General features: G+C 30.8%; 10 protein-coding genes and 1 long non-coding RNA gene across 14 annotated transcripts; 5 read left to right on the forward strand and 6 right to left on the reverse strand.

Moving 5' to 3' along the window:
- Window positions 1–9,410: 9,410 nt before the first annotated feature.
- On the reverse strand, window positions 9,411–16,080 carry LOC109807675 (protein unc-13 homolog). Its single transcript, XM_020370252.3, has 5 exons — window positions 15,324–16,080; window positions 11,967–12,851; window positions 11,417–11,875; window positions 11,089–11,275; window positions 9,411–10,824 (listed from the first exon to the last, which is right to left on the reverse strand). Exons 1-5 carry the CDS (start codon window positions 15,912–15,914, stop codon window positions 9,881–9,883), a joined length of 3,066 nt encoding a protein of 1,021 aa, XP_020225841.2. The 5' UTR covers window positions 15,915–16,080; the 3' UTR covers window positions 9,411–9,880.
- Window positions 16,081–21,365: 5,285 nt separating this feature from the next.
- Window positions 21,366–26,142, reverse strand: LOC109808052 (uncharacterized). Of its 2 annotated transcripts, none has more exons than XM_020370867.3 (2): window positions 25,463–26,142; window positions 21,366–21,951 (listed from the first exon to the last, which is right to left on the reverse strand). In XM_020370867.3, the coding sequence occupies exons 1-2, from the start codon at window positions 25,696–25,698 to the stop codon at window positions 21,888–21,890; spliced, it is 300 nt and encodes a 99-aa protein (XP_020226456.1). In that variant the 5' UTR covers window positions 25,699–26,142; the 3' UTR covers window positions 21,366–21,887. The 2 variants fall into 2 exon arrangements, with proteins under 2 accessions (XP_020226456.1, XP_020226457.1); XM_020370868.3 differs by having other exon boundaries at window positions 21,366–22,048; window positions 25,463–26,110.
- Window positions 26,143–34,101: 7,959 nt separating this feature from the next.
- On the forward strand, window positions 34,102–35,226 carry LOC145949493 (uncharacterized). Its single transcript, XM_083059451.1, has 2 exons — window positions 34,102–34,707; window positions 34,817–35,226. The coding sequence occupies exons 1-2, from the start codon at window positions 34,281–34,283 to the stop codon at window positions 34,843–34,845; spliced, it is 456 nt and encodes a 151-aa protein (XP_082915577.1). The 5' UTR covers window positions 34,102–34,280; the 3' UTR covers window positions 34,846–35,226.
- A 20,064-nt stretch (window positions 35,227–55,290) lies between these two features.
- ARPC2B (actin-related protein C2B) lies at window positions 55,291–61,253 on the forward strand. The gene is made up of 10 exons (XM_020370415.3): window positions 55,291–55,436; window positions 57,084–57,150; window positions 57,653–57,857; window positions 58,440–58,606; window positions 59,382–59,459; window positions 59,542–59,674; window positions 60,038–60,129; window positions 60,214–60,270; window positions 60,507–60,558; window positions 60,817–61,253. The coding sequence occupies exons 1-10, from the start codon at window positions 55,372–55,374 to the stop codon at window positions 60,999–61,001; spliced, it is 1,101 nt and encodes a 366-aa protein (XP_020226004.1). The 5' UTR covers window positions 55,291–55,371; the 3' UTR covers window positions 61,002–61,253.
- LOC109807785 (uncharacterized) lies at window positions 57,307–63,045 on the reverse strand. 3 transcript variants are annotated; one of them, XM_083059559.1, is made up of 3 exons: window positions 61,948–63,045; window positions 58,410–58,635; window positions 57,307–57,832 (listed from the first exon to the last, which is right to left on the reverse strand). In XM_083059559.1, exon 1 carries the CDS (start codon window positions 62,887–62,889, stop codon window positions 62,020–62,022), a length of 870 nt encoding a protein of 289 aa, XP_082915685.1. In that variant the 5' UTR covers window positions 62,890–63,045; the 3' UTR covers window positions 57,307–57,832; window positions 58,410–58,635; window positions 61,948–62,019. The 3 variants fall into 3 exon arrangements, with proteins under 3 accessions (XP_082915685.1, XP_082915684.1, XP_020226005.1); XM_083059558.1 differs by having other exon boundaries at window positions 58,387–58,635; XM_020370416.3 differs by lacking the exon at window positions 57,307–57,832 and having other exon boundaries at window positions 58,256–58,635.
- An 11,523-nt stretch (window positions 63,046–74,568) lies between these two features.
- Window positions 74,569–76,108, forward strand: PGR5 (proton gradient regulation 5). Its single transcript, XM_020371585.3, has 2 exons — window positions 74,569–74,989; window positions 75,752–76,108. Exons 1-2 carry the CDS (start codon window positions 74,714–74,716, stop codon window positions 75,854–75,856), a joined length of 381 nt encoding a protein of 126 aa, XP_020227174.1. The 5' UTR covers window positions 74,569–74,713; the 3' UTR covers window positions 75,857–76,108.
- A 4,689-nt stretch (window positions 76,109–80,797) lies between these two features.
- Window positions 80,798–84,912, reverse strand: LSP1 (Eukaryotic initiation factor 4E protein). The gene is made up of 5 exons (XM_020372896.3): window positions 84,660–84,912; window positions 84,177–84,351; window positions 83,958–84,083; window positions 81,186–81,251; window positions 80,798–81,106 (listed from the first exon to the last, which is right to left on the reverse strand). Exons 1-5 carry the CDS (start codon window positions 84,836–84,838, stop codon window positions 81,059–81,061), a joined length of 594 nt encoding a protein of 197 aa, XP_020228485.1. The 5' UTR covers window positions 84,839–84,912; the 3' UTR covers window positions 80,798–81,058.
- A 13,017-nt stretch (window positions 84,913–97,929) lies between these two features.
- LOC109809381 (8-hydroxygeraniol oxidoreductase) lies at window positions 97,930–101,450 on the forward strand. The gene is made up of 7 exons (XM_020372675.3): window positions 97,930–98,034; window positions 98,332–98,474; window positions 98,589–98,626; window positions 99,252–99,642; window positions 100,202–100,438; window positions 100,815–100,973; window positions 101,096–101,450. Exons 1-7 carry the CDS (start codon window positions 98,001–98,003, stop codon window positions 101,210–101,212), a joined length of 1,119 nt encoding a protein of 372 aa, XP_020228264.2. The 5' UTR covers window positions 97,930–98,000; the 3' UTR covers window positions 101,213–101,450.
- Window positions 101,451–108,673: 7,223 nt separating this feature from the next.
- LOC109808847 (acid phosphatase 1) lies at window positions 108,674–110,649 on the reverse strand. The gene is made up of 3 exons (XM_020372005.3): window positions 110,207–110,649; window positions 109,317–109,526; window positions 108,674–108,931 (listed from the first exon to the last, which is right to left on the reverse strand). The coding sequence occupies exons 1-3, from the start codon at window positions 110,629–110,631 to the stop codon at window positions 108,754–108,756; spliced, it is 813 nt and encodes a 270-aa protein (XP_020227594.1). The 5' UTR covers window positions 110,632–110,649; the 3' UTR covers window positions 108,674–108,753.
- An 11,710-nt stretch (window positions 110,650–122,359) lies between these two features.
- LOC109807571 (acid phosphatase 1) lies at window positions 122,360–123,986 on the reverse strand. Its single transcript, XM_020370115.3, has 3 exons — window positions 123,544–123,986; window positions 122,887–123,096; window positions 122,360–122,658 (listed from the first exon to the last, which is right to left on the reverse strand). Exons 1-3 carry the CDS (start codon window positions 123,969–123,971, stop codon window positions 122,481–122,483), a joined length of 816 nt encoding a protein of 271 aa, XP_020225704.2. The 5' UTR covers window positions 123,972–123,986; the 3' UTR covers window positions 122,360–122,480.
- A 12,193-nt stretch (window positions 123,987–136,179) lies between these two features.
- Window positions 136,180–136,939, forward strand: LOC109809949 (uncharacterized). Its single transcript, XR_002240707.3, has 2 exons — window positions 136,180–136,407; window positions 136,573–136,939. It is a non-coding gene; the product is annotated as an uncharacterized LOC109809949 (long non-coding RNA).
- Window positions 136,940–144,179: the final 7,240 nt, after the last annotated feature.

The following is a 144,179-nucleotide window of genomic DNA, read 5'->3' on the forward strand; positions in this document are numbered from 1 at the left end:
AACCCTACACCTTAATGTGGTTCTTGCGTTTAGTGTGATATGTGAGAAAGAGGTTATTCAACTCATAGGTTCCTTTAAAGAAATTATTTTTGAAAATTTATGCCATGAAATCCCAACAAATCCATCCTACACATCCATATAAGAGAAACAAAGGAGAGGGTCTCTTAAGGTTTTGTGTCATCTCACAAAATCTAATCTGATCTATCTTGTGGCTAGCATTGGAATCCCCGTTCCATCATTTTTCATGTTGACTATGTAAAGGTACCATGCTTTTGGTGCTTAGTGATCAAGAATTATTGGTCCTTTATGCAAAAAGGGTTATTTAATGCATATTCTTCAAGCATACTCTATAGGTAAAATTCCTATACCCTTAGTGTGGTTCTTATAATGTGCGATCTATGAGAAAAGTGTTGTTCCTCTCATGGGATTCTCTTAAATTGTTTTTGAAAATTTTCTAACCTGTGAAACCTCAACAATATGACACCCTTCTACTCCCAAAACATTTTAATAAAATATACAAATGAAATAACACATGTTATAAATAAAAATTCACATCCAAAATTAAAAGGATCACATTGTATGTCATTGTTAAGTCTCAATTTTACCTCTTTTTGGATGAGACTTATTGAACGAATTCCACTCATCCTTTGAACCATTGCAATATAATTGTTCTCTTTTTGGTTCATTTTGTGTGCAGATATAACTAACCCAAATTTAGCTAACAATACCTTAATACACCTCATTTTTGTGCAGGTATTGAGCTAGAGAAGTGAGGATTGAAGATTCTTAGGATTGGGAATCCAAGAGGCTAAGGAGCAGAGAAGAAATTGCGCTGGGCGCAATTTGACTCGCGCCGGGCTTGAGAAGAACAGAGTCTGGAAGCCATGGCGCCGGGCGAGAGAATACACGCGCCGGGCGTGGTCGAGACAGAGAGTGCTTGAAACTCTCTGGAAGACATCGCGCCGGACGTAAAAGGAAATTGCGCCGGGCTTACACTGAGGCAGAAAGTGCACAAAAGAGTCCGTGCCGGGCGCGAAGACTTACACGCCGGGCGCGAAACCCTAATCTGATCTCCCTAGCTCGTATTTGAAGCCATTTTCGGGGGAGAAACCCCCATTCACACATTGGACGAGTTTTAGGAGCTGTGGAAGGGATTCCCGGAGCCTGGAGCTGTTCGTGTGTGGGTCTTTCCTTCGGTTTCTTCATTTCCCCTTCATCTCTATTTTGTTTTGCCCTCACTTTTGAGTGGTTCTACCCATTTTATGTGGGGTTAGATGTAACCAACATACTCTATTGTAATCCTTACGTTTTTAATGATATATATACATGTTGTTTTATTCTTTGTTGTGTTTGTTTCTATTCTTAATGCTTGCTTTGAATTGATCACCCTTTGCATGATTTAAGGTTCCATGGGTATTGGAAAATAACCTTTGAAACTAGTTCTGAAACATATGCCTAGTGGTGATTGTATCTAGGGATAGAGCTTGACCCATTAGTAGTCTTAAACCCTAGCCCGTAATGCGGGTGTAGATATTGGGTACTCAAGGGATTGATATTCAATATCCGCACCTAGGCTCTTTCTCTAAGGGATTAGGTTTGAGTAAACTCTTGGGTTGACTAAGCAATGAATTCAACAAGAGATTAAGGATACATTAGTGTTACGTTTGGTGAAATCTGACCCCCACAACCTCACAATACCACAATACCATTCCTTACCTTTTCCACTCACAAAACAATATTTATTTACAGCTTTCATTCCAATAGTCACAACTTTGAATTCACTGCACAAACTATGAAATTGGAATTATTCTTTAGTCACGAATAGTCAATAAATGCTTATATTACCTTCTAATCCCTGTGGATACGATATTTTTACTACTTGAACGGCCGGTATACTTGCCGTGTTTGAGACCGTTGATAGAATTAAACGAATTTACAAATATTAACAAAAGTGTTTCAACAGAAATCTCAACAGTCATACTAGATAAAACTTTAGTGTTTAATAGTAAAATAAGCTGTGGAAAAAAGAAATATAATAAATAGGCATAAATCGCCTTTACAAGTCCTTAAAAGAAGTCAATTAGCAAAGTATGATAAAAGAAACTTCAAATATAAAATGACATTCACATAAAACAAATATATATAAGCATAAGAAAACATGAACTAGTCATCTAAACCCTAATCACACACTAATTAAAGCAATCCCATCAAAGTAAATTTGAAGCCTAATATCTTAGTCTATCGTAGTCTCAAATTTGTCAAGTCAATCTTCACCTGAAATTGGCATTTAACCCAAAACATAACACAAAGAAGTGAGAATAAATCTCACACATGAAAGAGGCACATATGAAGATAATAGGTAGTAACTAAACATAAATAACAACAACTCAAACACGTAAACAATCACATCACAAGACACTAAAATTATGATGACTCATGCTCTTAATCTCTATAGCATGTGGTACCAATCAAACTTCACACAACCACATAGACTCACATCCACCTCCAAACAAACTATGCATGAATGCATGGACTCCAAATATATTAGACAACCACAAAAAATGCATAACATGCACACTAATCACACTTTATCGTGTGACTAGGCTAAACCTAGACTTTCACCTAGCTAGACCACTGTGTCTAGACTTAAAAAATGACCAAGATAACTTGGATTTCACACTACTAAGTCACCAATTACACTTACTCACATCACACATGTAACTTATAGGCACAAATAACTTATCATACCACATTTGAAACACATAGTTGTAACCCTTAACACCTCTCATATACGCATCATAATTACTCTTTAAACTCTCACATAACAAACCACAACATTAAGTTTATCTCAGTTTACTCTTGGTTCTTAATACTATTATTACTCACAAATGTGTTTTTTTCCTATCGTAAGCTTCTATGACCTAATGCCTAAAGTCATACCTATGAACCTATGATATCAAGTTGATCTTAACTTCACTAGAAAGTTAAGACAACTGTCTACAACTTTTATGTTAACCTCAAGTGTTTATTTTATCATCTACTATACTTAAAAATTACAAAATCATAACATTTAAGCCTAAATATGATAGCTTGACCTTTACTCTTTAGTTTAATCATATCTTCAATTATAGACCGTCTTTTTGGGTGATTCTAACACTATTAGAAAGCTAATATCCAATGATAAAAATCTTATGAAGACCTCAAAACTAATTCAAATTTTAAAAGGGTGCATGATAGTACATAAAGTTAATATAGGTGTGTTTCATTAAAAATCATGCATGCACGAACGTACTTCCTTATGCACGGTGGTGGTGCCTTTAACACGGGCAACATAAGCATGCTCATGAACAAGCATATTTGTGCAATCAATACATTGTCGTGAAATCACATCCCACTCAATTGGTAAGCACAAAATTTCCATCTATTCTCTTTGTTTTCACACAACAAACAACTAATCTCATATAAGCCACTTCCACAACTTATAACACAAGAAAAAATCACTCTAATTTCCACAACATTCATCAATTATAGCAAAACTCCCAAATCATGCATGAACCCTAATCCCCAAAGAGTCAAACATATTGCAACAAAAAATTCAACACCATTATTCATTGATTAATAGCATCACATAATTATCTTATTAATGATCAATTCATAATAACTATAATTTTATCGAACACAATTCATGAAGAACCTAAAGAGGGTTAGGGATTGCCTCACTACCCCTAATCTTCATTGGCACCCACATGTGATATAATCTCACTCCCCGTCTCACCTTGAACAATGATATCCGATGCATATGGTGTGATCTCACACCTCCAAATGTTGTTACTCAAGGTTCTCCACTATAAGTTATTTTTTAGAGTCAGAATCCAAAAGATGTGATTTTATCCCTTTTCTAGTTAACTCTTCAAGCCTACACTTGGGTCAGGCTTTCACAACCAACTGCACTAACCCAACATATTTATTTTATTTTATAAATAACCTTTATTTATTTTCAAATCCCAATTAATCAAATTAACTATGCAAATAAAATAAATTATATATTAAACAATTAATTTATTTTATTTATAAAAAATAGGATATTACAAACATTATATTATGTCCCTATCTAGATAGTTTTTTGTGATGGTTTTTTTATTAATGATGATATCTTAGTGTACCAAAAGTCTAGGGAGGAACATGTTGAGCATTTAAAGGTTGTGTTACAGACCCTTAAGGATAAATAATTCTATGCTAAATTTTCTATGTTTGAATTTTGGTTAGAGGAAGTTGGTTTTTAAGGACATGCAATATCTAAAGGTGATATAACATAGATCCATCCAAAATATAAGTTATTCAAGTGGGAAACCCCTAAGTCAACTTTTAAGATTAGGATTTTTTTGGGTTTAGCTAGTTACAATTAGAGATAAATAAAAAGGTTTGTTAAATTAAAAATCTTGTGTTAAGACAAAAGACGATCCCTTAAATTTTAATGATGATAAACAATTTTTTTTAAACAAAGTCAGCATTCTTCAAATATATATCATATCAAACGAAATGTGAAAAATATATATCATCTATAAGATGAAGGGAATCGGACAAAGTATACAGTTTGTCTCAAGACATTAAATTGTATACTTCCAAATGACACTAACATCAAATTTTATTTAATGTGTTACCTTATCAAATCGAACAAAAAAGAAGTTTCAAAACTCTCAAGGTTTATTAAAGAAGAAAAAGACAAAATATTCATAAGAAGCAAAAAGCAAAATCTCAGATATCATGGAAAAGGTTCTGCAAAAGACTGCTCTATTCTGACATCAACTGCTCTACGTTGACATTACTTCTGTCATGCTCAATTTAGCAGGAAATGATGATAAGTAGTATGCAAGATCAGATAAAAGATACACACCTTATTGAAAGGCATTTAATGCTTGCATTAAATGCACCAACGATAATCTCTAGGATCAATAAAGAAGATAGACGAAGCAACTCATGAAGAAAATTGAAAAATTCAACTCAAAGTTGCTATAACGATCATCTTCTTTGAAGCTACTATAAAAGGGTCAAGCCTTCAAATAACGAAGAGAGAGTGAAGCACTGTAAATAAAAAGATCAACACTTACTAAGAAGTTCACATTGAGAAATATATTGAGACATACAAAGTTGAAGTACTAAAAAGAAGCTTTTCATTGTAAATCTTGTACACAGTTCTTTATAGACTATTTGTGCTTAAGTTTCATAGCATCATGTCTAGAAGAGGTAGAGCTATCTTTGTAAATCTTTTCAAATTTTTATTTGTAAGGGTTGAACCTAGAGAGACTTGTTGAAAGAATACTTAGTATTTGAGCTTAGAGATCCTCGTTGAAAAAGATATTTGGTGTTAAGCCTGAAGAGGCTTGTTCAAAAAAATACTTGGTGCTGAGTCTAGAGAGACTTGTTGAAAGAATACTTGGATAGTTGCTTGAAGAGGCAAGTCAAAAATTACTTAGGCTTGAGCCAAAAGTGACTTGTTGAAAGAATACTTGTATCTTGAAAAAAATAGTGGAACTCAATCTAGTTGAATTGAGAAATGGGCATAGTCTCTAGGTTTGAGACGAACCAATTTAAATGATTTGTGCTCCTTTTTCTGTTGCATTCTAGCGCTTCGTCTATCAAAGCTTTTACTACTTCATTACATTTCAAAAAGTGCGAGTTTTTGATATACACTATTCAACCCCCTTCTAGTGTGTATCTTTTCTCCAATAAGGTTTATCTAAGATAACCTTACCATTGACTAAGTTGAATGGGAAGAGTCAAGCCTTTTTGTGGGATACTAAGTGTGAGAGTAATTTTAAATAACTTAAAAGAAGGTTGACTAGCATAATTGTTTTAGTTTTCCCTAATTATAGTGAACCTTTTGTAGTATTTTATGATGCCTCTAAGATGAGATTAAGAGGAGTTCTTATGTAGAAGGGTAAAGTAGTAGTCTATGTATCTAGACAACTTAAGGACTACGATTGAAACTACCTTACCTATGATCTAAAGTTGACTAAAGTAGTGTTTGCTCTAAAGTTGTGGAGACATTAATTGTATGATTCAAGGTCAAAGGCTTTAGTGATCATAAAAGCTTTAGGTACCTTTTTGGCCAAAAGAATTAAATATGAGACACAAGAGATGGTTAGAGTTTCTTAAGGATTTATGAGCTAAGTTGCCACCCAGGTAAAGCTGATTTAGGATTGTTCCTTAAGTAGAAAATCTTTACATGTATTCCTTAATGATTAAGGAGTTGGATATTTTAGAGCAATTTAGAAACCTTGATTTATTTTGTTAGTTAACTCCTAAAAGTATTAAGTTGGCATGTTGAAGGTAAATAGTGGTTTAATAAATGAGATTAGAAAAGGCCAAAATTTAGACCCTTTTTTGTTAGCTTAGGTAGAAAGTTTGAACCAAGGTAAGGAAAGTAGTTGAAGGTGGGTGTAGATGGAGTTTTAAGATTTCAATATAGATTGTGTGTGCCTAGAGTCGCTAAACATAAAAAGATGGTCTTAAAATAAAGACATAGAAGTAAGATGAGTAATCACCCATGAGTCACTAAAATGTAACAAGACCTTAAGAAGATATTTTGATGACCTAGGATGAAAAAGGATATAAATGGATTTGTATATGCTTACTTAGTATGTCGGATGTTTAAGGTAGACCATAAAAATCCTTTAGGAAAATTGCAACCTTTAGATTTACTTGAGTGTAAATGAGATAGTATATCATGGACTTTGTAGTTAGGTTACTTAGAACTACAAAGTGCTTAGATGGTATTTGGGTAATAGTGGACAAGTTGACTAAATTTGCTCACTTTATTTCGATTAACATTAAGTACTTAGAGAGGTTGACAAACTTTTATGTTAGTGAGATAGACTACATGATGTACCTTATAGCATAGTTTCTAATAGAGAACCTAGATTTATCTCTAGATTTTGGGAGAATTTACATATAAAGTCACGAGAGCTAAGCTTGGGTTGGGATAGTTGTGCAAGAGGGACTGCAAGATTTTGTTTCTTTTTAAATTTCTTTAGTTTGTCCCGGGGTAGGGAAGGGGGAGGGGGAACTCTACTTTTTTAGTACTAATGCAAACTCATTCGAATATTATTTGGATTATTTAATCCTATTTTCCTTTGCTAACAATGTTCTTTAAATAAACCATTGTATAAAGAACATTATACTTTGTTTAGGTTGCACAAATATTTATAATTAGTAGGCAATTGATTAGAATTTACAACTAGTCTTGGCACTTTTTCCTCAAATTCAGATTTTAAATTCACGTCCTTATCTCTATTAACTATTCTTTTTTCTTTTACCCATTGGATGTATATGTTTTGATTTCCTTTAAAATTATTGGATCTTATATTGTTTTTTTGACATTGAAACTCTCTTGCATTGGAAAAGCCAAAGTATGTACACAATTCTTCTCTAACCCATGTAGTATACCCAGTTCATCACAGGCTTTGTCTCAATTCTTGGTTAATTGTGTGTGATATGCTCTCTGCCAGTTTTTTTTTTTTTTTTTTTTTTATTTTTATTTTTTTTTTTTTTTAAATCATCATTTACTATTTGCATTATGTTTTATTTATCAGGATCAACCAGTCAACCTTTATTTGTGTTCTTATTCAAATTCATGTTTTTCCCCGTTTTCTTTTCTGTTTTACTTTTGTAAATGATCATTTGATCATGTCATAATTTGATCCTATTTTCCTCAGCTAATAATGTTATCTATAAAAAGAAGCGTTGATTTATTACTGATTTATGAAGCAGTATATATACAAACATTGCTGCTACTATTTACAGGGAATGAAATTCATAGCATTTCCTTACAGGGGTGATGTTATTTCCGACTCTTGTCACAATTCAAAAGAATTTGTTACAATCATAATATCCTCTTAATTATTATTTGTAGCATTTTTTTTAATCAGTATTAGAGCACTGTCCAAAAGATTTTTATTTTGTTACTCAAAATCAACCTCAATCAAGGATTTGAATGTGGTTTCTTATCATTCTAAACCATGCACTGCCACTCGTTCAGCATCACCCAAAAATGTATTTTTTTTATATATATATAAATACCAGATTTTTGAGATTAGAATTGTTATTGGGTTGATTTGGGTTGAATTCGACTAAACTCATTCCAACTGGATAAAAGGTTGGGGTAGTTTAGAATTGTGTAAAGATATTATAAAAAAAGATGATGCACAAGATTTTGTGTGAAGGTATGACTCGAGATATTATACTCACTTGGTGATGTAAAAAGATGATGCACAATTACTTGATAACAACAGACTTTGTTATGTATGATTCAGATGGTATCATGTCATGACATTTTTTTTTTGTCATGTATGTAGATGCATTTATATGTAGTCCATCTCATGTATAGTAATATTAAATTCCAAAGTAACTGAATGTAAATATGATGCATCATGTATGAAGTGTTGCACGAGAATCTTTAGTGAAAATTAAGTGTGATTTGTTGTTTGGTTATAACATTAGAGTTAGATCCTTACGTGTGGGTGAATATGACATTGCTTAAGCTGTTAATAGATGGCATGTCACTATAGAATATTACTATATTAAAACTTATATTTAGAAGAAGAAAAAAAAACTTAATAAACACTAAAACTTACGTCAAAAGATATAAAATCTTTACAAAGAAATATAATGTATGAAAGGGATTAAATGTTAAATTATTATTATTGGTGTTCAACTTTGTTGGGTTCAATTTTATTAGGATGGAAACAAAGTCTCACATCATTCAAATAAGATGATGAATATAAATTTATATACATACGATTGTTTCATTAGTAGAGAAGTCTTTTAAATGGTATAAAAATCTTGAGAGTTGGGCCCAAATCGTGTGTGATAACTTCCCATGCACAACAAATTTAAATATCATTAAAAATTTATCATAATAATTTCTTTTATACATAAAATGATAGATAAAGGATGACACTCTCAAAACTCTTAAACAAGAACTACTACTATATTAAGAATCTTCACATCATGTACTACTATCAACTTAATAATTAATCAAAATTTAATATTGTATAATTTAAACCATAACTTTACTTTTGGAACCAATGGTAAGTAGAAGTCCACTAGAATAATTTCACATCTTGCACCAAAGGATTTCATCTAAAACTAAAATATTAAGTGATAAAATAATGTTTTAAAATACATTTTCATCAAACAAAATTTAAATATTTCACTTGTTTACCTAACACGTACCCATATTTAGTTATTTGCAATGCAACTTATTGTGGTAACTTCTTTTTGGTAAAAGCTTTTCGTATGATGTTTGAAAAACATTGTTACAGTAATTTTGTTATGTTGGTTATTAACTTCTAGAACCCCATTTTGATTAGTGCCCTAATTGCAAGAAGTCCTTTTAGTTGACACTAAAATTAGAAACGAAAATACATTTTCCTTCCAACTAATTGATTAATTACAAACTGAAATTCTCAGCATTGTGTGTAGGCCTACTAGTTCGTTTTGTAGTGTAGACTAATTGTAGCATAACTGCTGGTAGCATATCCCTGCTACAAGCTACTCTTAGACTATATATATGCAACATAAACAAACTAAGCTAAGAAACTTCCATTTTTTCCCTTCTCTCTTTTATCTCCCAAAAAAAAACAATTAAAGAATATCTTAGGGAACTTATAATACAAATCAGCACATATTCTGCATTAGTCTTGTATGTATGTTTCAATGCCTAAGCATATTTTCTCCATTTGGCAACCACTTTGTGTGCTTTCAAATATACAACCTGCTCCCTCCTTCTCACTAGGCAAGAATTGTAGAGCAACAATTTACATCATTGCCAAGGGATCTCTGTGCTAAAACTTCAGCAAGAGATACAATTTTTTTGGCTTCACCTTCTCTTTGCTAATTGGAATGTCCTCTTCAAGAAATGATTTGCAGCTCTGTCATTTCTATGGCACAGAATCCTCAATATTGTGTTAGGATCTGACCTGTTCCACCTTCCTGTGGTAGGTGGCACAGGCAACTTGTTCCCATTTCCCATGACTCCAATTCCACTCGTTTCACATGTGGCAGTGCTGAAATCGTCCATCAACTGTTCGGTGTATTGCCCCATCAAGGCAATGATACCTTCCACCACTGCAGCCTCTCTTTGCACCAAGTCTTCTGCTATTAGTCCCTCCCCACAAGTGCAGAAAACCCGGTTCAAGCTCTCAAAATCCTCTTGGATCATCGCATGTTCAGACCTGTTGAACACCCTTGAGTTTCCCCCTGCAAGCAAAACCATGAGGAATGCATCAAAGGAGGCCTTCATCACTTCTTTCATTGCAAGTGCTTGTGCTCTATCTGCCACAAGTGTAGTCATCAGTGTGATGTTTTGCTTGAGGATCCTCAGTGCCGGTCTAATGCGCGCGTTGGCTACATCGCCAAAGTAGAGGCTGCCATAGAAGACTGAATTGGAGTCAAGGAATATGAGGCGGTATGCTGCTACTTCTGAGACATGTTGACATGCTGCTGGGATGGAGGAATTAAGTGTTTCAAAGTAGGGACCAGTGAGTTTGCGGTTTGAAGAAGCCATTACACCAGGGGTATGAGAGAGTGTTTTCTCAATGGTGTTGATGTGAGTGAGGAGGTGGTGTAAGGTGTTGAGACGGATGTAGAGGCGCTGCGTGCCACGGCTGGTTGATGGCTTTGGATGATGACCTTCATGTATGTGATCTAGCTCTGAGAGATTAGAGCCACAAGGGCTAGCTTTCTTCCACAGCTTGATCAATTTTGAGTCACGGTTGCATCTTGTCAAAGGGGGAAGTGAGGGCATATAGCTCTGCTTTGTACCTGAAACAGAATGGAGTTGTAACCTTTTGTATAGGTAAATTGCAATTCATGCATCGATGAAGTAATCAAATGCTAAAGATGCATCAAGTTTATTACAAAGTTCCTGCTGAAGTGTGTGCTCAAGTTCTGTTAGCGTTATCTTAAAACTTTTGATTGGTTGTACCTAACTGCCTATATGTAGTAAGTACTCTAGTCATGCAGAATTTCTCAATTCCATGTGCAAACACATGATCAAGTTGCACAAAGTAATATCAAAATGCTTACCACATGCTGCAACAAATATCACGTAGTCCTGGAAGAGACTTTCCAATGCATCAGCAAGTTCTTGAACTGTATCTTCAGTTATTCCTATTGGAATTTGAAAGAATTGCTCTACAGTTGTCCTGGCAAATTTCACCAGCTCTGCGGCTGATTGTGCATATGGCTCTGATTTGGACTTTGGATTCCATGTCTGCAGTGAAAGACAGAGGAAATTAGAAATTCATACTCAGTTTTATCGAAAACAACAAATCTGATCTAAACAAATGGTCTTAATTGTGCCCTTCATTTCAATCTATTTTGATGGAAAGAGGACCATTGAGCCAAAACTTACTTCAGTTTCTTTTGCTCTTTGCAAAAACTCTTTTCCATTGGACAGTGATTCATTTATCCATTTTCTCAGGAAGTTCAATATGATTGAATCAACTTCATAGGGAACCATCTCTCTCATAACTGATTGGCCAATATTCTCACCATCACCATCACAGTCCTCAACCACCATTTGGAGCAAAACCTTTTCCACCTTTTCAGCCCTTTGCAACACCTCAACTGTCTCACGACTGAGTGAGGTCACATCACCTAAATATTGCCTCAGTACATGCCCATAGCAGCTGTGCAACATCATTGCTGCAATTGCACCTGCTGCTGGGTGCCATTTCTTTAGCGTTGGAGTAAAATTCTCCCTTTCCTTCATTGCCAAATCTTCTGTCTCCTGAGCTAAATGAAGCAGAAATTCACTGAATTCACCCTTTATTTCCAATTCACCAGCCTTGGCATTCAGTGCCTCAATTACCTGCATTCATGAAAAAGATGAACACATAATGATTATATATACACTAGTTTAAAATACTAAGGAGTAAGGAGAAGATAAGTTTAGAACAAACCTTGTCAAATGCATTTTTTATGGTAGATCTAATATAATAGTCGACCCTATCCCCAGATGAGTCCACTATGGTTATATCTCCTTTCTCTCCCCCTTCCCCATCATCAGATATTACGAGATCTTCACCTAAAATCTGTGAGACTGACAACACCACAGGAAGAACACTTTCAATTTGGCCAATGTTCCCTCTCTGGAAATGCTCATGATAATCAACAAGTCTCCTCTCAGCCCAACCCTGCATTGAACTCAGCACTGATGTCAACAGTTTCACATAGAATGAATCCCTTTCTCTCCTAGCATCATTGGCCACCTCAGTCAACATGACATGTGAGGCACACAGAAGGTCAGGTTCTATCTGCCCAGTTGCCACATACTGTTGAAACAACACCCAAGTGAAGCACAAATTGTGAATAGCCCTAGTGATCCCCAATATGGACCATGTCTTCTTTATCAGCTCAAGCAGCTCATCAACTTCATCAAGAACTAATGTGTCATCCCTATTGTCAAAAATGGCTTGAAGGAGAGAAGTATAGAGGTGAATGTTCAAAGGGAATCCATCAGCCCAGTGGCAAACATCAGTGGGGGTACCATTGGAACTTCTCCATGCCAAGGAAACCACCGAGTTGGAAAGGGTTCTCAAAGTGTCAGAGTTTTTGCCAGTGTCTATAGCTCTTGACTCACTAACACGTATGATGTCCCTAAGGCGCATGGCAAAGGTGCTGGTCTTTTCCAAAGGGATTGAAGGGTGTGTGAGGAGCCCTGCTTCAAGGACTCTGAGCTGCCTCTTTTGCCACATGTGGTACTCATTGGAATCACTGAATTCTTGGGGTTTTAGGTGCCTCAGAAGTTCTAAAGGTAGAATGATAGTTTCTGCTCTTCTTCCTGCCTGCAATGTTGAAATCATTTTGAAATATTTAGTTAGATCAACAGTAAGTGCTTTACATGTTTATAGACACAGCATAATCTATCCTACAAAAAGTTCAAATGTCAGCAGTTCCATTGTTTGTATATTCTATTAATTGCTGTTTGCTATATCTCCGATTTGTTCCTTGAAGATCAAGTAAATAATATAGTATAATGCTTTGCTGCAAAATAAGGTTTTGAATGAATATTTTCAAGCAGATCAACATGAGAGCAAGTTTCAAACTAGTAAATAATTTTTTAATTATCTGTCAGGTTTCAAAGTAAATTGATATTTTCATATTATTTTCAATATATTTAAAAAGGGTATTTAGTTTCACAAATCTAGTTAATTATTTGATTTGACTGTGTCATCCTGATTAATAATATGTTTAATAGTGACACACAGCACAGAGAATCAGATATATAGATATAACCATAGTTTTTAAAACTGGACCGGTCATCGAACCGGTTAAGGTACTGGGTCAGTGAGTCAAAGGTTGAACCGGTGGGTCACTAGTTGAACCGCATGACTCGATTTTTATTAAAAAAATATTTATATTAAATATATTTTATACTTATAAATTTTAATAAATTCATATCTTATTTTAAATTTCAATTTTTCTATCTTATTTAAAAATTTTTATTTTTATTTTATAAAAAAATACATAAAAAATTACATGTTAAACGATATATTAATACAAATTAAAAATATAAATAATATGTACATATATAATATGCTTGCAATTAATATTACAAAATAATATATGTAATATTTACATAGATATTACATTATTAAATATATAATTTAAAATTAATAATATACTATAAAAGTTATTTAAGTTGTATATATTGCAAACAAATATATTAGAATAAGTAGTCATTATTATATTTAATACGACTCCTTGCTTTTTCATTAAGAGATTCAATTTTCATTATTATTTTTGTGATTTATGGTCCCTTAAAAAATTTAAAAAAAAGTAAGAAAAAAAGTGGTTGAACCGGTTTGACCCATCGGTTCACCGGTTGAACCGGAAGATTGACCGGTTCAATCCGGTTTGAAACGAGTCGACTGCATAACCGATCTAACTTCAGATTCGAACCGGCTGGACCACCGGTTCCCGGTCCAACCGGTCCGACCGGCCGGGTCGGTCCGGGTTTTAAAACACTGGATATAACCTTTTTCCCTCATCTAAATAAAATTACATCTGTGATTAAATATACATGAAATGGAAAATTGCCCTTCGAGATGTTGTAAAGCTTGAATGATATATATTACTATCTTTGTTTCTTTATAATAGTCATTTAATGTTATTTTATATAAATCAAAAAATATAATAAATTTTTCTATTTTTCATAAAATGATTTTAATATTTTTTTATTATACTTTCTTTTATTTTTACTTCAAATAAATATATATTAGTTGTCATGTATAAATTAATCAAAAATTAAATAAGATATAAAGATATAATTGATAATATAACTATTAATGTTGTCTTGAAATTTAAAAATGACATACCAGTAAAAATAAAATTTTAGTAAAAATTTGACGGATAAAAAAACACAAAGAGTAATATTAATGATGAACTAACAAATACATTAAAAAAAATATGATAATATAACAAAAACAAATCACCGAAATCATAATGATAAGTTTACTTTAGGAAAAATAAAGAAATAGGGATGTGGCAATGGTACGATAGAAATGAAAAAGAAAAACATTAAAAAAGAGTGTAACGTGAGTACTAGAACTGGAGTGTAAAAATTCAGGATTGCAAACAGATCAAACCATATAATTAACGGTGGTGAAACTGAATTTAATAAAGATTTTTTTATATAAAAAAAAAAAAAAACAACAGATGTATTCTTTTACGAACATCTTAAAATAAGTGAATGTCCATGTAATCCATTCCTATGAAAAAACCTAATCCAAGAATGTTAGATCCTAATTAATTGATATAACTCACCTTCAATCATGCTGAGTGCTTAACTTCCAAAGTCATCACATAATTTTAACAGAAAATAGAAAACCATAACCAAAACAATTTCAGAAATAATAACTACTAAATTACCAGCATATTACAACATGTAGAAACTATTAAGTTCGAACTAATGACAAAAACACAAAATTTTATGTTTGAATTTTATTATTATTTTTGTAATTTTTTAATAATAAAAATATAAGATTATATATGTTTTTAATCTTTAAATTTTTTGTCAATTTTTGTTTTTAGTGAACGATTGTTTTATTATTTTTAATTTCTAAATTTTTGTCGATTTTCATTTTTTAGTGTTTGAATTTTTTCTCTTGTTAACATCTTGGTCCTTGATGTCAATTTTTTATATTAGTGAAGAAAATTTTAAGGACTAAAATCAAATAAAACTTATTTAAAAACTAAAAATAAAAGTTAATAAAATAAAAATATATTGTGCATGGAGCATGCATGTGTTCACATACTTGGCCAACGAGGGTCCTTATGATGGTTTTCCTCAGGCGATTATCGTTGTGCTCAGGGACTCTCATTTGCTGTCTCATGATCTCCGCAGAAGTCATCGGCCGCCGCGGCCTCAACGGTGGCGCGGTGTTATGGAAAGGGCTGCTTCCGTTCACCGGCGGCGACGACGGGCTGCCACCAGACACCATTCTCCTCGACGGTGACCTCTTCAACATCTTCAACCCTAGAGCCCGCTTCACCTTACTTATTGGCGACATCACCACCTGGCTCGGCTTCGACTCGTTCTCCTGACTATTCCAGGAGAACGAGTGTGCCAGTCGTCCTCCAAATCCAGGGGACGACCGGCACGCCACAAAAAATATTTCATAGGCACATTCCCTAATGTCATCCTCACTTAGCTTCTTGAGTTTCTCGAAGGGCGAGACCAGGTCATTAGTCTCGTCCTTGCCGACAAACTCAAAGAAGCGCTGTGGTTCAGAATGACGATGGTGACAACGATGATGATGACAATAATTCGGGTTGTAATCTTTACGGTTTTGCGCCGTGGAAGGTAAGGGGCCGGAATAGCACTCCCGGCGGGTTTGCTGACCCATAAGGTGGAGAAGATGGAAGGTGGGTCAGAAACCAACGGTGAATGGTGCCGGGGACCACAAAATGGCAATATATTTTTTTAACAAATGGGTGGGGAGAAAGAAAGTGGTGTTTTTGTCTTTAAAAAAGGGGATAAGAGAGAGAGTGCATGAATATTAAGGGTATGGTGTTGGTTTACGTTAAGTTAATGACAGCACTTTTGTGCATGGATGGTTCGTGGGGGAGAGAGAAAGAGATGAGTGATTGTGGGTTTGCCCACGTTGGCATCAGCGAAGAATACGAGAAACAAACAAAAGTTGGTCTACAATCCAAAATAGAAGACTCGTGCATTTGAATGCGATTTTTTAGGAAGCATTTTTCTTTTGTTGTGATAAAGCAAGCATACATAAATTAATTAGCATAACTAAATTGCACGATGGTTTTTACACCTTAATTTTTTCTATTGTGTTTATTTGTATGTGTTGTCAACTTGTCATCATCTTCTGTGTTAGTTTAGAGAGAGGTAGTTAGTTTGAGAAAATAGATGGCATTGTCAATTTGACTCATGATATCACGTTGGCATTGGTGGATGTACAATGGATATGTATTGTTCTTTTTTCCCTTTTTTTTTAGAAAACAACAACGGATAAGGTTAATCATGCTTGAATTGAAAATATCATTCGTAATGGGTTCTTTACGATTGAGTTCTTTTTCCCTTGAAGAGAAGATGATACTTTGATCCATGTCATGGGCTACAGAGAACTTAATTTTGTTTTATCGGTCTTAAAGAGATGTAATATAGAAACTTAATTTATATATATCTTGTTTCATTTGACAAACCCCATGGGTTTACCAGTGTTTTCTTTTGAAACGACACTAAATTGTTTAATATTTAGATGCCCCTTTACATTTTTACCAAAACAAATAAATATGACATTTCATTAAACTCCCATTAACAAATTAATGGCCGATGGAAATAAATTTAATTAGTCTAAAGTTATAAAGAAAAAAAAAATTAGAGAAAATAATATTAGTTGTATGGAATATCCTAAACTAATACCTGTCTTCAAGTTCGTAAGCATTTAATTAGTGTTCAACACTAATTTAAGGTGAAGAATTAAAAACATTTGATGATCTTCTGGAAGTTAAACACTAATATGGTACTTACAAAAATTTCAATGTTTAAGTCGGTGTTTGCAAAAAATAAAGGATGTAGAGTTAGAGTGTGTACTTTGGTTTGTTGTATTATATATAACACTTCTTTTGAATCCATAAGGATATAGTAGTGAGAGTTAAGATAATATCCGCAAAGTTTTAGATTTAACTTTTTTTTATAATTATTATTATAATTGTAATTTCTATTAATAAAAAAATCTTAAATTTTAAACCCTTAAGCTCTACTAATAAAAAAAATGTCTCTTATATGGGATGTGTCACTAAAACAAATATCTTGATTTGCAAAATCTATTATTAAGTTTGTATTCATGTCCAATAATGCTTCGCACTTGTAGGAACTTTATTTATCACACTCACACAGAAATTATTAGACTGAACAAAACAAATTCCAATTTAATTCAGACACCAAGTGTAGAAGCTAATGACAAAACAATCCGATTTAATTCATACATGAGATTTATAAACAAATCCTATTTGTTACTCTAAAAGCAACTCTATCAATTTGATTGGCGTAGATCAATTGTGAACAAGGGGAAGGAGGGTAGGGGAAGAGAATGAAAGAGATGAGATATTTTGTGTTTGGTGTAGGTTATTAGAAGAGAAGAGAGAGTATGAAATTAGTGAGTCTCAACTTTTTAATATATGCTAAAATGAGTGGACTAAAAGGAAAATGTGAATTTTTTTTTTTGTATCTTTATAGACACAACTATCAATGATCTATATCATGATGTGACTATTAACAATCATAATTAATTATGAAATTTAAATTTTAAATTATATTGACTTTCTAGATTCATATAATTGATTATGTATCGAGTATTATGTGAATTCTCAAATATATTTTAATATTTTTGGTAATCCATATAATCAAATATGATCACTATTTAATCGATTATATGAATTTATTTAATTAAAAATTACTAAAATAATAAATATAATTATAAGGATATATATATATATGTAAATTAATTTATAACATTTTTTAATTTTTTTTAATTCAATTAAATATAATCTAATAATAAAAATTAACCTTCCTTTCAATTTCTCTTTTATCTACTTGTTCCTACAATAAATAAGTAATCGTCATTAGGGTCACCGCATTCGAGGTATTGTCTACTTTGGCACTCGTTGGGTCGTCACGATTTTGTCCTTTAAAAAGCGCCTCGGTGGGTTAAGGAGGAAAGGTGTTTATAAACTACCTTTAACCTCGACTCCTAAGCGATGTGGAACTTTTTTAGGCATACCAGAACACTACTCTTTCTAGTTATTCCCACATCCATCCTTATTACCAAAGAAAGCACTGTTGGGATAAAAATTTCTTAAGCCAAATAGAAATTTTCCATTAATCAAAAATTAAGAACCGTTGTCTCAGATTACAGAGTTAATGTTAATAACACGTACCTGTATCCATTGACGTTGATCAAAAGGTTACAGCGGAATAGTCTTTTGGTACAATGATCTTCCTTAGTCAAATCACTGAATTCCTTGATGGGACTTGATGTTACTCTCCTAATGGGGAGACAGAGAAACGTGTGTTTCTGATTTGGCATATCGGGGACCATGACCATCTTTACGATTTTAAACCTATTAAGGTTCCCATTAATCCCTAACAGGCCAAATCTAATTTTCACTTATTTGAACCCATATCATTTTTTTCTTGTTGACAGTCTAAAGGCTCACTAAAATTAGATCACTTTTATTAAACTCAATTAAATATAAATAACTAATATAAATACTACAAATGATATATATAGCTCACAATCATTATTAGAAATAAGCACATGTGCTTGTCCCAACTATTACAAGATTAAGATACTCAATGCGCCCTTCTTGTCTCTCATTCATCATTGCGTGCCTAACGTGATCATTTTCGAAACTCAATAGTGCCAAACGGCTTTTAAATTTGTCACAAGCCATATATATCACACTGTTATTGTCACTGCATGGCAATGCTAATAATTGAGGTTTCTTCCTTATGTGTCAATTGTCATCATATATAATTGTTTCCATTATCAGTGTCTTTCCGATACTGATTAAGGAATTAATGAATAAAAAATACTTAAAATTACTAGGCCATTGTATTAGAAATTATGGCATGTTAATAATATATTCTTTTATTCAGACTCAGTTTAATTTTCATTAACTGTCGGTATAATTTAATGTAATTAACCGATCAGAAATTATGATTGATTCAACTTTTAAATTGATTATTATAAAAATAATAAAATTACTATACATAACAATTTGTGATTAGATAATAGTATATAAGTGTTCACACTAATGATGTATAGAATATTTTCTCAAAATCTTCTCATTTTAATTCTTTAATCAATATCTAAAGCATTGGTTAATGTTCTTCTATATAATCTAGTCTACATTCCCTAGCTTCCTTCTCTTTCATTAGGATGCTCTAGAATGGGATGCTTTCAGGCTTGTTTTGATTTATCCAATAAAAGAAAGCGCCCAAAAGAGACTCTACAAAGTTATAGCTGCTGACCGAGTAAACCCCACACCAAATCTTCAAGTTTATCATTGTATCATTGGTTTTCCGTGCTTTTGTTCTTATTTTTGTACCATTCTAGAACAATGCTGTTCACATTCCAGTTAGTTTATCAGTTTATACAACTGTGGTTCTTTCATCTTGCTGAAACAAGGAAACTGTGATGCTCTACACTCCGCTCCCATTGTAAATCATGCCATCACAGACAACCTCATTTCCCATTTTCTGAGTTCAGGTAGTTAGCACTTATCTTACTCTCTTTCTCTTAGAGTTTCTTTTGATAAACTTTTCCGGAAACACTTCTAAGAGAACAAAATAAGAAAGAGAAATGAAATATGTTTCATCATATACTAAAATTATTTCATGCATAAGATAATTTGTAGAAGTTCTCTTATAAAGTTTTTCCATAAAAAATTACAAATAAACTTATACATAAATTAATTTTAATTTATAGAAAAATTTATTTTAATTTTCTTCATAATTTTTGTCTCCCAGTAGTGTTTATAGAGAAGTTTATTCAAACATACCCTTAATATTTCATGTGTATATGGAAGTACCCTTAATTGATGTAGAGATAAACATAAGGAGCAGGCTATTGGCAAATACAGCAAGAAAGTAAGGTTTAATTTGAATGTAGAGATATATGAGTCAAACCTCACTGCTTATCAGATTTTGGATAATAATGAGAAAGAAGAAAGTGACAACCGCAATTGAAAAACAGAAGGGTCTGCAGCTTTGACAATGACATATCCTAATTACAGATACTACACAACTAGAGAAAAGGCTGTGATGAGGAGCATGAAATAACATGCGAGGAATCTGATATTGATGTATATGGTGACAATGATGAATTTGATGATAGTGATAGTGATGGCAGTGAAGACAATAAAGAGTTTGAAGCATGCAATCAAAGTATATATTCCTTAGTGGCAGAAAAAGGAAAAAAGAATCAATTGCCACTTGCTTCCAAAGATGCTGAGCTGAAATCAAATTTAAGTGGAAAAAACAGAGGCATGTTTATGCATTCTGTAATGAGATCGTAGAGAACCTCACTCGGTGGAAAGCAATCAAAGCGAAAGTTACATCAAGTAATAAGCAGAGCAGGAAGAAGAATGTTCCACCAGGGCAAGGGAAAAGCAAGCCCTTGGTCTCAGAAACAAGCTTCAATTTCTCACCTTTCAGGTCAAAATCAATAATACATCATTCCAAGTCTCTATTGCCGGAAATTGCAGTTGATGCTAGTCTTTCCAACTGGCTTGTTTCTCCAAATCCTAATGCTCTATGACTACAGTTCACTTGGGCATGACAGAGAATAAAAATGTTAAAAATATTAATTCCATTGACTTGATAGTTTAATTTTTACTTGGTGAGGAATCACATCATGAGGTGAATTATAATAATAACACTATCTGAGGATACCAATTTTAGAAGAGGATGCATCAAACTTGATTCTTCTGTCATTTATTCCTTTAGCAAAAGTTGGTATGAGCTATTTAGGATGACTGAATAATAATTGTTTGTAATACTTATCCTGTATTTTGCTGTCAATGGTTATGTTGTAATGAAATGGAGTGAGGTTCTGTCTATTTGTATCTATTTGTATCTATGTATTTTAGATGCACCTTACATAACCAACGTAAGTATCTACTCTAAAAATTGACATTTACATACATTCTGAAAGCATACAATAAAAAAAATAAAAGAAAGTAATCTAATATAATATCAATTGATTTTTCAGTTTTACTAAAATTTTAAGACTTGATGTACCTCGTGATAGCTTCTGATCTAGTAGTTGGACTGATAAAAATAAAAAATCTCTATAAAAAGTTGTGGTCAAGTGAAACATAGTAGGATATAAGACTTTTGTCTAGAGAGTCTGTACAACATAATATGAAGAGTAGATTCACATAAAAAGTAGAACTGAATATAAACGCTTATTCTGCAGCAAAGATACCAGCAGTACAAAAGGACTATGTTTCAGCATAATTACTTGAATTTGTTCCATATATTGAGGAACTAGAAAACAAAAGGAAATATTTAATAGAGGGGTCTCCACTTTAATTAGAAAGATGATGATTAAAGCAATTGAGTGCACAGCTTTTACAGTATCAGTAGATGTGGCTAAGCATGAATGCTATCATCACTGCCCAAATCATATTGCTATCATGTGTATTTTGTTCTACGTCCGAGAACTCACCCCAAAGTCCATCTATGAAATCATCTCAAAACCCAGTAAGCTAAACTGGATCCATTGCTTGGTAGACATGAGAAGTTGCTTGTCTTGGCGCGTTGGAATGTTGATCCCACCTCAAAACAAAGATCAAACCTGCTGAGTTGTCATGTTTTGGTCAATATCAGGGTTGGCAAGCCACAATAATGCCTCCCTGATCCAGCAGAGTTTGAGACAATTATCAAGATGGTTTCTACATTATTGTACAGATGCAAGAATCTGAATCCTCATCTTCTGAGTCACTAACATCACTGCAGACACAATAGGAGACCAAATGGGAAATAATTTTTGTATAATCTCAATAATTAACACGCATAGGACTGATTCTCATACATAATTACATTTTGGGTTTAAATAAGTTTTTACTCCCTTAACTTCTTAAGAATCTGATTTTTAGTCCCTCTTAGATTTTTTGCCAACTTTTAGTCCTTCATTAGTTTTTTATCCCATAAATTAGTCCTTAGAATTAAGTTTCATCTGTTAAGTGATGATGTATGCTAATAAATCATAATTGACTCGATTATTGATATTCATGTAACTATTTAGTAGATATCAAATCATATGATGTGTAATTTTTCTATTTGCTCATGATCAAACATTCTTTTTTGGAAATAAAAGATGTTATTTAAACAACTTTTCACCCCTGTGACCATAAATGAATAGTAAACTTACAAGTCTCATAATTTGACATTTATTAAGCAATCATATGAGTATCAAAAGTCAAGTTAGTCATGATTTATTAATATACATTATCACTTAACAAATAACACTTAATCTCAATAACCAATTTATGTGACAGAAAACTAATAGAGGACTAAAAGTTGGCAAAAAATTTAAAATGGACTAAAAATCAAATTCTTAAAAAATTGAGGGACTAAAAACTTATTTATCCCTACATTTTGTTACAATGTAGTTGTATTGCAAAATGCATTACAGATACAAGAGAAACCTTACGCATGTGGTGATTTCAGTAGCACCCCTTTTCCCTAAACTGATTAAATTGATTCATAGTACTTATCTAAAAAAGAAAACGCGTTTCATGTTTTTCAATATGTGCTATTAATGCAAATGCTTTATGTTCAAGAGTCATTAAACATAATAAGTAAATTTTAGGTAGTTAAAACTCTTTTGCTAAAGAAATTGTGATGCATAGGTGGGAAGTTGGTAAAGAATCAGATTATTCTAAATTTCTAATATATTGTCCCATTGCCCCTGGAAAAACTTTAATCGATCCATACTTGTTGTCTATCACACAATTTCCAATATTTTAAAGAGACAATTCGATAGCGAGAACATTCGGGATTGAGCATTGGCATTCCAGCAATATTTCTCAAATTAACCTAATCGCTGCCAGCAACTTACATTGACATTTTCCATATTAAAAGAATTACAAATCATCATAAATTAAAAATTTAGCAAACTGGAGTTTTGGTCCTTGAAAGGTTGGGTGCACATTTATTTATCCCTCCAAAGATCATCTACATCAGTCAACAACAATGTTTTTGCAAGTGTTAATGCTCGGGTGATAAAAGGATTAAAAGGCCTCCACATGCTTTTTGGGTATGATCAAACACATGGAGAGATCAGGAATACGATTGAGAAAGATGGGCTATGGCATATCAAATTCCATGCAAATCCTAAAAGCTGCGGGTTTAAAATTCAAAAATCACTTAGCTAGTTTGCTACCCAATCTAGGACCAACTCGGCCAAGCCGACTTAAGGTCTAGCTGCTGATCAAGTAGCACACGCACTCAGTGGCTAAGCTAACCATCACCCTTTCAAAGGCAGTTACAAGACTGCAAGGCACGAAGATAGAATAGTGAGAATCACGCCACTCTCCCCTACTATAACAGATCAACATGATAATAAGCGCAGGATCTACTTGGTAACCCCATGTAACAACTGTATCCCATCTTATCATATTATCTATCCATTACAGCTTGTTTAAATTAAAGAAATTCCTGCTTGTGGATAATTTCATCAATATAAAGGATACACGTATCACTTTTAAGTTTTAACCCAATTTCATTCATATTCTACTTGTGAGATCACTTTCCACTTGAGCACCAAAATCCTTTTCACAGATGCCCCCACCGATGTCAAGGAGTGAAGATCAACACCCAGTCCAGTGGAGCACTTGCAGATTTCGATAAAAATAGCTAGTATTTTGCAAGTCTAAAAAAATAACTTTTTTCTAATTTAAACTTCAATTGAATAACTTAATGTTATTCAATCTTTTTCGCTTTGCATAAATGGCAAGAAAAACAATGAGTTTTCAATTTTTTTTAATACTGTCATAAGTCAAAAACATAAGAAGCTCGTAAGTTACTAGGAGAGTGTTACCCCTAATGGAGGGCAAAATATACTGCGGTATAATGAAGAATAGTTAGTAAAAGAGTGTGACACAATGAAATACCTGAAGTGCTCTCCAAATTCCAATCCTATTGGGTATCTATCAAATAAGACACCATCCAAAAGAACCATTTACAGATTAACACAAAGATACCTAACAAATAAACTACTCTACAGTAAGGCCTAAGTAAATTGAGCAGTAGAAAGTAGGAGAATTTAAAATTTATTATATGGTCAGATCAAACTAAGATTTGATATAAAATCTAAGCCATGACATGGTACACAGGCCAACCTGTAAGAGTAACCAATAGTTCTAAAGATCCAAACACACGGTACACCCATGAATTAAGTTGAATAATTTTTTTGTTTAAAATAAACAGTAAATATCAAGTTAAAACTAGAAATTTTTATTTTTGGGATTGACCAAGTTATAAGAAGTTAAAGCCATTAATTAATTTAGTTCAAATTGACTTGTTCTTTTCCTTTTGAGGATAGAGAAGAGAATAAAAAAAAATAACAAGTTCCAATTTCATATCTTGGAAATTTTCAGCACTGAAAGAAGGTCCAAAAGTCAAACAACAAAACAGTGAAATGAGAAGGAAAAAAGGGACCCAAATGTCTAAATTAAGAGGAATGTACTGGTTCAAAGAACCTCTAAAGAAACAACAAAACAAAGCAGCCACTAATCACCACCACACACAAGTTCCGTGAATATTATAAACATAATCAGTTTCTCATTTCTACTCCAACTTCACCTTCTGACACAGACTTCGAAACCTGATTACCTTATGTTGATCCAAATACTCCTCTAAAATAAAATACAGGTAATTTCAAACAAAACATTGTCACCATAAACACATCCCAATGATCAAACCATGGCCATGGCTAATGAAAATGAAGATGATGGACAGACCCCAATGTTTCCACTTTCCACGGACTTCATCAACTCATTCCAGAAGACTAGCTTATTTTGTGCAAAAGATATCACCTCACCATCACAAACCACTACATAGATTTACATCACTACCCTACTCAACATAATTTTAGCAAAAACTCACCACATGCTACAAATTAGGAAAAACAAAAACATTTTGACTCTTTCCTCATCTTATAGCAACATATAACTGAGCTAGTCAACTAGACTAGCATAACAGATGTTCCAGATATAACAAAGCGAACATTCAAAATTCCAAATCAAAATTTTGGAAACAAGTTACCATAAAATGAAATCAAATCAAGACAAAACAGAACAACTCAAATAGCCAACCTAAATTCACCCAGATTTGCCAAATTGAAATAATAAAAAAGGGTACCTTGGCTCATATTCCAACACCTCAGCAAGCTTGTTCCCGTTCCTATCATTCCACTGCACTTTCCGGCGAGTCTTGTCACAGTTTCTGGACATGCCACCTCTCCGAGGAGGCAACAAAGCATTGGAATCACTATCATCTTCACCGTTGACGTGATCTTCAACCTTCTCACCACCTAAAGAGGCCACAACAGGTTTGTGTTTATCCTTGATGTTACCATTAACATCCTTGGAATCCATTCCCACCAACAACCACACACACGAACAAACAAACACACACAAAAAGCAAAATTTCAACCCAGAAAGGATTTAGAACAATTTGAAGATTTGGAAGAAACCCATTTGACCCAGTTGACCAAAAATCATGTTCCAATTTCAAAATCTAGAAAAAGATCAAAACTTCGGATTGGAGAAACAAGTCTAAGAATGGGGTCAGCGAGTTCTCCACGACGGGGCTATCGAGAGATCAGTGGAACTGGAAACAAACAATGAGAAGGGAAAAATTAAAGTGAGAAGGAATTGTAAGAATAGAATCTCAGTGTCAGACATGGAAATTTTATTTCTCGAGAAAAATGAGGGAAAATTTTTCTCGTAACCAAGTGACAACCCATCATCGGATTTTGTTTATGCATTTATTTATTTATAAAATAAGAAGAAAAATCAGAACACGTAAAGAGCTTTAGAAAATAAACAAATTGCAAAATAATAACAACTTTGTACTTTCTCTTTACTGCGTTTGCATAATATTTATGTAACGTAACGTTCTCCATCCACAAACCAAAGCTGAAACGTTTAATGGTTAAAAAAAAATAGACTTGCAATGAAAGTTCTAGAGTAAGTACTTTATACCTTCATCAAATTATAAATTTGATAATTTAGTTTAATAATTGTCTTAAAATCACTCGAATATTAATTTTTAATTAATTGATAATACAATTTTTTATTGGTAATATATAACATTAATTTAAATAATATAAATGTATTTTTTTAAAATTTAATTCTCTCTACTAGCTAATTGATTTTTTATATCAGTATTTATATTTTTTTTTCAATTTAAAACAAATATATATATTATTTAAAAACAATTTTGTGCAGAACAATTTTTGAATATATAAATATTGTTTAATTTTATATATAAATATTAGCAATTAATTATAATTTTATTTTATTTTATTTACATAGATGGATATAATAATTCAATTAATTCTCGTTAATTCATTTTGTTATTCACCCACAAAGTGTGATACATGTAACTAATAATTTGGACTCTTTAAACATATGATAAGAATTCAACTTTATCTTTGTGAATATAGAACACCACCTATGGACCTATGGAGGAGGAGAATAGTACCTTAACTTCGAATAATTAATCTTATGGCTTAGTTATTATTAACCAGATAAATGAGATTCCTATCAAATAGTGGGGATTTAGAAAAATACCTAAATCATGATATATATTTAGAATATATTCCAATTAAGTTGTTTAAAAAAATCATTTATAGAAGATTAAAAATCATTAAGTGTTAGGTTTGTGTGTTCATTAGGAGATAAACAAACGTAGTTATTCGCCACTTTGCAAGGACTGTTGCATCAAAATCATTAAGTCCATATCTTTATTGGTATGCTCTAAATTGTATTGTTGGATAGAAATATGAAACTCTGATGCTAAAAAAAATATAAAGAGATCGTGTGCGCATTTGCTTTAGAGTTATCTAAATTTGATTTTTTTTATATATGAAATTAATCTTTAATTATAAATGTTAGATGGAATGCATGTCAAAGTAAAAAAGAATTAATTCTGATACCGAACCTTTTTTTTTCTACAATTTTTTATACTGAACATAACAAGCAATGCCTTTGATAATTTTATTTTATTTATTAAACAATTAAATTAATTAAGTAAAAATATTGAATAAATATGAAAATTTAAAGAAACTTGTACGTTATTTATTATATAAAAAATAGTATTAGACAATACAAATGTAATTATTTTTATGGTTGATTTAAGATCATTAAACAGCACAAATCAAGAAAAAATAGTCATCATAGAAACTCAACTTTGTTACAATAGATCATTTTGTATAGCCACATAATTTTTATTATCAAATGCAAAATATTTAAAATATAAAAAAAATTTATACTTATATTTTATCTAGTAGCTATATTTTTATTTTCATCTCTTTTTCAACATTATTGTCATTTTACTATTGTTAATACTACAATATCATCTAAGAATTATGGTGGTCATCGTTATTATTATTATTAGCGTTAACTATTGGTCAAAGTCTTGTAAAGTGTAAGGCCAATTAGGTATGAGCCTTAGGTCCCAAAAGTTTTTAATTCTTATTATACAATTTATGGCTTGTGATTATTTATTTTAAATGGTTGTTAATTATTAATTTATTTTTAATAATAATCTTAGTGTTGCACATAAGAATGGTAATAGGAGGGGATAAGTACGGGTTTCTCTATACTCGTTCTCGTTCTCGTTCTCACATCTTAAACCCATCCTCATTCGCATATATAATGAATATGAAATTTGTGTCTCCATCCTTGTATCTATCGGGTATCAAGTATACTTTTATCAGTCTCATACTCATCTAAAAATTAATTATATATATTATTTTTTGCAAAAAAATATAACAAATAAGAATTTTAATATAAAATAATAATTACAAAATTAAATTTTATTTGACATAAATTAAAAATAGAATAAGAAATTACAAAAATTTTAAGTAAATTTTTTTAAAAATAAATTAAATATTTATAAATTTTAAGTAGATATGAGATAAGTACGTATATACTCATTCTCGTCCCTATACCCGATTTATTGGATCAGGTATTAATTATCTAAACGTACCCGTGTCCGATCAAATTGAGTATTTTTTTGTCAAAATCGAAACATGTTCAGACATTACCCATGGATATGCGTATAGTTGTTATTCCTAGTTGCACTTTTATATAATTGAACAAAATACTAATAAATATTATACATTAATTTTAGATAATATTGTAACTATTGTTTCAATCTCAACGGATAAGATAAAATAATTATTAAGATAATGAAGAGCTAAAATTATGCTATTAATTTTAATATAATGTTGTACACAATTATAATAGGTAAAATTAATTGTAATTGCAATATCAAACTATTTTTATTTTTTTAATTTAAAATTTTAAAATTTTATGTTAAGATGAATTTCAAAATATTTTGTTAACAAAATATTGTCTTAATTTTAAAAAGTTTTTAAATTTTAATGAACAATTTGATATTAATGATCTTGATTTATTTTTGAAATTAAAAGTATCGAGAGAATTATTTTTTATCTGTATCAAAAGAATTATTAAGAAAAAAACATTGATACTTCAATATAAATATTATATTATGAGAAAAGTTTTTTTTTTTAATGTATGTATGTTATATTACTTAAATTTGATCTCTTGTCAACAATATTATAATATATATTAAATGAATTATTTTTTCTATCTACTTAAAAATAAAATATTAAATATAAAAGTTGATATATGACTTCACAACTCAAAAATCTCAAAGATTAATTTGAAAATTGATATTTATATAATTTAGTTATATAGGCTTAGATGTGTTTGTGGTTTCTTAAGTATAGTAGTTGTAAGATTTTGGTCTCTCAAATTTTAACTGAGGAGTTTTAACCCTTCAAGTATTGAAGTTAAGCAATTTTGGTCTTTTAATTTTTAATTGAACAATTTTAGTCCTTAAATATTATAATTGTGTGATTTTACTTTCTCAAGTATAAAAATTATACAAATTTGTACCTATTTAAGTTACTTATATTAGTAATTTTAATGATAATAAATATATATAATTCAATATATGAATAAAAATTATAATATGTAACTTAAATAGGTCAAAATTTATATAATTGTAATATTTAAAGGATAAAAATTGTACAATTATGATATTTTAGTCATTAAAATTACTTAGTTAAAATTTAAAAATGACAATCACATAATTATAATATTTGAGAGGCTAAAATTACTCAATTAAAATATTAAAGATTAAAATTGCATTATTGTAATACTAAAAAGATAAAAATCCACTTAAGTCTTTATATTATATTAATTCTATGTAAAATTTTTGCTTAAAAGCTCAAAACTTATAGACACAATCCTATCATTGGTGCACTACACCAACACTATATCTAGTAAACTACTTTTTATATTTATATCTTTTAGGTGTAGCCTAAATCAAGCAGATATCCCAAGAACTGGGAGAGGAATACAACAAGTTTTGAAGGAAAAGAAGGAAGGGGAAGCAAATAGTTGAAAAATCATTGGGCAAAGGAATTCTCTCCCAGTGAAATTGGCTACAAAGATATATGTTTTAGCTCGTACATGAAATGGTTGGGTGAAGCTTTTCTGGCAAGGCAAATTTGTTATCTCAAGATGGAGAAACTTCAAATTAGCCTTGTGAATTTCTTTAGGCAAACAATTTTGGATGAAAAGAACAGGGCATTTTACCCCTATTATAAAAGAATAGAAATTCATTTTTACAAACACTCTCTCTTTAGGCTCAAACTCTCTCTCTTGTTTTGGAACCAAACCTTGGTGTGTTAGGAAGGAACTCACACCCATTGTTCTTGATTTTAAAGAGAAAAAGGTAAATCAAATGATGTAATCATTTTATAATTTTGAGTTGGGACTCCTTAGTATGAGTAGTAAACTTTGTTATTTGTAGGGATCAAAAGTGTAATCAATCAACTTTATGTATTTCTTTTGATCTACATATGTGCAGTTAATTTCTATTTACTTTCATTAATGATTCTTTTCTACATTTAATGTTTATCTCATCCTGAATGTTTGTGACATGACTTGTGATCTTGGATTGACTAGAAAATGGTTGTTGAATCAAGAATTGATTTGAATCACCTAATGAATTGGATTGCTAAGAATGGAGTTTAATTCATTAGCCATGTAAATTGTTGAATTTAATTAATGCAAGTTTTCTTCATTAATCATACAAGGTATTGATGATCTATGAAGATGCTTAGAACTAAACATTGAGGAATCGATGTTTGGAAATCTAAATCAATTGCGTTGATGGAATAAATATGAGTGAAACATGTATGTTAGATTAAAGAGTACATTGAATCTTGATTGGTGAAGTTTGGTCTCATCAATCTAGATAATTGAATATTAAGTTTGATTTTAATACTTTTTTGCTTCTTATCTTTAGTTTGAATTCCAAATTACCTCACAAAATTTGGGTATGTTAATAAATTGTGGTATCAATTCTTTACTTAGTTAGCTTAAGTATGAAATCTAGTTGATTAACGTTTGTCAAGTTCTTGTAAAGTCAAGTTGTATTCGCTACTAATTACAAGTTGATATTGATATACTTGTCAAAGGATTAACATTATGTTGATGTTAATACTACCGCCACATTCTCCATAACCACCTTAGTTATCATTACTATATATTGTTGTTATTACAACTATTATTATTATATTAAAATAATTAATATGAATTATATTAAAATAATTAATATTAATTAAAAAGGTTAATACAATAGAATTTATATTATTTTGCATGTGTCTATTCTCCATCAAATAATACATATAATTAAAATTATTCAGTAAATTAAGTATTTGTTTTGACGTGTTATTCTAGTAGCTATGTGTCTACCAACTCATATTTAATCGATTATGTACGTGTATCTAAAACAAATTGATATAAAAAGCAGAATTCTTTTAGATAGGTTCCAAAACTTCTTTAAAAAATTACGTTCAACATTGATGGGTCATATGCTCATAAAAATAAAATCTTAAAAAAGGATTTTTTAATATCAATTATTGTAACACTGCGTGTTTTATGTTTTTATTATATAATAATCTATAGAGTTTTTGTGTTATTATTTGAGTTTTAAGAGTTAAAGAATTGTTCAAAGTTAAAGTTAATTTAATCGAGGTCAAAGTTGACCAAGAAATAGGAGAAATATATAAGGTTTTAAGAGAATATGAACTTCATAAGTTTATTTTTCTGAATTCTAGAGAAAAGTTTTAGAGAGATTGAACCATGTGATATCATAGAAGATTAAGTTATGAAAATGTAATATGTGAGTGTGCTATTGATATTGCTATTTGATTCATGCTATTCTATTTCCTTTGTAATTTGTTATTTTTGCTAGGTTTAGTTTATGTTAAAATATAATTTTTTCTACCTATATGGATTTTGAGTCTATTATTATTTTTATATTGAGGTATACCAGTTTATAATATAACATGTTGTTTATGTATAAGAGGTAGAAGGTGTCACATCTCCTCTAAATTTTTAAGTTAAAACAAAATGGTTAACAATCCAAGTCATACTTGTCATAAGTGATCATTGAGTAATGCATGAAGTTGGAGAGCCAAAATCTCTAACTGAATGCTAGAATGGTGTGCAGTATTTAGAGGGTAGACATCTTCCTAGTGTAAGAAACGAAATCTAAGAAACCAAATTAAGTTGTTAAACAGGTCATTATGCTTGAAGTTGATTTATACATAACCTAGAGATATGACAGGCCAGATGTTGTGGTTAAATAAGATCAAACTGTTATATTTATTTATATAATTATTCTCTATTTTTCTTATTTTTATTATGGATTAACATTAATTAATAAATTATATTGCATACTATTGTCAATTTATGGATAATGCTTATTGGGCTTTTGATAAATAGTTTGTGATGGGTTGGACTATTAAGTAGCCCGTTGAGAGGTCCCTGGTCTCTACTGGTAAGGATAAAGAACTGATATCCCATTAGTCAGTTCATAAGAAGAAATACATTTTGTCTTCTATTTTTCTACCTCCTATCAGGAAGAGAGCAGTCTTCTCTCACGTTGTTCAAGATCGATAAGAATGGATCCCTCGTTGATTCTGGGTACGCAATTCGTTCTAAATTCTACTCGTACATACTATAATATTGTATCTTACGTTATTCATTGTCTGATGATCACTATAATGTATAACAATTGGTATCAGAGCATGTAAGATACAGATTATGGTTGTTTTTGGTTATAAAATTTGTATCCAATGAATCCTATAATTATATTGATAAAATTATTTATTATTGTGCATAAAATTAAAAAAAAAAATTAGGGATTTTCATTGTAGAATATTCGTCATTTTCCATAGCAGATTTTTATTCAATGTCTTTGTCATGATATTATGCGACAAGTTTATTAGGTATATCTTATTGATAATTGGAGTGTGCTTCTGTTCTCGTTTTTCTCTTTGCCCTTTCAACTCCTAATCGAGTTTTATTTTATTTTATTTTATTTTATTTTGAACTATTGTATCGGTAATTTGATTAATATTAAATACACAATAAATTTTTATAAATGTATTGTTTATGACTCGGTCGTTTGCGCATCATAACAATTGAATTAATTTTTCCATGATGAGCGTTTTCATTGCAGCCGTGTTAGTTACCATTTTTTATTGCCTTTATGTTATATTTATTTATTTATTGTAATTGTAATTATTTTGAGAAAAATGATTGTGGATTATGAGGCATTGTGAGTGGGCCTACGCGGTTTGCTGGGCTCAGGGGCCATGGCTGCATCTCTGCAAAAGATGACATCTCTGCTGGTGAACGAAAGTATGACATCTTTTTCAGTTCACTACAAAAGATTCAGGAGCCTAATACAATTATAAAAATCAAATTCAAAGTTTGGGACTTTTAGTTAATGCTTTTGTCAAATAAATTAAAAAAAAAAAAAAAAAGTCAAAGTAAAGAGCTAATTAATAATCACGTACATTTCATCGGTCACGAGTATTTACGAGCTGGTACTTGTTTATATAAATTAATATTATACTTTCAGAATTTGGGTATGAAATTTTAAATAACATGCTAGTATATTGTACTATCTTTGACAGCATGTTTATACTCTAATTAATTTTTTTTAACCCTTAATTGTATCAATAATTATTTATTTTGTACTTATTTCATATGTTGTTCATGCATAATATAATTTTATTATATTTTTAAGCATGAGTAATATAATTTTATATGATTGTGAGCTCACCTATCGTGGGTATAGTTATATAAAATTTGGGTGAATGAAATAATTTAATTATTTCTCTAATTAATTTTATATTACATTAATGATAATTATGCCCCATCGGTATTTTGTTGTTAATGTATTTTGGTATTATGATACAATGCATTTTTTAATTTTTTTTATTATGTGAATTATTTGTCAAATACCCTATCGGTATTAGATTTTTTTTTATTTATGCGTTGTATTTTGTATTTCTTATTTGTTATGGTTCGGGACGCTTAGGCGGGATCATAATGAATGAGAAATTTTATATTATAGGTAGGTTTGGTTGTGTATTCAGAAACATTTAATTTTTTTTTATTGCATAATGATTGTGCATATTAAATGTTTCTTTGTTGTTTTGATACTAGCTTCTTTGCCTATGCAATTGACTTCGGTCAAAACTTTGAATGGGACAAATTTTGAGGACTGAAAAGAATCTCTGGATTTATATTTGGCAATTACTAATATGGACTTTTCTTTGAGAGAGGAAGAGCCTCCAGCTCTTACTCCTGAGTCCACTATTGCCGAGAAGGCTTCTCGTGAGAAATGGGAACACTCAAATAGAGTGTGTCTGATGGTGATGAAATACACTATGGAGAAGTCTATTCGACAAAGCATTCCAGAAAATGATACGGCTAAGGATTTTCTAAGGTCAGTTGGAGAGAAATTTAAGACTTTTGACAAAGCTCAAAAGGGTTAGTATCTGTCTCTTCTTGAGAAGAGCAAATATGATGGTGTCAGTGGTGTTCGTGAGCATATGATGAAGCTTGTACACTACTATAACAAGCTCAGGTCTCTAAAGGTGGAGCTTGGTGAGAGTTATTTGATTTGGCAGGTTTTAGAATTTCTTCCTTCTCAGTTTGATGTGTTAAAAACTTCTTACAACACTCAAAAAGAGGAGTGGACAATTGATGAGATGATTGCCATTGTTTCCCAAGAGGAAGCATCAATTAAAAAGACCAAGTCTCATAGTGTGCAATTTATCGCTTCTACTTCTGGCACTAAACATATGAAGAAGGGTTTCAAAGGAAAGTCTCATTTTGAAAAGGCGAACACAGGGAAAGCACCAATGCATTTGGAGCCTAAGAAGAAGCGTTTCAAGGGGAATTGTGCCTATTGCAGGAAATTTGGGCACAAGATAGATGACTGTTATCTTCTTAAGAAGAAGAATACTAATAAGGAAGGTATACTCCTATTTGCTCTAGCTTGTTTTGAATCTAATGTGGTTAATGTTCTCCAAATTCTTGGTGGTTAGACTCGGGTGCCACTATTCATGTTGTGAATTCTTTACAGGGGTTCACAAGTCTGAGAAAACCAAGTGATGTTGAGTCCAAAGTTATCATGGGAGATGGAGCTAGAGCATCTGTTGAAGATATAGGAGTAGTGTCTTTATGTTTACCTTCTGGACATGTTTTGTTATTAAAAGATGTTGTTTATGTACCTTCCATGAGAAGGAATTTGATTTCAATTTCAGCTTTAGACAAATGTGGCTACACTTTTGAATTTGGTAATGGTAAACTTGCTGTTTGTTTCAATTCCATTACTGTTGGTTCAGGAGTTTTATGTGATGGGCTTTACATGTTGAATCTGAATGACATGTCTGTTAATTCTGTTGTTGGGCATAAGCGTAGTAGAGTTGATGAAAATTCCTCTATGTTGTGGCATAGACGTTTGGGGCATATTTCTAGACCTCGGATTGAGAGGTTGATTAAAGAGGGTATTCTTCATAATCTAGATTTTTCTAATTTTGGCACTTGTGTTGACTGCATTAAGGGCAAGCTTACTGCAAAAGTCAGAAATAAAGGTGCAAATAGGTGTGATGATGTGTTGCAGCTTATCCATACTGATATGTGTGGACCTATTACACCCATTGCCATGGGTGGATATAGGTATTTTATCACTTTCATAGATGATTATTCTAGATTTGGATGGATAGATCTTCTTCAGGAAAAGTCAAGTTCTTTGGATGCCTTTAAGTCTTTCAAAGTTGCTATCGAGTTGAAAACAGGAAAGAAGATCAAGTGTGTGAGGTCTGACAGAGGTGGAGAGTACTATGGCAGGTATGATGAGACTGGTAGAAATCCTGGACCTTTTGCTAGATTTCTTGATGAATGTGGGATTGAAGCTCAGTATACTATGCCCGGTACTCCACAACAGAATGGAGTTGCAGAAAGAAGGAATCGCACGCTTTTAGAAATGGTGAGATGTATGTTGAGTCATTCCTCTTTACCAGATTTCCTTTGGGGAGATGCCTTAAGGACTGCTGTGTACATTCTTAATCAAGTACCTAGTAAATCTGTTCCAAAGACTCCCTATGAGCTTATATCTGGGAAGAAGCCAAGTTTGAGACATTTTCATCTGTGGGGTTGTAAGGCAGAAGTGAGACCTTATAATCCTCAACTTAAAAAGCTGGATCCTAAAACTATCAGCGGTTTTTTTATTGGTTATTGTGTGGGTTCTCGTGGTAGTAGATTTTATTGTCCTTCTCACTCTATGCGAGTTATTGAATCTGATCGTGCGATATTCTTTGAGGATGATTTGGACAATGGAAGCATTACACCACGACCGGTCACTCTCAGAGAAGATCGCGTTTTGGTTCCTATACCTCCTATTTCATTTCCTATAGATAATGTGATTCCTGTTGTTCATGATGGCAATGAAGTTGTTCCAAATAATTTTGATGTCACAATACCTGTAGTAGATGAACAAGTACATGATGATGTTGTTGAAGAGATCCCTTTGAGCAGATCTCAAAGAGTACGTAGGTCTTCTATACCTGATGATTATTTAGTTTATCTTCAAGAGCATGAATTTGATCTTAGTAATGTTGATGATCCTACCACTTTTAGAGAGGCTATCTCTAGTTCTTTTGCTTCTGATTGGTTAAATGCTATGCATGATGAGTTAGCTTCTATGGCCCATAATGATGTTTGGGATCTTGTGGATTTACTAGTTGGTTGTAAACTAGTTGGGTGCAAATGGGTCTTCAAAACTAAGCGTAGTCCAGATGGTAAAGTTGAGAGGTATAAAGCCAGACTTGTAGCAAAAGGCTATAGTCAGAGAGAAGGTATTGATTATAAGGAGACTTTCTCACCGGTCTCTACTAAAGATGCTTTTCGTGTTGTTATGGCTTTAGTAGCTCATTTTGATTTGGAGCTTCACCAGATGGATGTCAAAACGGCTTTTCTGAATGGAGATTTATTTGAGGAAGTTTATATGATTCAACCTGATGGCTTTGTTGAAAAAGGTAAGGAGCATTTGGTTTGTAGGTTGAAGAAGTCTATTTATGGACTGAGACAAGCTTCTAGACAATGGTATTTGAAATTTGATCAGGTGGTCACTTCTTTTGGCTTCAAGGAAAATGCCGCAGATCAGTGCATTTACTTGAAGACTAGTGGGAGCCATTTCATCATTCTTGTCTTATATGTTGATGATATTCTTCTTGCTAGTAGTAGTGTTGAACTTTTGACTGAGATAAAATTTATGTTAAATAGCCACTTTGATATGAAGGCCCTTGGTGATGCTTCTGTTGTTATAGGCATTCAAATTTTCCGTGATAGGTCACGTGGCATGCTTGGATTGTCTCAAAGAGGGTATATTGATAAAATCCTCAAACGGTTCAACATGCATTCTTGCTCTCCATGTGTTGCACCTGTTCAAAAAGGTGACAAACTCTCTAAATCTCAATGTCCTCAAAATGATAATGATAGAGTTGAAATGGAAAAGGTTCCATATGCTTCCGCTGTTGGCAGTTTGATGTATGCTCAAGTTTTTACTCGTCCCGATATTACTTTTGTTGTTAATGCTTTAAGGAGATACTTGAGTGACCCCGGTTTGGGTCATTGGAAAGCCGTTAAAAAGGTCTTTCGATATTTGCAGGGAACTAAGGATCATATGTTGACCTATAAGAAGTCTGATCAACTTCAGGTCATTGGTTATTCTGATTCTGATTTTGCTGGTTGCCCTGACGATCGAAAATCTACTTCCGGCTTTGTTTTTATGATGGCAGGAGGAGCTATTTCTTGGAAGAGTGTTAAACAGACTCTTACAGCTACTTCTACCATGGAAGTAGAGTATGTCGCTTGTTATGAGGCTACTTGTCAAGCTGTGTGGCTTAAAAATTTGATTTCTGGCTTTCATGTTGTTGAAAGTATTTCTAGGCCACTTGTGATATATTGCGACAATACTGCTGCTGTGCATTTCTCTCAAAACAATAGAAGTTCTACTCGCTCAAAGCATTTTGATATAAAATTTCTATTTGTTAGAGAGAAAGTTTTGGATTCTCAGACTCGAATTGAGTATATTGCTACAGAAAATATGTTAGCAGATCCAATGACTAAAGGCTTAGCTATTGGAATTTTTCAAAATCATGTAACTCATATGGGTGTGGTTAAGTTTTTTGATGTATTGGATTAGTGGGAGTCTGAAATTTACATTTTATTATTATGGTTTTCATGAGATGTAAATTTATCAATGACGTCGTTTTCATTACATCTCTTTTAGCATATAAAATTGCTTGGACCATTTTTGGGATCACATATTTTATTATGTTTCTCATTATCCATTATTTATGAAATATAAGCACGGAAACTATCTTTGTGATTCATGTTTATATTTCTTATATTGTTAATTGATATATGTGCTTGTGTAGTAATTGGTATATTTAATTTATTGATTAATGTTATCCAAGTGGGAGAATGTTATATTTATTTATATAATTATTCTCTATTTTTATTATTATTATTATGGATTAACATTAATTAATAAATTATATTTATATATTAATATCAATTATATTGCATACTATTGTCAATTTATGGATAATGCTTATTGGGCTTTTGATAAATAGTTTGTGATGGGTTGGACTATTAAGTAGCCCGTTGAGAGGTCCCTGGTCTCTACTGGTAAGGATAAAGAATGATATCCCATTAGTCAGTTCATAAGAAGAAATACATTTTGTCTTCTATTTTTCTACCTCCTATCAGGAAGAGAGCAGTCTTCTTTCACGTTATTCAAGATCGATAAGAATGGATCCCTCGTTGATTCCGGGTACGCAATTCGTTCTAAATTCTACTCGTACATACTATAATATTGTATCTTACGTTATTCATTGTCTGATGATCACTATAATGTATAACACAAACCACCTAGACTACTCATTAAGTTGTAGGAGATTTTCAAAGTTGAAAATGTGTGATGATGTTTTAGTTGAAGAATGTTATATAAGTTGATATAGTTATTAAGTTGTTTTATGTTGTGAAAGATGATTTATAGTTGAGTTGTTTATGTTGATTAAGATGAGTTAAGTTGTGAAGAATATTGTGACATGTCGAGATGTTTCTAAGATTCTTGTTATTCAAGTTATTGAAGTAGCTACTTGTTTTACGATATGTTGTTTTCTTTTATAGGTTTACCCTTACTTTTCCATGTGTTGGATTATGATGGTCATATTTGATATAAAAGCATGTTAGGTTTAGGTGGGAAGGCATGCACAATGGGATGGTCATGCTAGAGATGACTTTTTGTGGTATTGTTCTAATACAACTTTGTATAGAGTTGTTTGATCGACATTCGACGCTTAATATTTATGTTTTCAATACTAATATTTTTAGTTGTATAGATATATGTACAAGGATTATTGTAGTCCCATGAAGAATGTTTATGTTTTTAGTTGAAATTGGCAGGAATTAATTATATATTTTTTTCATCTTATACATATATTTGTTATATAAATTCTAGGTATTGCTTGTATTTTAATTTTAGATTAGACGATATTTATATTTTTTACTATGTTATTATAGCGGAATTGTATCAATTATAGTAATTTATCAAGTTGTTATAATTACAACAGAATCCATTTAGAGATTGTGAAATATAATTTCTTTATTAAGTTCGTTTAAAGTAAATCAGTATGAAATTTTAATATAAAAGGCTTATTTTATACTCTACATGAGAATCTCATAAACAAATAGTGGTGTACATAAAATAAAATAAAATCAAATCAAATATATTATCAATTAAGGAAGATTGTATCTTATAAATTATTTAATTTTAAAATATTTGAATTTATAATGTAAAGATAAACTTTGGATTTTAATTTTGATATATTTTCTTGTTGTATATTTATATTTTATTTAATGATGAATTAATCTCTTATTTAATGAGCCTTTTGTCTAACATAGCAAATATTTAAGCTCATTAAATATATTAAATTACTCTATATAAATGAGAAAAAAATATTTGTCAAACTGTTTTTAAGAACTTTTAATTAACGAGAGTGTTACTATTTAATGATATTGTTTTTAAATATTTTTCTTAATTTTTTTTATCTATTTTAATTTGTAATTATCATATTTATTTTAATTTATTGTTTAATGTTTTTAAAATAAAATATCAATAATTAAAAATAATCTCATGTATAAATATAGATTACTTATTATAATTTTAAATTATAATTTATATGTTTAAGAGTATTTATTTATTTAAATTTTAAATATAATATAATTTTTTATTTAAATATAATATTATTTGTATATAATTATATATAATAAATATTAAGTATATAAATGTAATGTATATGCAAAATGTTAGTTATGACAAAATTATACCGTACAGAAATTAAAATTAAAAGAAAAGCTCAAGATCGATCCATCCTTTTCTAAACCACTGTATTTTATTCAAAGTAAATAAAATAAAATAAAATAAAAAATTAATGTACTTCGTAAGTCATGAGACTTTGATATTCTCCACTATTTTTTTATTGGCTCCAATAAATCTGCCGAATTTCATAATTCGATACGAATTAATTAAATTGGATTGTTTTTTTTTATTTTTTTTATCTAACTTAAACTAAATCAATTAAATCTAATGATGATTGGTTTGAGTATCAAATTTACACATTTAAAATCTAAACTAAACTAATTAATTTATATATTATTATTTTTATTTTTTATTTGATTAATAATTAATATATATATATATATATATATATCATTTTAATTATTTTGAAAACGTTTTTGTTACGATACATAAAAACTTAGGTACAATTCTCCTTAGTTGTAGTTCGTGTTATTCTCCAATTAAAGTTGTGTTGGACCCTTAATCCAACGTTGGTCTTATATGTGAATAATTATATATTAAAGCCACATAATGCTAAATTAAAGTGATCTAATGACGTATAAATTACTTTGGCAGTTATGCATTTGAAAGGTTGTTAGGTGTTTCTTCCTTAGTTGATGGCTAAGGGAACCCCTGAGAGTGGATAACAGAAAGGAGGGAGATATTTGATTTTAAGCCTACCTTTTCATTCATTCGAAAGGCCATATATAGCCATTGCAAAACATGCAAAACAAAATTGGTTACAATCAGAGGGTCCTCCTGATTTGTAGGCAAGGAATCTTACGAAACGAAAACAAGCAAACAAGGTGACTAAGCACTTCTAGAAACATCAAACGAAAATAACAGGCAAATATGGTGACTAGGCAATTCTAGAACATGCTGACATAGTGAGCTTTATGGGATGTAATCCTTCAAATGGGCTGGTGTTGTAGTAGTCCGTTTGGGCCTTGCATTGGCCAATTGGGCTGTGGTCTGATTGCTAACAATGTCCACCTCTAGAAAAATCACCTTGTCCTCAAGGTGATAATCGGATTTGAGCGGTTCCCATGCTTCCCAACTAGTATCCTCTGGTGATAGTCCGAACCATTGAACAAGGACCATTTTGGTTGGGGGATCTGTTGAATTGTCCAAGCGAGTAGCCAAAATTGCCAGGGGGCGAATTATTGGTTGGTGGTTGAAAGCCTCCAAAGGAATTGGATTGGTGTCCGGGGCAGGGCCATGATGACGTTTCAGCAATGAACAGTGGAAGACTGGGTGAATTTTGGACTCTGCTGGTAGATCCAATTGATAAGCAATCGTACCAATTCGGGCAAGGATTTTGTAGGGACCATAAAACCGCTTGGAAAGTTTGTGATAAGTGGAGTCGGAGAGGGACTGTTGCCGATATGGCCGGAGACGGACATAAACTAAATCACCCACATCATAAGACATATCACGACGTTTGGTATCGGCATAATGCTTCATAATGGCTTGAGCTTTAAGGAGTTTTCGCTGCAATTGTGCCAATAGTGATTGGCGTGATGCCAACAAGGTATCAACAGCTTCCACGGAGGATGAACCCAATAAGTAATGAGGGAGGGATGGAGCTGGCTTGCCGTAAATGATATGGAAGGGCGAGTATCCGGTGGAAGAATGAGTAGAAGTGTTATAAGACCATTCAGCCAAAGCCAAGTACTTGGACCACTGGGAGGGATTGGAATGGACGAAAGAACGGAGGTATTGCTCCAAAACTCGGTTAAAGACCTCTGTTTGTCCATCCGTTTCTGGGTGATATGATGTACTCATGCGAAGTTTAGTACCACACAAGCGAAACAATTCGCGCCAAAACTTACTAATGAAGATAGGGTCGCGGTCAGAGACGAGACTACGTGGTATGCCATGATATTTGCAGATAATATTAAGAAATAACTGAGCCACCTTAGAAACAGAGTAATGTGTTGGCAACGGTCCCAAATGAACTCCCTTTGAGAATCGGTCTACAACGACCAAAATAACTGTGAAGCCTTGAGAAGAAGGTAAACCAGTAATAAAATCAAGGGACAGATCTTCCCAGATAGTCGTAGGTACGGGCAAAGGTTGTAAAAGACCAGCTGGTTTGTGGGTATCAGACTTCACTTGTTGGCAGATAGAACATTGTTGGATGAAAAGTTTAACATCTTTACGGAGTCCATCCCAATAAAAATTTGCCAACAGTCGAGCAACAATTTTGGTTATGCCCATGTGGCCACCAATTGGAGTACTGTGGTATTCATCAATAAGCTTAAGGCGGAAGCTATTACTAGGATCCAGCCATAAACGATTTTTGAATAAAATCAAGCCATTATGCAACTTATAGTCAGGAGTAGCAGCAGGGTCAGTTTGAATACGCAAAAGTAATGTAGCGTAAGCAGAACTAGCGGCCACAGATTGTCTCAACTGATTCAGAAAATGAAATTAGGCATGGAAAGGGCATAACACATACCAGAGGAAACATCGGGGAGTCGAGAGAGGCCATCTGCAACAACATTGTGAGGACCCGGCTTGTAATGGACTGTGTACTCGTACCCCAGTAGCTTGGAGAGGTAATGTTGTTGTTCGGGAGTCTGGATAACCTGGGACAGAATCTCTTTGAGGCTCTTATGATCAGTATTGATAACAAATGGGTACCCCAAAAGGTATTGGCGCCATTTCTTGACGGCCGAAGTAATGACGTGTAGTTCCCGGACATAAGTCGATGAATGGAGAAGTTTGGGGCTGAATGGTTTACTGAAAAATGCCACTGGCTGATTGCGTTGCATTAGAACGGCACCCATAACTGTGCCAGATGCATCCGTGTCAACAGTGAAAGGGACAGAGAAATCTGGCAAGGCGAGTACTGGAGCCTGGGTCATAGCTTGCTTGAGAGCGTCAAATGCATGTTGAGCGTCTAAAGTCCAGGCAAATGCATCCTTGCGGAGTAGAGCCGTAAGAGGGGAGGCAATGGTGGCATACTGTTTGACGAATTTCCGGTAAAAACCCGTAAGGCCGAGGAAGCCACGAAGAGCCTTGACATTGGTAGGAGGAGGCCAGTCCAACACTGCTTGAATCTTGGAAGGGTCAGGTTGAACCCCAACAGCGAAAATGATATGGCCCAGATATTCCAGTTGTCTTTGTGCGAATAAGCATTTAGAAAGTTTGAGATAAAACTGACCTTCCAACAAACATTGAAATACCTGTTCCAAATGAGAAACATGTTGTGTAAGAGATGAACTATAAACAAGGATGTCATCAAAGAATACAACAACAAAACGACGGAGAAAAGTGCCGAGGAGGGAATTCATGGTAGCCTGGAATGTGGAGGGGGCATTACAGAGTCCAAACGGCATCACGCGGTACTCATAATGTCCCTGGTGGGGTACGAAAGGCAGTCTTAGCAATATCATCAGGGTGCATTAATATCTGGTGGAAGCCTTGTCGAAGATCGAGCTTGGAAAACCAGGTTGCACTACCAAGTTCGTCCAACAACTCATCAATGGTAGGCATTGGAAAGCGGTCACGGACAGTGACGGCATTAAGAGCCCTGTAATCAACACAACAACGCCAGGACCCATCTTTCTTGCGAACCAGCAATACCGGTGATGAAAACGGGCTCCGACTTGGTTGGATCATGGATTTGTCGAGCAATTCTTTGACTTGTCTTTCTAGTTCACATTTCTGGGAATGGGGGTAACGGTATGGCTTGACGTTGACCGGGGTGGAATTAGGGAGGAGGTAGATACGGTGGTCGGTTGGGCGAGAGGGGGGTAATGATGGTGGGGGTTGGAAGAGGGGGTCGAATCGAAGTAGAAGGGCAGTGATGTCAGGTGGTAGGGGTGTGGTGTTGGGAGGTATTTTGGTGGTGGTTGGATCGGGTAGGGGAAGGATTTGTATGGTGAAAAGTTCAGAAGCACCATTAGTTTGGATGCACCGCTTAAGTTATGGGCTGGACATTGGGTCGGGTCGGTTGTGGTGGATGCCTCGTAATAGGACCGGTTGGCCTTGGTGGGTAAATGAAATTGTGAGTTGGGTGTAGTCCATAAGGACAGGCCCAAGAGACTTGAGCCAGGGCGCGCCCAAGACAATGTCAGCACCTCGTAAGGGAAGGATGTAGAAATTAACATGGAGGGTGTGCTCTTGAATTTGAATTTTGACATCAGGACAGAGGCGATCACAATGCAAGAGGCTGCCGCTACCAACCATAACGGTCAGGGGGTTGTAAGGGATTGAAGGGAGATCTAAGAATTTGGCTACCCGGTCTTGAATGAAATTGTGGTCGCTGCCACCGTCGACGAGAATGGAAACGGGGTTGTTGTGGATTTAGCCTTTGAGGCGTATTGTGGAGGAACCAACACCGCCAGTGAAGGCATGGAGGCTGACCTGGGAAGGGGTGTCGTCGAAAACGGGCTCTGAAAGAGGTGGGTCCAGGACCAAGGTAGGGTCAGGTGTAAAATCGTCCGCGATGGGGTCGTCGGTAGTTAAGAGGAAAAATTTACCCTTGCAACGGTGGGATGGGGTGAAGAGTTCGTCACAGTTATAGTAAAGGCCCTTTTCACGACGGGCAGCCATATCATCTGGGCTAAGGCGGTGGAAGTTGACACGAGGTTGGGGTGCCGGTAGGAGGGGGGTGAGGTAGTGGTGGTTGGGGAGGCAGTGTGTGAACTAGGTGTTAGAGCTTGGGGTTTGGGGCGGAAGGCACGCCGACGTTCCTCGATTTTGTCTTCCTGCAGCTTGGCAAGTTGGGTCGCGTGATCTAGAGAGGCAGGGCGGAGAGCTTAAACCTCACGGCGGATTTCCGGTGTGAGGCCGGAAATGAAATAGTTCAGGGCAAATGGGGCTAGTAAGCCAACGATGCGATTGGCCAGGCGTTCAAACTCTGTAAGATATTGTTGGACTGACCCCTTTTGTGTGAGTTTGAATAGCGCACCAGAAGGTTCATCATAAAGTGACGGAGCGAAACGTGTTTCCAAGGCACGGAGGAAACCGAACCAAGTCTGAATCTGGCCATTCTGGTACATCCACTGGTACCAACTGAGAGCTGGTCCATCCATATAGAACGAGGCTACCTGAAGGCGTTCCGATTCTGGTGTATTGTGGTAATCGAAAAATTGGGAAATTTTGAAGATCCAACCAAGGGCGTCATTCCCATCAAACCGGGGAACTTCGAGTTTCATATGTGGACGACGAAAACTGTCGGTGGAGTTGGGGTTTGAAGGGGGAACATGTGGTGGTGGGGAAGGTGGCCGAACCATCAAAAGGGAGAGTTGTTCCAGGATAGAATCAACTTTGAGGGACAAATCATCCAAGCGTTCGGCGTTGGTAGGGCGGTTGGCCATGAATGAACGAGAGCACCAAATTGTTAGGTGTTTCTTCCTTAGTTGATGGCTAAGGGAACCCTTGAGAGTGGATAGCAGAAAGGAGGGAGATATTTGATTTTAAGCCTACCTTTTCATTCATTCGAAAGGCCATATATAGCCATTACAAAACATGCAAAACAAAATTGGTTACAATCAGAGGGTCCTCCTGATTTGTAGGCAAGGAATCTTACGAAACGAAAACAAGCAAACAAGGTGACTAAGCACTTCTAGAAACATCAAACGAAAATAACAGGAAAATATGGTGACTAGGCAATTCTAGAACATGCTGACATAGTGAGCTTTATGGGATGTAATCCTTCAAATGGGCTGGTGTGGTAGTAGTCCGTTTGGGCCTTGCATTGGCCAATTAGGCTGTGGTCTGATTGCTAACAAAGGTTATGAGACTTTTAATGTGTGGTAACTAAAGGGTAATTCTATTTTGTGATGGGTTAAAATAGAAATACCAAAAGACTTTGTGACTATCTATAAATAGGTTAGGTTCCCAAATCACACTACGTTCTTTTCTTTTCTGACATCCCATTATCAGAGAGAGACAGACAGATAATTAAAGGGTTCTCTCAAGAGAGTACGTGTTTATTTGGAAGTCCAAATCGCATAGCTCTCTTATCAATATGAATTCAGGTACGCTTCCGCTTGTTGTTTCTAATGATTAACATGACAGATATTATATTTTATATAGATGATAGTTTTCATCAAAAGCTTAAATTTGGTTTTTAACAATTGGTATTAGAGCCGTTTATCATGTTTGATCATTAGAAATATTTTGGACATGTTTCTTCATTATATTATTATATAAATTCACCATGCATTTACAGTTGAAAGAAAATCCAATATATGTATCTTCTGAATATTATAGTAAGGAGAAAAGGATTTTAATTGTTGGATGATTTATTTATTTATTTATTTTTGAAATTCCTTTATGTAATTTGGAAAATGGATTTTTATATGCACCGTAACATGGAATGCTGGTTGTTTATTTGATTTTAATGGAGTTTGCTTATAATAAAGTTTATTTCTACAATTTGTATTCATTACTATGGTTAAATGCAATTGATTGGATTGATTTCGAATTCAATTACAAATTTAATTCATTTTTAAATTGATATGTTATATATTGTAATTGATTTGATTTCAGTTACGAATTTAATTTATCTTTAAATTATGAATTCATTTGGTTTTAAACTGATACATTAATATATATTATGTCCAACGTTTAATATATTAATTGTTTTTAAATTGAGAATTCATTTGTTTTAATATGTTTACATTATTGCAATAATAATTTTTATAATTAGTTTAATTTTATATATACACATGATAATATTTTTATTATTATTAAAAAAAATGGAACCAACATATCATTACAATAATGGTTGATTTGTGTGTATATATAAATTAAAAATATTAATTAAATTCAAATACTAAAATAGTAAAAATAAAGGTTTATATATATATATATATATATATATATATATTTTAAGATTAATTAATTGAAACATGTCACCAAAGTGACCTCTCTTGTGAAAATTAATTTATTTTAAAATATAAAAGGTTGTGATCTTGTAAATTATGTGTGTATTAGTCGGCCCAAAGGAAGATTAATATTTTACATAATTACATGTGTACTTGTGGTGATAAATGCTTAATAATTCTTTGGTTTCTTTTTTACGTGTAAATATTAAATCAGCCCAAAGGAAGGTTTATTATTTGACATGTTATTATTATCAGCATTTTATTATCGCATCAAGGTATCATTGAATAGTTAAAATTTTATCCAAAGATAAAATATTAATGTATTACTGGTATCTTGAAATGGGATTTATTTGTATTTGAATTTAATTTTTATTTTTTGAGACTTATATGAGTGTATTTTGTTTGTTGTTCTCAATTCAGTTATGAATGATCCTGCCAATATTACTGCTAATGTCAACTATATTCCTGTATTAAACGACTCAAACTTCAAGTCTTGGAAAGATAATGTCTTAATAGTTCTTGGAGTAATGGATCTTGACCTTACATTAAGGATAGACTCACCTCCACCTCTTACGGATACAAGTACCTATGAAAATAAAAGGGAAATGGAAATGTGAGAGAAGTCAAATCGCATGAGTCTAATGATCATGAAGAAAGCCATTCTAGAAGCATTCTGACGCACAATATCTGAAAATATAAATACAGCTAAGGAGTTCCTTGTAGAAATTGAAAAGAGGTTTGTTAAGAATAAAAAGTCTGAGATAGGTACACTCTTGGAAAACCTAATTTCAAAGAAGTATATGGGTAAAGGCAACATTAGGGAGTACATCATGGAGATGTCTCATATTGCTTCAAAACTAAAAGCACTTAAGTTAGAACTCTCTAAGGACTTGTTATTGGTGCATTTAGTTCAGATTTCTCTTCGAACACAATTTGGTCAGTTTAAGGTGAGCTATAATTGTCAGAAAGAGACTTGGCCTCTAAATGAAATCATCTCACATTGTGTTCAGGAAGAAGAAAGATTGAAGCTAGATAAGACAGAAAGTGTTCATATTACCTCTACCTCAAAGTATAAGGGCAAGGGACTGAAACGGAAAAAGGATAAGGAAGTTGCAGTTACAGAAACTCAAAGGAAACAACAAAAGAAATCAAATGAATCTGAAGGCAATGGTTGTTTTTTTTGTGGAGCTGTAGGGCATGTGAAGAAGCATTGCACTAATTATCACGTATGGCATGCTAAGAAAGGTATGCTTCTCAACTTGGTTTGTTCTGAGGTTAATTTAACTTCTGTACCTAGACAGACATGGTGGATAGATTCTGGTGCAACAACTCACATCAGTGTGTCTATGCAGGGTTGCTTGAGTTGCCGAAAAACCAAATGATGGTGAAAGATACATCTATGCGGGTGATGGCAAGAAGGTTCAAGTTGAAGCAATTGGAAAATTTAGATTATTGTTAAAAGTTGGTTTTTATTTGGATCTTGATGAAACATTTATTGTACTGTCTTTTAGACGAAATTTAATTTCTATTTCTATTTTGGACAAATTTGGTTATTCTTGTTCATTTGGGAGTGGGAAATTTAGTTTGTTTCATGTTTCAAAATTGTTGTTCTGGTTTTTTTACAATTAAGTACTCGAGGCATAAAGAGAAAATTAACCAATGAGAATTCAACTGCGTTATGGCAAAGACGATTAGGTCACATCTCTAAACGGAGAATAGAAATACTTGTGTCAAACAAAATTCTAAACCCTTTAGATTTTACAGATTTTGATATTTGTATCAATTGTATAAAAGGGAAACAAATCAACAAAAGGAGATTTGAGGCCAATAGGACTTTGGATGTCTTAGAACTTATACATACAGATATTTGTGGACCATTTTCTACGGTAGCATGGAATGGTCAATAATATTTTATAACGTTCATAGACGATTTTTCAAGATATGGCTACATTTATCTCATTCATGAAAAGGCAAAGTCATTGGACGTGTTCAAAAATTATAAGGCTAAAGTTGAGAACCAACTGAACAAAAGAATTAAAAGCGTTAGATCTGACCATGGTGGTGAATACTATGGTAGATATGACGGTTCAGGTGAACAACGTCTAGGACCATTTGCTAAAATCCTAAAGGAATGTGGTATCGTCCCACAGTACATTATGCCGAGTTCGCCCACTATGAATGGTGTTGCTGAAAGACGAAATAGAACGCTTAAAGATATGGTAAGGAGTATGATTAGTCATTCTACTTTACCAAATTCACTCTGGGGAGAAGCCCTTAAAACTGCAGCATATATCCTTAATAGAGTTCCAACAAAAGCAACTGGAAAAACCCCTTTATGAACTTTGGACAGACAAAAAGCCTAGTTTAAAACACTTACATGTTTGGGGTTGTCCAGTTGAAGCAAGGCCTTATAGGCCAAATGGAAAGAAACTGGACTCAAGAACTATAAGTTTTTATTTTGTTGGATACTCTGAAAGATCCAGGGGGTATAAATTTTATGATCCCACAACTAAGTCGATTTTCAAATCAGGAAATACTCAGTTCTTTGAGGATGTCGATTTTGCAAGGGGAGATATAATTAAGGACTTTGTATTTGAAGAGGAATATGTTGATATTCCCATAGGTGTTATTGACATTGTTCAGGATCCTCTTCTTGACTTTGTTCAAGACACAACAAATCAAGACAATGTCAAATCTCCTATGCAAGAAGTTGTTCCAGAAGAACAAACTCTTCCTCCTCAAGAACCTATGCCATTAAGGAAATCCACTAGAGAAAGAAGAAGTGCAATACCAGATGACTATATTGTGTTTCTCCAAGAACATGAGGTTGGAATTGGATTGATGGAAGATGATCCAATTAACTTTCATCAAGCCATGGAAAGTTCTAATTCTCAAAAGTGGATTGATGCCATGAATGAAGAGATTAAGTCCATGAGGGACAATGACGTTTGGGATCTTGTTCCATTACCAGAAGGTGCGAAACCCATTGGTTGCAAATGGATATTTAAGACCAAGAGGGATTCGAAAGGTGATGTGGAGAGGTTCAAGGCTCGTTTTGTCGCAAAGGGATTTACTCAAAAAGAAGGTATTGAATATAAAGAAACCTTTTCTCCGGTTTCTTCTAAAGACTCTTTTAGGACTATAATGACATTAGTGGTGCATTTCGATCTTGAGTTACATCATATGGATGTAAAGACAGCGTTTCTTAATGGTAACATTGATGAGACAATTTATATGATGCAACCAGAAAACTTTATTTCAAAAGATTCAAAGAATTTGGTTTGCAAACTTAAGAAATCCATTTATGGGCTCAAGCAAGCATCTCGACAATGGTATTTCAAGTTTCATCATGTGATCACCTCGTGTGGTTTTGAAGTGAATTTAGTTGATGATTGTATATACCATAAGTTTTGTGGGAGCAAGTATATTTTTCTGGTTTTGTATGTTGATGATATTTTTCTTGCCAGCAATGATACAAATTTATTGCATGAAACCAATAGATTTCTATCTAAGAACATTGAGATGAAAGATCTTGGTAATGCATCTTTTGTATTGGGCATACAGATACACTGAGATCGTTCTCAAGGTACTCTTGGGTTGTCTCAAAAAGGTTATATCGAAAAGGTTCTCAAGAGATATGGCATGCAAGATTGCAAACCAAGTAATACCCCTGTGGCTAATGGAGACAAGTTTAGTCTCGCTCAGTGCCCTAAGAATGACTTTGAAGAAAAGGAGATGCAAAAAATTCCTTATGCATCAGTAGTAGGAAGTCTTATGTACACTCAAGTTTGTACGTGTGCAGATATTGCGTACGTTATAAGGATGTTAGGTAGATATTTTAGTAATCCTGGATTGGATCATTGGAAAGCAGTTAAGCAAGTCATGTGGTACTTAAAGAGAACAAAAGATTATATGCTCATATATCAGAGGTTGGATCAGCTTGAGATCATTGGGTATATTGACTCCGATTTCGCTAGATGCCAAGACAGTATGAAATCTACATCAGACTATATAACATGCTAGCTGGAGGTGCTATTTCATGGAAGAGTTCTAAACAATCTCTTATAGCCTCTTCTACTATGGAAGCTGAATTCATAGCGTGTTATGAGACATCTAATCATGGAATTTGGCTACGAAACTTTGTCACAGGCTTGCGTATAGTAGATGGTATAGAAAGACCACTTAAGTTATTTTGTGATAATAAATTAGCAGTTTTATTTTCCAACAACAACAAAAGCTCAACAAAGTCTAAACACATAGACATTGAGTTCCTAGTTGTTAAAGAAAGAGTTCAAAGTAAACAATTGTCTATAGAAAATATTGGCACAAACTCCATGGTTGCGGATCCGCTTACTAAAGGATTACCACCCAAAATGTTTCATGAGCACACTGCTCATATGGGTGTTATGTCTTAAAGTGATGTTCAGTTTTAGTGGGAGTTAGTAATTTTATGAATGCTTCTATGACATAGACATATTTTTCAATATATGTATGGTTCAAGTATATTTTCTGCAGAAATAAAGTTTTGATATATTGAAACTTTGATTTTGTCATGGTTTGATCTCACTAAGGTTTAAGGAGGACCTATTGGAATTAGGCATGTTAAGATCACATTACATGAAAATTTCATACTACACATCCATATCATGATTCATGTTATTCATTTGTATCGATATATGTGACCATTGATGGGTTTAGTTACGAAAAATTAAATGTAATAAAGACTACTTTGATCCTATGTTGGTATGATTGATGAACTGAATTGGTAAAAGATGCATTTTATAATTGTATAATTGTAAGGTTACACATATAGTCCAAGTGGGAGATTATTGGATCCTTAATCCAACGTTGGTCTTATATGTGAATAATTATATATTAAAGACACATAATGTTAAATTAAAGTGATCTAATGACATATAAATTATTTTGGTAGTTATGCATCTAAAAGGTTATGGGACCTTTAATGTGTGGTAACTAAAGGGTAATTTTATTTTGTGATAAGTTAAAATAGAAATACCAAAAGACCTTTGTGACTGTCTATAAATAGGTTAGGTCCCCAGATCACACTATGTTCTTTTCTTTTCTGACATCCCATTATCAGAGAGAGACAAAAAGATAATTAAAGAGTTCTCTCAAGAGAGTACGTGTTGATCTGGAAGGTCAAACCGCACAGCTCTCTTATCATTATGAATTCAGGTACGCTTCCGCTTGTTGTTTCTAGTGATTAACATGATAGATATTATATTTTATATAGATGATAGTTTTCATCAAAAGCTTAAATTCAGTTTTTAACAAGTTGGAGTTTTACCTCGATAATATACGTAAATGTATATTAATAAGACCTGCATTAAATGTATTTATATAATATTGAGGTAAAACTTCAACTTTGACCGGAGAAAACACTAGATATACCTAAGAAATTGTACTTAAGTTATGTCCTTTTTCATTCCCTTTTCAAATATTTAAAAAAACTAAGAATAACAATATTTTAATATATTGAGTGTCATTTTTACACACTATAGTGGATTTGAAATCCTTTAATAGATTAAGAAAAGAAATTGAGATGAACTATGTTATAAATTTATTAATTTAACTATTTTTTGACAATATATCAATTTAGTTGATGTTAAAAATTTTATTTACTTTAAAAAAAAAATTAATTTTTTTATAAAAAAAAAACTCATTGAATATCCGATAATCCAAATCAAACTAACATAATCAACATTGAATTGTTTCAATTTGAGTTAAGTAAAAAAAAATTAATAAAATATAAATCAATTCAAATTAATTAATTTAATTTTAAATTTTCACCCAAATCTAAATCAATTCCACTCGGAAACATCCTAACTATTTTGTACCAAAAACCTATACTCCATTTTTTCTTTAAATTGATCGTCCTCTTAAGTTTGAGCCATTACAATCATTTAAGTAAGACTTTATTTTATTTCGTATCAAATTTTGTCTTGCGGAAAAACTATATCAAGTGGGTTGATTAGTGCTTTCAAAAGTAATTTTTGGTTGTTGTAATCCTATAAATTTGTAGTTTAATTTAATTTTTCTAGTGTAAATAAATTATATATTATTATCTTATAATATATATTATAACATGGCTTGATAATTTTAATAACTCGTACTTTTAATTTTATTATATAATCTGATGTTATATTATAGGATAATATAATATTTATTTTCCAATAAGAAATAAATTAATAATTTTATTAACATTAGTCTTAAAGATTTATTCTAAAAGTGAAAATTAATTAATATTATATCTTAACAAACTTATCACCAATTAATTCATAAAGAAAATAGTTTTTTTTTTTTCATTTTAAGACTTAACATGAATCATCCGTTTTCAAAAAGCTCTAATATAAGCGTTATAGATAAACAAAATTAGGCTCGATTATATTTTATATAAGGAAAATGTTTAAAACAAAAAAAAGGGAGAAATACTTTATATAAATTTAGAATATGTAAACTAAAAAAACCAAAATTGGAAAGTGTTGAAAAATATAAAAATTAGAGGGAAAAATGACAAACCTACTAATAATCATTATTAATTTGAATATTTTGAACCCATTAAGACCAACCTACTAACAAGGAATTTGTGTAATTTACTCAAAATTCTATTTTGAAATTTACCGTAGTTAAAGAAAATCAACTAATTGTAATAAATTTGTTTGCTTTTGAAAAAAGAAAAACATATTAGTAAAATAGTATAATGTTGACAACAGGTTTAAATATAAAGTTATGTATATATTACTTCAATTTTTATTGTTAGATTGATTTTAATAATTTAAATGTATTTATTTTATTTTAATTAGTAGGAGAAAAAAGTATTTGGTATTTCTACAATTTCTTATGAGACTTTGAAAGAAAATGAATTTAACCAAAATAAAATTAATTAAAATTTGAAAGTAAGTATCTTTAAAAACTATAAAATGTTTAGTATGAATTTATGGGTAAAACTATCTTATTAAAAAGTAAAAAGTTAAAAAGTAATTACTAAAATGTATTCTTAGTAACATGTATACTCTAGTTTTATAACACACTATATGGTAATACGAAAATAAATAAATAAATAAATAAATATTTCATGTGCTTGAGCAACAAATGCATTGGAATGGCAATGGTGTGGTGTTGCTGTTACTCTCTCTCTCACATCACACCATTACCCCCAATAGTCTCTTTCAAGTACAAAAAGTGGGGTTCAATTTCAACCCTTCTAGATTCTTTTAGCACACCCACAAAACCAAATCCACTGAACATGGACACAAACAACCTTGTTGCATTAAAACAGAAATTTCTCAGCAATATTCATTTGCCAAGCATATTTTACTTTTCGGTCACGTTTTATGTAAAATTATTTCCATTAAAATAATCATATATTATTTTAAAAACGCTCTAGAAATTAGGAAGGAAAACTCTCTAAAATATTAGAAGTAGAAAATTTTCGATAAAAGGACACCCACATCAATGTCACAATATTATGTTGTTAGGTAAAACACTATTTGTATCTCATCATCTCCCTGATCATTTAGTATTTGAAAGTAAGAAAATTATAAATAAAAAAGTCCTTAAAAATTATAATTGTTTCAATTAAATTCATAAAAGTAATTATTTATTATATTTTAGTTTTGAAATATAAGTTAATATTATTATGGGTGAAATATGCTTATCATTAAAAAATATCTCAGGTGTAATCTAGTTGTTCTAATTTTTTTCATACTTTAAGTCTCTGATTTTAAAATACACTACTTTTGATCTTAAAATAATTTAAATAACGTTTTATAATTATTTCTAAGAACTATCTAAAATATTTTGGGATTAAAAGTGGTGCATTTTTCAATTAGAGGGATTAAAATAAGATAAAAAAAAAAGGTTAAATAAGGGGTTAAAACCAAATTTCAATAATTTTAGAAGACTAAAAACATATTCTATCCCATTATTATTTAAGTCACATGCATGTTTTTTTTTTTTAAATTTTGGATTAGAGTGAATAATGTTTTACACTTTGAAGGATGTTTTTAGAATTTTTATACTTTCGAGAACTAAAATACCGACAACATACAATTTCATGACTCTAATAGTATTTTACCCTTAATTAATTTCTTTATGAACATAAGAGATGAACATTTCATTTAAATGTATAGGAAGGAGTCAATCAGAAGGGAAAGTGACACAAAGAAAGGAACTAATGTTGAGTGGAAGAGAGTGGGTATGTGGATTTGCTTCAAAGCTTACCAAACATGATTACAACACTGAACTTACATTTTACTCAAAGCTCATACATCCAAAACCGGTTGAGGGTCTCAAATTGTATATGTCAGTTCACTTTAACACAACTAAAAATCAAAATCTCACAAGAGAGGTAGAGAGAGTTTTATGAGAATGGCATGCATAGAGAGAGCATCTCCAGCACTGAAGCAATTACTGCTCAAACTTTACTGGTAAGAAGAGCTTATATATGAAATTTGAGTAAGTTTAGGAAACACTGCTATGTTTGCTAGGCCTTATCTTTTACACATATTTTTAATTTTTTAGATTTAAGGATCATGCATTATCTTATATTGTCAATCAATCAAAATTCATTATTAATATGACTTTTTAAGTAACTATTGTAAAAATCAATAAATATTGTAATTGGATGATATTCTAGAACTATTTTACATTATTGGTGTATTTTCTATTTTTTTTTTTAAAAAATTCCTAGGATGCAGCACATGGTTGAGTTGGCACTTTTAAGGTAGCTATAGTAATAAAAATCAAAGAACATTATGATTGGATGATACTCTAAAACCATTTTATGTTATTGGTTGTGTTGTCTATTTTCTTTTAAAAAATTTCCTAGGATGCAGCATAAGGTTGTGTTGGCTGTATATTTGTATTTTTTGTTTTTTCTTTTCTTTGGTTTGTTTTTGTGTAAGGGAATGTGGCAAAAGATAAAGAATAATAGTTTTCGTAATGGAATTAATATATCATTATTTGTTTGTATTTGGAAATAAATGTTTTTAAATAAAAATTTGACCTGCATATGAGTATGACACGCGAGATTGATAAATAAGTTCAGCTGCAATAGTTTTTCATATTTGATTGATCAAAGGGGCAATTTATTAACACGATCCTAGTTCTTTTTATGCCTGATTAAATCTTACTTTAATATCTCTAGCTAATTAAGAAGTGTTGGATGATTCTCTACATCACATTTAGGAGCAAATCTTTTTCTTCTAAAAAGTGGTCCTCGCTTTATTTAATAATTGATTTAAACATACATATTCTTTTAAGTACATTGTGTAAAAGATACAATGTGTGTTAATTATTTTGAATGTGTCATATCCGATTTTTTAAACATAAGTAATTTCCTACAAACTTTATTTTATTATCTTTTTTTTTTTTTTGCTACAACAAAAGAAACAAAAATGATATTATGCTGGATCTGATAGCTCAGAATAATTAAGCTATTAGTATTGAAGTATCTGAAATGCAAATGAAAAACAAGTCTTATCATATTCTTCAAGGGAAAAAAAAAAGTTTAGTTGAAACATCACGTGTTACCAAAAACATGAAAGTTGCAGTATATCTCCCTTCTGACAGCACTAATGTTTGATGTGATTTTGGTAGACATAAGATGCATTTTCCAGGTAAGAAAATCATGGTTGTATCTGCTGAAAATCTCATTGATTGGAAGAAGTTGAAATATCATCACCAGATTTGATTTGTTGTTGCTTTTGAAGTTTTTATTTTATTTTTTATTTTTTTATAGATTTGGTTGGGATTACTTTCAGCGAAATAATTTTGTTAATTTCACAGAAACAGATAATTAACTTTTGAAAGTAAATGAGAAAAATACATTCCCAATTAATTACATAATCTAAGTATAATAACCCCTCTTCCTTTTTTTTCTTTTTTGGTGAATAATAACCCCTCTTCCTAAATCATTTGATGTTAGTATTTGAAGTTGACAAGGTAAATATTAAGTGGATCCCTTCGTTTAGTATTTGTGCTGTTACAACAGCAAACGCGTACAGATCATGATAAGAAAGTTTCTCATCATTATGAATATAGTACTATGTAAGTGCTTGTCTATGTCATGACAGTGCAGAGAAGCCCCTGGAGATTGATCATCACTTAAATGAATTTGGGTCAGTGGAGTACCATATTCAGGTAAAACTCCTAACTTTTTCAAATCTTGTCGAATGTTACCACCACCCCCTTTTTTTTTTTTTTTTTTTTTTTTACATATTACTGAAAAAAAAATTAAAATCTTCCTAGATAAAAAAGTAAGAGTAACAAATAATATATATAAAAGAAAAATAACTCTCATCTTAAAACTCAACTTTATAAGATTAAATTAAACTCGCAACTTAAATTTTAAAACATTATGTCGGTATCCATAACAGAATCGACATATAGTTATTTCCTCTATTTCAAACAATTTTTCTAGTGAACTGGTGATGGAGACAACTACCTCTTCTAGTCTAGACATAAAAATGCGAAAAATAACTTGGTACATGACAACAATTTGACATGAAATGAGAGAATGTCATTAGTCGAGGTGCTTCTCAATACATTAATTTGCGTAAATCTTTAGATTTGTTAAAGATTTCAGATTGAAGAATAAACAAAAACTCTCGGCAACATTTGATTATTTGTACTATGTTTACAGTCTCAAGCCTCCAATCCACAAGTAGCATACTTGTCAATATCAATGCCACCTCTTTGCCATGGAGTCCTACCAAATGAACTTTCTTCGTACACCATTCAAATGGTAAAGGGTCTTTGTCCTAACGTTGTGGAGATTGTAGAGCCAACCAGAGAAGGATATCAACTTACTCTGAAGCTTAACCTAAATCAGATTCCACGAAACAAAGGTTTGTTTCCCTTAACAACCAACTTGCAGCATGGTTGCCACCCTTCCATTCAACTCAATAGTAATATAATAATTGGTGGTTATGATTTACAAACATTTTATTAATACAATCAGTGCAAGATCAATGACAATAATGGTATTGCATAGTAGAAATGTTAATGCATTGATGTTTGACTATCTAGTTTTCCTTTAATTTAAGATTCAACTAGTGAATTGAAACTTAATGTTCGTCACAAAATTTTCATTATCGCTGCATAACTGTTGATATTCATACACACTACATCTGGGTTCAAGCAATCCCACTTAAGAGTTCAAATGAATTACCCTATTTTTACTTCATGTTTAACCTTAATTATGCTCACTCCTTCCATGTTACAGTAATTTACCAACACACACATATAAAGATGTTATCAATATTCAGATTGTCCAAAAAATCATATATAGTCTAGAAAGAAACTTCTTGGTGAGTTATCTGTATAAAAAGAAACACAAATAAACATTGTATGCAGCTCATCAGTAAATAGACTCACATAATCTAACTTGAAATTTAAACCTGAATGATGATGCCAACTCCATGTTCCAGACTATGAAAACGTCATTAGGGAGATTTCCACAGTACATTCAGTAATTCTGAGTTCACAGCTGAAAGAAATATTGTGGAACGTGAATTCTGATGATGCACTTCAAGGGATGTACAAACCCATCAAACTAGTATACCATCCAAGAGAACCTTTCTTTCTCATCAGGCAGGTAATTCCTTGGAAATCAAATTTTTGAACCTGACATGTCAATCGCAGTAGAAGTAAAACAAGAAAACAAGTATAAGAAGACCTTCCAAATAAAATAAACAAGATTACTACAAGGAATAAATATGTTTTAGTTCTTAAACTGTTGTTGATTTTCATTTTTAGTCCTTAAACAAATATTTTACTAGTTTTAGTCCTTGAATTTTTGCCCATTTCTAATTTAATTCTTTGAACTTTTCCTCCTGTGACGTCAAGATTCTTTTGTTTATGGAAGAAAATTTTAGGGACTAAAAATAAAAACTACCAAAAGTTTAGAAACTATAACATGTTCGATCCTTACAAAAATATATGGAGTAATATCAGATAAAACAGTGTAATGTAAGGTATAAATAATCCATGTACATCTCGTCATGTACTTAGGAAGGTTAAAACCTCAATCAAATGATGAGAACCACCATCACTGCAGAATTGTGTGAGGTATGCAAACAAGTCAAGAAGAAATATGCCATATTATCTTCAATTAATTATTTGAATTTTGAACTTGGAATAACTTACTGATATCTTAGTTCAAATAGTCAACAACAACCACTGAGAAACCTCTATCCCTTCCATATTTTTGTTTGCCTATAACAAGTCCTTCCAAATTTAATTATATTCCACAAAAAAAATAAAACTTCAACCAAGTAACCAAAGAAAACTCATTACCAACTTAATGGTCTGTTAAAGTTATTCATATTCTAATTTTTCAATATTGATCAAATAATACATGCTGCATGCAGCCACAAAGAATCATAGCAATATTCCCGATTCGATTCAGAGAAAAGTCAGATGTGATTATTGCCACAGCTTTCTTTCAGGTCTGTAGATGTTAAAGCACAAACAAGTAATTTATGTTCAACTCAATGTGCTCTCATCTCAATTATTTACTATCTATGACAGGAGCTAGTGGATGTGGGAAGTTCAGATAAATTGGCCAAGGCACCACCTTGCACCTGGTCAGCCATTCCTCCACCAGAGTTAAGGGGAGAAGCTTTAGAGGATTTGAGTACCAATGGAGGGTTTTTCACTTTTGGTATATTATTATCCTCTAGCAATTATCCCATGAACTACTTTCCTACAAGCCATTAATTGATGACACAGTTTTGAACTCTAGATTCTCCAAAAAACACTTTTTAGAGAAAAAAATAGAAAAGAAAAATGAAATAAATTTCTTCATAGACTAAATCAAGCTTGTGCATAAACTAATTTATTATCATTTTGGATAAGCTATATGAGAGAGTTTCTACAAATTAGCTAATACATAAGCTAACTTTAGCTTATACAAAAGCTTATTATATTTTTTCTTTCAAGAAGTACCTATACAGAAATTTATCCAAACAGACCCTAAGATGAATTCCAAGGCATCTTTGACTGACAACTTTTTGATGTTCGATAGATATCTCGTCTCGCCATGTTGAAGGCAATAGGCTAGACAAAACTGTCTGGAATCTATTAAATTTTAATACCTACGTTAGATACCATGTAAAGGTACATCCATATTATTATTGCTTCTTAATGAGTACTTAAAAATCACTTGATTTCTGACATCTTTGACTGACATCTGCACTACAGAGCACCAAAGGTTTTATTCAAAGAAGGATGAGGAAACGTTTGGAAAGTTTAGTTGAGGTACAGATGCACCTAAATCACAACATTAAGTTCATTGTCTGAACAAAGATATTTGTATAAGCAGCATTAAGACATGAAAGATATATTGAAACCTAAATGGGATCAACCGTATGCTTAAAATCCCTACCAAAAGGCATTTCCTATCCCGGAAACAACTTTGTTTGCATAACAGACAGATCCACCCAAAATAGCTAAACCTAATTAGATAAATGTTGATCTTTTTGTCTTACATGCAGGTCCTGCACCAAACGAACTCAGAAGAAACTGAACAAACAAAACAACATCAAGGTCTGCCTTCTGCTAACACATTTCAATATTGACAATATAATTCACAAATTAAGGAGACAAACCATAGCATAAACTTGTTTTTAGAAATATCCCTTAAAGGCTATACTGGTTAATTTTTGTTTATACTAGACACCATACTAGTGTTATGGTATACACTTTGTATTCATAGATAAGAATGAGAGCAATATAAAGTAAAAATTGATAAAGTTATCTGCCAGCAAGCCAATTATTCATTCACAATTTATTTTCAACATGCAGTATATAGGTACACGAAGAAACTGGTAAGATCAACAAAATATGTCATCCTGAAACAAAGATGGGGCACCTTTGGCAGAAAAATAAAAAGGATCCGATTCCGCCTTAAAATTCATGGATTTACACGATTTCGTCAACGATGGTTGAGGTTCCCAAAATTTTCAACAGGATATACAAAAATAGAGTAGAATTTTGTGCAGTTATTATTTCTTATGTAATATATGGAGTTCATAAAGATGGTCCAAGAAAATATGTACTTCACTGCACTAGTTTCTCATACATACCTAACTATAAAATTTATTGGGACTTTCGACAATTTGATTGTAAACAAAAAAGGAGGATATTCATTTCTCTAGGCATCTACCAAATTTGTAACATTGAAAGTGTTGTGTCAATGTCTAACAATCATAATGAAGTTTTATGCTGAAATGTTTCACACAGGACGAGTGAAATTCCCCTAAAAGGGGTTCTCTATAAATGTTTATTTGATTTGAGCATTCAAATAGAGAAGTTTAAGACTGAAAAGTGAAATGCCATAACAGGTCTCTTATCTCACTTTTAATTACTGTCATCGAATTCATGAATTCTCACCAAGGACACTTTTTACATCCATAGCTTGAATAATTATATTAGAAAACAAGGAAACAACTCCAGCTGCTTGAAAACTCTCGGTTAAAATTCAAGGTTCATCTAGACTCATTGACAACCAGGTGTTATATGGTTAAAAAGGTGCTCCTAAACTATTGAAGGTTTAAAACCAAACCTTCCTCCAGGTCATAAATTAATAAGCACAATCATCTATCGAAGTACAGATACTCAAACTATTAATATGGTTCCCTATCGCATGTTTTTAGTCTTCCACATGAATTTGAACTTAGTCCCAACAAGCAGTCTTTACAAGTGATCTCCAACAGCAAAATGGCATAACTTCCATTGATTGTAATTATAAACATATATTGCTCAAAACATGATGACAGGAAATATTGTTCAAAATATCTTCCATTGATTGTAATTGTAATTGTAACTTGTAAACATATATAGCTCAAATATCATGACATGAAGCATTGCTACAAATGTGAGATCAGTTCAATACAACACAAACTAAATAAAGGTCAGTAAGCACAGCCTACCTACCTAGCAAACAAAAAACCAATTCTTCACAATGCACACTTCCCTTTCTGTGTTTCTACCAAAACCATTCACATTTCACTCCATCTCCAGCTCTGGAAGACCCCGAATCCGCGAGCTCGCGGATTCGATCTCAGCCAGCAACGACCCCCTTGCCTCCCCATACCTCATGCTCCTATTACCCCCCAACATCCCAAACGCCCCAACAACCAAAACCATCACCCCAATGGCATGAACAGTGAACAAAAACCACATCAAAGCAACACCCCTCAAACTATCCTCATCAAGATCACACCGCACATCAACACTCTCCTTCTGGGGCCCCAAAATAGTGATCTTTCCACACCCCTTCAGTCCAAAAACATCAGTGTACAAAGAAAACCCCACTTGCAACAACCAAGTGCCCTTAAACACCAACCCAGAGGACAACAAAAACTCAGCAAAAAAAGCTGACGGCTTAAACGCCAAGTAAATGCAAGCACCAGCACACACCAGAGTCAACCCACCCAAAAGGCCATACACAGCACCGGCAAGACCTGACACCCCTTTACCCATCACAGAATACTCCACCAAGAAAACAACCCCACCAAACAAAAAAACAAAACTTTCATCAATCAGCGATGCTCCCACGTGCTCACGGACTAGGATCAAAATGACCAAGACCCAGAAGGCCAAAACCGCTAGTGATTGTTGGAAGAAGGAGAATTTGTAAGTGGGGGGCCCAGAAAAGGAGAAGAAGAGGAAAAACTCGAAGAAAGAGAAGATGGGGAGTGCGATGAGGAGAGCGTAGAGATCGAGGGTCTTCCATTTTGGGTCGGAGAAGTACCAAAGCTTGGAGCGGAAGTGAGAGGGGTTGTGAAGGTAAAGGGAAGAGGAAGAGAGTAAGCGGCGAAGGCCAACGGGGACGAACAGAAAGAAACCGGACAAATGGGTCGCCAACGATGCCATCAGTTGTACAGTTATGTTGTTTGTTAAGGTTGTTGTTGTCTTGTGTATCTTTCTCTTTTGGTTTTCTCTGAATCAAAACACAGGAAATTGCAAATTGGCATGAATCAGAAAACAGAATTAGTCCTTGGGTTGTGTCATGTGTGAGACTGAGACTGATTCCACCTCCAAATTAGAGTTATTATTAATATCCCCTTTATTTTTACTAGCACCAAAAAATGCACTTTTATAAAAAAATATTTTTATTTTTAAAAAATAATTATATATATGTGTATTTTTTTTTAAATATAAATTAATTAAAAAAAATATAATATAACACTTGAATATAATTATCTTTAAAAAAGTGAAATACAAAAAGATATCATTTTTATATATTTTTATAGATCTTTAAATAGAAATTAGTGAGAAAAAAATATAAGACAAGAGTATAATTATCTTTTTAAAAAATAGACACTAAAAGATATTTTTTTTTATTTTGTTATAGATTTACTTTATTGTAGTAATTTTACAATTTACATTTTCTCTTCTCTTAGACTCTATTTGGTTGAAGTGAGAGAAATAGAAGAAATCATAAAATAGGTAAAAATTATTTTAATAAGAAATATAAGAAATAAAGTAAAATTTGTAATTTTTATATAGTAAAACTTGATAATAAATAAAGACAAAATAATATATTATATAATTAGTATTTATCTTATAAAAAAGACGCTTTTATAATAAAATAAGTTTAAACAAACAAATCTAATATATGTAATTATCATTTTACTTCTCTCTTTATATTTACATATAGTAGTGAGATTATAATTTTTTTATATTATATAAGTATAATCGATTATGTTAATTGGCACAATCAATTATATTATCTTAGTTATTTTTTTGTTCTAGTTGCATAATGAATTATCTTGTTAAAATAGTTGAATATAGTAACTTATTATGTTACCTTAGTTCATTATTATTATAAATGGATAATGTATTAATGTGTCAAGGTGGTGGAACATGGTGACTCATTATGAGGTTAAATTTGTAATTATAGATGATAGTTTTCCAATTCCATAAAAATCCTTGCATTTTAAAGAGTGTTTATTGTATGAGACTCACCTATTATTCTTTATAATTCTTCTTAAATACCCCCACTAAACATGAGTGATTTTGTTAAATCCACTCTAATTTATTCTCTCCCCTCAAATTCCTCTTCAGTCACCTTCACCAAAGTGATTTATTAACATCATTTATGTTTAAACATGTTTTTAATCTTTCATATAGAAGAGGTAAATTTGTTTTAATTCTTCAATTTTAAAATTTATCTTTTAATTATATAATTTGAAAAAAAAAACTTTTAGTCTTTCTATTCAAATGTTATTTGTAAAATTGTTAAATAAAACTCACTAATAATTAAATATATAGCATGTACATTTACATATTAGTATTTTTGTTAGCAAAAATATTATATTAAATTCAATTAATATTACATAATTATAATAATTTATTACCATCAAATATGTTACTAATGACTTTGAGAGATTAAAATAATTTTTTTAAAAAATATAAGACTAAACAAATTAATTTTAAATTTAAAAGATTAAAAATAATTTACTCTAAAATTGAGATAGTAAAAACATATATAAGTTGATATGACATAATTTTTTTTTATAACGACTCCAATTAATATCAAAAATGTTTTAATTGAGGTGTCACTAACAAGAGTTTTAATATATATCCTCATAAGTAGGGATGACAAATATACTCGTACCCGCAGGTAATACTCGAACCCGTCCCGACTTTGACGGGGAATACCCGGTTTGACCGGGTACGGGTACGGGTAAAACCCGATATATTAAATCGGATACGGGTATGTACTTACCCGCCCCGTACCCGTACCCATACCCGTTCCCGTTCCCATTTTTAATTAAATACTCACTTTTAATTTAATTATATTAAAGAATTTTAGTATTTTTTATGTGTAATTATTTATTATAATATGAGATAGAGAAATAATATAATTATAATTATAATATAATTAAAAATAATTTAAAAATATTATATTTTAAAAAAATAATAATAAAATAAAAAATTTGACGGGTACGGGTATACCCGATACCCGACGGGGACGGGGATGGGGATGAAAATCACATACCCGACGGGTACGGGTACGGGGACAGGTATGGGTTTGGCTCGCGGGGACGGGGACGGGTATCATGTGTGACACCCTTACTACCCCAACACATATATTGTAATAAATCTTTTAATTACAGTAAAAGGGTTCACATGAGAAACTTCGAACAACCACATTAATAGAAATATAAAACATAAAATACAAGAGTTTTTACAAATTGTTTTCAAAATAATATTACAGTACCAAATTCACATAAATATTTCGTCCTAAAAATCCTCTGCCCCGATGTCATAATATCAGAGCATTTCCCAAAATAAAATTGTTGGCATCCTATATGCCACTTGCAGCTGGATCCTCTTCACCTAAAATATCCACAATTTATACGGTGAGAAAAGAAGATATCTATATGCAAAGTACATCCAAACACACCATATTAAAATCTCATCATATTTCTTTATTTAATAAAATATTTACGAGCATGTACCATAATTTATGAATCAATCACAATCCATTTAGATTTTATATTTAATATTATCATTTTTACCTTTCCTCATTCACATCAATATAACAATTATTTCAACATCCATAATTCATGTCAATCTCACAATTAACACTATGCCAAGACCTCGCCACATCTGACACAAGTGATACAGGTTAATTGCCTCACTCAACCCACACCAGACCAGGGTCATGCCCTCCCTGTAGCATCACTTACCCAGGGGCCATGCCATCCCTAATCATTTGGTGTGAGAAAAACACAATCACATTACAATCAATACAATCTCTTGCAATTAACCCTATGTCAGGGCTGCCATAAACGACATAAGTGGTGGTGTTAACTGTCTTACTCATCCCACACCATGTTAGGGTCACGCCCTCCCTGTAGCACCACATACCTAGGGGCCGTGTCATCCCTAGTCATTGATATGAGGCACCACAATCACAATCAAAATCACATTTATACATCATCTCATCTTATAACTCAAATTCATATCACGTACGCAATTCCATATCACATATATAACAGATAAGCTCAATAAAATAGGATTTACATACCCCTCAAGCAATTCACATCAATATCATTCATTCATAACAAGTAATATAGCAATAACTTTCATTAATATAATAAGCAATCGAATAATTAATATAACAGTAAAACCCCTAATTATTCCAAATTCTAGCTCCCCGCATTTTCCTTACAATTCATTCTTCTTCCCAGATCATCATTCCTACACTTAGGCAAATTTATAAACCTCAACACAGATAATTTCAATAGAACCAATAATTCTCCAAATCAAATAATTGTAAAATTAATCATAATCCTAAGTAATTCTTCCTCTACCCAATTCCCTCATGTACTATACATATAAATAATTCCATTTTCCCCCGTACCTGGATAAATAGGAACTTGGGCAGAACCTCCTCCTCTTTTTCCTTAAACAGTAACCGGAATTAGGGCAGAACCTCCACCTCTCTCCTTAAACAATAACCGGAACTAGGGCAGAACCTCCTCCTCTTTTTCCTTAAACAATAACCGGAACTAGGGCAGAACCTCCACCTCTCTCCTTAAATAAGGACCGGAACTAAAACTAGAGCAGAACCTCCTCTTATGGATTCCTCTTTCTCTCTCTCCTCTTCTATTTCTCTTTCTCTCTCTCTTCTCTTCTCCTTCTCTCTCTAAAATTTTCACCTCTCGGTCAGTTATAAATTTTTCACCTCCCTGCCCCTATTTATAGGCATTCTGAGGTCCCTGGAACGGCCCGTACTGATTTCGGAACGGCCCGTTCTGGAACCTTCGAATCTGTACAAATTTTTCAATCGGAACGACCCGTTTCCAAAAAGCAGAACGACCAGTTCTAAAACTGGAACGACCCGTTCTCAATCCTAGCAGAACGACCCGTTCTCCCGTTGGAACGGCCCGTTCTCCTTGTTGGAACGGCCCGTTCTAGGCCCGTTCCCAACCTAAAATTTCAGTATCCTTTTATTGCTTGGAACGGCCCGTTCCAACTTTGGAACAACCCGTTCCAAGTTACCCATTTATCCCTCAAACTTTAATAAAATTGCAAAAATGCCATTACTATTTACAAAAATACCCCTAAACTTAATAAATTTACGAAAATACTCAATAATAATATTAAAATAATAGGATGTTACATCATGAAACCTGTACCCACCCCACTCCATTGCCATCCCTACTCATAAGCAATAAAATACATGTTAATTAGATATAGATTTGATTAAGACAAGATATTGTCATCTATAATATTTCTTCAGTCCTGTATCCGGATGTGTAACTCATTTTAAACTATTTTGTGAGAATTCTATAAATGAACAATATATACTAAAATGAATTACAAGTCTTGACACAAGACTAAGTATTTAATGTATATTATTAGTTACTATAATTCTCATATAGTTTAACAGTTTTACAACTATTCTCATATATTATTATGTCTTGACCTCACTGAAATACCAAGCAAAATTGATAGTTCTTGGACATTAATCTACCTAATAAAGCACACCATATGGCAGAGTTACTTATGTTTTTATTTGGCTTGAAAATTCGATAGGTCAAATTTGTGAACCTGACCTTAACCAAATCAAGATTCAACGATATTTAAGACAATAGCATGTCAACTTATATTAGTCTAAGTATTATATTTAATTTACTTCATAATACTATATATGTTAAATTGTAGATATATACTTATAATTAAGACATATTCTATGATATATATTTTACGATAAATGATATCAATATAAATATTATGTCATGTTAGTCAAAATGATATTTATAAAGTTAAGAAGTTATATTATTAATATATAATTGTGTTAGAAACATATTTGTAAAAAGAATATATAATATTAGACGTATTTAAGATGGATCAGAGTATATTCCAAATCAGTTTATAAAATATATTGAGTCTAATCTTTTAATCTTGAACAGGTTGAAAATCTATTTGAGTAGGAACAGGTTGGTGTAACATAAAGTCATGAAGTGTCCTACCATATATCCTTCAAGAGCTTGATCCTAAATCAAATGTCCACCTGAAATGTGTCAAGAATTTATCCCAAACAAATCACTTATTTTTGTTTTCTTTTTGAATAATGATTTTTGAATATCAATGTTACAAACACTTAAGCACTTTTTTTTTCTTCTTTTTGAATATCAATGTTACAAACACTAGAAAGACTTCATTTTTGTATACGTTGCCTTTTTTTTACTATAAATTTAATTACTCTTTTGCTTTCTATAATTTCATAATTTTTATTTTTTAGTCTATATAATTAAAAATATTTTATTTTAATCTTTATACATATAATTTTGGTTTTCTTTTAGTTTTTATTATCTATTTCTATAAGAACTAAAAGATAAAGTTTATACAATTCTAAAGATTAAAAAAATAAAAATACAAAAATAGTATGTATAAAACTAAAATAATTAAACTTATATTATATCATATCATATATTATATCTATCATTTCTTCCTCTCTCTCTCTTCTAATATGAGTATCTTGAAAGTGTTCATGAGATATTTTTCCTCTTTTTCCTTTCTCTTATTTTAGTTGCTAAATATATCCCTTATTTGAAAATTAGCACGAATTAACTCACTAAAAAATATGAATATGAGAATTTCATATTAATAAATAGTTTATTTTTAATTATTTTTAGAAGATTTAGGGTTTCGAGTTAATTCTTAAACATTCTTACTCTAAAAAAAAAAATAGTACCAACGAAAAAACATGCTTGCTCCACTAATTTTTTTTTTTCTTTCTTGTTCCTTCTTACTTCTTATAACTTTTAGTTCTTACACTACTATATTAAACTCACTTTATATTTTATATACTTACTTCTCATATAAATATTGTTATAGATTTAAATATACTTTTATTCTCTTACATATAGTTTTATTTATTGATTTTTAAATCTTTTATCGATGTTGATGCTAATCAATTTTAAAAAATTGTAAAATTAATTTTTTAGCATCATTTAATGCTAACTTGTTACTTATCTCAAAAGAACATATTTAAACTAAATGTTAAGGTGTTATGTGTCTCAAAAGGTATTTTTAAAAATATTAAAGTAGAAAATTTCTTACTAAAGGTTATTCAAGTAATTCGATATTTATATTTGTTAATTAAAAATTGAAGTTCAATCGACATCTAAAATTATGGACATATTATTCCAACATCTCACTACTAGATATTATTATTATTATTGGTTACACATTTCTTGTTAAGAAGAAAAATTAATCACCATGAAATATTTATAGAAACTTCTAAAAATAATTTTTTTTTTCTAAAATCTTAAGAAAAAGTAAATAAACTGTTTTTATTGTAAATTAAAAAATATTAAACGGCATTGATTATGATTATGTAATAATAATTAGTTAACATTTAAAAAAAGTTAAATTTTTAATAAATTATACAATATTTAATTTTTTTTTTAATTTTAAGAAACGTTACGTCAAATGCTTTTTGAATCTATAAAAATTGTTTGATTATCCAACGAAATGGCTATACATATTCACAAGCACCAATTTATTATGTCCATATAAGAGAAGGCCTTCCACGAATGAATATACACACATTCACTTTTTTGTAATCTGCCAACTGCCAAAAACTTATCTTTTTTGTGGTTGCATGGCTCCAATGAAAATTCCGACAACATTATCTACAAGATTGCATGTGCCAATTCTTTTAAAAAGAAAAAAAAAAAAGGGGGGGGGGTGTAAAAATAAGAAGAAAAATAATAATAAAATCTTCCAAATATTTTTTTATTAATAATTTACTTTTTATAAATTAAGAGTTACACTAAATTGGGTTTTTAATTTTTAACAAATTTAAATTTATAATATAAAAAGCTGCAAAAAAATTGATCCTTTATATAAAAATCAAATAGATGCATTTTTTTTTCTTCTAATTATAAGAAACATAAATTTATTTTAAATGTATTAATTATTAACTTCTTTTTATGTTTTTAATTTAGTTTTCAGTGAGTGATATAATATGTTACCTTGATTGTTTCTTCTTTCTTACAAGATCATCATCATCATTATTTTTAAATTTTTTTTAATATTTCTTCATTGTTATATATTTAATTACTTATCACCACCAAGTTGTAACAATCTCTGAGTTCGTTGTAACAATCTTTAAGTTTGAGTATCATTAAAATAAATAAATAAAGACTGTTTCCATTCATGGGTTAAATAGGTGCAGATATATTGATTTACTTTTTTTTTTTTCTTTCTTCAGATTAATCTAAGTTAGTTTACTGCCAATCTGTGCCGACTTTTTTTTTTTTTTTTTTTTTCATTTTTGTTATCATAAAAGTTTTAAAGAATTTTTTTTTTATTTACATATAAAATTCGTAGGGGGCTAAAAGTAATTAAGTAAATAGGAAAGAAAGAAGAAGCGAAATATGCATATATTTTGACAACTATATATTTTAAGAAGTTCCTTACTTATCAAATATCACATTTACATATGGGTCGTATAGCTAGACCAGCTTGTCAAATGATGATTTTAAATTAAATTTAATTGATTTATATTATTTTAGACTTGTTATTTTTCCGTTCAATCTAATCTATATTGGGTTATTGGATCAAATTAGTTTTAATTAAAAATAAAAAAATGATTTTATGTCCAAAATAAAAAAATTAAATATATTTTTTTATAAAAAAAGGTCAACATTTATTATTATTTATTCATTTTAATAAAAATATGAATGAATGTTTTGAAATTAGAGGGTTGAGAAACAATTATTCTATCAATAAAAAAATATAAAGATAAATAAATTAGAATAAAGAATATAATTATATATATATATATATATATTATTTAATTTACAAGAGTGAAATTCATCTTATTTTAATTTTCTTTTTTTATAATTTTTTCCAAAGATGACAAAAGGAAATTTTTTTACTAAACTCTTAACTTATCTTTCAATGTACTATATTTTAATTTATATTTTCTAACAATTAATATTAGTATTGAATTATTAATTTTTTTTTATTTTTTTATATAATCAATTTAAAGTTAATAGACCGGTTTGACTTAAACTTATTTAGTTTATCGAGTTGTGTAGGTCAAGTTAAAATGATCATATTTTATTTAGATCATTTTTATTAAAATTTGGCTTGATCTTATTAACGAATTAACTGAATCGATCAGATTTAATTCGACAATTTAACATTTATCATTAAGATATGTATATGATTTTAAGTTAAACTTCTCTGTTTGATGAGTAAAAAAAAAAAAAAATTTATAATTTACATTTAATTCATAAATCTTTGACAAACAAATTGTTTTGATGCATAAATAAAAACATTTTTGGACGGTGAAGAACTGAAGACAGAAGAGAAAACGTGTAAACTAGTTGAAACATAGAAACCTTTTATGATGCACATATGACATTAAAATTCTGAGGTTGAAAATGGTTACATGTTTCGTCGCTGGTAGGTTGCCACCTAATTAAAGTTAGTACGCGATCCAACATCGTCCAACAAAACACCATGTTCACACAAATGTGTCAGCATGCTGGAATTAAAGAATAAAACGCAATTTTGCTACCAGGTTTTGGTCAAATATTTGAAACTCATTCTGCACACGTTTTGTTCCTCTGACACCTGTCCCAAACCATGTTTCAAACCCATCTGAAATTTTTTTATTTTCGATAAATATTCTTTTGATTAGAAACTTTGTACGACATTTAACTTTCATATACAATATTTTCTAAATACTTATTTATAATTTTCTATAATTTTATTGCAATTAGGGGTGTCAAATGAGTTGAATTAGATTGATCTGACTCAATTTTATTTGTATGAATTAAATTTTATTTTAGATTAAATTAATTTGATCTAATCCTTTCAGACAGTTATTTTTTGGCCTAATTGGCTCATGGACCAAATCATGCTATCAAATCATTGGACCAAATTATTTTAATTAAAAAAATATATTAAAAAAATTTAAATATATTTTTATAATAAAAAATAAAAATTATAACATGATTAATTGATATTATATACTTTCATGAAATATTTATATTTTTTTTGTGCAAATGATAACTGAAATGCGATAGAAAAAATGTTAAAACAAGAAGAAAAAAAATCCAATTAGTTAGATAAATATACTTAAAAAATTGAGCGAGAAAAAAAACATATCAAAAAGAAAAAGGAGGTTTCTTAGTTGAGAAGCTAAAACTATTCAAATTTTGAAATAGTAGTGATTCATATAGTGAAGTGGTACCTTGTAATTTCGTGGTCTAAGTGATGACAATGAGTTGTTATTATCACTCTGTAAGCAAATACATGACATGTCTGTGTCTTTGTCTTTTTTGATAAATAAAATAGAGATGACGAGTTATGAAATCAAGTCATCAAAAACATAACAAGAGAGACAAAATCCCCATAATTCTGAAGCAAATACAAAAGAGTGACAAAACTATTACTATTATAGTATTATTATATTTTAGTATATTATTTTATAATACATTACAAATTTACATATTGATGGTAATTCAAATTATTCTACTTAGGGTGTGTTTGGAAACTAGTTGAGTTCAACCCAACTAAGGTTGATTAAAAAAACTATATTCATAAGCCTTTACTTTTTCTGCATTGGAATATATATTTTTCTATTTTCATGGTTTCAAACTGGTATCCAAACAACTTAGTAGTTTAGCGGGTCAATCCGTAAGATTGTGAGTCAGCTTGACCTAAGCCCCTTTGACTTGTTGGGCTTAGGGGGACACACCAAAATGGTCTGATTCTATTTAGGTAATCATTTTTAAGGTCTAACTTGATCTCATTTGTGAACTAACTGAACAGACCCATCAAATCATACTCAAATTAACAGCTCAAATTATAATACTTTAACTAAAATATTTCTTTACACTTCATTCAATCAATGATTGTTATTTTCACATAATAAAAAAATTATTAACTATTATAATAATTATTTAAAAATTATATTTAAAGTAATTTTTAATTAATTAATCGTGTAATGATTTTTAACAATGTATAAATATTACATAAATTATACACACTCATTTTCTTTCTATAAAACCATACTTTAGTGTTAGAATTCTTATAAGTACATGATCGAAAATTCGACTTGTACAAACTTAATTAAAGGCTTATTTGCATATAGATTTAAGAGAATTGAATGTTTCTTTATTGAAATTAAAGATTTTTTTTAATAAAAAAATGTTTGAAAAAAATTATATTTATATTTAAACATGCTTCAGACTTTTATTTGGTATTCCTTCTTTATGATCTTGTGCTAAACAAAAATTAAAGGTATTTTTTATATAATTATTTAATTTGGTATTCCTTCTTTATGATCTTGTGCTAAACAAAAATTAAAGGTATTTTTTATATAATGATTTAATGTAATGATTGGAGTTGAAATTAGAGATGACAAATATATCCGTACTCGCGAGTAATACCCGAACTCGTCCTGACTTTACCTGGTTTGATTGGGTACGAGTACGGGTACGGGTACGGGTAAAATTTGATATATTAAATCGGGTACGGGTACGGGTATGTACTTATCCGCCCTGTACTCGTATCCGTCCTTGTTCTCATTTTTAATTTAATACCTACTTTCAATTTAATTATATTAAATTTTAATAATTTTTTATGTGTGATTATTTATTATAATATGAGATAGAGAAATAACCTAATTATAATTATAATATAATAAAAAATAATTTAAAAATATCATATATTTTTTTACAAAAAATAAAAAATAAAAAAATTGATGGGTATGGGTACGGGTATGAGTATACCTGATATCCGACGGAGACGGGGATGGAGATAAAAATCATATACCCGACGGGTATGGGTATGAGGACGGGGATAGGTTTGACTCGCGGGGACAAGGACGGGTATCATGAAACCAGTACCCGACCTGCCCCATTGCCATCCCTAGTTAAAATAGTATGTATAAGTTTTTATTTTTTTTACAAAAATAATAATGATGAAATGTTAGTATATAAAAAGAGTTAATTACATATACATTTTACAATGACAACCAATCATATCTTTTTTTAATAGTGTCATGTTAATTACTTATTTAATGAAATAATAATAAAATAAGTAACTTTAAAAGATATGATTAGTTATCAGTGTAAAAAACTTTATATTGACGGTATACGAATGATTAACTCATAAAAATATCAACAATAGTAAGTTTTTTTTATAAAAAAAAAAAAAAAGTTATGATTATGATAGCGATTTACCCAATTTATTTATAAATAACATGTTTCGATAAGAACCATTTGTTTTGGTTCACTTAAAACTCGTGAATAATGAAGGGCTAATAGGTGGGTTAGATGATGACCCTAGAAAATACGAGCAATCCAGTAGAATTTGAGATTCAGATCTTCTCCTGAGTTACTGGGACCATAAAGTTGTGACACTATACAAGTCATATTTGAGTTATATACTTTTCAAGCACATAATAATAAAACTAAAAATCCAAGCCACCAATATGTGTGGCTCCAAATGCTTCTATGTTGTGATTCACACTATAGTCCAATTCCAAACCACTGGCTCTCCGATTTACACACAAATATGAAATATCCCTTCTTTCACACCCAAAATATAAGCCATTAGAACCATCTATCTCAGGCTCCAAGAGGCTAAAACAAAAGCACCTCTAGTCTTGTTATATTCACACAGCAAAGAGGTAAGGAAGCATAAACAAATGGCCACTTCAATTTCTGCAAGTGGGTGTGTTGGTTCTTCCTTCTATGGAAGCTGGGGCACTTCAATTGTTGGTGATGATTACGCCACGCTGGCCAAGTCAGTGCCATCACAAGTTCGCATGGGGAGGGGAAAGCCAGTGAGGTTGCAACCCATGATGAAGAATGTCAATGAAGGGAAAGGTATCTTTGCACCTCTTGTGGTGGTCACTCGTAACATCATTGGCAAGAAGCGTTTCAACCAGCTTAGGGGCAAAGCCATTGCTTTGCACTCCCAGGTGAAATTTTATGTTCTTGTCAGTAGTTGGTGTTACCCTTTTGCTTGATTTGAGAATTTTGTTTGTGGGGTGGTGAAAATTTTAACTTAGGAAGACAGCTTCTCTAACAGAAAAAGCTCTTTAATTTATTTTCGATGGATAAGTTCTCAAAAAAATTCTTCTAAGTTTGTATTCAAATGTGAATTAGGCTTATTATGTTATGTGTGTAGTTTATCTGGTTCAAGCTTGGTTAGATTGAAGGATTTTGGAATCTGTTGAAACAGAAGTACAAGTAGAATCTATGAAAGTGAGATGAATATGAAAACACTGACATGTAGAAAGGTTAAGAATAAAAGATTGGAGAACAAATGAATTTGGATCCATTTTTCCCCCAACGTTAACTATCCTTTGTGTTGATCTGGTTTGAGGTTTGTTAACATTGTTGGGGCATTTGAAATTTTAAGAATAAATTGAATTAAGGGGAAACGGACTACACTTATATAGTACACATCTTGAATGACCAATTACAAAAGACTAATATGTTAAGGGGTTCTAAGACAACTTAGAAAACACCAATATGTTATAAGGGGTCCATAATTACCATTTTCCCCCCTAAATTACCCAAAGAAAGGCATTCAAGATTTGATTTGAGGGAAAAGAAATTGAGAATTTTGTTCAAGCAACTGTTTCAAAATGTTGTCGGCCATGTTTTTTTAATGAATAACATTGATGTAGGCATGAAACATGTCATTTATGCTGAACTTTGAACCTTTGAAATGTTAGGTGATCACGGAATTCTGCAAATCAATAGGAGCAGATGCAAAACAGAGACAAGGGCTGATCAGGTTGGCCAAGAAGAATGGAGAATGGCTTGGGTTTCTTGCATGATAGATTAGCAAATGTTCCCCACATTTTGTAATTACCATGTGAGAAAGTTTCAAGTTTAAACTTGATGGTTTTCAATTGACAGCAGAATGTAAACTAGGAACTTGTCTCTCTAGATGTGATTTTTCATTCTTAAGTAATGTTCTCTTATTTTGTTCTCCTGATACATGAAATGTTATAAAACCAGAGGTGCTCTATATATCAACGGTGATACAAGGGACAAAGCAATGTTATTTATACACCATATTTTTCACATTTTTTTCGTTGCCCTTTTTGTGAACTATTTTAGTAAGAAAAGTTTATCCTATTTCAACTTCTGTCCTTGATTCCTCTAAAACCTCAGATTATTTTCCCAAATTATATGATCAGATGCTGCTTGATAGGTTCATACTTTGTTGTTGATCAGATTCAACTACACCTTCTGTTTCCAACTATTATACATCCTGATCATGAAAAAAATGTGCTTCCTGTTAAACCAAATTCAGATACTAATGATGCATTGGTGCTAGCTTGATGTATAGTTCTTCTTGATATCTGAAAATATAAACAAGAGTACTTTCAAGTTAACAAATAATCATGTTTTGACCCTGGCCATCTAAAAGTCATGTGTCATTTATTAAACTTTATTATCAAAATGGGTATTTAAACATAATGCTAATCTTGGAAACAATACCTAATTGTGTATGGACTAAGGAAAGGATATAATTAGATTTTTTTTTTTTTTAAGTTGTTTTTTTTTATATGTTATTTTCTTATTAGAATTTGAAGTTTTACTTGGCTAACATGTTGATTCTTAATGCGAGCTTTTATTACATGGATTAGACTACTAAGATAAAACTCAATTTAATTGAAAAATAATACTAAAAATTAATAATATATATAGTATTAATTTTAATCTATATATTGTATATTTTACAAATTAATTAATTTTTAAATTAATGATTAATATATTTTTATTTTAAATTTAAATATATCTTCACTTTTAAAAAAAATTAAGTTTCATTATATTAAACTAAAACACTTTTTTTCTGCAAAACCCTGATTACACGTAACCGTTTTGATTAAATAACGACAATATTATTGGAAAAGTGGGAGGTTGTTCTTAAAAAAAAACTCATTTGTAAGGAGCACAAGTGTATTACTATGTTAGTTCTATCTACAATAAATATGCTTAATGAAATTTAAAAAATATAATATATATTTTATATAAAATTGTAAAAATTAAATATATTTAATTAACTTTCTTAATCTATGTAAAATTAATCTTTGTTACTTATATATAGGTCCAAAGGTAGTAGGTGATAAGAGTAAAATTATTAATCGATCAATTTTATTTCCAACATCATCATTTATATAATCTTTTAATCATTAGCATAAGTAATCATTCAATAAACAACGACTTGTTGAAGGAAAATTCTAACTATTTCACACTTAGGGTGTGTTTGAAAAATCTATGAAAATTATATTATTTTAATAATCAATTATTTCTATAATTGATTATAATTAAAATAAAATTTTGTTTAGGTAAATTTGCTAAAAAGAAATTTTAAAATATTTAATTTTATTTGAATACACCAAAAAATAATTTTTATGTAGTTAATTAGCTTAAAAATTTAAAAAAAAGAGAGTATTTTTTTATATGTATCATCATAAGCTTCAAATTTTCAGTTTTATAAAACAACTTATTTTTCAAAAAAAAAAAGTTTATAAATTTTAACTAATTTCCCAAACAACCAGCTTTTTTCGTAAACAACTTTTTATTCTATAAAAAGAGTTGAAAAATGAGAAAATAATCTTTCCCAGAGACGCTTAAGTTGTAATTAAAAGCCTTAAAATGATTGGTTGGTTTTGAAAGAAAAAAAAAGAACAAAAAGAGAGAACATTATTAAAGCTTGAATGAAATATTTTTCCTTTTTTGGAATAAAAAAAATATTACATTGGTTGGTTTGTAACCTCTTTTGGTAAATGAATGAAAAGAAAGTCAAATAAAATCCATAATTACCTTCATATTGAACTGATAATATTTCTGCTTGAATTTGACTTTTGTGAATATACAGACAAAAAATGAGTATATCTTCACAAAACTTCATTTTATTGCAAACATTAGCGATGATTTCTCAAGAACTTGAACAGAATTATTACGATGATATACAATTTGATTCTAGCTAAAAGACTTGTGTTTTCCTCCTCCTTTTCTTTTACTTCATAGCATGATTTCATGGGAAATGTCAAATTATAAGGTGACAGTTGCAATATGAAATGAATTGTCTTCATCATTCAATTTGATTTTAAGTACTTCCATTCCACAACAGTAATATGGATTCAGTGAGACACGTCCCCTTTACCAATACAGATCATGAAACCTTCCTTGAGCATGCTAGCAGCTTTAACAATAGAGGTCCATGAGAAGGAGCCACCTGTGTGAGTGTCTACTTGGAGAATATTAAAATGGCGAATATACTTTGGCTTGGAGCATTTGAACCCACAATTGATCATGCTCATGAATTAAGCTCTCCACACATGCTTGCCAAGAAGGGAAATATTGATGTTTCTAGTAGATCCAACACCCAAATTAACCTCCATTCTTCTTGGGAAGGGTTATAGTTTTTCAACTGACCCAATGAGCATAGGCTTACTCCAAATCAATCTATTGATTGTATTATCAATATGATCACAAATACCTTCAAGAACCCAACAATTCTGCATGGCATAATTCGAGATGGCAGTTAACATTGATTTTGCAAGAGTTATACAACTAGCTCTATTTAACAATTTGCTTTTCCAACCAGCCAAGCGATCTTGAACTCTCTCCACACTTAAGGTATGTTTAGTTTGAGGTTTACATACTAAACATACCTAAACGAATGCTCACGAGTCACAGAATGTTTGGCTATCTTCTTTTGCGCACTGAATGTATTTTTCACTTCAACATTAGTTTCAATCAAAACAACAAGGTTGCCTTTGGTTTCATGTTAATGGGCTTTTTACTTTTCGGTTGAAATTATTAATTTGAAATGATTCCAAAGAATGAAATACTTTGTAACATAGTGACCTCCTGGACATGCTTGCCATGCACACATGAATCTATAGGAATTGAAAAAAAGAAAAAATATATGACCAAATTCCAATTAGAATCTGTTTAGGTACAAGTTTAAAAGCGTTTTTGAGAACTTCTCTACTAAAAATATTATTTTTAGTAAAGAAATAAAAAAAAAAAATTTACCTTATATTCAAATATATTCTTAGTCCATATATTTTTATAATTAAGACACTTATTCCATATATTTTTCTTGTTTAATTAGAGAACAACTAGCTAAAAAGAACAAATTCCAATTAAAATTTATCATACCCTTAAATTTATATATATATATTCTTTATCTTGGTTTAGCAATAGAATAAAACTAGTTGCCCTGACCATTTAACCATCAACCACCCCATTAATCAATTTGACCAAGTCTCTCAAACTAAAATTTTAAGAACTAATTATTAAACCATCAAATCAGTCAATCATTCAAGGCTTTATTTGAAAAAATTTATTTTTAATACTTATAGAAGAAAATAAATAAATAAGTAGAATAAATTAAATTTCTTTTATTAACTAAAATTAACTTATACATATTAAAAATTAAGTACATAAGTTAATTTTAACTTATAAAAAAAGTTTATTATTATTATTATTATTATTATTATTATTATTATTTTACCTTTTTAAACCCCATTTAGAAGAACTTAGGTGTAATTTATTTGGACTTATCTCATAATATAAGAACATGCATACATGTTTTTGTAAAATATCCCAAGAGTGTCAATTTTGAATACAAATACATAAAAACAAATAGTCAGTATTCAAGAGGTTTTTTGTCCATATTTTGAACAATTGAGAAAATAATTTACTGACAAAATAAATCTTTAAAAGTTGAGGATGAAGTAGACAATCCGTTATTTAACTGAAAATTTTAAAAGAAATTAGTTTGCATGAAATTGTGTCTTACCTAATTTAAATTTTTTTATTACAAACAGATGACTCCTTGATGATGCTAAACTTTGAAAGCCTACATTAAAACTTTATTATATAAAATAGTAATTAAAGCAACAAAAAAACACCTTATTTCATCCAATTGGATAAGATGTAACCGGGTTGGATCAAATTTGAATTTTTTTTTACCTAGCCCAATTAAACTTAATTAAGTTAGATTTGTGAACTATTTTAAAAACAACTTAACCAAACTCCAATTAAGTTGGGTCAAATTGAGTCATCAAGTTAAACAATTAAAAAATAAATATATTTTAAAAAATGAAACATAAACAAAAAAAAATGCTTAATTCAAATTTCAATACTTGATTCAAAATATAAGTATTACAACAATTACAAATAAGAAACCACAAATTAATATTAATATTCTAAATTAACAAATATTACGTCATTAACATAACAAATTTAAAATTACATAACAAGAAAAATTAAATTATTCTTCTTGTTCCACACTTTCTTCAATTGTAGTCTTTTCTTTTGCATACATCAACTCAACAAAACTTAATATAAACTCATTTAAAGTATATTATATGTTGTATGACGTGTAATATTTTAAATTTAATTGAATAATTTTTTACAAGTTAGATTAGTTGAATCCATCTAGTAACAAATCTATTGACAAATCCATTGACCCATTATCCAATCCAATTATAATAGGTTAAAAAACATTACCCAATCCATCCTAATGAGTCAATCCAACTTACAAAAATGTAAATGAATTAATTTAGATAAATGAGATTCGTATGTGAGTCATTATTCGCTTACGGTCCTTCGGAAGGATTTATATAAATGTCTACCATCGCCATATGAAATCCTTCGTTTTCATCTTAATTTTAGATCAGGGCCATACACTCAACAAAACAATGGCGGTTTTATGATTGTACAACAAGCAACAAATAGTAAACTCATGCTAAACTGAAGTCGGCATATTGAATGACTAAAGCTTTTGGAGTGTGGCATGATAAAAATACAAATGAACCCTCAAGAAAAATTTGACAGACCATTTCAAAAACGAGATGAGTATGGTGTTCAACACCCAAAAGTAAAACTAGCCCTTCAACCAAAAAAGTAGTATGTTCTAATACATATGGCACATGATGATTGATGAAGATATCATCACTACAGGCCTACAGCCTTGCCAGCAGCACAAGCGCAAGGTGCTCCAGCAGTGCTTATACGGTGTATCGACCCTTTGTTGCTCCTTTGGTTCTTGAATCATCCTGTAACAACTAGAGATGTCATAATCATAGATATTTATGCATTACATCATTCAATCGAAATTTAAGAGCATGTGTTTACATGAAAGTTATATGTTATCTTGTCGGTCACATCAATGATTTCCTTCCACTTCCTTCCAATGCTCATCTGCAAAATAAATTCCAAAACAAAATGTCTCACATCTAATGTCATGCTGAGTTTTGGAGGATCAGAAAAATGAACATGATTTATGGCCGAAGGAACGTTGTATTTGCTTAGAAAAGCACTACTACGATTTTGGTACTCGAGGTATAATATATGACAGATTTATACACGATGAAATAATTACCAACTAATATTAACAGATGTATTTGACATGTAAAATAATATGGCTGCTGTTACCAAAAAAGAATGTAGGAGGTTATTTACAAAAGGATTAGAAACTGGCATACTCTAGTAAGATGTGAGAAATCAGATCCTGGTATAAGTAGAAAGCTGTATAAGAAATCACCGTTGATCATTTACAGCACTTTGGGTCCATTTCATTATCAAAAATGTTCTTTATTTTCATTACTTGTTTTTTTTTTTTTTCTTCTAAAAATAGTTTTTATTTTCGAAAAACTTAAGACATGGAAAACTTGTTTGGCAGACTATTTGTTTTCTGTTTTCAGAAAATGGAAATATTGAAAACGTGTACAGTTTAACCATTTTTAATAAAAGTTTATAAAATACTTTTTATATTAAGTTTACAAACAAATTTTGAATAACAATGATAATATATTTAGAATAAGGTAATCAGACACTACAAAATCATAATGATCTATACAAGTTTATGATTCTAGCATTTTATCCAGCAAGTTATCAGCAGAAAGTTAAATGAATATGGAAAACACACAAAAACCAAATATTATCCACAAAATGCAGTACACAAAAGTTAAACAAGTATCGTTCATTCCACTATACTAGAACAGAGATCGGTAAACAAAAAGGAAAACATACAGAGATAAAGAGTGCACAAGTAGAAACATTTCAAATTCTCAAGAGGTAAACCACGTCACACACTGTCAACACATAAAGAAAGTGAATAATTAAATCTTGGAAGTAACAGTAATACGCATCAGAGAAAAAACACAACTTGTGCTGGCTGCCACATGAGTTACAGGTAATCGAAACCTCAATCCTCCATAATCCACAACTAGGCACCAAATCCATAGGGGAGTAGTAGCCAGGAGTAGCCATGGCTAGCATGAGAGAAAAGGTTGCGTTTTCAGAAATATTTTTGAAAGATGTTTTCTAAATCTTGTTTTCTTGAAAATGAAAACAGGAAACACTCAAAGCATACAGGCCCTTACAATTCACACTAAATTCTCATCATCCGCACCTCAAAAACAGGCACACCAAATTTTCACCTATATCAAGCACATCATACTTTTTTCTACCATTTTCACGTCTCCAATTCACCTAAACCACATTTAGCAGCATACCTTACTAAAAGTTGCAGAGGGTGTAAAGATAGGGTCAAGAAAGGTTTTACACATTGAGTGGGAGGGAGTGGTCAGGTTCCTGAAATTACCTACATGTTCTTTCTCTGTAATTCTCTCGTCATGACTCACCAGTCAATACACACTCTCATTCTTTGTCTGTTTCATTCTTCCGCTTTCCTTTTCATATTACCCTGATCCAATTCTATCACATTGAAGGTTGCAGGATATTGTAATTCAGCAGAACTTCTTATTTGGTTTATGGGGAGCACGCAAAGTCCTCAGGTTAGAATGGTTGGTTGGTTTGGGATAGATCAAACTAATTTCAATGGTTTGGACATTGAAGGAGGATAGTAAGACAAAAGTGCTTTAAGGCAGAACCTGAATTAAGGTAAACCTGCGCATCCATAAAGTTCATTAAGGGAGCCACATGGGATCAACAAGGATTCATTTTAGAGATCAGACATATTGCTGATCAACCTGCGAGAGAGGTTGAAGAGGAAGCACCATACAAGGTGTTTTAGATAAGTATCAAGATGTCATCCAAGCCCCTGCCCCTCAAGGTCTACCACCACATATGGGACAAGATCATGCAACAGTGCTGAAACCAAAGGCTCAAATTCCAATTATAAGAAATAGTGCCCTATGGTATGAGGATATTTATAGCCACAATAGCAACAATTATGTGTCTGAGAAGGATCATACAATACAGCTGAAACTAGAAGGCAGAGCGGTGTGTTGATAATTTACATGTGTCTTAGTTTTTAGTATCAATTGTGTGCATATCACAAAACTAATCAGTTTTTATAATACATTACACATCTGCTATCTACAGTGTAGCAACCCTTCCCAATTAGCTATGCCACTGGCATTTTTGGGGTGATCACTTCATGCCACATTCTGTCATTAACTACTTTGAGAAACAGAGGCACATCAAAGAATACTGTAGAGTTGTGGTTACCTACATCATCGGTGTTTAAGCCTTGCAAAGGAACTACCACAAGAAAATACTCTGATGGGAAAAGTAAGGAAAACAATATGCTAAAGTTTCCTCTTCAACAAGCACTAGATTGTAGTAGCCAGAGCAAGGCATCAACAACGAAAGTGTAATCAAAATATTTGATGCATTTCAGTGACGCGTCTATTACAGTTTTTTTTTGAAAAGGAGGAGTCTATTCTATCCAACTCTTGGGAACCGACCAAATTGATTGATAATTGATAATTTGAAGAAAGGAAGATATAGTAGGGAATCCAATCATAATTTCCACTTCACATTTCAAGCCTTTCATAATCAATATTCAACAACAGGAAATCATACACAGACAAGATAACAGAACAGCACATAAAGTTGCAGTTGCAATTATCATCTACAAAATAATAACAATTAACAAACCTGGGCAGCCTCATTTGCCGCTGTCTTTGTCCACAACGAAAGTTTGTCCTGCCACTGGCGCACACTCGCAACCACGCCGCATATGTCCTCAGCATCCTCAAATTGCTCCCCAACCAAAGCCATCAACTATTCAGAAGAACAATCACAAATAAACACCAGATCTCCCCATATTCTCTAAACCCCAAAACAAAACCATAAAAAAAAACAATAATCAATTACAGTTTCAAGCCACATGTTATCAAGGTTAGCCTTCCTGTTGCTGTTGTTAGTGACAGACCACTTTCCTCCATTGGCACACTCAGGATCTTCCCACTTCGGTTCAATCCCAGCCTTGAACAAGTGAAAATCCGCATTGTTTTGCAACTTGCTGGGCTTGAATACCTGATCACACAAACTACACCCACCAACAACATTTCCCACATCAAAGTCATTTCTTCCAATAATCAACCAACACTTAAATCATACAAAAAATATTAAAAACCATAAATCCCCATTTTAGCAACAAAAGATGAAGACCCTTTAAGGGTTTCTCTCCTAAGATCCATAAAAATCAATCCTTTTTATTTTTAATTAATAACTAAATAGTGGCATCAATCACAATCAAGCCCATAATAAGAATTCATATAATATAAGATTCCAGATTGCATGCTTGGATTTAATTCATAAAAAAATGAGAATTGGGGTGAGAGAAAAGAAGATTACCACCAAAACTCTTCAACGGTGTCGAAGGTGTAGACCTTGCGAAGAGAGGTGCCCCAAGCAGCACCCTGTTTGGGTTTGGATTGGTTGTCACACCAAAAGGTCCATTTCCGCTCAAGTTTATGCTTCAACCCTGCCTCCGGTGCCGGCGCCGCCGCAACCACTTCTTCACTTGTTGCCATCTCTCTCTCTTCCAACAACTCTAACACCAACGATCAGGTTATGCTTCCAGGGCTTTGTATTTCGGCACAACACCGGCCCAAAACCTAACATACATTCGTTTGCAAAAAACTATTTTTCTTAAAAATAATTATTTGTTTGTGTAAATTAATTTTTTTTAATGGATACAGAACAATAGTACAATAATAATTATGATTAAAGAAATGGTTGATATTATAACTAATTTTAAATTTTATATTATTTTTTTAATTTTATTATAAATCTTGTAAGAGTAAAATTATTTTTTCAATATTAACTCTTACCGGCATTGGTATTCACATGTATTTAATTTAAAATATATTTTTATAAAATAATATATTAAAAATAAATTATTTTTATTATTTTTCATGTTTTAAAACATATATTACTTATATTTTAAAATTATTGTTAAATTTTTATTTTATGATAATAAAAAAGATGATTATAGTATCCATAAATTAATACATTTAATATATATTTTTTATAATACAAATTTTATTATGAAATCATAGAAAATTAATTTATAAATATATTTTGTTCATATGAACTAATTTATACATTGCAACATATAATATAAACTCAATACTTCATTTTTCGACACTTAAAATCTTTTTGATGTCTAATTTTTGTAAATTTATTGAATAAGATTAACATCGACAATAATCTCAAGAGAAATGTCTACATGCGAAAACATTTGCAACATTTGCAATGAAAGCCTTATCATTTTTTTTCTAAAATTTAATGTATTTAAATTTGATAGATAGTGTTGGGATGAATATGAAATATTTAATTACTTTTTTTTATACCATGAAAAATTGAATTGCTTAAGAATATTTAATATACACTATATATGTGTATGTGTCATGCACGTGTATTATTGTAAAATTAGTCAATACATTAAAAATAATTATTTCACCTAAAAATATAATTTAACCTAAAAATTAATAAATTACATTAATTACTAATTAAAATGCTAACATTAAAAATTTAAATATAATTGATGAAATATTATAAATCATAAAATTATATTGCAGAAACAAATTTGATATATGAGTTTCTACTAATAATAAGATTAAATTTGATAATAGAAATTACATATATTTATGTTCATTATTTTACACATTCTAAACCCATTAAATATAAAGACATTATAATAAAATAATTTCGTCAATCTCATATTTTGTAGGAAGTGTATTGGATTATGATTTTGAAAGACAATTTTACCATAAAATAGTTCTGTGAATTTTAATGAATTTTAAAAATTTTTATAGGAATGTTATGATTTTTAATTTTTTTTAAAACTAGAATTTTAATTCAAAATTTAATGGATTTTGATGGATTTATATTATAAGATCTTAAAGGATTTTAGGAATTTCACAGAAAAAATATATATTTGTAATACTACAAGATTAAATAAATAAAAAATATAACATAAATAATAAAGAAAATCAAAACTAATACAATTTTTTCTATTTTTTGACAAATAATTGACTTTAATGTCCTCCTAACTAACATTTCTTCACATATCTAAAGTTATACTAGTCTTCCATGCATTCACATCTTCTCATGCACTTGAGTTTGAACAATATGTTCAAAACTATGGTCTTCATTAACTGATAGCATTAAAGATGAAGACTCGTCCATTAATTCAATTGGAAAATTTTCATAATGATATTCTTTGTGAAGAAAATTGTGTAGTGTTACATACTAATACGATTTTAGCTTGTATCTTAAATAAAAATAGAGGCCTTGAATTAAAAATTGGCGTAAATTAAAAACTTCATTTTCATTATGAGAGTCATTATCAAAGAAAAAGAAGAAGAAGCAAGAATGACGAGAGAGAAAAGAAGAATATAAGAAAGAAGCAAGTAAGGCGAGAGAAAAATATTTAAAAGAGAGAACAAAGAAAAAAAAAAGCAAAAAAAAAGGAAAAAAAGTCATGCAAAATCTTAAAGATTTTGGTGAGGTTGTTGCTCGTTCATGTATATGTATCACTATGTTCTTTAGAATATTGGGGTTACACTATCGTTTAGTGATTTGGAATATTCATTTCTAAGCCGGACAATGTTGCATTGAGCCAACTTCATCTCAGTAGTTGGATGCTTTTTAGAGCCTTTCAAGAGTTGTGTACATATATTGGGATAGAGCCAACTTTGGTCATGTTCCTGTTCTTTTATCAAATGAAAGTGGACCCTCTTGTAGGTTGGATTTCATTAAACAAGTGGAATAATAACGGTTTTTTCAGCCTATTTGCCTAGTCATTCAAGGGTTTCAAGAGTGATTATGTCTACATAGGGGTAGAATGTCATGTTTCAAGACCCGAACAAGGCAGCTAAGTTTTCTTGGTATTGGAGGGGGAATCCTCATAAATCCCATTGGTGAAGAAAAAATAGGGATTACAAAGGTTGATGTTAATTAGTGCTTGGAGTTGGTTAAGTTACCTTGTTCTTTATATTTGAAGTTTATGCTTGTATTGTTAAACGTTGTCAATCTAGACTGAGTTTTTGGGGGTGAGTGTGGTTGTGTCAAGTTTTTTTATTTGGTTTTGCTCTGTTATTGTTGATTGTTGTGTTTTATATTAATACGTTGTTTATTTGTGCCCTGGATTGATAAAGAAGAGCATGTGAAAACAATTGAAAACGAAGTTCAAGGTTGATGGTGACAAGTAAAGGCAACGATTGTGGTTAGGACTATTGAGGAGAAGGTGGTGACAAAAAAATATTATTGTTTTGAGGGTTGTTGGTTGTCCAATGTCGTAGTTGCCAAAGAAGTCAAACTTGCATGGGGCGAGTAATCTAGTTGTTGTGACTAACTAGAGGATGAAATCTCCACTTGCGAAGAAACCAAAAGTGGTGAGCTCGAGTCAAGGCTAGGTGGTTTATAAGACTACAATGAATGTGGAGATGAAACATGTGAGCGCAAATGCTTGGGAGATTAAAGGGGAACTTGTTGTTGAGGAAGGGAAGATGGTTGGTGGTGTACCAAATCCAGGTGGGGTTAAATGAGGGGCCTAGCCTCGTTGATATTGTTGACAAGGGGAAAGGCCTCGTGTTTCCCCAAGGGTTATTATTTGTGTGATATATGTGTGATGTGTGAGAAAGCATATTTACGAGAGTTTGTTGCTTAATGACTTTGAAAATTGTTGGGTCAAGGTGTGAGTGCAAATATTGTTGTTGTTTATTTGCACTACAACTAGTTTGCTCACAAATTGCGTCCAAACTCAAAAGTCCATGTTTTTTTGTGAGGGCATAAAAGCTAGTTTGCTTAAAAATCGTGTTTGAATACAAAAGTTTGGGTGTATTTGTGAGGGTGCAAGAGTTGATTTGCTCAAAAATCATGTTTGAACTTGGGAGTTCATATGTATTTTGTAGGGGTGCGAAAGCTCATTTGCTCGAAAATCATGTTTAAAATTGAAAGTTCATGCAAATTTGTCAGGGTGCAAGAGCTTGTTTGTTCAAAAATCGTGTTCAAACTCAAAAGTTTATGTGAATTTTTTAGGGTGCGAGAGCTTATTTGCTTGAAAATTATGTCTAAACTCAAAAGTTTGTTTGAATTTTTTAGGTTGCAAGAGCTCGTTTGCTCTAAAATCGCATCTAAAGTCGAAAGTTCGTGTGAATTTGTTAGGGCGCGAGAGCTCATTTGCTAAAAAATTGCATTTGAATTTGAGAGGCGAATACGTGTGGGTAAAGAATGTGTGCATATACATTATTGTGAATGAAGGATCGAAGAGGCAACTTTTATTGATATTGAAGAATTGTAGTTGTCTTGGTGTGCTTCATTAAAACCCTCTTAGCCAAAAACACTTTATTTAAGGAAAAAGAAAAATAAGACTAAGATAAGAAAAATAATATATAATCAGATGACATTGTTGAGCTAAAGTAGTATGTTAAATAGGGATTGCTTGATGTTTAGAGGGTGACTTCCCTTGTGACTCTTGAAGTTGAGATGCGAATTGATTTGTATAGCCAGTATGTGGTGAACTTGTGAATGTCACTGTATTTTTATTGGTAGGTGGGTTGGTTGTATGTCTTAGGGTGATTTTCAGGCTTTTAGTGTAACATTTCTGTTCCATTCATTGGTTAGCTCAGATTATGGCTATTCTCTTATCATTGGTCGGGAATTTCATCATGAGGTGGGGTGTGAATACTACACAACCTAGGGCGTTGAGGGAAGGTTCCCCAAGTATGACATTGTAGGAGGTCACTGTATCCACTAATAAATATTTCACCCTTAGTGACTTGGTGCATTTGTCATTGTCGAATTTGGTCAAAAGTTCTATGTGTAGCCCCTTTTGTAAGACCCGTGAACCTCCTTCACTCTCATTATCTCTCAAACATCTAAACCTTTATTGTTGTTTTCTTTCCCCCAAGGCTGAGGTGGTGAGAACTAAGGCTGTGAAGCAAGGTTCATCGTCCATTCTTCTTCTTCTTCAACCCCGGAGTCGTGCAGACACTTCTTCTCCCTTCTCTTTAGACCGGAGTTGGATTTCCATTCCATCTTCTTCTTCTTCTCCCTTTGGGGTTTTGGGTTGAAAACGTGAGGCCATTTAACGAATCGAAGGTTTAATGTTGATAAATTGATGAAATCTGCAGTTGAGGGTTTGATTTAAGGGATTTTATGTTGAAATTGGGGTTTTTGGTTGTTCTTGATGTAAGATTGAAATGTGATGATTTCCTTGAGTTATTGTCAATGCATGCTGCTTTTCTTCTAAATTTTGAGTTGTATGTTGTTGGGATTAAAGGATTTTGGGGTTGCATGTTTTGATCATTGCATGGGTTGAGAGGAATTTGAGATGTAGTTGTTCATTTACTGGTATGAATTTTTGGGTTTGGGACGTTAAGCATGGATTTTCACGCTTAGCGTGACAATTTTGAAATGTTGTTGGAACTCCGAGGTTAAGTGTGGGATTTTAGGCTTAGCATGAGAGTGAGTGTGCCTCTGGAAGGCTGACGCTGAGCGTGGAATCCTGGGCTTAGCCTGAGAGTTGAGTTGTGCCTTTAGAAGGCTGAGGCTGAGTGTGAGTTTCTGTACTAAGCGTGGGGACTTAGCTTAGTAAATTTCTTTTCCAAATGAGTTGGTTGTTTGCTTGATGAATGACTTATACGTCTAAAGCTTGTTGTTTGAGTTGTATTATTGTTAAATGAAGATGAATAAGTTGTAGAGATGTTGTATGATAAGGAACTTTAGGTGTTGAATGTTGATGGGTTATATGTTGATAATTGTGTGGTGAAGTTGTATGGTTACATTGAGAGGTATTATGAGTAGAAAGTCAAATATGAGTAGTGATGATTGAGTTGTGAGACGTTGAGATGCATGTTGAGCATTGTGTTGTAAACTAATTGTGAAGTTGAGTAAAGATGATATGAATTGAAAAGTTATGTGTTGACTGAGTTGTTGTACTGAAAATATAATGAGTTGTTGTGTTGTTATTTTGAGTTGTTGAGCTGAACTGTGTTGCTGAGTTGTGTGTTGATTGAGCTGTGATGATGAGTTGTTGATCACTAGGACTAGGGGAGATGTTTTTGAAGTTACTCATCCCATTGTGCGGATTGAGATAGTTATGGTGCTCTGAGAGCCCAATTTGTTAAAAAACCCTTTTGAGGAAGTTGCCCTTTGGAGTGGATGTTGTGTTGTTCTCCTCTAGGACTTAGTTGATCTTGTGTGTGGGCAAGGTCGAGGTACACGTGTACAAAGTGACCATAGTATAGGGGCCAGGTCGAGCTATACCGATTACAAGCAGCCAATTCAAGTAAAGTACGAAGTCAGAAACTTAGTTCCTAATCAAGTATTAGAGGGTTATAGTATTTGGAGGATAGTTAGCAGGCTAATCCCATAGGTGGCTTAGTTGAGCTAGTTAATGTCGTGGTAGACCTAAATCCAGTTGTCCTATCCTAACATAGTACTACACTTCCTTGTTTAAGTGACAAAGTCTGAGTAACTGTTATCGTGTTGTGGATTTTTATCCAAATTTGTTGTTTACCTAGAAAACCTAAAAAGGTTGTGTTGTCGGTTCGGTAGGACCTAGCCACTTAGACTACTCACCTTGTGTTGTAGGAGATCTCCGAGTTGAAATGGGTGACGACGCATATGTGTTGATGTGTTGATACAATGTTGATATGTGTTGTATTGTTGAAGTGTTGTTAAGATGTGTAGCATATGTGTTGTTTGTTGCTTGCATTGCATGTGAAAAATGAAATTATGTGTTGATGTGTTGCATACATATGGTTTGGATTATATGAGTTGTTTATTTTACCTAGCTTACCCTTGCATGTTTCATATGGTTTGGATTGCGATGATCCGTTGTATGGGAGCAAGGCAGTAATAGGCTGGAGAGTAGCAATGGAGCCACAAGTGGTGCTTGGAGTTGGATTTTATTTTGTAGACTACCAGTTGTTGGTAGATACTTAACTATATGTATTTGTATATAGTTGTTGGACAAGCAACATAGTTGTTCATATTCATGAGATGTAGATGTGCTTATATTATATTACTGTTTTAGTATATGTATATGCGTAATTAGTTGTGTGTTGCGTAGTATGACGGCTATGGCGGGTTGTTACACCTTTTGTTGACTTATTCACCTACAAATTGTAGAAAGGGTTCGTTATATGGCTTGACATCATCACTTGGCAGTTGCATTTTGAGAAATGTGTTCCAATATAGGATGTTGGTCGAGCTACCTTATAGTCCATGAGGATTTTTTGCACTTCCTAATTGGCAATTTGGATAGGGATAACCATAGGATCGTCATAATTTGGATCCATGCCTAGGAAATTTTCGTCAATAAAAGTAATCAAAGGTAGAGATCTAGGTAACTTATCATGTGCGATGGTGGCACTATTGATGGTTTTAAAATGTCTTTCGCATGAAGAATTGGTGGGGTCATTGCTTGCAAATATAGCATCAATATTGTGTATGACACCTTTGACTCTACCTTCCTTATTGTTTGGGGCTATTAGTGTCCTCTTTTGGGGGGCTATGGTCGTGCCTGTATCATTGGCACTTGTTGTCCCTTTTTAGACTTCATGCTCAACCCTAGGGGCAACCTTCTTAGTGATTGTCCCTTTAGACGAACTGCTTGAGGTGGCTCGCTCGAATAAGTTCTTTATATCATCGCGAAGTGCCCAACACTCTTTATTGGTGTGTTAACTGATCATGTGGTAACAAAAATGGTCGTTATGGTTGACATCCTCGTGAGGTCATCCAAGCTCAAGGAGAGTGAATATGTATGCTTGTACCAATTTCGTCTGGAAAATATTAATTTTGTTTTTAAAAAATAGCAAAAAAGGTATATACAAGAAAGAATAAAAAAGACAAAAAATATGGAAGCCAAATGTAATTTCATACTTTTATGGAGGGTAATTTAGTAATTTTAATGTGATTTTAGTATCCAGAACGGGCAGTTCCAACCTTCCAAAAAGACCTATAAATTCTAACCCAGAACGGGTCGTTCCCAAACTGGAATGGGCCGTTCCAACTTTCCAAAATGACCTATAAATTCTAGCCCAGCACGGGCCGTTTTCAAACTGGAACAAGTTGTTCCAACCTTCCAAAATGACCTATAAATTCTAGCCCAGAACGGGCCGTTCCAAAAATGACCATTATGAGTAAAGATGCAACCCCCAAAACGGTCGTTTCAAATTTAGAACGGGCCGTTCCGGTCACTCCTGAAAGTCTATAAATAGCAACACCTTGGCCTTCCCAAAGGGCCACACACACACACTCACACATCTCTACTTTGGACTTCTTCTTCTTCTTCTACACTCTCTGAAGACCAGAGGGAACCCAGAGGAAGAGACCAGCAAGTTACCACTTCTTTAGCGAAGAATTGTGAGTATATTGAACTCACTTTTTTTTATTTTTTATTTTCTGTTTATATTGGTAATATCTGTCATTAGTCTTTATTTAAATTCAAAATGTGATTAAATATCAAAATATAGTGTTACAATATTCAATATAAATATTTGAAATTATTGTATCAAAAATTTTATTGGAGGAATGGTTAATTTGATGTGACATCTTTTTAACCTTTGAATTTAAAGTACACGTTGTGATAACTTATCTTTTAAATTTTTTTCTCCAAAAACAAAAATGTCCAACCAAAAAATATTTTAAGATAATAATATCTATAGTAATAATTATAATTAAAATTTTATTGAGTTGACTTTGGTGTACACCTCAGTCAATTTTATATTTTTAGGGTGAATGAGCTGAGACAATTCAAGAATTCTATATTTAACAAAAATAAAATTTAATTAAAAAATATTAACACACAAATATTTTCTTCAAAGAACTACGTGGCTCTGATTCTCTATTGCATATGGAGATACGTAGGAGCATGAAATAAATCTTGTCAAGCCAAAAAATAATAATATTATATTTTTTATAAATGCATTAGTTAAATAAAATATATTTGATCATTTTAGTGTGATAAATATTTTATAATTATAAATAATTTGTTTAATTAATTAAAGGTAATCGTCTTAGGACAAACGTTGTGAGGTGCTAATACTTTCCTCACACGTAATCGACTCCCGAACTCAAAAATCTTGTTTTTGTAGACCATTTTCTATTTTGTGGTTTTTCCAATATTTTTCCGTAAAAAATAACATTGGTGGCGACTCCTTATTTTTTAATTTATTTTTCGCCGTCTCGTCGCGATCTCGGTTGCGACAGTGCTAAAGGCTTCCTCAAACACATTTGTGTGGGGAGCAATAAGGAATTATAGTTATTGTACCTTGGTGGTTTAGGGGCCTACCATTTTTGAAGTAACTTTCATTGTGCGTGCACAATCTTTTTAGCTTAGGGCTCACTCTTAATGTTGGTTGAGGACCAACTTTTGTGTTGACTTGCTTTGTATTCTTCCATTTTAATGAAAAGTGTGGTGTGAGTTCTTAGATCATTCATATCTTTAGGTGCATGCCAATAAAGGTCATTTAATGAAAGTCCTTTCTTTAATATGTATATAGGATGACAGTAAGGGCGACGTGGGGGTTATATGTTGCACTAATTCTTACCTTATCACGTTTGGCATGGTTTTTTTATCGTGCTTAGCATAAAGAGGATATAACCTTCTCTGTAGTACGAAATACAAATTGGCAGCTTATAAATCAAAATTGATATTTCTCCTTTTCCACATACAATAACAAAAAAGAGATTGAGGGCCAATTTCATTACTCAACATATAACCAACATCCTAGAGTGAGAATACTCACTCTCTCCTTACATTGATTAACAAACTCAAACAAATGCAAGCATATGGAGTGACCACTTTCTAAATCTTTAGGCAATTACTCGATTTTTTCAGAGCATGAAGAGAATAATGTAAACAGGAAAAATAAGAAGTCAATGTTGTCTACACTTAAAAGCCTAATTTATGAAACTACTCCTACTCTTATTTTCTTTTGAAATATAATAAAATATATTTTAAATAACCTAGGATCTAAATCATATCTTTTCCAATACATTTAATCATAAAATTAATTAAAACACATATTTTCCTTCAAATACTTATATAACAAAATAATTTTACAAACATTCCTTTATTTAATTAAAAACACTCATAATTATTTTAAAAGTCTCTAGCTATTTTATAAAATCTCTTTTAATTAATAAAATATCCTCTTAATTTAGACTAACGATCCCTTTATTTAATTTTAATATTCAATTTGGTCTCATTATTTTTAAATTGTTTAATTTGGTTCTTTGATTTTTTTATTTTATTTTTTATAAAAATGCTTAATGTTATCTTTCTGTTCAAATTGACATTAACATTGTTAATGAAACCTAATGGGAGGGCATCATTGAACATGATTTGAAAATTATAAGACCAAAATAAACATTAAAAAAATAGTGGGATCAAATTGAACATTTTATAAATAGAGAGACTAAATTGAACAAAAATTTAACTGACATTTTTTATTTAGATAAATATGAATTTTTTTTACCTATTTAATATTTTCTTATATTAGATAATTCCTTAATTTTATGATCATTTTTTTTCTTAATTCCAACTATTCAATTTGTTGACATTCATGATCTTATTAAAGTAAGTAATTAAAATAAAATTTAAATTTATCTAGACAAAAAAATGTTAAGATAAAATTTTATTCAATTCGGTCCCTATATTTTTAAAACGTTCAATTTGATTCAGTATTTTTAAAATATTCAATTTGGTCCTCTAAATTTGAAAAAATGTTTGATATTTTTCTTTCACCTAATTTTATTAACATCATTAATGTTAATTTAGCCAAAAAAATAACTTGGATCATTTTTTGAAAATTAAATAATTAGATTAAAATTTTTAAAAATAGTAAAATTAAATTAAACTCTAAAAATAATTAAAGCAACTAAAAATATGATCTAATCTTTAATTTATTTAAAAAAATTTAGGGTGTATTCTCTATCTCCTCAAAGTGTTCCTCTCCACCTTGTAGTGATGACAACCCTCCTTTACTCGTAACTCCATTTGTCATGGACTTTGTTGCCCCATCTCATCGTTCAATCTACCTCACATTAATCCTCCAACCTCCAATTCCATTAACCATTTATTACCCAAAGCTCTACACTAAAGCTCTTGCCTGTGCATGCCCAATTCCAACTACACCGTTTGGTTGAGACCGTAATAACACAGTACCATTTTGCTACTTTAAGTGTATTTTCTTCTTTTACCAGTATGAATGAAACATTTTATTTTCTCAATTCTATATTTTCTGTAGTTGCCACTCTAATTTTCTAGTACTTCCTTAACAAAATGTATCAGACAAAGCTAAAAATTAAAGTAATCGCACAATTAATTAAATGTCATAATTTCAATGTGAAGACAAAATTTTTAATATTTCGGGATAGTTAAATTTTTTCATCTTTTCAGAGAAGAGTTGTTTATAATATATTTATAGATGCACAAGAAGAAATTAAGAAAAATGTATATCTTTATCCCAAATGAAAATACTTATTTTTAAATGAATTAAAGTATTTATAAGATAAGTTTAATATTTTCATCACACTGCCACGAGTGTACCATCATCGGAAATCGTAAAAAATATGAAGTGTTCAACTTTGGTGGGCAGTATCCCAAGATGGAAAATTTTAGGCACAGTCGTCACCATTTATGGACGGGTTGCAATTTTTGAAGCTGCTTACAGTAATTTACTGTAATGTCGACCAGACGAGCACATTGTTCACATTCTTGTAATATTTATTTCTTTGATATTGTTTTACATTTTGAATTTTTGATCTAAAAATTACAAATATGAAATAACTATTCATGTCAAATACCATGATTTTAATAAAAACATTATCCCTTCCGTAAATTCTGAATATGTTTTTTTTTTTTTTAATAATGACACAAGACTTGAGAGAGAATAAAACAGGTTAACTTTTTGTAGTGATTCTCTATCCTTCAAAAATTATATAAATGGTGATTATTTTTCTTACCAGTAATTAAATAATCACTGGTATATATTTATAATCATTAATATTATTATTGACACATATATATAAAATGATCATAAAGATTCACTAAATTATTAAATCGATTAAACATATAAAATAATGACTAATAAATAATAACTTTTAATGATTAATATTTAGTAACAATTATATTCCTGTCATCATAAAATTATTATTAAAAGTTTAAGACTCTCATGAGAGGAGAGTGGGGACACATGCCTCCACTACCATTTTACACACACACACATATATATATATATATATATATATATTATATTCAAAAAATAATATATTTTTAAAATAAAAATTATATTCTAATAAGATAAATATATATTTAAATTATTATATATATAAAATATAAATTTAAAAGAGTTGTTCATTTATTTGATATTTATCAAACTTTTGAAGGAGGTTAGTTCTTATATGTGATAAAGAATACTCTTTAATAACAAATTAATTTTTTTAAAAAGTTTATTTTTTGATAAATAAAATTTGTGGCATATATGTTTACTTTTTGTACTTTATATTTATGTATACATTGATTAAAAAAATCAAAATAGTAAAGATTGTAAGATTGGATACATTAATTAAAAAAAATAAAATAGAAAAGATTAGAAGATTTATGCTCTATTTAAAATTTTTATTATAAAATGTTTTAAAATAAATTATCATCTAAAATATTATATTATATATTAAAAACATGTTTATATTATTAATAAATTAAACTTGATTTTTATACAATTTAATATATTTATTTTTATATTTTTATTAGTATTAAATTGTTATAAAGTATATTTTTAGGATTGTAGTTTTAATCAAACATATAAAAAATATCTATGATAAATAAATAAATCATTTTTAAGACATATTTTTTTTTATAAAAAAAGGTTAAATTCATATCTACTAAATTATAATATAGCATAGTCTAATCTAACTTATTTTCATCCTTAATCATAATCATAATTATAAAAGCTTGTAAAAAATAATTATAATATATATTTATACTTTTAAAATTTATATGTAAAATTTTTAATATTATTAATATATAAATAAATACTATTCCTATTATCTAAAATTTCTGGATCCGTCATTGCTTATCAAAAATGTTGATGGAGAGGAATGAAAATCAGGGACGGAGCCAGGATTTCAATACTGGGGGGCCGAGAATTGGAATGATCAAATGAGGCGCTACATTTTTTTAAAAAAAAAAAAATTCCAAAGTGATACCACATAGCAGGCCGTACCAGAAGTCCAAAAGTTGAATAAAAAAATAAATTTGGGTTATTCATTTAATTATACATATGAGTTTATATTAAAAATAGGGGGTGCCATATAGTAATATATATGTATATAAAAAAAAATTAAAATTGTTGGGGGGGCCGTGGCACCCGTAGGTCCCCCTTGGCTCCGTCCTTGATGAAAATGTCTATTCAAATCATACAACTCATAAATTAAAAGACATTAAATTACAAATTCTGCTCCTGCCAGTTGTAAATTGTACTGTAGTAGTCCTTTTTCGTCGTCATTTATGAAAAGTGTTACGTAGGATTTGGGTAATATTGAATGCATCTTACTTTATTAGTAATAAATTTATTTTATGACACCATTGACTCACTATTCATATCTTGTTATATAGAGGAGTGATCAACACCCTTAGAACCGTACTTGATTTGATTTAACTAGGAAATATCTAAAATGCCAAACACCTCGCAGGTTATCACATGCAAAGGTATCTCTCAAGCAAGCTTGTTTTATTACCACTTTCGTATTTCTTGTGTCTTTGTTAAATATGCAAATTAAGGTCCTAAGGTATTTTTTTTAGTAAGATTGTTTATAAATAACTTTACTTGTTACATCAGTTTTATTTTTTTTTTCTTTTTTTCTTAAGAACTAATACTTATATAAGTAATTTTTTGTAAATTTTAAGCAACTCACACACTAATTTTTATGTTGATGTGGCAAGTGGGCATAAGATGTCTCTGGCTTTTTGCATATATGTGAAAATTTTGGTGTGTGTATATTGTAGCTGCGATATGCTGGGGTGCAGGAAAACCTGTGACGGTGGAAGAGATACAAGTAGACCCACCAAAAGCAACAGAAGTTCGAGTTAAGATGCTTTGTGCTAGTATATGCCACACAGACATCTCAAGCATTCAAGGATTCCCATATGTTAGAATCTTTTCAAAGTCTCATTATAATTTTCTCAATATATATATATATATATATATATATATTCGTTGTCTTTCTTCCTCTAATGGTTTTTCACAAACAAATTAATTGCAGACCAAGTATCCTCTAGCACTTGGACACGAAGGAATTGGGTAAGCTCCATAAATAGTGCCTTTCTCTTTAGTGTGTTTCTATAAATAATATGACAAAACTTAAGTATGATTAGTGTTATTTTCTAATCAAAATTACAATTAAATTTACTTCAGCAATATACACATGTATTTAATACAAATTTCATAAATATATTTTTACACATATTTTCAAAATAAATCTCCAATTATTCTAATTAGTGAACATTATCAACAATACTTAAGAAATTTTACTTAAATTTTGTACTAAATAATATAGTTAAGAGACTTGTTAAACATGACAACCCATATCTAAAATAATAAAATAATTACATACATACTTATATATATATATATAGATTTAACCAGGTTTGATAATGAGCTTATGTTTTCAAACATGCTTACAACCATCCACAAATTTTTTCTTTCCTTTTAAATAGTATATATTTTTAATATATTATAGATAATTTAAATTATATGTATTTAAATATTTTGTCCCTCAAAATATTTTCTCAAAATACACAATTGCAGAGAGTCATTGTCATTTTATTATTGATTAGAGATAAGATTATAATAAAAGTAAATATAAGTTTTAGTTTTTAAATTTTTGTTTAGTTCCTTCAATTTCACGTGACTTTATTAATTGCAGTGTTGTAGAGAGTGTTGGTGATGAAGTGAGAAATCTGAAAGAAGGGGATACGGTAATTCCAACATACATAGGGGAGTGTGAAGAATGTGAGAATTGTATTTCAGGAAAAACGAATTTGTGTCTCAAATACCCTTTAAGATTCACAGGTCTATTGCCAGATAACACTTCAAGAATGTCCATCAGAGGGCAGAGGCTGCACCATGTTTTAAGTTGTGCTACATGGTCAGAGTACATGGTGAGTGATGTCAACTACACTCTCAAAGTTGATCCAGTCCATGGAAGCTTCATCTCATGTGGGTTTTCAACTGGTTTTGGAGCTGCTTGGAAGGAAGCCAAGGTTGAAAGTGGAACCAGTGTAGCTGTTTTTGGTCTTGGAGCTGTTGGATTAGGGGTATATATGCATCCATTGAATCTTATCTTTTTCTATTTGACTTTTTTTTTAAAGAATAAATTTAGATTTTAATATGTTTTCTATCTACAAAATTTAGGGTAATTTGATTTTATTTCTTGAAATTTAAAATCGATTTTTTCCATCTCTAAAATTTTAGTGCATGTTTGGGTTTCAATGCAAACGTGAATTTTCACGTTTAGTTGAAGCAAAAAATTTTTGCTTCTACGTAAAATCCATCTTCAACGTGGAGAGAAAGTATAAATTCAAGTTTAAAAATCCAATCCAAACATGCACTTAAAATATCGCATTTTAATTTTTCAAAATATCACCAACATAATTATTAAATTGAGATAATTATATGACATCGAATTTAATATATTTTGTATGTAATATTTAACATATTCATTAATAACATTTCAGCATAGAATCTAAAATACTTTTTTTTAAACTAAAAAACTCGAGGTTAAAAAAGAAAACTTTACTTCATATCTAAAGAATTAAAAAATATTTAAACTATAAATTTACTTATATTGTATATGACATTGACCTTGTGTTGCAGGCTATAAGTGGAGCCAAAATGCAGGGGGCAACTAAGATAATTGGAATTGATAAAAATGAGATGAAGAGAGAAAAGGGAGAGGCTTTTGGAATGTCTGACTTCATAAATCCTGATGATTCTACCAAGTCTGTTTCAGAATTAGTTAAGGAACTAAGTGGTGGGATGGGTGTGGATTATTCCTTTGAGTGCACTGGAGTTGCTCCTTTACTTACTGAATCTTTGGAAGCCACAAAAGTGGTAAGTTTCATCTAATAGTGCAACACTTTTGGTTTTCTAGATTAAATAATAATTCTTGATCATCCATATTTTTAAGATTTTGGGGTATAGCTGAATAACTTTTTTCAAGAAGAGGTTCTAAGAAATAAATTGAAATAAGTCTTTTGATAAATTAAAATTTAAAAATATTTGGAAAAACTAATAAGTAAAAACTTCTATGAAATTAGTTTGTATTTAAGCTAGTTTTAGTTTATGAGAAGTTTATCTCATTTTTTTTTCCCCTTGAAAAATATTTATGAAAGTTTAAACATGTATGTATTTTCATGAGTCTACATACATTGTTTTCCTTTATTTTCCCTCATCCTTATAATGTTTTGTTCCTAATTATTACATGTAGGGAACAGGCAAAACAATAGCAATTGGTGCAGGAACTGAACCTATTATCCCGTTTGGTCTTGTAAGCATTATCTATGGTAGAACTCTGAAAGGTTCTGTTTTCGGGGGTTTAAAACCCATATCAGACCTCTCCATCATGGCTAACAAATGCCAGAAAGAGGTAATCCACTAGACATTTAATTAATTATAGTAGAACATTTTTTGTTGTTGTTTGGTTCTTTGCTACGTATATTTCATGTCAAGTATTTGAAAATGATGTTAGTCGACTATTACTTTATACAGGAATTCCCTCTTCAAGAACTATCCACCCATGAGGTCTCATTGATGGATATAAACAAAGCGTTTGAGATGTTGAAACAGCCCAATTGTGTGAAGGTTGTCATCAAAATGTCACATTGAGAACTGTTTTGAGATCAAAGGAAACCTTCAATAAAGATTCACCTAGGAGTTTAATTAGAGAATATATAAGTGGTTGCCATATATGCTCACCCAAAGAGTCAATTCATGTTTAAGATTTTTAAAAGATTAACACTTTATCATTTATTTTGAACGATCAATTTAAGTAATTATTAAATATTGTCGGTTAACTATTTGTTTGGTTATTTTTTTTTAGTAAAATTAAGAAAGATTACAAAGATGACCATAATGAAGATTGAACTTAAGTCCTCATGCTTCTAATTTGGGTTTATTTTATATAAAAGTTACTATTTTATTTTGTGTTATATAGGAAATATATTTTTTATAAAGATAAAAAATATTATAAGAAATATTTTACAATAAAGTTCGAATTTGGATTTGCATGCTTTAAATTACTTTAACTCCTTTTTTTCCGACCACTAACCTTATTATTGTAGTATACAAATTAAATATTTATTATATGTAATTAAATATTTAAATAAATTATATATATATATAAATAAATTATATATACAAATAAATATTTTATTTGAATATATAAATTATATTTTAAATTTATATATAAATGGGTATTTTTAAAGTTATAAATTAAATTTTAGATTTATGACAAATAATTTACACAATAACATGCAATTACTTTTAATTATTGATAATTTATTTTAAAATATTAAAATTTAATTTATCAATAAATATGATAAGAAAAATTGAAATAGATAAGAAGTTAAAATAATTTCTAAAATACTTCTTATTGAAGAAAAGTTCCCTAAATTCATTTTTCATAAAAGAGAAAATTCATATAAATATCTTGTATAAAATAGTCGATTATATTTAATATGTGACAGTGAATTAAAATAATTAATAAACAATTTTTATTTATTTAAAATGACAGTAGGAATATATTAAATATTAATTGAATTTTGAAAATTATTTAATACTTTATTATATAATTTAAATTAATATATATCCATAATTACATGTTAATTTAAATATATATAAAAAATATATATAATTTTCAAACTATATTGTATAAATTTATATACTTATTCTAATCATTTAAGAATTTTAATTTAACAGTTAAATAGTTAAAATTTAATGTAAATCATTAATTATTAAGTATAATAACTAAAATTACTCTATAAAAATATATTATATTACACATTTTAAAGTATTAGTTCTTATTTATTTATTTTGAGAAAGCCTGGTTCTTCTTTTATTCTTCCTGTGTTCCTCCAAATCGATTTTCAGTGGGCTGATTAAATTTTTATATCACCAATTTTTATTTTACCGATTGAAGAATCAAACACCAGTGATTGAAGAATCAAATATTCATTGTGACGATTGATTCCATCCCTAACGTACGATTTGAGTTCAAATAAAAAGCCTTCCTTCTTTTAAATTTGTTTAATGTTTTTAGTATATATTGTTGGGTATTGGGCTCTCTTCTTATGTGGGGAAAAGGCCCAAAATTGAGAAGCCCAATTTTGTCTCACTTAAAAAACAAGTGGAGAGGGGTCTCTTAGGAAGAACAAGAGAGAGAAAAAATTACACAACTGCCAGAGAGAGAAAAAGAGCAAAAATTTGGTTCCCACACACAGAGCAGTTTCAGTAAAATTGCGATCTCCACTTCGTTTACCGTTGGATCGGGCTGGAAATTTTACAGCAGGTTCTTAACACGGTGATCTTCGTTTTGACCGTTGGGATCGTGGATTGGAGGTCTGTGGTTAGAGAAATCAATTTCGTACAGTTGCTCTAATTTGAGGTTTCTTCTTCTTTATTCTTCAGTTGGAAAGCCTTGTTGCTTTAATATATCGGTTGGTTGTAAGCATTTGTTTATGCATTTGATTAAACTCTCTTGTACCCTAATTTGATCATAGTGGAGCTTGATTGACTGGCTTGTGCCCGTGGGTTTTTACTTCTCACATTGAGAGGGTTTTCCCACGTTAAAAATATTTGTGTCTCTTTGTGATTATTTTCTACCATTTATTTGTTTGTTGCTCCTCGTTGGTTTTTGCAAGTTGGGGGAATTATTTCCGCTGCGTACTTTGATACTCTTGATTATTCTATTGTTGTTTCCCCTATCACAGTGGCATCAGAGCTCTTTGGTTTGGGGCTATATTTACTTGCTTAAATGATGGAGGCAAATACAAAAATGGTTCCTTTGAATGGCACAAATTATCATTTGTGGAAGGGCAAGATGAAAGACTTGATATTTGTGAAGAAAATGCATCTTCCTGTCTTTGCTACTCAAAAGCCGGATTCTATGTCTGAAGAAGAATGGGACTTTGAGCACCAACAAGTTTGTGGTTTTATTCGGCAATTTGTAGAAGACAATGTTTATAATCACATTGCAAATGAGACACATGCTAGAGCTTTATGGGAGAAGATTGAGTCCTTGTATGCTTCTAAATCAAGGAATAATAAATTATATTTGTTAAATTGTCTGATGAATTTGAGGTACAGGGAGAGTTCTTCCATTTCAGATCATTTGAATGAATTTCAAGGGCTCCTAGATTAGTTATCCAGAATGGGTATAAAATTTGATGATGAAGTTTTGGGACTATGGCTACTGAATACTTTACCTGAGTCTTGGGAGACATTTCGAGTTTCTATTACCAACTCGGCCCCTAATGGTGTTGTTTCTTTACAAGCGGCAAAGAGTGATGCTTTTAATGAAGAGATGAGAAGGAAGGCACAGGGTTCTTCATCTCAGTCTGAGGTGCTTATCATAGAAAATAGGGGGAGAAGTCAGAAAAAGGAACTGAAGGGTAGTAGAGAGAAGAGCAGGAGCAAGTCCAAGTCAAGATACAAGAATGTGGAGTGTTATTATTGTAATAAACCTGGGCATATCCAAAAGAATTGTTTTCTATGGAAAAAGGAGAACAAAGGCAAGAAAGGTAAGAAGAAAGAGAAGGATCATGATGATGATCGTGTTGCTACTGCTACTTGTGGTGATCTTGTTATTCTCAGTGACCATGGGTTAATTAATCTTGTATCAGATGAGAGCATGTGGATTATTGATAGTGGTGCTACACTGCATGTTACACCAAGGAAGGAGTTCTTCACATCTTACACTTCTGGTGATTTTGGAGTGTTAAAGATGGGTAATGATGGTGTGTCTAAAGTGATTGGTGTTGGTGATGTTTGCTTGCAAACCAACATGGGAATGCAGTTGTTGCTTAGAGGAGTCAAACATGCTCCTGATGTTCGTTTTAATTTGATTTCTGTGCAGATGCTTGACGATGGTGGTTATGATAACCACTTTGGTTCTGGAAAGTGGAAACTCACTAAAGGTAACTTGGTTGTGGCTAGAGGGGAGAAAAATTCTAAACTGTATTGGACTAAAGCTTTGGTTGCTAAGGACAGTGTGAATGCTATGTATATGGAGGCATCTTTGTGGCACCGAAGGCTTGGTCATATCAGTGAAAAGGGGCTTAATTGTTTGGCTAAAAAGAATGTTTTTTTGGGATTGAAAAGTGCAGAGTTGGAGAAATGTTCTCATTGCATGGCTGGTAAACAAACTCGAGTATCCTGTAATAAGTATCCTCCCTCAAGAAAGCCAGAGTTGCTTGAATTGGTGCATTCTGATGTATGTGGTCCATTGAAGGTAAAGTCATTTAGTGGTGCACTTTACTTTGTTACTTTTATTGATGATTGTTCCAGAAAGCTATGGGTCTATGCATTGCAGAGGAAGGACCAAGTGCTTGAAAAGTTCAAAGAATTTCATGCTTTGGTTGAGAGGCAGTCAGGCAAGAAGCTGAAACGCATTCGTACTGACAATGGTGGTGAGTACCGTGGACCCTTTGATGTCTATTGCAAGCAGCAGGGTATCAGACATGAAAAGACTCCTCCTAAAACTCCTCAATTGAATGGTTTAGCAGAGAGGATGAACAGAACATTGCTTGAGCGGGTGAGATGTATGCTCTCAGATGCTAAATTACCTAAACATTTTTGGGGTGAGGCACTATACATGGCAGTGCATGTTATTAATCTCACTCCTACTGTTATTCTTGACAGTGAGGTGCCAGACAAAATTTGGTTTGGCAAAAATGCTAGTTATGATTACTTGCGTGTCTTCGGTTGTAAGGCATTTGTTCATGTTCCAAAGGATGAAAGATCCAAATTGGATACGAAGACAAGACAATGTATCTTTATTGGTTATGGTCGGGATGAATTTGGCTTCAGGTTGTATGATCCTGTTGAAAAGAAGCTTGTTAGAAGCCGTGATGTGCAGTTCATGGAAGACCAAACCATTGAAGATATTAACAAGGTGGAGAACACTACACCCGAGAAAGATAATAATTTGACTGATGGTAATCCCATGCGGTTGCCTGTTCACAATCTGGATAATGTTGAGATTGATGCTCAGAATGATGAGCAACATGGTGATGTTGATGATCAACAAAAAGGAGATGTATTAGAAGTTCCAATTGATGATGCTCAAGAGGAACATGATATGGTACATGATGATGATCTTGATAATGCTCATGAATTACCACAACTCCCTCCTAGGAGGTCCAACAGGTTGAGACACTCGTCTTCCAGGTATTCTTCTGCTGAGTATGTGACCTTGACTGATGGAGGTGAACCTGAGTGTTTTGAAGAGGCTTTGAAAAGTGAAGAAAAGCAACAGTGGTTGGATGCAATGCAAGATGAGATGAAATCCTTGCATGATAATCACACTTATGACTTGGTGAAATTGCCTAAGGGTAAGAGGGCCTTAGAGAACAGGTGGATTTTCAGGGTAAAACAAGAAAGTAATTCTACATCTCCGAGGTACAAAGCCAGATTAGTGGTGAAAGGGTTTAGACAGAGAAAGGGTGTTGATTTCAATGAGATTTTCTCACCTGTGGTAAAGATGTCATCCATTATAACTGTATTAAGTTTAGCTGCTACTCTTGATTTAGAGGTTGAGCAGATGGATGTGAAGACAACTTTCCTTCATGGTAATTTGGAGGAAGAGATTTACATGAAACAACCCGATGGTTTTCTTGTTGAAGGCAAAGAAGGCTATGTGTGTAGGTTGAGAAAAAGCCTATATGGTTTGAAGCAGGCTCCAAGACAGTGGTATAAGAAGTTTGAGTCTTTTATGTGTGAGCAAGGCTACAAGAAGACTACTTCTGATCATTGTGTCTTTGTTAAAAAGTTTTCTGATGATGACTTTATTATCCTGTTATTGTATGTTGATGACATGCTTATTGTTGGGAAAGATGTTTCCAGGATTGACAGGTTAAAGAAGCAACTGGGCGAGTCATTTTCCATGAAAGACTTGGGAGCTGCTAAAAAGATTCTTGGTATTAGTATCACACGTGATAGAAAAGAGAAGAAGCTTTGGCTATCACAGGAGCACTACATTAAGAAGGTATTGCAGAGATTCCAGATGGAAAATTCTAAAGCAGTAAGCACTCCTCTTGCAGCTCATTTTAAATTGAGTGTTGAGCAAAGTCCTTCAAATGAAGCTGAGAAGACATATATGAGCAGAGTTCCTTATGCATCTGCGGTGGGTAGTTTGATGTATGCAATGGTATGTACAAGACCAGATATTGCATATGCTGTTGGTACAGTAAGTCGATTCTTATCAAATCTAGGTAGAGAGCATTGGAATGCTGTGAAATGGATTTTGAGGTATCTTCATGGTACTAGTGGTTTAAGGCTTTGTTTTGGAGGAGATAAGCCTACTTTGGCGGGTTACTCAGACTCAGATATGGCTGGAGATGTTGATTCCAGAAAGTCCACTTCGAGCTATTTGATTAACTTTGCAGGGGGAGCTGTAGCTTGGCAATCAAGACTACAGAGGTGTGTAGCATTATCTACTACAGAGGAAGAGTTCATTGCTATTACTGAAGCATGCAAGGAGTTGCTATGGTTGAAGAAATTCTTGCAGGAACTTGGTTTTGTGCAGGACAAGTACCCTTTATTTGTTGATAGTCAGAGTGTTATCCATGGCAAGAATCAAACTTTCCATTCTAGGTCCAAACATATTGATGTAAGGTATCATTGGATACGTGATGCTTTGGATGCTAAGCTGTTGGAGTTGGCTAAAATTCATACTGATGATAATGGTGCTGATATGATGACTAAAGCATTGCCAAGAGAAAAATTTGAAGTTTGCTGTGAGATCGCTGGTTTGGCGGTTATCTCCACATAGTTGTGAGGGGGAGATTTGTTGGGTATTGGGCTCCCTTCCTATGTGGAGAAAAGGCCCAAAATTGAGAAGCCCAATTTTGTCTCACTTAAAAAACCAAGTGGAGAGGGGTCTCTTAGGAAGAACAAGAGAGAGAGAAAATTACACAACCGTCAGGAGAGAAAGAAGAGAGAAAAAGAGCAAAAATTTGGTTCCCACACACAGAGCAGTTTCAGTAAAATTGCGATCCCCACTTCGTTTACCGTTGGATCGGGCTGGAAATTTTACATCAGGTTCTTAACACGGTGATCTTCGTTTTGACCGTTGGGATCGTGGATTGGAGGTCTGTGGTTAGAGAAATCAATTTCGTACGGTTGCTCTAATTTGAGGTTTCTTCTTCTTTATTCTTCAGTTGGAAAGCCTTGTTGCTTTAATATATCGGTTGGTTGTAAGCATTTGTTTATGCATTTGATTAGACTCTCTTGTACCCTAATTTGATCATAGTGGAGCTTGATTGACTGGCTTGTGCCCGTGGGTTTTTACTTCTCACATTGAGAGGGTTTTCCCACGTTAAAAATATTTGTGTCTCTTTGTGATTATTTTCTACCATTTATTTGTTTGTTGTTCCTCGTTGATTTTTGCAAGTTGGGAGAATTATTTCCGCTGCGTACTTTGATACTCTTGATTATTCTATTGTTGTTTCCCCTATCATATATGTATGTTGAATTAGTATCAGTTGGCACATTTATTTTCACCGAAACAAATAGTTATATAAAATTTGGGAAGATTTAACAACAATTGGTAGAGAAGAACAAGATCGTACTACAAGAGAAGGTGCTGTAGCCACGACAGATACTGAACAAGAGAATGCAAAGAGCTAAGTGCTAACAATGTCAATTTAAATATTTAACAAGGAACCAATAGGTGACGCCTAAAAAATAATTAGAAAAAAAAATGAGAGGTTACTTATTAAAAAAAAAAGGATAATTTTAGGAAGTTGTAAAAAAATTAAAAAAAATGATCTATGTAAAAATAGACACTAAAATTACTTATCATAACTATATCCTCTTTATGTATAAAGGTATACATGATAGACTTAATATCATCAATATGACCTATATCCATCTTAATAATATTGAAGTGAGTGCTGCAACTATATAATTAACATGTTTATCTGGAATCGAATTTAATAATACTGGTTAAGGAAGAACAAGTTCACATTAATTGCTCAACGCTTTCGGTGATATCAAATATATAATGAGAGTTTGATTCTTGTTGCTGGATGGAAAATGTGCTATATATTATCTTTATTTGAGAATTCATTGATTGCAATAAATTGTTTTTTAATATAAGTTGAAAATGAGGGAGAAATAAAGCAATCACAATGAATGAGAATGACACATTAGGCAACATAGTACATTGGATTTGGGAGTTTAAATGCCCTTTTGGGACTAGGAGTCCCCTCAATGCTACTGTATTGATCCCCAAGAATGCCCCAAATGCGATAACCATAATTCACTATTTGTCTTCTCACATCAGTCTTGTACTGTTGCACTGATATCAATTCATCAGCAGGATCTCTGATATTAGACAAAAAGGAAAGAAGAATATTATCTAAAAAAAATTCAAATCATAACTATTCCAAATCATTAAAAATGATAACTTATCATTTATCTACACAGTCAGTCCAACAATATTAAGCCTTAGGAGATGTATTGTAAAAAATTAAGTCTTACATTAATTAAAGATAAAATAAACAAAGAGTATCTTATAAAATTAATTTTATAAGATTAAATTAGATTTAAATTTATTTTTTAAAATAATATCACAGTCACAAATATACTTTGTTTACTTTATCCCTGATAAATGGGAAACTTGAGTTTAAAGATTTGGCCTTAAAAGGAGAACGGAAGAAAATAAAATAACCTAAGAGATGATAATGTGAAAGGGTTAAATAGTACTCACCTGAAGACAATTTTAGTCCAACCATAATAACCAACCTTGACAAGGTTGTCAATTGTGACCGATCTGAGATGCTCCTTCCTTGCAGTAACCAAAATGATTTGCACACCCCTTGATTTAAGTTCATTGTAAAGCTTCAATGAGTGATCAAGAGCTGGTGCATTGCCTTTGCTCATCCATTCCTCTAGAGATGTCACATTCAGTTTCTTTCCCCTATTGTCAAAAAAATCCATCATCATTCAAATATTATTATTAGCAAGCACAACGAGATCAAGGTAAGAACCCTATAGTTTAACAAGCAATTTGAACTATATAGCTTGCATGTTTTGATTCACATTAGATAATTTAGAATCACAGTTAAAAGACCAACTAACTTAATTTTAAGTAAGTAGTTAATTTATCCTATGTTTGGATACGCACCAATATTAATATGCCGCAATCCACTTGAAACAATAAATACTAGTTTATGCATCAATTTGGTATTTTGGACTTGATCTTATTGACAAACATGGATCTCGGAAGCAGATCCAAACATGCACTTAGAATCACGTTAAAATACCAACTAATATAATTTTAAGAAAATGTTAACATGTCAGGTTCTACCATTCTACAAAGAGTAGATTCTTAATTACGATGAGCTGATTCTGAATCCAGAATCAATTTAATTGTAGCAACTTTTGACGACTTTTCGCTGAAACAGAAACAGAAATTTTATAATGAGTTCTACAACTAAATTACTTTTAGAATAAAAAAATTCAAATATAAATCAGATCATTTCATGTCAAAATCAATTTTGACTAACCAATTTTAAAAACTCAATTTTGAAAACACTAACTCAAACATCCACAAGAAGGTAGTAACCAAACATGATATGATGTAAATTTTGGAATTACCCATATAGATTATTCTTATAGTAAGGAACTGTTGAAAGGAGGGTATCATCAACATCAAAAATCCAAGCATCCAACCCATCTTTCTTCAAATTACAACTGGTGCTGAGATAAACCAAGCACTCATCAGTTGCCCTCTGTGAGTCCACTTTGTACTGTGTGGACTTGACATATTTTCCAATGTATTCAATGCACTCTTCAGGCACAACTTGGAACTCCCTAATGTTGTGCAACTCCACATTCATCCTCCAACTTTCACAATAGTTCTTCAGGCTGATCTTCAATCCATCATGTGTCTGCTGCTTCAGAATGTTCCAATCGGCAACTGCTAGAGGAATCAAAAGGCATGCGAAAACCAAACAGCACCATAGTGCTTTCCCCATTTTTTTCTCTTGACAAAAGTGCATAATGAAAGGACAACGTAGCATATAATGGAGCAACCATATATTCCATTTTAAAGTTTTTATGTGTGCAGTGGTTTGAGAATGAGACCAGGTCACATGGGTCTGATTGAATGTGGTTGCCACAAAAATTGACCTGCATCAATTCACATGCTACCATGGCTGGCAGAATACTTGAACTAAAGAAAATGACAAGAATGAGGGAGGACGTGCCTATATATTTCCTATGAAGGTCACAAACTTTAATGTAAAAGACAAAAAGTTAGACCAAAAAAATGTAAAATGCTAAAATAGACTGTGCTTGCTTTCACGTGACAAATGGATTTATCTATATTGAATACACACCAGAACAATAAGCAGGTGAGATGCCCAGTTTAATGCTATCATTTTTTATTATTTATAATTATTTATATAAAATAAATGTTTTCAATTATATCAGAAAAATAAAATATATAAAAAATGGCAACATAAAATTAAGATTTACATAAACTCAAGTTTGATATTACTTGGGATAAAATATATTTTTCATCTTTTATTTTATTGTAAAAATTTATTTTGATTATTTATTTTTTTTAAAAGATTCACATTGATCCGTAAATATTTAAATATAAGTTAATATTATTTTTTTTGGAAATAGTGATTTTTTGAGGCACAACTTTGAATAATTTTTTAATTAATTTAAAATATGAAACTTGTAACGACCCGTCTTGACCGTCACACTGCAGAACAACACAACACACTACTGAAATATGTGCTAAAATAATATAATAAGATTATTTACAACACAAGTTGCTAAGCAAGCAACAAAAAAAAATCTAATTATATACAACAAAATTTGCTATTATAAGGTAGTCTACAAAAGAAAATATCTACTCCAGACACCTCCTGTGGCCTCTAGCAACTATTTTCCAGCTTATTCCTGCCATGATCTCATACATCGTATAATCATCGTAGTCCAAACCACATGGAAACATGCAAGGATAAGCTAGAGAAAATAAACAACTCATAATAATGGTCACCATGTTCAACACAATAACAAACAACACATGTATTACATACCTCTCAACAACACATATTTAAAAGCAATTTACAACACAGGTAATCTAACAATGTTATCATCATTATCATACTTGTTCAACATACAACGCACAACACATAGGCAACACATATATAGGAAAATAACTTACAACACTAGCAACTTAACATCACTTTTATCATCAAATAGTTCAACACACAATACATGTAACTTAGCATCACTGTCATCATTTCCATCAACTTGTTCAACATATAATACATAATACTAAAACAACATATGAATATAAAAGCAACCTGCAACACAACGTCACTACCAACAATAACAACTTATTCATCAGGCAACACACAAAACATAGACAACATACATCTCAACAACACCTTCACAACACACCAACACATACAACTCATATCATCATAATATCAACTCATCAACACATACAACTTATATTATCATAATATCAACTCATCAACACATATGCATCGTCATGCATTTCAACTCGAAGATCTCCTACAACACAGGGTGAGCAATTTAAGTGGCTAGGCCCTACCGAACTGACAACACAGAACCTTTTTGGACTTGCTAGGTAAACAACAAATTTGGATAAAAATCCACAACATGATAACGGTTTCTCATACTTTGTCACTTAAACAAGGAAGTATAGTACTATGTCAGGATAAGACAACTGAGTTTAAGCTTACCACGACATTAGCTAGCTTAACTAAGCCACCTATGAGACTATTCTCCAAATACTACAACCATCCGATACTTGGTTAGGAACTAAGTTCCTGAATTTGTACTTTACTCGAATTGATCGCTTGTAATCGATATAGCTTGACCTGACCCCTATACCGTGGTCGTTTCATACATGTGTGCCTCGACCTTGCCCACACACGGGACCAACTAAGTCCTAGAGGAGAACAACACATCATCCACTCCAAGGGACAACTTTCTAAGGGGGTTTTTTTCAACAAATTAGGCTCTTAGAGCACCACAACACTCTCAATCCACATAATGGAATGAGTGACTTTGAAAATATGTCCCCTAATCCTAGTGATCAACAACTCATCATCACAACACAACAACACAGTTATCATCTCATCATCTCAACTATTAACTCATTTCAACTTTAAACAACACAGTCAACTCAACTCATAATTTAAAACACAACCATCATAAAGTAATATCTTTTCAACAAATAGTACAACATACAACTTTATAACAACATACAACTCTCATCTAACAACTTAGCAACACAGTCTACTAATAACTTTTGTATAAATCTCAACACATCTACACACTTCGTATTAGGGATGGCAACAGGTAGGTCGGGTACGGGTTTCATGATACCCGTCCTCGTCCCCGCGAGTCAAACCCATCCCCGTCCCCGTACCCATACCCGTCGGGTATGTGATTTTCATCACCATCCCCATCCCTGTTGGGTATCGGGTATACCCGTACCCATCAATTTTTTTTATTTTTTATTTTTAATTTTGTAAAAAAATATGATATTTTTAAAAAAATTTATATTATATTATAATTATAATTAGGTTATTTCTCTATCTTATATTATAATAAATAATCACACATAAAAAAATATTAAAATTCTTTAATATAATTAAATTGAAAATAGGTATTAAATAAAAAATAGGAACGGGGACGGGTATCGAGTATGAGCATGGGTACATACTAGTACCCGTACCCGTACCCGATTTAATATATCGGGTTTTACCCGTACCCATACCCGGTCAAACTGGGTATTCCTCATCAAAGTCGGGACGGGTTCGGGTATTACCCGTGGGTACGGGTATATTTGCCATCCCTACTCACTGTCATGGTCGTGGATTCACAGCCATGGCTGTGGGGGAAAAATGAAGTGTATGAAACTTGCAGCCATGGCTGTGGGAAAAATGAAGTGGCAGAAACTTGCAGCCATGGCCGTGGATTCACAACCATGGTCGTGAAAAGGAAATTGAGCTGGCAGAAATCCAGTGCTAAAACACTTATTTGAGCGCTACAGCGGTGAGGGTAGATGAGCGAATTTGGTCTTGAGATCTTCATGAAAGTTGTAGCCTTGGATGTTAGCTTTATAATGGCGCTAGAATCACCTAAAAAGGAGGTCTAGAAGTCCAGTTATGACCTTTTTAGTGAGAAAAGGCCAAGCTGTCAGGATTTAGGCTAAGTGTTGCGGTTTTTAGAAATTTTAACAAGGTAGATGACGGAATTAGGACTTGGTGTCTCCATAAGAGTTGTAGGAAATATTCTTATCTTTCATATGAGATAATTATGAGAATGATAGGAGTATTATAACTTCATATATGTTGTTTTATGTGAAGACTGCCATTTCACAATAAGGGATTTGATTTAGTTGAAAGTTGTTTTGGGTGCTTAGGTTGATTGATGTTGTTTGTGTGTGTATGTTGGCATGATAGATGGGTTGTAAACATATAGTATGAGTTGTATTATGTAATGAAAATTTTGTGTGTTGATAATAGATAATAAAATATTGAATGTTGTAAGTGGTTAGAGATGATTGCATAGCATGTGTTGAAGTATTTTGTGTTGAAAGATGATGTTGTGTATCGTGATGAGGATACTTAGTAGTGAGATGTGAGATGCATGTTATAGTTGAGTTGTGAAGTGGTGTGGTTGTGTAGAGGTGCTAAATGAGTTGAAGAATTATATGTTGAGTGAGTTGTTGTGCTAAATAAAAATGTGTTGAATATGTGGTATGTTGTTAATGTTTTTTTATGTTATGTGTTGACTATTTATATGTTGTGAAATGTGATAAGATGATATAGTTGAGAGTTGTGAAGAGCATGATAATAAGATTGTGAGTTGTGAGAAACATGATGTGAAGTAGGGATGGCAAATATACCCGTACACGCGGGTAATACCTGAACCTGTCCCGACTTTGACGGGGAATACCCAGTTTGATCAGGTACGGGTAAAATCCGATATATTAAATCGGGTACGGGTACCCAATACCCGTCCCCGTTCCTATTTTTTATTAAATACCCACTTTTAATTTAATTATATTAAAGAATTTTAATATTTTTTTATGTGTGATTATTTATTATAATATGAGACAGAGAAATAACCTAATTATAATTATAATATAATAAAAAATAATTTAAAAATATCATATTTTTTTACAAAAAATAAAAAATAAAAAAATTGACGGGTACGGGTATGGGTATACCCGATACCCGACGGGGATGGGGATGGGGATGGGGATGGTGATGAAAATCACATACCTGACGGGTACAGGTACGGGAACGGGGATGGGTTTGACTTGCAGGGACGGGGACGGGTATCATGAAACCCGTACCCGACCTGCCTCGTTGCTATCCCTAGCAGTAAGTCTTAGAATTTTCTGAAATCTATGGTTTCACCTTCGATTTTCACTCAAAATCCATCAATCTTTACCCCTAAACATGATCTACCTTCATAATCTTCACTCATTTTGTTTATACAACTCAGAAACCCCAAGAAACACCACATGCATGCACCAAGATTTCAAGAGATCATCGAGAACAACCACAAGGTTTCAACTTTCAACATACAACCAACCTTAAATTCACCCCCAAAACTCAAATTTTCCAAGAATCCAACTAATATTATGTTTCAATTCAAACAACAACCCAAGATTCTAGCTTCTCCTACCTCAAAATGGACTAAACGATGAACTTCGAGCTACTCTGAGATTAAAGAAGAAAAAGAAGAAGAAATGAAGATGCTTCAAGAGGACGACTCCAACAACCTTGTTGCTTTCCTTATTTCTCACCAGCTCAAACTTTTAGATCAACCACTAATACCATGGCTCAACTAAGAAAGGGAATGAGAAGGAATAGAAAAAATGAGGGAGGGGGCAGAAGAATGGTTTACGGGTCTCACAAAACTTATCTCATTAAATTTATCTATAAAAAAAAACTATAAATTTAACTAATATTTGAATAAAAAGACAAAAATCATCATAAAAAAAAGTGTGAAAAGGGTGTCTCGTTAGTGATTTGAACAAAATCTAATGCTACACTTCAATTTTTGGATTATGTACACAACTCATTTTTATGTAATTTTTATTATATTTATAATTTTTTATTTTAACATTAATTGAGTTTTGTAATTTTAAGGAAGTAAATTTATTGAGAAAAATTTTATATCTTGAATTAGTAAAAACACATTGAGTTCAAAATTGCACTCCTTGAAAAAAAATCATTGAATGACATTATTAACTTTAAATTTGAAAATTAAAGAAACAAAATGATTCTTTTAAAAATAAAGGATAAAACTATATTTTAATTTATTTCTTATATTTCTAATATTTCCACGTTTTCATGTAAATGCACGATTTTTATATTAACTAAAAATTAAAAATATTATAATACATTATAAATAATATAATCAATAAAAAAATGATAAATTGTTTAATTTATTTGTAAAGTATTCATTACATAATATAAAAATATGTAACTATATATATATATATATATATATATATATATATATATATATATATATATATATATATATATAGGAAGGACATGGGCTATAAGGAAGGGAAGAACATTAGTATTTATCTATTCTTTTAATATATCTGTGTGGAGACTTTTCTTGTATTGGTACTAATCAGGAATTGTTTCTGTATATAGTTTCTTATTTTTAGATCAATTAATTTCAATTTTTATTAAAATTTTACGGGATGATTATTTAGATATAAAAATTAACTTTCGTAATTAAAAAATAGTTTTTAAAGTGAATTACAATATATTGTGGATTATTTTAGTATTTATGAGTTTACAAATTCATATTATTTTATTTTAATTCAATAAATACTTATTTTTTTTATGAAAATTATATTCTTGTGAATTTCATCTAAAAACAAACTGGCACTCTGTCTTTTGCAAGGTTTTAAGGCTAAACTAATACTAATTAGCCTTAGCAGATAAGTAGTGATATTTTGGTCATTTACCTCATATGTTTATGAAAATTTAAAAAAAAAATACAAAATGATAATAGTAAAATTAATATAAATAACTAACTTTCTTAATATGCCTAAAAAAAATTTTATATAAAAAAACAAAGGGAAAAGTCTTTATATAACAACAAACAAAGTTATATTATTTTAATACAATTTAAGATTAATATAATTTTAATTTTTTCAAAATTTAGTTTTCCTTTTGTGTAACTTAATACTATCTCTATTCTAATTATAAACAACAAATTAATTTTTTCTTTGGTGCTAACCTAATTATAAGTAACAATCATTAGTTTTTAAAGTTATCTGGGATTAATTTCTTTTGAACCTTCATTTATTGTTAACTCTATTTCCTATAAGTTTATTTATAACTAACATTGAATATGAAAATTATTTAAAGTAAAAGGATATATTTGGAATAATACTTAATTTTATGGTAAAATTAATTTAAAGTAATCATATTAATTAATTTTCTTGATCTTGATGATTTTTCCTAGCTATATTACTTATAATAAGTATTTGGAGAAAAATATATATTTTTATTATAAGTGTTTTATGTATTTTATATTATTTATACTTGTGTTGAAAAAAATATTTTTTTTTTCATATTGTTTGTAAGTTTCAATATTTGAAGGAAGAGAAGTGAAACTGTGGTTTAATTATTTGACTGGAGAGTTAAGTGTGAGTTAGGGAGTTAAGAGGGATTATGTCAATTTTTCTTCATTTTCATGCTTCTCATTACTCTTGTTTTACAGTTCTTGCTTTGAAGAACTAGAAGAACTAGAGATCATTGGGGATCACTCTTAGGGATGGCAACGGGCTAGGTCGGGTACGGGTTTCATGATACCCGTCCCTGTTCTCGCGAGTCAAACTCATCTCCGTCCCCGTACCCGTACCCGTACCCGTCGAGTATGTGATTTTCATCCCCATTCCCGTCCTTATCGGGTATCGGGTATACCCGTACCCGTACCTGTCAAATTTTTTTTTATTTTTTGTAAAAAAAAATATGATATTTTTAAATTATTTTTTTATTATATTATAATTATAATTAGGTTATTTTTCTATCTCATATTATAATAAATAATCACACATAAAAAAATATTAAATTTTTTTAATATAATTAAATTGAAAGTGGGTATTAAATTAAAAATGGAAACGGGGACGGTACGGGTACGGGTACGGGTACGGGTACGGGTACGAGTATATTTGTCATCCCTAATTACTCTATAGATCACATGCCCTTCATCTAGTGTTCATCAAGTTAAGAAGGAGTGAGTAGTCTCATTCTTGACATGGGGTATAAGTTGGGTAGTGAGATTGACCCCTTATCTCTTTTCTATTATATACATCGTATGAGGTAGAAATCTCAATTTGTGACGTGTTTTTATTTTTCATATGATTCTTTAATTAGTGCTCTAATTAATGCTATTAACATCTATGTATGTTTCATTGCATGTATTAAACTAATATTGTGGATGTTGGATTGTCCATGGGTTCTTGTGGAAACCCTAAGGAATGCACATAATGAGTTATTATCAAATAACTACAATGAGCATGTGGATTTGAGAAATTGATGACAGAATTGTATAGTAATAGGCTGTAATTTGATATCTTATTGATTGGATTTGGATTGATAGTGTTAAGGAATGGTGTAGGAAAGGTTATAAACTTATGAATAATATAATATTAGATTCTGGATTGTTCTAGCTTGCTTCAGGTGACCTTAGGCTTTCTTTCTAATAAAATTTAGCCATCAAATGACCTTAGGCTTTCTTAAGCATGTCTCGATAGAGAGTTTCAGGTAGCAACTAGCTTCAAGCAAATTTTAGCTCACTCTAAGCATGTTGACCTTAACTAAGCGAATGATTGGCTTGCTCAAGTGAGTAGATGGTCGAATTTACTTTTGTGATCTTCATGAAAGTTGAAACCCTAGATGTTATATTTCATATGTCATTGGAATCACCTTAAAAGGGGTCTTAAGTTATGATCAAATTAGTGTGTGAAGATCAAATTGTCAGATTTAAGCTAAAATACTACGATTTTGTAATTTTAAAAAATAGTAGATAGAAAATTTAACTCTCGAGATCAACATAAAAGTTGTAGATAATGGTCCTAACTTTTTTTAAAAAAAAATATTAAGATAAACTTGATAGCATGTATATAGCTCAAAATATTGTGTTTAGACTACACAAGGTCATAGAAGATTAAGTTATGAAAATGTAGTTTGAATGGTGATGATGAATGACTTTACCCTTCAAGTGTTTGACTTTATATATTAATGTTTAGGAAAGATAAATTATGAGAGATAACAATTGTGAATAAGTTATAATGTGAGTTGATTGTTAACGAATTAAGGTATTTTGGTTATAATGTTGCCTAAGGAATTAATGTGTGATTTAATAATGTTGCTAGACTCATTAAATTATTAATTTAAATGTTTATTTTGATATGATGATCTCTTAGTGACTATGATTGAGGTATTAATATATGATTATTTGATTTCATAATGATTTTATCTCGAGGCGTGTGAGATGATGTTCTTTAATGGTCGTATTTGAATTACAAATATGTGAATCTTGTACTAATTGATGCAAATAATTGAGTATGATATGTTGAGTATGTATTTATAATATTGTGAGATACAAATGATGTGAATTGATATTGGCAAATATGAAAATCAATATGTATGGATCATGTGGGGCTCAGATGATGACAAATTGACAAATTGACAAATTGTGAATATACACTATGATAACATGATATTGCATTGAGTCTTATATGTGAGACATGTATCATGTGCATGAAATATTTTACAACCATACCTGAGATTTTTCCTTCGGATAGTGGCCTTCAGGCATTGAGCCTTCGGGTAGTGATAACATGTTTTACTGGTGCCACATGCATATCCACATTGAAGTCCATGTTCATTGCATTATGTATGTTAATGTGTATTTGTGTGATGAACATTGTTGTGAATTGTGATTGATCTTGTTGCATTATCTTGTCATTGATATATATATATATATATATATATACATACATACATACATACATATATATATATATAGGAGGGTTATAATAACATCGGTATAACTTTTATTAAGTATTACACCGCTCAATAACTTTATATTAAATGTGAATTTTGTAAATCCAACTGTTAGATTGAAAGTTTTTTACTCTTAGATCATATATACGAAATTTTATATTAATCCAAGATGATTTGATACTTCATTCTTATAAAACAAAATTGACGTAATATATACATTTCAAAATATACTAAAATATGAACACTTTGATTAGCTTCAAGTTGTTGTTCAATTTTAACAAAATTTTATATAAACATATAAAGTGATATGAACTTTCAATCTAACAATTGGATTTACAAAATTCACATTTAGTTTAGTGAGATTTTCCAATCATCACACAATCTTGTGAGATTTTCCACTAAATACAACCATTGTTACAAATTCCTCACTACATAGCCACCTACTATTACTAATTTCCACTTAGCCACCTATTGATATTTCTTCCTCAACAACCTGTTGAGTAACCCAACTTCACAACCATGAGATCTTGCAACCACTAGGTTGACTTCGTTTCTCTCCTTCCTACACCTCTATAACTTAGATTTAAGTAGGGAAGGCTTTTACGAAAAATGTGTATATTTATCCTAGCACTCAGATATGGTTACAACATGTTCTCCAAACTAGAGCTTCCACTAAAGAAAATTCACACTTTGTTTTTTTATTACAAGAATGATTACAAATATAAAAGTTAAGTTCTCTACAAAAATAAAGTATGAAGTAAGGATTACAACTTGGAAAACTTGTTGATTACTCTCTTTGATCTTTCTTACTTAAAAAATGTAGCCTTGGTCTTTTTATTATTGCCTTCAAAATAGGTCCATTGGGGTTTGCTTAGTTTTAAGCAGTGCTGACATCAGCTTGTACTTTTATTTTTAATGTTGTCACAATTCCTTCAAAAGCTATTATCTTCTAAGTTACCTTTTGAGCAACCCTATCTTCAAACCTTCTAGCAGTCTTTAATACTAGGGGTTGCCTCTCTACCCTTATCCCTCACATATACTTGTTGATATAACAATCTCACTCTCCCTTACCTGGAGTTATGAGCATGTGAAACGTGTTTCCCATTGCTCTGGCCGCTAATATGTGTCTTCTCTGATGGTCTCCTCTAAGTTTTCTCCCACAAGCACTCTAGGTTTTATAAAATATGCAATAACCTAACTCATTCCCTTCTTCTTTTAAATTAGCCTATAGCTTGAGCTCAAAGTCTAACCCACAACCTCCTTATTTTTCTCTCCCTTTTTATTTCATTAATAAAAATATTTCCTTTATAATAGTCTAGTTAATCTAATTTATTATTATTATTATTATTATTATTATTATTTAGAAAATGGGATGTTATAAGTTACAATTTTCTCCCCCCTAAAAGACAATTCATCCTCAAATTTTACTTATGACAAATAACTTCGAATATGCTTCCTTTATTTTACTATCTAATTCCCAAGTAGCATCTTTAGAAGCAGCACCTCCCCATACAACCTTAACTAAAGGAATATCCTTACCTTTGAGTTATTTAGCCATACAATTCCTTAATCCTCATCGGCATGCCCGCTACCATCAAATTTTCTTTAACCTCAAGATGGTTCAACTCAATCACATGCGAAAGATCATGAATGTATTTACAAAGTTTAGACACATGGAATGTGTTGTGAAGATTGAACAAGTGTGGAGGTGAAATAACCTCACAAGCTATTTCACCGACTTTTTTTAAGGATTTGAAACCCCATACCACACAAAGTGACTTTCAAGCATACATTGCCCTCTTGAAATTCTAAATCTTTCTACCTCCTATTTGCATAACTCTTTTTTCTACTCAGAATTATTCTCATCCTATCATATATCGTCTTAACTTATTCGTAGTTTGTTACACTAACACAAGGTTCTAACTAAATTCACACTAGTAGAAGGGTGTTCAACACCTCCCTTCCATACAAAACTTAGTAAGATGTCATCCTAATACTAAAATGATAATTATTTTTATAGGTGAATTCTATTAAAAGCATGAAGTTATCCCAGCTACCCCTCGTTCTAAAACTTGATTTCCAGTGGACGACTGATTAAATTTTTAGAGCGCCAGTTTTTATTTTGCTGATTGAAGAATCAAGTACCGGTTATTGAAGAATCAAATATTTATTGTACCGATTGATCCCATCGCTAACTATTTAAGTTCATATCAAAAGCCTTCCTTTTGTTTAATGTTTTTAGTATATATGTATATTGAATTAGTATTAGTTTGCATATTTATTTTCACTACTGAAACAATTAGTTATATGAAATTTGGGAAGATGTAACAACAATTTGTAGGCAAGAACAAGATTGCGCTACAAGAGAAGTTGCTGTGACAGATAATGAACAAGAGAACGCAAAGAGCTGAGTGCTAAAAATGTCATATCAAATCTTTTTAAGGAACCAATATGTGACGCACCTGAATCTACACCACGTATAACTAAGCAAACAAATATTTCAAGAAAGAGAAATCGCCATAGTGATGTACTATCGATCATAATAATATCGAAGTAAGTGTTGCAACTATTAATTCCAATTCAATATCTAAAATTTTTATTGAAAATTTGAATTCAAAGACCACTGATTACAATAGAATAATTTTACATGTTGACTTACGCAATGTCAAATATATAATGAAAATTTGTTTCTTGTTGCTCGAAGGAAAATGTGCGATATATATATTATCTCTATTTGAGACTTCATTTATTGTAACAAATTATTTTTAAATATAAGTTGAAAATAAGGGAGAAATAAAGCAATTACAATGAATGCCATATTAGGCAACATAGTACATTGGATTTGGTAGTTTAAATGTCCTTTCGGGACTAGGAATTCCCTCAATGCTACTGTATTGGTCTCCAACAATGCCCCAAATGCAATAACCATCCCTCATTATTTGCCTTCTCACATCAGACTTGTATTTTTGCACTGATACCAATTCATTAGTAGGATCTCTGATCATAGACAAAAAGGAAAGAAAATTATTATCCAGAAAAATCTAAAGCATATCTATAAGTAAAGGACATTTGTTACCTCAGAAAACTAATTTTCGTTCTTAGATAATATTAGATATTATTTATTTTATTTTTAATTAATGTGAGACTTAATTTTTTTTTTCTTTTCAATTTAGTCACAAAAGGACTGGTGAACGAAAAATAATGTAAAAGGGTTAAATTACTCACCTGAAGACAATTTTATTCCACCCATAATAACCAACCTTGAAAAGGTTGTCAATTGTGACTGATCTGAGATGCTCCTTCCTTGCAGTAACCAAAATGATTTGCACACCCCTTGATTTAAGTTCATTGTAAAGCTTCAATGAGTGATCAAGAGCTGGTGCATTACCTTTGCTCATCCATTCCTCTAGAGATGTCACATTCAGTTTCCTTCCCCTATTATCAAAGAAACCCATCATCACTCAAATTATTATCAATAAGCACGAGGATATCGAAGTAAGAACCATAAAGTGTAGCAAGCAATTTGAAGCATATATCTAGCATGCATGTTTTGATTCACATGAGATTTTAAGTGCTTAGATTCATATTAGAGGATTTAGCCTTTGTTTAATACTCATTAGAGTAATACAATGCGGATCCACTTGAAGCTTCAGCATCAATTTGATATTTAGACTTGATTCGGAAGCAAATCATTTTATAATGACTTCTACTACGAAATTACTTTTAAAATATAAAAAAAATTCAAACATAAAAAGATCATTTCATTTCAAAATCAATTTTGACTCTAAAACCAATTTTAAAAAATCAATTTTTATAACACTAGCTCAAACATCCACAAGAAGTTAGTAACCAAACATGATATGATGTGAATTTTGGAATTACCCATATAGATTACTCTTATAGTAAGGAACTGTTGAAAGGAGGGTATCATCAACATCAAAAATCCAAGCATCCAATCCATCTTTCTTCAAATTACAACTGGTGCTGAGATAAACCAAGCACTCTTCAGTTACCCTCTGTGAGTCCACTTTGTACTGTGTGGACGTGACATATTTTCCAATGTATTCAATGCACTCTTCAGGCACAACTCGGAACTCCCTAATGTTGTGTAACTCCACATTCATCCTCCAACTTTCACAATAGTTCTGCTGGCTGATCTTCAATCCATCATCATGTGTCTGCTCCTTCAGAATGTTCCAATCAGCAACTGCTAGAGGAATCATAAGGCATGTGAAAACCAAACAGCACCATAGTACTTTCCCCATTTTTTTCTCTTGGCAAAAGTGGATGATGAAAGGATAATGTAGCATGTAATGGAACAACGATACATTCCTTTTTAAAGCTTTTGTGTGCAATGGTTTGACAATGAGACCAGGTCACATGGATCTGATTGAATGTGCCACAAAACTTGATCTTCGTCAATTCACATGCTTCCATGGCTGGCAGAATACTTAAACTAAAGAAAATAACAACTATGAGGGAGCACGTGCCTATATATTTCCTATGAAGGTCACAAACCTTAATGTAAAGATAAAATTAGTTAGACCAAAAAAATGTAAAAGGCTAAAATAGATCGTGCCTGCTTTCACATGACAAATGGATTTATCTATATTGAATACACACTGGTACAAAAAAATAGGTCAGATGCCCGAGTTAACGTTATAACTTTTTTTTTATTATTTTATATAAATAAATGTTTCCAATTTTTTCAGAAAATAAAATACGTCATAAATGGCAACATAAAATTAAAATTTACATAAACTCAAATTTGATATTACTTGGGATAAAATATGTTTTTGATCTTTTATTTTATTATAAAAATCATTTTGATTATTTATTTTTTAAAAGATTCATATTGATCCCTAAATTTTTAAATATGTTAATATTATTTTTTAGAAATAGTGATCATTTTGAGACATAATTTTGAATAATTTTTTTTTACTAATTTAAAACATAAAATTTATCTCATTAAGTTTACATGCATATAAGAAAATTATAAATCTAACTAATATTTGAATGAAAAGATCAAAATCATCGTAATTAAAAAGGTATGAAAAGGGAGTCTCGTTAGTGATTTGAACAAAATATAATAACACACTTCAATTTTTGGATTACTTACAAAACTCATTTTCTTTAACGTAATTTTCATTATATTTATAGTATTTTTGTATTCCAACATTAATTGAGTTTTGTATTTTAATGAGGCAAATTTTATATCTTGAATTAGTCAATACAAATTATCTTTAAAATTGAACTCCCTTGAAATAAAAAACAATCGCTGAAAGACAATATTAATTTGAAAATTAAAAAACTAAAATGAATCTTTTAAAAGATAAAGAATGAATAATATATTTTAATTTATCGCTTGTATTACTAATATTTTCATGTTTTAATATAAATGCCTGATTTTTATATGAACTAAAAATTAAAAATATTATAATACATTATCAATAATATGATCAATGAAAAAAATGATAAATTGTTTAATTTATTTGTAAAGTGTTCATTACACAGTACCAAAATGTGTAAAAAAAAAAATAAAATAAAAAAGTAGAAGCACTTGGGCTGCAAGGAAGGGAAGAAAAATAATCTTCTCACTTCTTATTAATATATCTGTACAAAGACTTTTCTTGTATTGATACAGTTTCTTATTTTTACATCTATTAATTTCAATTTTTATTAAAATTGTGGGATGGTTATTTATATATAAAAATTAAGTTTCAAAATATATAAAAAAAAATAGTTTTAAAGTAAATTTTGAATTTTTGTTGATTATTTTAGTATTTATGAGTTTAAAAAATCGTGTTAACTTTATTTTAATTCAACAAATACTCAAATTTTTTTAGGAAAATTATATTTTTGTATATTTTATCTATAAATAAATTGACATTGTTTCTTTTACAAGATTTGAAGGTTAAACTGATATCGATTATATTTATTAGATAATTAGTAGTAAAAATTTTCCCGTAAGTTTATGAAAATTCAGGAAAATTTTATAAAATTTAATGTAAGTAACTATTTCTTAATGTGTAAATTTTTTTTTTTTTAATTTTTTTTCTAACCCCAAGCGTGTGGTTCAGCAGTAGGGGTTGATCCACGCTTAAGCAAGGTCAGGGGTTCAAATCCTGCCTTGTGTATGCAGCCGCGTTAAATCTTGGGGCTAGCTATCCCACCCTTTGAGGTGCCTCAAACGTAGCGAGGAGATTAGTCACTGCTCGGCGGTGGATACTCCAGGAACGAACCTAAAAAAAAAAATTAATTTTTTTCTATAATAAAAAACAAAGGAACTAAGTCTTTATAACAACAATCATAATTATATTATTTTAATGCAATTTAAAATTAATATACTTCTTTTCAAAATTTAGTTTTTTTTTGTACAACCTATAATACTATCTATGATTCTAATTATGAGTAACAAATTAATTTTTTTCTTTGATCCCAACCAAATTATAACTAACAATCATTAATTTTTAAATTTATGTAGGGTTAAATTTTTTTTAAACTTTCATAACTCTATTTCTTATGCATTCACTTATAATTAACATTGAATATGATAATTATTTAAAGTAAAAGATTTTGAAATATTACTTAATTTTATGATAGAATTAATTTAAAAGAAATCATATTAATTAATTTGTTTAATCTTAATAAATTTTCCTATATTACTTATAATTAGGATGGAACGTAATTCAGTCTCATGAAGAGAAAATAAATTAAATCCACCATCTTCCTAATCTTAGGAACTTGGGTCATATATTATGACAATTCAGTAATTGCAAAAATTCTCTCTAAAATATAAAAGTATCTTAACAAAAATTTTAATTTATATATATATATAGGAGAGGATTCAAACGACACCAGTGTAATTTTTACTAAGTATTACACTACTCAATAACTTTATATTAAATGTGAATTTTGAAAATTCATCCGTTAGATTGAAAGTTCATATTTCTTAGATCATATATGTCAAATTTTATATTAATCTAAAATGATTTGATACTTCATTCTCATAAAACAAAATTGACGTAATATATACATTTCAAAATATACTAAAATATGAACACTTTGATTACCTTCAAGTTGTTCAATTTTAACAAAATTTGATATATATGATCTAAGATATATGAACTTTCAATCTAACGGTTGGATTTTCAAAATTCACATTTAATATAAAGTTATTAAGCAGTGTAACACTTAGTAAAAGTTACACTAGTGTCGTTTGAACCCTCTCTATATATATATATATATATATATTTCTTCGCTAACAACATCTTTCTTTCTTTTTCTCTTTTTTCTATATAGCGAGAGAGTTAATTAGAGTGAAATATTTTTAATATCTATATGGTATGACACTTAGTACGTAGTTTCAAGCCTTCTCTCCAATTAAAATATAAAAAGTCAAATCATTTCGAAGGAATTGGCTTGAGTGTATGCATCTATCTATTTTAATTAACAACTCAAGTTGTGATAGTTTAAAAATCTCAAAGGAATAATAATAATAAATATAAAATATAAAGTATCAAAAAAAATAATTTTTTAAAAACTACTTGACTTTAATTAGTTCCTGAATACATGAGAAGATATGTATGAATAACGATAATCTATACCGATGTCAAAATGCAATAATGTTTTTCTCCTTATGCAAAAAATAAATACTAAAATTTTCGCAAATATTTTCTCAATTCTATAAAATAATAGTAATAATTTTTATTTCCATACTATATTTACAAATAAAATAGATTAAATAAATACTTAAGGGGGTGTATTGGTTTAGGATTTCGTAGGATTTTAAAAGACTTTTTTTGAGTAAAAAAATCCATTGGTATTCAATCAGGATTTTATGTCACTTAAAAATAATCCAGTGGTATTCAATCAGGATTTTCAAGATTTTTTAAAGAGTCCATTAAAATACATTGGTATTCATTTGAGATTTTTTACAACTTAAAAACAATCCATTGGTATTCAAAAATATAAGGATTTTAAAGGATTGTTGTGTGAGAGGGATTTTGAAGGACTTTCTAGTGTTATCTATAAATACCAAATTCATAAAACAATCTCATCCAAACCCATCGGATTTCGAAGGATTGTTTGAAGTGACTTTTCAAGTGAGTTTTTTATCTTTTTTTTCTATGCTTCTGTCTTCTCCATTTTTTCTTTGCTAATAATACTGCACTATTGTTCATTGCTCATATATAATATTCTAATATTGTTCTCATCTCATTCTCCTATTTTGTGAAACTCTGATATATAAATGATAGTGTCATTGATTTGTTCTATTTTTCTGTTCGTTCTCTTTAATTGACTTGCTTTATTTTATTCTATGTAGTTGAATTTGTTCCTTTATATAACACAAAAAAATGCTTAAAATTTTAACTTTTAAGTGGTAATTTTTTTTATAACACACATCAAGAAAAGAAAAAAGTGAAAGATGAAATTGATATTATAATCTCTACAATATATATATATATATATATATATATATATATATATAAAAGATGAATTTGTTATGGTTTCTGTGAGTAAAATGAGATGAAAATTGATCTTAATTGGGGGAAGAACCCTCTTAGCATAAAAATTGCGATTTATCTTCTTCCCTTAAGTTTGTTACTCTTATTCTCCTCCTTTTATGACTCAACAATTATTTTATTTTTTTTACTATGAATTTTTCTTTTTCTTTTTATATTGTGAAATTAGGACTTTTTTTATATTTTAAAAGAGAAAATTAACATAAAACGTTGCAGTATCTAATTTTTTAGGGTTTAGAATTTATGTCTTCATTAGCTTATTTTTTGAAAGAGGAAATATTGTTAAAATATTTGTTAGAATAATTTATATTTATAAATATCGTTAAAAATTATCATATAATATATAACTAAAATAATATATATATATATATATATATATATATATATATATATATATATATATATATATATTCCTTATATCTAAATGCTTATTCTTTAAATAATAATAATAATTATTATTATTATTATTATTATTATACTAATATTATATATATTGCATATGTAATTAGGTAACTATTTTTTTGGTGGATTGTGGATTTCCTAATCGACGCCAATTTTTAGCTCCATTTCGAGGTGTAAGGTATCATCTACAAGATTACCCTGAAAATGAGAAAGAATTGTTCAATCTTTGTCATGCGTCTTTAAGGAATGTGATCGAGAAAATATTTGGTATTTTTAAATCAAGGTTCACAATTTTTAAGTCAGCATCTCCATTTTTATTTAAGACACGAGTAGAACTTGTGTTAGTATGTGTAACACTACATAATTTTCTACGTAAAGAATGTCGTTCTGATGAATTTCCAATTGAAGCGGTGGATGAACCTTCATCTTCAACGTTACCAATTAATGAAGATCATACTTTTGAACCTATTATTCAAATCCAGGAACAAGAGCGAAAATACGCTAATGCTTGGAGGACTAGTATAGATATGGATATGTGAGTGAATGCTATTTAAGAGGACAAGATATTATGGAGAATTATTATTATTATTATTATTATTAATTCTCTAGACATTATTTTTTTTTATTATTTTTGTCTTTGACTCTTTAAATTTGAATGTATGAAATTTTTTTTGAAATCTTATCAAATGTCAAAAATTCATGAAAATTCTACAAAATCCCACAGAATCCATTAAAATCCTGATTTAAAAGTCTTGCAGAATCCATTAAAATCCTGATTTTAAGTCTTGTAGAATCCTGCAAAATCTTAAAAGTCATGAAAATCCTGCAAAATCTTTTAAAATCCGTAGGATTTTTTTTAACTAAAAAAGTCCTTTAAAATCCTAATCCAATACACCCCCCTAAATTTTATTTATACTTTACATAATTTTTTGACAGCATTAATATTTTACATAATTAACAAAAGGTAACTGTTCTTTTAGTGGATGTATGAGGTGTGCAATAAGATTCAATTTTAATGATCGATTCATTAAATAACAAAAAAGAATTCCAATCAGTTTTTAAAAAATAATAATTAGTGTTGACCAAATTAATTTGTACTAATTTTCATTCAACTCTCAACAGGACGCTTATGGGCACGTGACGCACGCCAGGACACATAGTAAATATCTACATATAATTTTGAAAAGGGTGGCCAATTTGTTCCTCGAAAGTCAAAAGCTATAAAAGTTGTAATATTAACATTTTTTTAGTAAAAGTTAATATATTCCGCACTAAATTATTACGAGGAACAAATTGAATAATTAATTTTATTTCTTTAATAAATAATATTCTTGATATAAAATTTTCTATTTTTATTTAAACAAGACCAAAAATATGTAATAAAAGTGTACCAAAAGTAAAAATAATAGTATAATCAAATGCCATAATTTTAGGCCCACTCATCACTATTTATGGACGGGTTGCAGTTTTTTAAGCTGCTTAATTTGCTGTCATGTCGGCTAGACGAGCAAAAATTTAACTTCTTGTAATATATATTTCTTTAATATTGTTTTACATTTTTAATTTTAATGTAAATTACAAATAGGAAATAATTATTCATGTCAAATGCCATGATTCTATTAAACAATTTATTTTATAATACCATTGACTCACTATTCATAATTTCTTTTTATAAAAATTGGAGTGATCAACACCCTTAGAACCCCACTTGATTTGATTTAACTAGGACAATTGACATTTACAATTAATGTCAAACACTTGGCATGTTATTACATGCAAATGTATCAACTCGAGCTTATTTAATTATCACTTTCGTATTTTATATCATTACTAGTATAAAAATAACATTTCTCTTTCGTATTTTATATCATTACTAGTATAAAAATAACATTTCTTGGCACATTAATATTTTTATGATGGGTGCTATCTATATGACATAAAAAATAGCATAGTGACATACTTGTAAATATATCAAAATATTCTATAATATGTGTTTATCCGTCATAAAATATTATTTTTATGATAAATAAGTCAATATTTGTCATAGAATGAGTTGGTCAACCTTTTCTCCAATTTTTCTATGACGGGATGATGACTTATTTGTCATAGAAAGAAACATTTTATGGTAGATGAACTAACACTCACCATAAAAAGTGTTCTTATTTGGGCACTGAGAGTGTGAACCCAATTCGCTCTCTTTCATTGTTCACTATCTTTATCTTCTTCGTTGTTATTAATTGTATGTCTGTAAGTGCAGGAACTACTTTGTTTTTGTCTTCTTTGTTAGTCATCCATCCCAAAGCAATTCCATATGATATGGTACTGGTGGAGGTTGTCGGTGTTAGAAAGTACAACGCTTATTGATTGACTTTGGCAGCAATTGATAACGAGAAGGTTGTCATAGAGATAACCATGCTCCTACGACCATTGACAAGGACATGCTTATTTCTTTCTTTATAGACCAACTGAGGCCATGGACTTGTTTCTGATGATGACCTCATTTTTCATGTCTATGATGCATTTATAGATTAAATAAGTATTATTTGTGATGATTTTTATTTTAATATATTTAATTACACATTCCTAACATTATATTTGTTTTCACAATTTAAGGTCTCTTAACTATGTCTATATGGGAATGCAAAATGCTTTTTATTATGGTTTCATTGGCCCGATTTCCATTTGATATGTTGGGAATAAAAACATTGAGGTGAAACATTATTTGATAGACCAGCTTAGGCTAGGAGGAAAGGAGGTCTACAAGTACCTTATTTGAATGGGTAAGTACTTGTATTATATATATTTTATTTAAAGTTTATTGTAACTTACAGGTTTCTAACACTATTACAATATGTAACTCACATTAGTAGCTCCTCGTTATAATTCTGAGACAATTTCTTGTAGTTCTCTTGTGTTCATTACACAAGAAAACTACTGAGTTACTTGTAAGACATTTCATTGACTCATTAGTATCTACTTTCATTATTTGTGGGTTTTTATATAATTTCATGAAACAAATAGTAATTTCATTCTAAAATTATTTTTGGTTTATTATTCATTTTCATAGGTCTTTGGATGCAAGCATGATCTTACGAGGGTTTCCTTCGGTAGCTAAGAAGAAGCTTCAATATATTGGCCCAAGGGCAAGTCAATTGTCAATCTAATAATACTTATAATTGAATTAAAATATATTCTAACTATAACTTATTTAAGTTTTGTATTCACCAATTATAGTATCTACATCAATGTAGTAATCACGAGTGTGACTATTACGTGATGAAGCACATACTCACCATTATTACAAGCAACATTAGGGACTCATGGAGAAAGATAATACATTTTCAAAATTATTTAATTGTTTAATGATTTACTATGTTTATTTTATTAATTTGTATTTTGAATTAACTTGACCTAGAGCTGTCAAAAATGGGTAACATGGCCCAGCCCGACCGGTCCACACCACGAGTTGAGTATTTGGTGAGGCAACCCAACCTGACTCATTTATATTCATGTTCACTATGGCGTCCAAGGCCGCGTTTGTGAGAGCCTCGGCAACGGGTTCGAAAAGAAGCGCCTCTTGGGCTCCTGGCTCGCGGTGCGAACTGATGAGGGTGTGTGAGAATGAGAACTGATTAGGGCAGAAAATAAACCCTAACTTTATTTGACCCAATAACATAAGTTTACTTTTTTTTATTACAGGTTGGTGGGTCAGCCCGGCTCACCATGGGTTCAACCCGGGTGAGCCGGGTTGTTAGTGAGTCGGGTTTAAAATTGATCCGTACTAAAATTTTTAATTTTTTTTAGCCCATCCCGGCTCAAACCCGTGGTGGGCCGGGTTGGCTCACCAGGTTGACCCTATTTTGACAGCTCTAACTTGACCTATCAGCTACTCCAACATTTGATTCATGAATGAGAGTAGGAAATGATCTTTTCTTGTGGTTGTGTTTAACTTCTAGTAATCAATACACATCCTCCAATTGGTTATCATTATTCCTCCCTTCTTCAAAATCACTTGTACTAGGCTCACCCAGGAGTTGTCTGATATGAAATAAATCAATCCAACCTCTAACAACTTCAACTCCTTTTTCTAACCATTTCCTTCATGGTAGGGTTAAGAACTAGCTTAAAATCTTCTTCCATCATAATTTTATGCATGCAATATAAGGGGCTAATACCTTTCACATTAGTTATAGACCATCCAATAGCTTCCTTGTTTCTTTTTAGCACTGCTTTAATCAATTTCTCTTCCTCAATGTGAGATAGAGAATTACTAATTATCACAGTTTTGCTATATTTTTCTTCTACAGGTGAAAAGGTAGAACTTTCAACTCAACCTTTGATGCTTCTTCATTTTTCTTTTCTTCAAGTTTCTCAACTTGTGCTTCTTTTGGGTCTATCTCTTTGGTAGCTTCTAGACTTACTAGACAAGCCTCAATCTCTTTTTCTTCTTCCTCTGTGAGATCTTCAAATGCTTCAAACAAAGCCTTTTCACACTACTAGAAGGATTGTATTCTAAGTCGGTTATTTTGTCATATCTACATCGGTTTTAAAACCGACTTAGATAAGGTCGACGTAGATGAATGAACATATCTACGTCGGTTACGTAAAAATTGACTTAGATATATTTATACATTTAAGTCGATTTTCACAAAACTATTTTAGATGTGCACATACATCTAAGTCAGTTTTTATCAAAACTGACTTAGATGTATATATATGCACATCTAAGACGGGTTTTATTCAAAACCGACTTAGATGTATATGTGCACATCAAGAAGAGAGTTAATGTGTCTATGTCTTTGCATCTTATCTATAACCTTATCAATCTCTTGAATGTGGAAACATGACCCTTCATCATTAATTAGGATGATACATAGGTTCAAAGACATAAAAAGTGACGGCTTCATCTTGCACCCTAAGCTTGAATTTCTCATCTCCAACATCAATGATAGCTCAGTAGTCATGAAAAGCCTTCCTATCATTGTTTAGTTTCGAAACTTATCCACAAAAGCTCTTTACGCTTGTAAATGCACATAATAATGCACATAATAATGCACCTGATGTAACTCCATTAACGGAAGGAGACATTTTCCTACAACCATCAGCTTTTGATCAATTAAAGCATCACGTTTTTCCACAACGGTCAACAAAGGTTTCACACTTCTCATAAGTTCCTCCTACTCATTTTACTTGTTGCAATCAACTAGCAAGTCAACAATGAATTTTGAAGAATCATCACAATATTTAGCGCGCGATAGAAAGAACGTGTTGCCACCAACCATCTCGCACAAAAATTTTCATATATAACCAATCAACATGCATGCTCTTGATGCCTGAAACAGTTTCCAATTCCTATTTTCCCATCTGCAACCACACTACGTACACTACCGACCAATATCCCTTCACGAACTGGTTCAACACCACACCTTTATTCCACTAATTGATTGAGTATTTTACTATAAATAACATAAGTCCTTTAAATTGTTGTTCATGAATGCTAAGAGCATGAAGTGATATAAATTCATGAAGTATGCTATGCACTATTTTAAAAGACTTATCTACAGACTCTCAAAAACCTAAGAAAATTTGCATGGATATCAGTAGATATATTGGTATAAACACCAAAAATTTGAGAAGTGTCTAGACTACAAGAATAATATGACTGAGAAAAAAGGAGCACAAAAGAATGAGTGATCATACCTTTTGAGAGAGCAGGAATACCTATGGATTTCATGATTATGGAAATTTTTTCTTGCAGATTTTCTTTATCATCCTCAGTCAGTTCACTAAAACAAAGAAAGTCAAGGTTATATATATGAATGTTTAAATTCCTTTTTCAACTTCTGATAATCGCACCAAAAGACAAGTCCAAAGGTATCTTGTACAGTTAATTTATTGAAAACTGCAAAGACATTATTATATTTATATCTGTCAAACATGCTCAAGGGATGGAATTTGTGAATACTAAATGGAGATGAAGTTGAGGAATACATTGTGGAGATTTAATAGTGACTACAAAATAACTGCCACTAAAAACAAACTTTTTTGTAGTGATTACCCACTGTGGAATGCAAGGACTTAAACTTTATATTTTTTAATTTTTAAAATTTTCATAAAATAAATTTTTTTAAAGGTGTGTAATTTGTATTAAATTTTTATTATATTATATGAATAAATAGGTTACACTATCAGACTTTTTTATTTTAATGAGCCTGAGCCTATTATAAATAAAGAAAGTAATCATTTGGTGACCATATTTTTCTAACCTATTTTACCCTTAACTATGCTTACACTCAAATAACCATACAAGCTTTTAATAGAAATTTTTTTTTATTTTCTCTTCTTTTAACAGAAGCATGATTTTTTTTACTAGTATTATATAAGACAAAACTCAGATGAAATACTATATATAATTATATATTGTTGGTGTTGATCTTTAATCATAATTATACTTTTATTTTAATAATATATAATTAAAAAATTCATTTAATATCAATGTATATTACTTATATCTATTTTAAATGGAGTATTACACCAAAAACATTAATAATATTGTAATTAAGTTTTGTCCTATATATATCATATGAGATTAATTGTGATTATTATAATATCTCACATTTCGTAGGATTTAACTCATTTAATTGAATATTATATGTGAGTTATTGTAATTTCTCATACTAAGTTTAATTCTTATATATGGAAAAGGGGTTAAATATAACTTTAGTATTTGTAAAATTAACAAATTTTATTTTTATCTTTACCAAAAGAAAATGTTCAAATATTTTAAAATATGTAATTATTATCTTTATCTCAATTCTTATGTGATACTTATTAACTACTTATGTGTTTAATAAAAAAATTAAGTGCTTATTTCAAATGACACCCATTACTCTGTATGGTATCATAGCAAGTATGTGTCATCTCTAATTTTATTTTTCTAAACTTTTAAAAAATATATATATAATTTACCTATTTTAAAATAATTGTTTAGGATCAAATATAATGATTTCAAATTTTATAGATGAAGAAATATTTATAATTATTAAAATAAAAATTTACCTACTTTATATGAATAAAAATAAAAAAATTTAATTTTTAAAACTTTTATAGAAATTAAAATTAAAAACAAGTCATTTTAGAAAGACAAAAATATACTTAAGTATATTTTGTTATATTTTTCCATCACTTTTTGAGTAATTATATTATTGGGATGAAATATTTATTGATTTTGTGGTTAATCTTTATTAGAACACTTAACTGATGTTCTTTAGTGAGATTGTCTCTCTTAATATATACAAGATTTGAATTCAATATATTGATTAAAGGGACTGAATTTAGTATAATTCTAACCAGCAATTTATTAATCTCTATCACTTTATTTATTATAGAGAGATATTTATTATTAATAATAAAGAGATAAATATAAAAGTAATGTTATACATATTTTTCAATTTTTGTTAAACATATAACAAAAAAAAAATTAAAAATTGTTGATACCCTTCTTCCTGTTCCTGTATGGCTTGGGCCCCCTATTAAGCTCCATATGGATCCAGTGAATTTCAAGAAAATCAGGTGGAAGACAGCTGTTTCCCATTAAGCCCCGCATGGTGCTGCGGTGGCTTATCGATGTGCAGCCAACTAAACACCACATATACGTGTCAACACAAAAATAAATAAATAATAATAATAATAATAATAATAATAATAAATAAATAAATGATTTAATTGCAAGCATATTCATTCAGGAAAAATAGTGCATTTCATCTGGGTGTAGGGCAGAGTTTCCTTCGTTTCGCATTTTCTTTTCTATCCTGCTCAAGTGAGTTTATAATTTCCTATCATTGCATGTCTTGAGTTAAATGCTTTAGTAGTACACCCCCTCCTGCATTTTTGGCTCTTTATGTAGTTTGATTCATGTTAAGTTCACTTGATTTTCATTGGATCATGAAAACATTGTTAATAACTCATGTTGCTGGTATTGTAGTGTGGAGATTTTGTTTAAAGGTTTCTCTATACCTCCCATGACCAGCTACCCCAACTTTACTCCTACCGGGTGGTTACTCTTTGTATATCATCCCTCTCAAGGTTGGGACATTTAATTTCCTTCTTAGATATCTTGGTCATGTTTTTTGCAATTTTGTTCATTTTGAAACATGGTATTTGATATGCTACCATTTCATACAAGGGCTTTCAAGAGATACTAAGTTGTTTTATTGTTGTGCTTTTTTGTTTTGTTTTTTATTTGCTGCTATATTGTTATTGTCCCCAGACATTGGTATGGTATCCTCCATATCATATTATGATTCATAAAGTTATGATGAGTCTGGAAAATTAACGAGTCATTCGTTACATATGATGGTTAATTTAATTGTTTGTGTGCCCTCATGTGAGTACTGAGGCTCTACATTTATAAGCCCCTCATAGATTGCTTATTTGGATTTTGTCGTTCTACAATTTCACTATTGATTAAATTAATGTCTAAGTTTTTAAGTAACTAGTATTTTTTTTTTTTAGCTTGGAGAGACGTTAAATGTTTATTATATATAATTAAATTTTAAAATAAATTATGGATGTAAATAAATATTATGTTTGAATGTATAAATTTATCTAAAATTTGAATAAATGGATTTTTTAAATATATAAATTATAATTTAAATTTATGATATAAATCATATTGTAGTTCGAGGCTATTTTTATTCAGATTGTTTTATTATTATTTATTAATAATATATTTTAAAAAATTAAAATTTAATTTAGAAATAATTATTATAAATAAAATTGAATTACATATGAAATTAAAAGAATTTTTAAAAATTTTCTCATCAAAGAAAAATCATCTAACAAGATTCTCGCCTAAAATAATCGTTCCTATTTCTATATACAGGAGTTTATTCATGTATTTTATATATTGGGTTTATTCATGGTTAGTTTTCAATTTCTTATATTTTCTGGTGCGAATTTGGTTTCTGACTGTGTGACATCTTTTTATTTCAAATCAAAATAAATTGAGATTTCTAAATAAAAAAGAACAATTAAAGGTATTATAAAATACTTAAATATCATTTTATAGTGAAAGGATATACAATTTTTAAAATAAAGTTCTTTAATGAAAAGGTAATTAAATAACTACATAATTTTATAAAATAAAATAAAATAAAAACACATGAATCGTCTTTTTACACAACTATCAACATAAAACATAACATAAATTATCGCATGTAAATTGACTTCAATTATGACTAATAAAATATACTCTCTCAAGTCCTCAAGTCACATTATCATAGAAGATTTAAGTTTTTTTTCATCAAACTCTTCTTCTCATATCTGTTTTATATATGCAAATGATAATTAATCCAAATACATACACAATAATATGTAGGGAGTGAGAACTCATGTACAATACATAAGACATATGAATAGGACTAAAGATGTACATCATAATCATGTTTTTATACATATAGGTATTTTTACTTCCATCATTAAAAGTTATACTTAACTTAGTACATCTATCACTCTACATTTATTCATCATCAACAATTATTCATCTCATTCAACTTATCTCAATTATAAAATAAAGTTTGTGCAATGCATGCTTTTAATTTATATGCACGTGATACCAATTTATTCATCATCATTAACACAGAATAGTCTAGAAACTAGTTTATGTTTTTTTTTTTTGGTTGTTGTAAGTTAGGATATGACATTGGAATAGTTGCTAGGAGTTTATGTTTTTCATCGGTTATTTTAAGTTACTACTTGATGTTAGACTTTACGCTGTATTTATTTTGTTAGGCGTTTATTTTGGTTATTGTTCTGCTTTTATTTTGAAATGTGATACATCTATCCAAGAAAATTTTCAAATCATGTTTACTCAATAAATTTATTTTTTAAAAAATTTTCATCATATTCAGTAGTTATAAGTCTATGATATCATGCAGGATAAAGGGTGTTATAATAAGCATCATAGAGAGAAACCCATGCTCTTTGTGACTTTTATGCTCGATGGCTATGCATAGCACCCAACTTCGTGTTAGAAAGAACACTTTTGTAGAGTTTGCAAAATTCAAACAATACCATCAACATGCATTTTCATGAATTACAATTGGTCAAAATTAGGGGTGGGCAAAAAAAACTAAACTGAATTGAACTGGTGGTGAACTGTACTATAAAAAACTGAACTGTTTGTAAAAAAAACTGAACTGAACTGTTTAAAAAAAACTGAACTGAACTAAACTGTTGTAAAGTTGAACTATACTGAACTATAAAAACTGAACTGAATTATAAAAATTGAACTATTTTTATAAAAAAAATAAAAATTAAATGTGTTTAACATGTTATGTCTTAATAGATTAACTCGATAGTTTAATAACCAAAATTTTAGAAAAAAAGTGATTTGAAAAAAAATTGTATCAATTTTGTTGAACTTAACGGATCAATTGAGCTATGTTGAATTACTTATTTTTAGGCTTAAAATTCACTGAGTTTGTTTGACTTAATTTTATATTTTTTTCCTTTGAAAAGTTTAAATAAAATGGAAAATAAAGTAAAGTTGACAAATGTGTCCTATTTTGATAGATAAATGAGTCAAAATTGTTCAATTCAAAATATCATAACAGTTTAGTGCAGTTTAAATTGCACTTCAGTTCAAGTTTTTATAGTATAGTTCAGTTCAGTTCAATGACACAAAAGAATAGTTCAGTTCAGTTCGTCTGAACTAATATTTAGTTTAGTTCAGTTCATATGAACTACTTTTAAGTTCAGTATAGTTTTTATAAGTTCAGTTCAGTTCGTTTTGCCCACTCCTAGTCAAAACATACAAGAGCACTATTTAATCATTATTAAGCCATCAATTCACACATTATATACATTATTCCTTACTAATTTAGTTTACTTTATCTTTAGAGCTCTCACAGGAATTTGTAAGTACTCACAGATTCACAATTTCATACAATTAAATAGAATTATTATGACTACTCATTGATTACTTTTAATTAGAATATACAAGAATCCATGGAAACATTAGCTACAATTCTAGTTTGGGTTTCCCCCTCATAAACCATCAAAACGAGATTTGGGGACAACCTCGCTACCCTTACAAATAACTCACAACCAAAGCGAGTTATCAATTCTTCCTTACCTTGGTGAATATTAGATGTTGGGTGTGAATCTTTAAGGTTGTCTTCAGATATCTTTGATTCTCCCAATTCTTCATAGTACAAAAACATATTAAAAAAAAAAAAAGTTAATCATATATACACTGTCAGTGTAAAAAAAATTTATACTGACAACCAATTATATCCTTTAATTGTGTCATGTCACTATAAATAGATTTACTTTTAACAGTGACATGGCACAATTAAAAGATATAATTGGTTGCTAGTATAAAAAAACTTTATACTGCCAGTATATAAGTAATTAACTCTAAAAAAAATTAGACACGTGAAACTCTAGCGTAACTTTTCTTTATAAAGGAAATTCTAAAGCCTTAACTCACATTTAACCTGCCCATAAAAAAAACAAATTAATTACAATTACTTATTTTTTCCTTATAATTAAATAACAAGAAGAAATTTTGAAATATTTCTTTTTATTTAATAACACTCATAATTATAAAATAACTTAACTAATTATTTAAAACTCTTATTAATTTATTCTAAAAACTTGAGGTGTTATAATTTTATTTTTGTTGAGACTGGATCGTCTCATTAAGCGAAATCATCATATCAAACCTTAGAAGTTTGACGTTCAAAACCCAGATAAGTTTATTTTAATGGCATATAAATCCTTTAGGGGTGTCGATATATTATGCACTAACATGATATCATTAACAGTTGTAATATATAAGTAATATCTAAGATGGTCACTTAATATTTTAATGAACAAATAAGTAGTTAAAAATGACTACAAAATAATTAAGATTAAAAACACTAGTTTAAATTTTTTAGGGGTGAAAATAAAGAAATTTTTTTACAAAGATTAAAATCAAAATTTAGCATTTTATAGGAATTAAAATTTTTTTAAAGTTTTAAAGAATACATTAATAATGGTTTAGAGTATAATAGGAAAAATATATTTAATGTTACATTGGTATCATAAAATGAAAATCAAATTGAAATAAATAAGAATTGCTAAAATGTTAAACAAAGTGGAAGGGAAGGAATATTTTATATAAACAAAAAAATTAATAAATAGATGAAAGAGAATAATAATTTTACAAAATTAACATTATGATTATTCTTCTTTGTTAGAAAATAGAAAAAATTCAACATAATAATTATTTCTAAAATCATATTATGAGGTGTAGAAATGAAAAGGTGATAATTAATATTATGTTGAAAAACTAACATATACTTATTTTAAGACTTATTTTGTCTTAAACATTGACACTTGTTATAAGATGAAAGGTGTATTTATTCTCAATTAGGATATATAAGAATCATATGAAGCACGGAAACATTAGCTACAATTCTAGTTTGGGATTTCTCTCTCATAAACCATTCAAACAAGATTGGAGGTAACCTTGCTATCCTTACAGATAACTCACACCCAAAGCGAATTATCAATTCTTCTCTTACCTTGGTGAATACTAGATGTTGAGTGTGAATCTTTAAGGTTGTCTTTAAATGCCTTTGATTCTCCCAATTCTTTATAGTACAAAAACATACAGAAAAAAATGAGCCATGTGAAACAACTCCAACGTAACTTTTCTTTATAAAGGAAATTCTAAAGCCTTAACTTACATTTAGCCTGTCGATAAAAAAAAAAAATTAATCACAATTACTTATTTTTTCCTTATAATTAAATAATAAGAATAAATTTTGAAATATTTCTTTTTATTTAATAATACTCATAATTATAAAATAAATTAACTAATTATTTAAAATTCTTATTAATTTATTTAAAAACTTGAGGTGTTACAATTTTATTTTTGTCGAGTGTGGATCGTCTCATTAAGCAAAATCATCATATCAAACCTAGAAATTTGACGTTCAAAACCCAAATAATTTTATTTTAATAACATATAAATCCTTTAGAGGTGTTGATTTTTCATGCACTAACATGATATCATTAACAGTTGTAATATGTAAGGAATATCTAAGATAGTCACTTAGTATTTTAATGAACAAATAAATAGTTAAAAATGACTACAGAATAATTAGGATTAAAAACACTAGTTTAAATTTTTGAGGGGTGAAAAATAAAGAATTTTTTTTACAAAGATTAAAATCAAAATTTAGCATTTTATAGGAATTAAAAACATTTTTTAAGTTTTAAAGAATACATTAATAATGGTTTAGAGTATAATAGGAAAAATATATTTAATGTTACATTAGTATCATAAAATGAAAGTCAAACTGAAATAAATGAGAATTTGCTAAAATGTTAAACAAAGTGGAAAGGGAGGAATATTTTATATAAACTAAAAAAAATTAATAAATAGATGAAATAATAACTTTATAAATAGAAAAAATGTAACATAATAATTATTTTTAAAATCATATTATGAGGTGTAGAAATGAAAAGGTGATAATTAATATTAGGCTTAATTGCGTTTTTGATACCTTAAGTATTGAAATTGTGCAATTTTGATCCCAAAGTTTTAATTGGGTAATTTTAGTCCTTAGAGGATTGTAATTGTGTGATTTTGGTCCTTCAATTTTTAATTGAATAATTTTAATCCCTCAAATATCATAATTGTGCGATTTTAGTCTCTTTCATTAAAAATTTAATAATTTTAATATAAATATATATACAATGTTTTAAAATTATACAATTATTTGTCTATTCAAGTTAACACATATCATAATTTTCTTCAATGTATTAAATGATATATATTTATTATTAATAAATAAATAAAATTTATGTATTATTATTTTTATAATATTACTGATAAATTAATATCAATAATATGTATATTTATCGATAAAAAATTATATTTATCAGTAATATTATTAATATCAAATTATTAGTTTATCTATAAATATACTAATAATATTATTAGTATATTTATAGATAATAAATTATATTTATCAGTAATATTATTAATATCAAATTATTAGTTTATTTATAAATATACTAATAATATTATTGATATTAATTTATCAGTAATATTATAAAAATAATAATACATAAATTTTATTTATTTATTAATAATAAATATATATCATTTGATACATTGAAGAAAATTATAATATGTATTAACTTGAATAGATAAATAATTGTATAATTTTAAAATATTATATATATATATATTAAAATTATTAAATTTTTAATGGAAGAGATTAAAATTGCACAATTATGATATTTGAGGGATTAAAATTGTTCAATTAAAAATTGAAGGACCAAAATCGCACAATTGCAATCTTTTAAGAACTAAAATTACCCAATTAAAACTTTAGGATCAAAATTGCACAATTACAATACTTGAAAGATAAAAATGTAATTAAACCTTAATATTATGTTGAACTTATTTTGTCTTAAAACATTGACATTTGTTATAAGATGAAAGGTGTATTTATTCTCCCCCTCAACCCAACCCCTTTTCCTCCTTCTCTTTCTCCTTTCTTTATTTTCTCTCTCTCATATTATTAACTTTTTTCTCTCTTTCTCATATTATTATTCTCTCCCTATTCCCTTTCCTTTATTGTCTCTACCATCTTTTTCTTTCTCTCTCTCCTTCTCTCTCATCTAAGTTTTATCTCTTTCAATCTCTTTCATATTATTTTTTTCTTCCTCTTCTTCCATTCTTTATTGTCTCTTTCATCTTTCATCAATTTTCTCTCTCATCCTCTCTCCTTAATCCATGTTTTATCCCTTTCTAACTTAAATATTATTAATCTCTCTTTCTTTGACCTTTCTTTCTTGTTTCTTTCATTTGTATTTTCACCTTCTCAACTTTAATAATTCATAAAAAATCATGAAAGTACACAAGTTAATATCCTTCTAACAATTTATTTTATACTTAATATCAAATTTTAAAATCTAAATAATACTATTAAATAATACAAACCGCTATCATTTGGATCAATTAATGATGAGTTGAACATGAAAATCATGTAACCACGTTTTCTTTCCAGCATATGTGGATTATCTTCTTTGTTTTTTGCTTTCATAAAATAAGCGATATACATTGTTAGGTGTATTTTTTAGTTCCAACACTACCTTTAATCCTGCACGTCGATTATTTAACCAACTGTTATTAAAACTAACGAACCGAGGGTACCATGACGAGATTAAGCACACTGGCCTCCGTCCTCTTCGTTTCGATTTCACCCGTTATATACAAATCACAAAACCGAATCAATCATTCTTTTTTATTTTAAAACTGACCAAACTAAAATCAAAATAAAGAAATTAGAATATAAATGGATTACAGTTGAAAAAGTCCTTATGAGAAGTTCAATATATATTACTGAATTTTAATAAATAAAATACAGGAAGAATTTGTTGGTTTAGAATAAAAATACTAATGAAGCTTTTATACCTGCAATCTAAACATTCACTGAGTAAGTCAACAAATGTAAACAAGATGTCATATGATCTCATCTTCTGGACCGAACATAACCAAATACTATCCCTCAAACGTTTATA

Source organism: Cajanus cajan, chromosome 7 (assembly GCF_000230855.2).
Source record: "Cajanus cajan strain Asha chromosome 7, NIPB_CcT2T_4, whole genome shotgun sequence".
Taxonomy (NCBI): domain Eukaryota; kingdom Viridiplantae; phylum Streptophyta; class Magnoliopsida; order Fabales; family Fabaceae; genus Cajanus; species Cajanus cajan.

Bases quoted from the DNA above. Each gene is read 5' to 3' on its own strand.
- LOC109809381 (XM_020372675.3), top strand. From the start codon at position 98,001: ATGCCAAACACCTCGCAGGTTATCACATGCAAAG. The intron at 98,035-98,331 runs GTATCTCTCAAG...TGTATATTGTAG, and splicing joins GCAGGTTATCACATGCAAAG to CTGCGATATGCTGGGGTGCA. The intron at 99,643-100,201 runs GTATATATGCAT...CTTGTGTTGCAG, and splicing joins TTGGAGCTGTTGGATTAGGG to GCTATAAGTGGAGCCAAAAT.
- PGR5 (XM_020371585.3), top strand. From the start codon at position 74,714: ATGGCCACTTCAATTTCTGCAAGTGGGTGTGTTGGTTCTTCCTTCTAT. The intron at 74,990-75,751 runs GTGAAATTTTAT...TTGAAATGTTAG, and splicing joins CCATTGCTTTGCACTCCCAG to GTGATCACGGAATTCTGCAA.
- LOC109807571 (XM_020370115.3), bottom strand. From the start codon at position 123,971: ATGCTACATTATCCTTTCATCATCCACTTTTGCCAAGAGAAAAAAATG. The intron at 123,097-123,543 runs GTAATTCCAAAA...CTTTGATAATAG, and splicing joins TATAAGAGTAATCTATATGG to GGGAAGGAAACTGAATGTGA. The intron at 122,659-122,886 runs GTGAGTAATTTA...GTCTATGATCAG, and splicing joins TGGAATAAAATTGTCTTCAG to AGATCCTACTAATGAATTGG.
- LOC109808847 (XM_020372005.3), bottom strand. From the start codon at position 110,631: ATGCTACGTTGTCCTTTCATTATGCACTTTTGTCAAGAGAAAAAAATG. The intron at 109,527-110,206 runs GTAATTCCAAAA...TTTTGACAATAG, and splicing joins TATAAGAATAATCTATATGG to GGGAAAGAAACTGAATGTGA. The intron at 108,932-109,316 runs GTGAGTACTATT...GTCTAATATCAG, and splicing joins TGGACTAAAATTGTCTTCAG to AGATCCTGCTGATGAATTGA.
- LOC109808052 (XM_020370867.3), bottom strand. From the start codon at position 25,698: ATGGATTCCAAGGATGTTAATGGTAACATCAAGGATAAACACAAACCT. The intron at 21,952-25,462 runs GTACCCTTTTTT...CTGCTGGATCAG, and splicing joins GTGTTGGAATATGAGCCAAG to GGAGGCATTATTGTGGCTTG.
- LOC145949493 (XM_083059451.1), top strand. From the start codon at position 34,281: ATGATGAAGCTTGTACACTACTATAACAAGCTCAGGTCTCTAAAGGTG. The intron at 34,708-34,816 runs GTATACTCCTAT...AATTCTTTACAG, and splicing joins GAAGAATACTAATAAGGAAG to GGGTTCACAAGTCTGAGAAA.
- ARPC2B (XM_020370415.3), top strand. From the start codon at position 55,372: ATGAGAATGGCATGCATAGAGAGAGCATCTCCAGCACTGAAGCAATTA. The intron at 57,151-57,652 runs GTAAAACTCCTA...CTATGTTTACAG, and splicing joins CAGTGGAGTACCATATTCAG to TCTCAAGCCTCCAATCCACA. The intron at 58,607-59,381 runs GTAATTCCTTGG...TGCTGCATGCAG, and splicing joins CTTTCTTTCTCATCAGGCAG to CCACAAAGAATCATAGCAAT.
- LOC109807675 (XM_020370252.3), bottom strand. From the start codon at position 15,914: ATGGGTCAGCAAACCCGCCGGGAGTGCTATTCCGGCCCCTTACCTTCC. The intron at 11,276-11,416 runs GTAAGTTTTGGC...CTTTCACTGCAG, and splicing joins AAAGAGCAAAAGAAACTGAA to ACATGGAATCCAAAGTCCAA. The intron at 10,825-11,088 runs GTAAGCATTTTG...ATTCTGTTTCAG, and splicing joins GATATTTGTTGCAGCATGTG to GTACAAAGCAGAGCTATATG.
- LOC109807785 (XM_083059559.1), bottom strand. From the start codon at position 62,889: ATGGCATCGTTGGCGACCCATTTGTCCGGTTTCTTTCTGTTCGTCCCC.
- LSP1 (XM_020372896.3), bottom strand. From the start codon at position 84,838: ATGGCAACAAGTGAAGAAGTGGTTGCGGCGGCGCCGGCACCGGAGGCA. The intron at 81,252-83,957 runs GTTTGTTAATTG...TTTATTTTGCAG, and splicing joins CGGCAAATGAGGCTGCCCAG to ATGAGCATTGGAAGGAAGTG. The intron at 81,107-81,185 runs GTAAACACATGC...TAGTTGTTACAG, and splicing joins AGATAACATATAACTTTCAT to GATGATTCAAGAACCAAAGG.